The sequence below is a fragment of the Taudactylus pleione genome, unplaced genomic scaffold (assembly GCF_031769625.1).
Source record: "Taudactylus pleione unplaced genomic scaffold, aTauple2 ptg000238l, whole genome shotgun sequence".
In the NCBI taxonomy this organism is placed as follows: domain Eukaryota; kingdom Metazoa; phylum Chordata; class Amphibia; order Anura; family Myobatrachidae; genus Taudactylus; species Taudactylus pleione.
In genome coordinates, this window is record NW_028284640.1 from 2,239,648 (window position 1) to 2,383,826 (window position 144,179).

The 144,179-nt window shown below is 47.2% G+C and overlaps 1 protein-coding gene across 2 annotated transcripts; it reads right to left on the reverse strand.

The window, feature by feature from the left end:
* Nucleotides 1-6,701: 6,701 nt before the first annotated feature.
* RNF144A (ring finger protein 144A) lies at nt 6,702-105,899 on the reverse strand. 2 transcript variants are annotated; one of them, XM_088479503.1, is made up of 8 exons: nt 105,789-105,899; nt 63,901-64,046; nt 27,463-27,567; nt 25,067-25,127; nt 20,200-20,407; nt 16,842-16,989; nt 10,449-10,538; nt 6,702-7,301 (listed from the first exon to the last, which is right to left on the reverse strand). In XM_088479503.1, the coding sequence occupies exons 2-8, from the start codon at nt 64,033-64,035 to the stop codon at nt 7,170-7,172; spliced, it is 879 nt and encodes a 292-aa protein (XP_088335629.1). In that variant the 5' UTR covers nt 64,036-64,046; nt 105,789-105,899; the 3' UTR covers nt 6,702-7,169. The 2 variants fall into 2 exon arrangements, with proteins under 2 accessions (XP_088335629.1, XP_088335630.1); XM_088479504.1 differs by lacking the exon at nt 105,789-105,899 and adding an exon at nt 104,892-104,911.
* Nucleotides 105,900-144,179: the final 38,280 nt, after the last annotated feature.

Consider the following 144,179-nt stretch of genomic DNA (forward strand, 5'->3'; position numbering starts at 1 on the left):
CACGGACCTTGCAACATAGATGTGTCATGTGTCTTTTTCTTAAATTATGCACTATAATCTGCTACTTTATATCAGTAATTTTGCAACAAAAATACTAATCTAAGTACTTCGTATACTATTAGTGACTCAGTATACAGAGCAAGAAGTCCACCCACTGACATCACTTGTGATGTCAGTGGGGCTGGCCCTAGACGGTAGGGAACGCCTCCGTCTGGGCAGTCACGCCCCCGGCACGCCCACCAAAGGGGGCGTGCTGTCACTCAACATCGACAGCACGCCCCGTTTGTAGCGAGACCCGGAGCAACGGCTTGCCCATCGCTATCCGGGTCTTGCGCATGCGCACAACGGAGCCGCCTCCGTCGTGCGCATGCCCACTGGGCCAACATCGACCCGCTTGCGAGCGCTCAGCGCTCGCGAGCGGGTCTGAATCAGGCCCTTAGTCTACTATTAGTGACTTAGGGCCTGATTCAGAGCCGGTCGCTATTTGCGCTCGCTCGTCCAGAAAATAGGGGTGGCTATTCAAATGAACCGTTCGCTGTTTGCGGTCTGTTCACGCCTCTAGGTCTGAATGAGCCAACAAAACTTGCGGTCGTTTTTTGGGAAACTACACCCCCTGTCCGCTCGCATCCTACGTCATGTCCGCTATTTATTAGATTAATCGAGTACATCGAACAGGGTATGAGCTGCTCGCTATTCTTGTGGTTGGTTTTTGCTACCACAATTTTGCGAGCAGTTCTGGCTATAAAATAACCCAGTGACATGGTCAATGACGCTGCTGTTTTAAATATGCACACCCATAAAACGCCCGTTTTGACCTTTAAGCACGCCTGCGATCGGATCTCCACTCCCCGTTTTCAAGCACCTTCCCCTGTTACCACCCACATACGCCTCATCCTGTCACTCAAATTAGCAGGCATTCGCTATTTTGCGAGCACATGAATTTCGGCCACACTGACTTGTTCGCGCATGCGTATAACGATCCGTACACATGCGCAGTTGGGCAAACAGCGCTCGGAGCAAACGAGCTGCCACTTACGAGTGGCTCTGAATCAGGCCCTTAGTATACTATTAGCGATTCAGTACACTATCAGTGACTTAGTATACTATTAGCGACTCAGTACACTATCAGTGACTTAGTATACTATTAGCGACTCAGTATACTATCAGTGACTTAGAATACTATTAGCGACTCAGTACACTATTAGCGACTCAGGCCCTGATTCAGAGCCGGACGCTCTGACAGAGCGCTCGCTCTGAATCAGTGCCATCTCTCTGAATTTAAGAGCGGCCTCCTGGCCGCTCGCATAGCTGTGGGTGACAGCTATAGCGAGTGGCCAAAATGATGGTCACGATGGACAAGACCATCGCGACCATCGGGCTTGCGACGAGACCCTTGCGGTAGGGTCTCGTTGCCGCAAGCCCTGGAGTGCTTTTGGCTCTATCAGAGCCAAAAGCACTCCCACTGACATCACTACCTTTGCGGTAGGGTCTCGTTGCCACAAGCCCTGGAGTGCTTTTGGCTCTATCAGAGCCAAAAGCACTCCCACTGACATCACTAGTGATGTCAGTGGGGCCAGCCCCAGACGGTAGGCGTTCCCATGGGAACGCCTCCGCCTGGGCAGTTACGCCCCCGGCACGCCCACCAAAGGGGGTGTGCTGTCACTCAACATCGACAGCACGCCCCGTTTGTAGCGAGACCCGGAGCAACGGCTTGCCCATCGCTATCCGGGTCTTGCGCATGCGCACGACGGAGCCGCCTCCGTCATGCGCATGCCCACTGGGCCAACATCAACCCGCTTGCGAGCGCTCAGCGCTCGCGAGCGGGTCTGAATCAGGCCCTTAGTCTACTATTAGTGACTTAGCGATTCAGTATACTATCAGTGACTTAGTATACTATTAGCGACTCAGTACACTATCAGTGACTTAGTATACTATTAGCGACTCAGTACACTATCAGTGACTTAGTATACTATTAGCGACTCAGTACACTATCAGTGACTTAGTATACTATTAGCGACTCAGTACACTATCAGTGACTTAGTATACTATTAGCGACTCAGTACACTATCAGTGACTTAGTATACTATTAGCGACTCAGTACACTATCAGTGACTTAGTATACTATTAGCGACTCAGTACACTATCAGTGACTTAGTATACTATTAGCGACTCAGTACACTATCAGTGACTTAGTATACTATTAGCGACTCAGTACACTCTCAGTGACTTAGTATACTATTAGCGACTCAGTACACTATCAGTGACTTAGTATACTATTAGCGACTCAGTACACTATCAGTGACTTAGTATACTATTAGCGACTCAGTACACTATCAGTGACTTAGTATACTATTAGCGACTCAGTACACTATCAGTGACTTAGTATACTATTAGCGACTCAGTACACTCTCAGTGACTTAGTATACTATTAGCGACTCAGTACACTATCAGTGACTTAGTATACTATTAGCGACTCAGTACACTCTCAGTGACTTAGTATACTATTAGCGACTCAGTACACTATCAGTGACTTAGTATACTATTAGCGACTCAGTACACTATTAGTGACTTAGAATACTATTAGCGACTCAGTACACTATTAGCGACTCAGGCCCTGATTCAGAGCCGGACGCTCTGACAGAGCGCTCGCTCTGAATCAGTGCCGTCCCTCTAAATTTAAGAGCGGCCTCCTGGCCGCTCGCATAGCTGTGGGTGACCACCCACAGCTATAGCGAGTGGCCAAAATGATGGTCGCGATGGTCAAGACCATCGCGACCATTGGGCTTGCGACGAGACCCTTGCGGTAGGGTCTCGTTGCCGCAAGTCCTGGAGTGCTTTTGGCTCTATCAGAGCCAAAAGCACTCCCACTGACATCAGTGATGTCAGTGGGGCCAGCCCCAGACGGTAGGCGTTCCCATGGGAACGCCTCCATCTGGGCAGCCACGCCCCCAGCAGGCCCACCAAAGGGGGCGTGCTGTCAAGCACCATTGACAGCACGCCCCCTTTGGTGCGAGACCCATAACGACGGCTTGGCTGTCGTTATTCGAGTCTCGCGCATGCGCACGATGGAGCAGCCTCCGTCGTGCGCATGTGCGCTTGGCCAACATCGACCCGCTTGTGAGCGCTCACGAGCGGGTCTCAATTAGGCCCTCAGTACACTATTAGTGACTTAGTATACTATTAGCGACGCAGTACATTATTAGTGACTTAGTATACTATTAGCGACTTAGTATACTATTAGTGACTTAGGGCCTGATTCAGAGCCGGACGCAATTAGCGCTCGCTCGTCCAGAAAATAGGGGTGGCTATTCAAATGAACCGTTCGCTGTTTGCGGTCTGTTCACGCCTCTAGGTCTGAACGAGCGTACAAAACTTGCGGTCGTTTTTTGGGAAACTACGCCCCCTGGCCGCTCGCATCCTACGTCATGTCCGCTATTTATTAGATTAATCGAGTACATCGAACAGGGTATGAACTGCTCGCTATTCTTGTGGTTGGTTTTTGCTACCACAATTTTGCGAGCAGTTCTGGCTATAAAATAACCCAGTGACGTGGTCAATGACGCTGCTGTTTTAAATATGCACAACCATAAAACGCCCGTTTTGACCTTTAAGCACACCTGCGTTTGGATCTCCACTCCCCGTTTTCAAGCACCTTCCCCTGTTACCACCCACATACGCCTCTTTCTGTCACTCAAATTAGCAGGCATTCGCTATTTTGCGAGCACATGAATTTCGGCCGCGTGACTGGTTCGCGCATGCGTATTACGATCCGTACGCATGCGCAGTTGGGCAAACATCGCTCAGAGCGAACGAGCTGCCGCTTACGAGTGGCTCTGAATCAGGCCCTTAGTATACTATTAGTGACTTAGGGCCTGATTCAGAGCCGGACGCTCTGACCAGAGTGCTCGCTCTGAATCAGGGCCCTCCTCCATTAAAATGGAGCGTCCTCCTGGACGCTCGTATAGCTGTGGGTCACTGCCCACAGCATATACGAGCGTCCAAAAAGATGGTCGCGATGGTCAAGACCATCGCGACCATCGGACTTGCGACGGAGACCCTGCGGTAGGGTCTCCCTGCCACAAGCCCTGGAGTGATTTTGGCTCTATCAGAGCCAAAATCACTCCCAGTGACATCACTAGTGATGTCAGTGGGGCCGGCTTCAGACGGTAGGCGTTCCCATGGGAACGCCTCCATCTGGCAGGCACGCCCCTGGCACGCCCACCAAAGGGGGCGTGCTGTCAATCAACATCGACAGCACGCCCCCTTTGGTGCGAGACCCGGAGCGACAGCTTGGCTGTCGCAGTCCGGGTCTCGCGCATGCGCACGACGGAGGTCCCTCCGTCGTGCGCATGCGCAGTGGGGAACATCGACCCACTTGCGAGCGTACTGCCGCTTGCGAGTGGGTCTGAATGACCCCCTTAGTATACTATTAGTGACTTAGTATACTATTAGCGAATTAGGATGCAAATTTCAGGGGAAAAACACAATCTAGGAAAAAAGGCAATAGACAAATTGGGGGAATCAATTAGGCGTGGGACTTACAGAAGGCTTTTAGCTCTCGGGATAAGTGACCGGAGTTACAGTATTCAATTATATCCCGAGGTAAACCTCACGGCTAATACACGGTAAGGCATAGATTTTGGATTAAGTGCCTGGAGCTATGTAATAACCGCATGCATAAACGGTTTGCACCCTCGGGGCTTACTGCAGGCTATGAACCCAGGAGCTAAAAGCCCATGGTAACTTCCACGAATTCCCCCCTAAGGTCCTATACGAATGACTCACACCATGCATCATTATGATTAATCTGCTACTTTATACCATACTTGCCGACATTCTGGACAGAATAGCGCAGTGGGGGGTGCGGCACGGCAGAGACATTATGCAGATTAGGGACAGAGTGGGGGGGAGGCGTGACCGTGCAATTGCATCATCGTGGACCCACCCCCACAACAGAATGCTGAAATTATCAGCATAGTGAAGCAGGGGCGGGGCTACGATGACACGATTCAGCACGAATTGCATCATCTTCCCCCCCTGCGGGGTCTGTCTCCATGGGTATGCGGGCGGGTGGGAGCGCCACCAGATTTTCGGGTGCTTCCCGGCTATTTCGGGAGAGTAAGCAAGTATGCTTTATATACCAATTACTTTGAAACAAAATCCTACTCCGAAACACATAGTACAGTATTGGCGAATTAAGACCCAAAATTCAGGGAATCGCTATCTGTGGTGGAGCGTCTAAGTCACCACATGGCGCAAAAAGGATTAGTGCACTAGGACACATCTGTGCTACTTCATGCACCAAACACAGAAATAAACACTGTAATATACAAACTTGCAAGAGATAAAAAGAGCCTGGTTGTCCATGGAAAAGGAGACCAGGTGCACGTAGGATAACACATTTGCCAATGTCACTTAGAACTTAAATGCTCTTTAAAAAAAAAATTAAACAAATTCTCTGTACTTAGGGCCTGATTCAGCAAGAATCGCAATTGCAAAGCTGCACGCAGGCTATAGATATGATGCATGCATGCAGGCTATAGATATATGATGTATGCACACAGGCTATAGATATATGATGTATGCACGCAGGCTATAGATATATGATGTATGCACACTGGCTATAGATATATTATGTATGCATGCAGGCTATATATATATGATGTATGCACGCAGGATATAGATATGATGTATGCACGCAGGCTATAGATATATGATTATGCACACAGGCTATAGATATATGATGTATGCACGCAGGCTATAGATATATGATGTATGCACGCAGGCTATAGATATGATGTATGCACACAGGCTATAGATACATGATGTATGCACGCAGGCTATAGATATGATGCATGCAGGCTATAGATATATGATGTATGCACGCAGGCTATAGATATGATGTATGCATGCAGGCTATAGATATATGATGTATGCACGCAGGCAGCTTTGCAATTGCGATCCTTGCAGATATGGTAATGCAGTAGGAAGCATCACGCCTCCTGTGCATTACTTATCCGAGCTGCGTTGTCCGACACAGCATCAGATAATCTGCGTAACATCGGCTGGCTAAGGTGACCCACAGGGTCACGCAGCCTGCCGCCGCAGTTGAGAGGAAGAGGCAGAACGGGCCATGCGCCTGTGCATTGCTGAATCAGGCCCTTCATTTTCTAGACGAAACAGCAAATGATCAGATTCCCAGGGACATTCCATTGCTATCCAAGTAGCAGACAAGGTAACTACGATATACAGAGGCAGCTTCTCTGTTCAGGCTGGTTTACGAAAGTACCAAATAGCAGTCACAATGCTACTTGGACAATGCAGAATGAATTTATGGGACTGTCTCTAAATCCAAAGACATGGGGTGCGCACCTTAAAATGTGCTATGCTGACAATTAGGCAATTAGGCGCACTTGTGCAGAAAGTGGTTTCTTTAGAGGCAAAAACATATCTCAAATGCAACAGAAAATGTGTCCAGTATTTACCAATTTACACATAAATTTACACATTTACACATAAATTCATTCTGCAAGGTGAGGATGATTTAATTAAATGTTTGGCCAACAAAATATATATATATGTGCGTAAATGTACAAGTAAGCATGTTTGGAATAAAAATATACATCTAAAAAATGCAAATGAGCATTTGGTAATTGCAGACTGCGACTGTGATATACGCAACAAATAGAGGCTCAGTGCAATTTGTACCATAACATATTTTTTTCAAAAAACGTTATATCGACAGCAAAACATTCCCTTTAACTCAGCGCAATTTAAGGAATATACAGCGAATCAGATACAACCCCATGTACAGTATGTAAGAAATAAGGAATGCAGAAAGTAATAACGTGGACGAGGACAAGTTTACAAATATTTAAAAAATGGACCAATGTGCATCAATAAATGTCAGCGCGCACATCAATTACACAAGTGGGTTCTGCAGATCTTCTGTACATTGTGCAAACAAATCCTCATATCTCCTCGACAACGTAGACATGGCGGTGCCAGAGCGATTCCAGACACAGCAAGAACAGGTGACTTTAGTACAATGGCGCAGTTTGCGTCTCAGCAGGCTGCTGGAACCAGGAAAGGCTACGCTATATCCCCTGTAAGATGTAGCCATAAACCGTGTACTGGAAAGGTGTAATGATCCACCGCTCCACTTAGCGTTAAGTTGGTAGAGGGTCATCGTCCCCTTTACTACATTTACATTTACAGCACAGAACAAACGGGGTGGCCAATAACAGGAAGGGTGAAGCTACCAAGAGCAAAAGGCCAAATCCTGCAAATATCCCGACCACCTGCAGAAGAGAATACAAAGGCAGCATTAGATGTAGTATATAGAGTATGCATCATAAATCAGCAAGCAGGCTTCTAGGGACTGCATTGGCTGCTGTTATAGCAGGGGAGTGGCCTCTCATGGGAAGCACTCGCTCTGCAAATTGCAGTCTGGACTGGCAGCCCCAGGGGGAGATAACACTATCTCCTGGGACTGCCTGCCTGGCTGTGATTAGCAGGGAGCACTTCCAATGGGAAGCCACAGCCACCGCTAGACAGTCCCTGCAGGTGGCGAATTTTACTAGCCACCATACATATCTTCATCATTTGTGTGCATTAACCACCAGGGAAAAACATATTTTTTATTTGTTTCATTATTTTTACAAAATAATCCCAAGCCATGGAATATACCTTGTATTTTATTCTCTGACTAGCAACGTTTACAGTGATATCAAATATGTGTACTTAATTAATGGTTTGGGCCGTAATGAATTACAGTGTATTTTATGGGCCTGATTCAGCAAGGATCGCTATTCTGCTACTACCACACAATGCAGTTGCTAATATCAGCGGTGATATGTAAGTGTTTGCATTTGCAATGCAATCTTAGCCTGACATAAGGACACCCACTTCCCCTATACTAGGGCAACATAGTGAAACAATCAGTAACATCGAGTAACATCGGACCCATACGAACAGCTAAGGCAGGTCAGACCTCACTCAGGAACTGCTCATTTCAGTGCACGCTATGAGGCCTCAGGCTGCGTATGGTATCGCAGTGACTAATTCATACACGGCCCCGCAACGCCGTCCCAACGCACTGGCACCCCTGCGTTCACCCAACCCCCCCCTTGTCACCACCCCCAAACGGTACTTCCCGTCAATCACTCTGCAATGGGTCTGCGTACACACTGCGCTCTCATTCCCGATCGCAGTGGCTAGTTTGCGCACTGCGATGCATATGCATGCACAGATCGCGAAAATCGACCAACTGCGTGCGTCTTAGCACTTGCAATCCTTGCTGAATCAGGCCCTACGTGTGTCTGAGGTTTTCCCAATTTTTCCCCAGTAACAACTTTTTTGTTTGTTTACTTTTTATCTATGGCCAAATTTTATTTTATTGCCTTTTCAGAAGGGAACAGAAGGCTCTTGTTATTCTTCCCTTAGCTAATTTCATGAAATTTCTTAAACCAACAATATACACCTCTTATTTTATTCTGTGACTTTTTATGTTTACAGCTATACCACATGTTTCAAATATGTTTTTGTGTTCCTGTACTTTCATTTCTTACTACTGTAGCTTTTTTTTATTTGACCTTATAATAACTTTATGATTGATTTAAAAAATTAACAAAACCAAAACATTTTATTGATATAGCCGCAACCGTATGTTGTTGGGAATGTCAGATGCCGCAACCGTATGTTGTTGGGAATGTCAGATGTCGACCACTGGGGGACAGTGTGACAGATCTTACAATATTTATGCTGGAAATACAGGGAATGACATCATTACTGGGAAGCATGTGGATCGCCATCCCTAAAAGATTGTTTTCTCAATATGTCTCTTTAGCTATATATGTGTGAGCTTGTAATGATTTTTTATTTTTCACATAGCTAAAGTTGTTCTTTTCTCCTATTTCTTTACTAGACCAAAACTTTAATTATGCAACTATACATAGTCCACAATACTGGATTTGTAATAACTGCTTGGGATTAGGTGTCTATATGCTACAAATTTCTAAAACAATATGTTGATTATTATTATTATTATTTAGTAGTGGTACCAGTAAAACCTATTTAAATGACAATATAGAGTAATGATTTAAGCAATCATATTGTATTTTATTTATTATTTATTACCAGTTATTTATATAGCGCACACATATTCCGCAGCGCTTTACAGAGAATGTTTGGCCAGTCACATCAGTCCCTGTCCCAGTGGAGCTTACAATCTATATTCCCTACCACATGCACACACACACTAGGGTTAATTTTCGTTGGGGGTCAATTAACTTAACAGTATATTATGGAGTATTTTAATACTTTAGCACTGGTATATCATACAATAAAAGAATTGTGTCATGTGTGCCTACATGTATCACATTACCATTAGTAAAGCTACTGACTGATATAGTGTACAATTGTTTAACACAAGGGGGCGCTGGTCGGCAAAAAATGACAGGAGATGCAACTACAGGTTGAGTCTCCCATATCGAAAAAATGCTTGGGACCAGGGGTATTTTGTATATCGGAATATTCCGTATTTTGGAATATTTGCATACCATGATTAAATATCTTGGGAATGGGACCCAAATATAAACACAGAAAGCATTTATGTTTCACGACCACCTTATACACAGAGCCTAAAGGTAATTTTATACACTATTTGTAATAATGTTGTGCATTAAACAAAGTTTGTGTACATTGAACCATCAAAAATCAAAGTTTTCATTATATCAGTCATGTCATAAAAATTCAGTATTTCGGAATATTTGGATATGGGAGACTCAACCTGTACCTGCAAATCATAAACAAAATGTCTGGAAAATGAATTGGTATAATATGTAAAGCATCCACACTGAGGGCCTGATTCAGACCCGCTCGCGAGCGGGTTGATGTTAGCCCACTGCGCATGCCGGAGCCGGCTCCGATGTGCGCATGCGCGACACCCGGCTAGCGAAGGGCGCTCCATCGCTCCGGGTCTCGCACCAAAAGGGGGCGGCTGTCGATTTTGATCAACAGCTCGCACCGTTTTGGAGGCGTGGCGTGGGGGTGGCTTCACAAACGGAGGCGTTCCCATGCGAACGCCTGCCGTTTGTGGGCGACCCCACTATTAGAGCCAGAAGCTCTCTGGGGCTAGGGGCCACGAGACCCTACCACAAGGGTCTCGTCGCAAGCCTGATGGTCGCGATGGTCTTGACCATCGCGACCATCATCCTGGCTGCTCGCAATAGCTGTGGGTGGTCACCCTCAGCTATGCGATCGGCCTAGAGGCCGCTCCAAAAAAAAAAAAAACGCCCTGATTCAGAGCGAGCGCTCTTTCAGTACGTCCGGCTCTGAATCAGGCCCTGAGCACGCTGAATATGCACTGTATAAACAAAAATACCTTCATAATTATATTTTTCAAGTCAAAGTTAATGAATTAAAGACAATACAACATTTTCACCAACCTGTGTCCTGTGCCATATGACTGATGCCCTGGAATGACCTAATTTGTTCCGACAAGGCCCCTTATCATAATGTATGAGCAGGAAATCGTCCTGGTAAAGCAGAAATATATTCTCTTCAACAAGAATTGAAACTAAATCTGCACTTTAAAATAATATGATACTATACTTATGATAATAATCACCATCTTTGCGTAGGAATAATATTTGTAGCCCAACAAGGCCAACCATGTTTTTAAACTAGAAAGATGGGGGAGATCTGGGTTTCAGAACCCCCCACTCAATGGAAATGTAATTTTTTGTGTGTGTTTCATTTATTATCACCAGGCAACAACTACAAAGCGGGCACGATGTTTGACAAGGGAGACTCCCCTCTCTCAAAACAAGGGCGCCCCTACATGTGGCTGGGCTAGTATGGGTAAGGTAGGTGCTATGTGCCCTCACCTCGTCTATGGAAAAATGCACATTTTCCTTAGTACAGGGTCGTAATGGTTCTGATTCTAAGAGACCCTGTGCGAGAATTTGTAAAAGCAACAGAAGTCGTCTGTAGTAGAAAGACGCCCACTGAGGGCTTATGTGATCCGCCGCTGCGTGCGAGGATGCAGCATTGGATGATCTGCGTGAAAATTGGTTCATCTGGGTAACCCTTGGGATACTCAGGACAGCCACCCAGGGGAGCAGCTACTGACCTCGGCACTCCCAGGAAATGGGGCCACCACTCCTGTGTTTTCTGTAATGCTGGCCATCTCCGTCCCTTAACTGCCCCCAAAGATGTGCAGCCTGTCAATCATGCTGCAACATAGAGAGCACAGCGACCGTTGTCGTAGACACAGATCCGCACATGCGCAGAACAGATCCTGCGCCCGCACAGATTGCCAAACATCGGAGATGTGTGTAAACCGCCGGGTTATGATTTCTGTAGCACAAGGTAATATTGTCTGGTGATTACATGTGATACCCAGGCAATAGCTACTGGAGGAAAAAAAGGGATTTTCCTTCCAGCACGCTGCAGCAAAAATACTTGAATCTTACATAATAATAGAAATTCAGAGGTATTAGTTACATACATTTGCAAATATATGAACAGCGCCAGGCCAGCGTCAAGGCTCCTCTATACTGGCGTCCCTAACATGGGGTTCTCGTCCGAGGCGCAGGGAACCTGTAGTTCAGTGTAAACCCCGCCCTTTACAAGCACATGTGCAATGTCATTAAGTTGATTTTAGCGACCACCATACTTTTTGTTAATAGCTAGTAGGGGGGCTGCATCATTTGAAATAGGGGACACTCCTCTTTCAATTGTGGTGCCCCTGAATTGATGAAAGTCAAAGTGTGGGAGATCTTCCCCATCCCTTTTACGCCATGATTTATCTGTAGTGTAGGGGACACCATGCAATAACTTCTGTGGGGGCACCTCATTTCAAACAAGTGTGTGCAAATCTTTGTGCTATACTATACTCAGGGCCGTAGCTAGAGTAGTGCGGCCGGTGCCATCGCACAGGGCACCACAGGTCAGGGGGCGCTGTTTGGGCCTGTCAAATCTGTTTATTATCATTCTTGCTCTTAGCTTCCTCTTATTTCATCCCCAGCATCTCCTGGCCTCTCCTATCTCTTCCCTGGCCCTTCCCCATGAGGCCATTCTCCTTTTTTGGGTGCATTATGTCCCTTTGAAAAATGAGGGGGGCGCCAATGCTCTTTCTGGCACAGGGCACCAAAAAGTCTAGTTACGGCTCTGACTATACTATATACTATAAATACTATAGTGGGAATAATATAGGGAGTTCATTTCCCTACCCCTATGCTTATCACTCAGGACTAGTTGGGGTATGGTACTCTCTCTCTCTTTTTTTTTTTTTGTTCCCCATCACTACGCAGGTGAAGAGGGACTCGTCCTCCGCAGGCTTAAGGTATATGTGAGTGACAAGCCCCTCTCATTCTTTGCAGCAAAGGGAGTAAAAAAATATGGCTCTAAAATAGCGCAGTGTTTGGGAATATTAAAGAACTTTTAGTGAGCGCTCACACGGGTGTGCCAGGAATGTGAGTGAAATACATGAAAATGAAGTTGCACGTTTTAGATGCTTTTTAGTCATACATATTTTATGTGTTTTTCATGTGTTGTACAATATGCTGTACTGTTGATGCATAAGAAATAGATTGTGCCACATTTTAAAATTTTCATAATGTCATTAAAAATGTAGAAAGTGCTGTAATTGTAGGACCGGCACTATTGACTCTTATTTTTTCTATCTTTTAAGCAGTTTTCAAGTCTATGCCGCGATTCCCGGCAATTATCTCTCCATCCTGCTCAATTCACTAGGAAGTGGGCGGGATGTGGGAGAACCGTATACTCTTCCGGGGGTGCGGGGGGGCTCCCCAAAAATTTGGGAGCCTTCCGCAATTTCCGGGAGATTAGGTAACTATGACTTCAATCCAGTTAATTATCCCAGCCCACACAGCCCAGTGGTGCTGGGAAGAGTCCTGGTGCTTTTCAGCATTGATACTGGGAGGGAAACTATTATGCGCTCTTCATTAATTTTTTTTAATTATTATTATTACACAGTATATAGTATATATACATAGGGCCTGATTCTCAGTTGTATGCTATTACAGTCACAGCTGCGATACTGCTCACAATCAGTGCGTGACGAACTGAGCAAATGTCGCTACACCCACTTCCCCTGTCTGCGTTGTGTGCAGATCCTCCGGGGGCTGAGAACACACAGCCATAAATGCAACACAGGACACACATCGACTCCACGAATAAGTCCTCGGCTGCGCAGATTCCGGATCAGCTATTTCTCTGAAACTGGCCCCTGTGGTTCTGGGATTGGCAACGCAACCATGATCACAGACACACCGCTGTAACTCCCATAACACTCCCACAGACTGGCCTCTTTGTGCGAACACTTGCGGCCACCTACCTGACTCCACCCAGGAACGCCCATGGATCGCAGTGGTCTGCTCAGTACCTTTGCGATCACAAAGACATTGCAAATGTCATTTCAAGCATTAGCTTTGACTTTCTAGCTTTGACTAGCGTGACTTTCCGTGGCGTTTGGCGAATGTGCAGTAGCAAAAAAAATTGCTCAACAAAATTGCTCAACTGTGGGAACATTGGCATAACGTACAACTCTGAGTGTGTACAGATGAACATACAGATTAGGCATACACTATACTTTGGGCACATATGCGCATTACATCTCTACACTAGCGCCATCTGCCATTTGAACTCCAAATTACATGCCTGACAGAATACTAGCTTGCGATACCTTTAACATTAGGTTTTTTTTAAATTATTATTACATTACCACGCCACTCTATTGGAGTTATGCTCCATGAAAAGTTAATGGTCTGTACACGTCTCCATCAGTAGTTTTACTGTAGTTGCTATTTATGCATCCCTTCGCCCACAGCTTTGTTTTATGTAGTGGATAGTGGTCCTGATTCAGCACTGCTGAACGCAGATTCCCGATGTTCGGGAATACGAGCAGGCGCCTGACGCGTACTGCGCATGTGTGACAACAGACTGTCAGTTATTGACAACCTGCTGCTATTAGTGGGCGGGAGGGGGTGGTGACCGACGAAATGGAGGCGTGTCATCGCTGTTGCGGGGGTAGGGAAGAAGCCAGGATCTCTGTCGGTGATGTAGATTTCCTAGTCTTTTTCTCTCATCTGCGGCGGCCGGCTGATGTTCTTGCAGATTATCCAATACTGTGTTGTACAACACAGCTGGGAAAAATAATGCATGCAGCAGTCGTGAGGCCTCCTGCTGCATTACCATAATTGCAAGGACGGAATTGCAAAGCTGCTTGCATGCATACATCATATATCTATAGCCTGCCTGCAGCTTTGCAATTCCTTCCTAAGCTGAATCAGGCACAGTGAACTATGGGCCTGATTCAGACCCAGTCACAAGCGCTGTGTGCTCGCAACCGGGTCGATGGTGGGCCAGTGCACATGCGCACGACGGAGCCGGCTCCGTCGTGCGCATGCTCGAGACCCGGATAGCGACGGGCACTCCGTCACTCCGGGTCTCGCAACAAAGGGGGCATGCTGTCGATGTTGAGTGACAGCACGCCCCCTTTGGTGGGCGGGCCGGGGAGTGGCTGCCCAAACGGAGGCGTTCCCATGTGAACGCCTCCGTCTGGGGCCAGCCCCACTAACATCACTCGTGATGTAAGTGGGAGAGATTTCGGCTTTGTTAGAGCTGAAATCTCTGTGGGGCTTGCGGCAACGAGACCCTACCACAAGGGTCTCATCGCAAGCCCGATGGTCACCCACAGCTATGCGAGCGGCCAGGAGGCCGTTAAAAAAAAAAATAGCCCGGCCCTGATTCAGAGCGAGCGCTCTGTCAGAGTGAGCGGCTCTGAGGACCTCATTCAGAGTCGCACGGTTGTATGCCACCGATGTTCGCTATACTGCGCATGCGTAAAGTTCGCAATGCGCATGCGCAAACTAGCCGCTACGATCAGAAATTTCTCTCTCCTTGAACACAGCCAGGTTGGTAGTTTGAGTGACAGATTGAGGCGTTTGTGGGTGGTAACAGGGGAAGGTGCTTGAAAACGGGGGAGTGGAGATCCGAACGCAGGCGTGCCTCATTATGCGAACGGCGTTTTATGGGAGTGCATACGGATTATGGGAGTGCATAATTAACAAAGTAGCGTCATGGCACATGTGACATGGGAGGTTTTTACACTGACATGATCGTAGAGCTTAAGAGAGGGTATGGTCAACCTTAAGCTCTACGACCAGTTCCGATGGTTCCCGATGGTCTCGATTAATCCTTATATGCCCGGAGATGACGTGCAAAGCGTACGAGAAGGGGGCGTATTTTTTTGGCTTCCGACCGCTTCCTCCCCTTGGTCGGCCAACTACCGATCCGAACTTAGGGACGCAACTTCAGAGGGAATCATTTGAATATCCGGCCCCTTTTTCCGTACGACCGTGCGGCCGCTTCGACCGACTCTGAATGAGGTACTGAATCAGGGCCTATGTACATGGACAAACCGTGTTACAATGCAAGGGATGCAAACACATTCTAAAAAACTATTTGCATGTGGTGTAAATACAGGCTGCTGTTGCATGTAGCCCACAAATGCTGGACAGCTTTATTTTTACACTGCAATTTAGATATCAGTTTGGACACAGCCCTCCCACATTTAGGCCCTCATTCAGAGCCGTACGCTCTGAGCAGAGCGCACGCTCTGAATGAGGGCCGCCCTCCATAAAAATGGAGCGTCCTCCTGGACGCTCGTATAGCTGTGGGTCACCACCCACAGCCTATACGAGCGTGCATTTTGATGGCCGCGATGGACGTGACCATCGCGACCATCGAAACTGCGAGCCGGAGCCTGCGGTTGAGGTTTTCAACCGCAAGCTCCGGAGTGATTTTGGCTCTATCAGAGCCAAAATCACTCCCACTGACATCACTAGTGATGTCAGTGGGCCGGCTTCTGACGGGAGGCGTTCCCGTGGGAACGCCCCCGTCAGGGAGGCTCACCCCGGCACGCCCACCAAAGGGGGCGTGCTGTCAGTCAACATCGACAGCACGCCCCCTTTGAAGAGACACTACGAGCGAAGGAAAATCCTTCGCTCGTCGCGTCCGGCGCATGCGCACGACGGAGCTCCCTCCGTCGTGCGCATGCTCAGTGCAGAACATCGACCCACTTGCGAGCGGACAGCCGCTCGCGAGTGGTTCTGAATCAGGCCCTTAATTTTCTCTGCACATATTACATCTGCCCCACCTGCAGTGTAACACGGCTTTTCCAAGATGCACAGTTACTTGTTCTATCTTAAGCTCGCCATACACGATGCGATATGCACCGTGCAACAGGATGGGGGCACGTCCAACCTATCGGACGGTCCCCACACGCAGTGCGATCGGGTGGCCGATCATCCCATATGCCGGCTCCCCCACCCGAATAGCGCTGCATGGGATCGCACATCGCATCCCCAGATTGTCTGAACCTGCAGTAAGATCTGGGGGTGCAGTATACGACCCCACGGGTGTGCGCTCTGTCCGATATTATGCCCATACACGGTACGATATAGCAGCCAAATCGTACCAATCTGTTGGACCGGCTGCTTTATCGCACTGTGTATGGGAGCCTTTACTGTATTCCCAAATCTGAATCAGGGCCCTTTAAAGAAACAGCGGGGCTGCAGACACCAGTTGAAATCAGTAACAGAGAAAGAAAACATTAACTTGATTTTACAAATCACAGTAGCACCATTAGGAGTAAAGGAATGTAAATGAATATTAAGCAGGTATATAGGATGTGTCTAATGTGTGTGTTTAAACCTTGGGATCCCAGGTAGCGCTATTTGCCCAATGAGCGGTACACTGCAGGCTAAGAGCACTGAGAGAATCTGTAACAGATACAGAAACCGTATACTTACATCCAGCGACTCCAGGCAGTACCAGCAGAACGCATGCTTGCAGTTCTTACACATCATTTGCGCACAGCCCTCATCTCGTTCTATGTAGACTTTACACTTAGGACAACGTTTAATCGGGACGTCAACTTCTACCATTTTTAACGCAGAGCTGAAAGAACAGAAACTGAGACTGAAGCACAAAACCCAAAACATTATTTATACAGTAGATCAATGATGAGATGATTGTAACACGTATGTAATTGTGGTTAATGCTGTACCAGGGTGTACTGGCAAATCTCGCTTTAGTCGCGAGTTCCATTGCAGTCTTCAACTAAGTATGCTCGGAAATTATATTGCCCTAAAAATCGTCTGTTATACACCAATTGCATTGTGCAGATATCCGTGTACAAGATGTCGTGTGAAGAAGAATTCGCAATGCACATTCGTCAAGGGTCAGGAGCGTTTCTAGAGAGGAGTGGGCCCGTGTGCAGTTTCCGTCATGGGACCACTCCTCTCCGTCCAGTGCACTAAACGGCCGCACGTAGAGTGTGCCCAGAGTCTATAGCGCATGCGCAGGTTACCGGGAAAATGGCCGTGATGGTCATTTTCCCGTACAGCGGATGCGCAAATGATGGGAAAATGGCCACTGTGGCCATTTTCCAGGCGTTTTTCACAGTGCAGACACCATCGCCGACATGGGACTCCGGAGAGGTAAGTATAATATGGGTGCAGGGTGTGCGGTGCGGGCCCCCCCTGGACCCAGGGGCCCATGTGCCCCGCACACCCTGCACCCATTATAAATACGCCCCTGTCAAGGTAGCATAGTCTCACACTGCGGGTGTTTATTCTCAGTGTGATTGACAGGAAGGGATCATTTGGGGGAGTGGCGGCAAGGAACGCGCGTTGGGGCGATTTCGAGGTTGTGTCACACTCTGTGTCTGTGATTCCGTAGCCAGGAATATGGCGCCGGCCTCTCAATTCCCGTGACCATTCTGCGGGTCCATAAACTTAAGGTGCGTACACACGGGACGATTCGCTCCCCGAACGAAATCATCCTGTATGTCCCCAGCAGGGGAGTGCTCAGTCTGGTTAACATCAATTTTGTTCAGTGCCGGGCTCCCTCCCTCATCCCCGAACATGTTCAACCTGACAATAACGTCAGGTTGGATGGGAGGTTTGGGCGATGAACGGCAACTACCAACTACAAACAGGAGCGCGCATTGGTTGTTATCATTCATCGTTTTGGGGCACAAACTGGACGATTTTTTGAACAAAAACGATATCATTAATGACCAATCTTTTAAAAAAATCGACCCGTATGTACGCACCTTTACTCAAGACTGCGATAATCGAATGATCTGCGACCGATGCTGGGTCTTTGTACACAGATGCTTGGATTTGTGATGCCTTCTGCCGGCGTCTCAATACGTTCGTAGGAGGCAGCGACATTTGCACAGTGTATGGGATCGCGGCTGCGACGGCATTTGCGTGCAACTCTGAACCAGGCCCTATGTAAAGTACATATATATATATATATATATATATATATATGGCTATTTTTATGGAAAAATAGGTTCAGGAACTGTGGGCCTGATTCAGACCAGCTCGCAAGCGCTATGCGCTCGCAAGCGGGTCGATGTTTGGCCACTGCACATGTGCACGCCGGACCCTGCTCCGACATGCGCATGCGCGAGACCCACAGCTATGCGAGCGGCCAGGAGGCTGCACCAGAAAAAAAAAAAACGCCCAGATTCAGAGCAAGCGCTCTTTCAGAGCGTCCGGCTCTGAATCAGGGCTTGTGTGTGGAGCTACTGGGGACAGAGCTATAGAAAAACAATGTGATATATATATATATATATATATATATATATATATATATATATATATGGTCGCAGAACAGGCGGCACTCAAAGAGGCTTTCCATCAAAAAAAACTCAGCAATACTTTGCTTATCTGTCAACGTTTCAGTGTTTACACTTTTATCAAGACATGTCTTGATAAAAGTGGTAACACTGAAACGTTGACAGATAAGCAAAGTATTGCTGAGTTTTTTTTGATGGAAAGCCTCTTTGAGTGCCGCCTGTTCTGCGACCTATACATTACTTCTTTGGGAGGGCACCGGAGCATTTGTTCATTACCAGCTGGAGTGCCGGATCTAGAGGATATATATATATATATATATATATATATATATATATATATATATAATATAGATATTATATTTACATATATATAGTATTTAGAAAAGAAGGCACTCAAAAGGGATTTTAAAATTAAACTTATCTTATGGAAAATACATTTTGGCCCTGGACATTACGTCATAGTTAATGAGAGGTTCAGTAACTGAGTTCCTGCTTATCCCTACTGGAAAGTAGCCCTGGGTATATATCACCAGATTTATAATGGTTGTCATTATGGAATACTGCAGGGCCATAGCATTGCCATAATGCCCTATCCTTCACAAATGCCATGACGAGTTGATGGGGCCAATGGGAACCGGAGCAGCTCAAAGGTCGGCTGCAGGGTGCCAGGCACCCTGCAAACCAGATACATGGTGGTTAGCATTCTGATTCATCTATAGATTTGTCTATTTGCAATTGCAAATAATACTCTTCGTGGTGGCAGCTTAGGTGAAACCCACATCACAACCACCCAGCTACGTCAGGTTGGCGTATCTGAGCGCAAGCTGGGCACGGTGTCAATCTCCCCTTTAGATTGTAAGCTCTTATGGTTTCTTTGCATTGTTGCTTATCTGGGTGTTATGGTCACAAATGTAGCAATGTATATTATCCATGTCCTGTATTGTACTGTAAGTCACTGTAAATCAACCTATTTGTTTATGTACTTTGTAAGGCGATGCGGAACACCTGTGGCGCCATGTAAATAACTGATAATAATAATAATAATTGCACACAATTGCAAGGTGCGATGTTCCCTTGATATGCTAATAAGCTTGAATTTGCCTGGCGGACTACCAGTTTTATACACCGTTTTCAATGCATCATAATCCAGAGGCTCCCAAACGCGGTCCTCAAGGCTCCCCTAAAGTGCAGGTAATAGAGATATCCATGGATGAGCACAGGTGGTTAAATCAAATTGAATGAGGTACTAATTAAGTCACCTGTGGTCAACCATGGATATCACTAAAATCTGAACTGTTGAGGACCCTCGAGGACCGCGTTTGGGAACCTCTGGATTATGATGCATCGAAAACGGTGTATGAAACTGGTAGTCCACCAGGCAAATTCAATCTTATTAGCATATCAAGGGAACATCACACCTTGCAATTGTGTGCCACAAGGCGAGCATGAATTAGCATAGGATGATCTGAATGCCTCTTTCAGTGTGAAACAATTGTGAAAATTATTTGTCTTTATACCTTGATTCCCCGGGCAGGAAGGTGATGGGCATATTTTCTTGACAGCCTTGTCCTGGGTGCCAATTCGCCTTACAAGATGAGCAGAATTTGATGTCACAAGATGTACACTGTATCAGCTGCGGATTCTGTGGTCCTTTCTCCTGTACCTTGCACACCGCTTGGCAGGACGACGAGGGACACCAAGTCCTACATGGATCTAAAAGTACCTCTATAAAGACATTTAAGAATCACTTACTAGTATGTCACTTACTGTATTACGTAATACTTAAACTGTAGATTGTTTGTTGGACCTTTAAATGACTATCAAACAAAACTTACGATAGAGCTGACAACACAGTTGGGTCTTTACTACATATCACACCCCGCTGTTCCCTCTAATGTGACTTTATCACAGTGATGGCAACTGGCAGTGAACCAGAATGAATCAAGTTTACTCTGATTAATTTGCAGATGTCTATGACCATGATGGGCAACATAGGGCACACTGACCCGTCCCCTCAGCTCCTTCCTGCATTATCACTCATAGGTTCTGCTGTATGCCCTGTCAGTCACAGCTCTTAAATAAATGATTTATGAAGCTGAGGAGTGCTTTAGTGTAAGAGGGAGATCTGAGAGGTGATTTGCTCAAATGGGCATATGGCAGTGTTTTGGGCGAGTGGGCACGGTAAGAGGACGGATGGTTCTTTTGGGGTGAGTGGGGACTTTGAGTGAGGTCTACTCTAAGAGCAGGTTACGTTGGCTCCTGTGTCTATAAGCACTAATCCTTGCTGACCATCTGTATGTGTGAGCTCTGAATGATCACCAATTCCTGACTTCTATTTCTGATGAGTCTAATCTCCCCCCTCTGCCACCTCCACCATCCCTATAATGAAGCAGCTACCCCGTGCCTGTAATTCTTGGGAGCGGAGTGGACTGATGTGGAAGTCAGAGCATTCCGTGCTGGGCAGGTATTAGAACATTGTACATGCGGCAATATGTGTCATACAGGGAGGGCCGGAGAAAATGGTAATTATGCGTTTAATACGTTTCTAAATTGCTGCATGATTTAGGAATAAACATGATTCACAATGGTCACACACTTAAAGAAAGCTGACAGGTCCACTTTACGGATGCCATTAATAACACGTATGGGAAATGCTGGATGAGAAGAGGAATTCTCAAGTAAATTATTTTGAACCTTCTTTGATATACTGTTATTAAAACCAGCGCTGTTTGTGTTCTGGGATTAGGCTGGTACTAAATGAATGATTCAGTTTTAGCACTGAGATGAAAGGACAGGGCAGCACCAGCAAAGGACTGGCTGGTGAGTAAGCAGATACATTACTGCCTGTTCGATTTCCTAATCTTTGATCTGAACCACTCTGAAAAGATAACTATGAAAATCCAACTGCACGGAATTGGAAACGCAACCTAAAATACTGAACGTTTCATGACTGGCTCATTTTTATATCTTTATATAACGTCCCGTTTGTAGCCAAGTTACCAAGTTAGTGAATTGTCAGCTACTATGGAACTATAAGTTCCAGCATGCCAGTGACATCCTTTAGGAAAGAACAGATTTTATATTAGGACAGAAGGAAATAACTTATTTGTTAGTGTTGGTTTTAGTAAGAGGATTTAAAAACAATTTCCAAAGTGGCTTTCTATATCCAGTAATTTGCATTCAGTAGTATTAATTTGTTATTATTAGTAATATTATTATTATTATTATTATTATTATTATTATTAATGTTTTGTTTATTTTATTTTGGGGGGTGTAATTTAAGGGTTTGGAGGATTAGGATTTTATTCCCCATGATTTGGAACAGAGTGACTTCAATATATTAAAATCAGATCCAGTGCTAGGCTTCTCCGCACACAGCGCCGTCCTGTGCTGCACTGCCATGCCCCTTCCCCTCCTGTGCTTATACCCAATAACGCCAGTGGGTAGGTGGGAGGCAGGATTTTCCAGAGATGGTGATTTCAGGCAGGGTGCAGGTGCTGCTCCTTTTAGGCTGTGGCACTCCGGGCGACGGTTCTGAGCACGGCTCAAGCCCGTACCTTCAGCCGCCACTGATTAAAATACATATAAAATAATCCCTGCTCCCTCACAGTGACTGCAGTCGGTTACTTAGTGGTTATGTCTGTGTATATGACATTTTCATGGAGCAGCAGAAGATAAATGCTACTGTGTAATTATAAACAGAAAATGAAATCTAACAAAAAAATATATTAAAAGAGATCTAAAACTGTAGAAATAAAATGTACATAAAACCCCCCAAAACAACTACTCACTTCCTACCAAAGCACAACGGGACATTATGGCCATGTGCTCTTGTGGAATGACATCAGAAAAAGAACATCTAAGAAATCTAAAACCACTGGACCTTAAAACAGTGTTAGATGGGTCAAAGTAAAAATAAATGTATTTAATTATATTTATTCCACTGTGCTAGCATAAACGAAGAATGGTCAACTGAGTAACCGAGGCGCCTGAATACATTTTTATCATGCATGATCTAAAATATGCCAAAAGGCATACAAAATAAACAGGTGTAATGTATGTCTATGGGGGCTTAGGCAAATGCAGGCGGGTTTCCAGATGCCCAGAGACCCCCCTGGCCTGTGGCTTAAATCATGACCACAATAGCAGTAATATGCAATATGATTTTACTAGAACTATGGCCACAACATGCAGTATAAGGTATGGAATGGAGCTGCTGCACATGCCCAGAGACAACAGCATCTCTAACCTAGATTGCAGTATGTGTATATCAGGGCCGGCTCCTGGGGTAGCCGTGTCCTGTGCAGCCTGCGTAGCAGTCGCCCTTTAGTTGTGTGCGACCAAAAATGGTGGTGTGGCCTAATTACCATAGGCTGCGCCCCCTAAATGCAGTTATATGGGGGCGTGCCCACATGGCATGCCTCCCATGTAACGTCAGGCTGGGGGCGGGCCCAGCACTCCGTCACTAGCTGGGCTTCCCCCGGCCCTTTCCCTGCACTGAATGGATGCCACGCACATGCGTGCAGCACTCATTCAGCTACTCCGGGGTCCGGCACCGCCACACAGCTGCGACGGTGGCGGAGTCCAACCTCCCAACCAGACCACCCGCGGGACACTTCGGCCCACAGGTGGGACAGTGGGACAGTGCTGTTCCGCTGAAATCAGAATGTTGGGAGGGGTGCGCCCTCTATGGGGTGGCTCCCCTATTTGACCGCACTGGTCGAACATGCCTCGAGCCGGTTCTGATGTATATCTGAGCACTCAATCAGCACACTGGACCAGAGAACAGAGAGCAGCCACCAGCAAGAAGAGACATGGGAAGATTAATCAAATCTTTGAGAGATAATAAAGTGGAGTGAGATAAAGTACCAATCAATCAGCTCCTAACAGTCATTTATCTAGCACAGACTATTGTTGTGGCACCCTATCCCTCTTGGCTTTTTATCTCCAAGATTTGATAAATCTTCCCCAATGTCTTAACATGAGATGGAAGATTGTGTGCCTAGAAAGTTCAGTTCTGGATTTGTTATGCATATTTTTTGTATGTTTACCTATTCCTATCCACTTATGTTATTGAAATATTTTTGATACGGGAAGAGGCTTTCCCCTCTACAGCCTATAACTTATACCATCGATAGTGTTAATTATGAATACTATATTATATATACACTATCCAGTGTATAAGGAGACACATGTGTACATATATGTCTAGGGCTGGTGCTATATCTATCGCCCCCAAGACTGCTGGACTTGCTCCAATGCTCCACAGAGAGGGAACTTGCACTATGGAATTGTGCCCACATCTGAAAAACAAAAGAGAAAACCATTCATTCAGCTCATACAGGCTGGGCCTACTGCCAGAGCTAACAGATTACTGTGATGATCGCTGGTCCTGTGTACAGAGGGCCTGATTCAGTAGTGCGTGCTAGTGCACTGCTGTATGCAGATTCCCGATGGTCGGGAATCTGTGCAGGCACCGGACCCGTTCTGCACATGTGCAGTGTGGGTTCTGCGTGATCGCACGCAGACTGGCAGTGATTGACAGTCTGCTGTAGTTTGTGGGCGGGGAGGGGGTGGCAACGCCCTCAGTTTCCCAAAACGGAGGTGTGTTGCCGACATTGGGGGGGCGGGAAGAGGCCAGGATCTCCATTGGCTGATGGAGATTTCCTGGCCTCTTTCTCTCATCTGCGGCGGCTGGCTTGCGTAACCCCGTGGGTCACTTAGCCAGCCAATGCTCTCGCAGGTTATCCGATGCTCCGTTATACAACGCAGCTGGGATAAGTAATGCATGCCGGAGGCGTGTTGCATCATGCTGCATTACCATAATTGCAAGGACGGAACTCTGCTAAATCAGGCTCAGACTGTCTGAGGAATTCTATACTTTGCCCTTTGTATGAGGCAGACTACAGCTTGTTAAAATCAAGCAGTTGGAAACTGCCCTCTAGAAGTTGAGAGTTTGCCCCTGACGGGTAGATGTAATAAACCTTCGAGAGAAATAAAGTGAAGAAATTGCCTATAGCAACTTAATCAGCTTCTAACTGTCATTTTATGTTATTAAATAAATCATCCCATGTACAAATCCCTCTCACTACCAAACAAACATACTGGAGGACACCTCAGGCTGCTCACATCACCTGACTGACATGTGGCGCCTTTATTTTTCCCAAATCACAGGACTTAAATGATCCTTTCTGGATTTTTACACTAAAGGGGTCTATTTACGAAGACTTGGATGGAGATAAGATACCAGCCAATCAGCTCCTAACTGCCATGTCACAGGCTGTGTTTGAAAAATGACAGTTAGGAGCTAATGTGCTGGTACCTTATCACTGTATCTCTCACCAAGGCTTAGTAAATAGACCCCTAAGAAACAGTGCAGCTTACCTCTTTCAAACTGCAATTTCTTATATCTCTGCATTATTTCAGCTGCAACCATACATTCAATCTGTTAAAAAAGGGAAAATACATATTACACACAAAAGATCAAATATATATATATGTACACGTGTATAACACATATAATATGATCTATAAAATTACCACTATTGTATCAAGCTAATTTCATTATTAGGTCTAGAATTTATGAAACTATACAATGACAGTGACATTTATCTATTTGTAGAATGCTGTTACAGTCCATGTACAACATAGTGGTCTACGGGCCTGATTAATCATGGATCGCAACTGCGATTACACACGCAAACGGGCGATTGTTGCGTTCTGCACATGGTTATGCATCTCAGAATGACTGACAGGAAGTACCATTTCTGGGGAGGTGACGGGGATGGGGTGGTCGGGGAAATGCAGGCGTGCCAGTACTTTTGAATGCCGTTGCAGGGGCGTGCATAAATTAACCACTGTGATGCCATACGCAGCTTGGCCTTTCACTGTGTGCGATGAGGTTAACCATTCCTGAGTAAGATCAGAGCTTGTGCTAGTGTGTGTGAGGCTGTGATTGTACTTTATGTTACCGATGGTTTTGCAGTCTTGCTAAACATTACGGATGTGTGTAAGGTAAGGTGGGCATCCTTATGTAGTGCTGCAACGGCATAGCGATCGCAAAGGATTAGCATATCATCGCAGTGAGACTGTGGGCCTGATTCAGAGGCGCTCGCACAAAATGCGAGCGCTCGCTCTGAATCAGGGTGGCATTTTTTTTTTTTTACCCGGCCTCCTGACCACCCGCAGCTTTTGCGAGCGGCCAGGTGATGGTCGAGATTATCGCAACAAGACCCTTTTGGTAGGGTCTCGTCTGCCGCAAGCCCCAGTGAGCTTCCTGCTCAAATAGAGCAGGAAGCTCACTACTGACATTACGAGTGATGTCAGTAGGGCCGACCAACAAACGGCAGGCGCTCCTTCAGGAATGCCTCCGTTTGACCAGCCACCCCCCTCCCCGCCTACAAAACGGGGCGAGCTGTCGATCAACATCGACAGTCGCCCCGTTTGTAGCAAGCCCCGGAGCAAGTGAATTTCTCACTCGCTCCGTGACTCGCGCACGCCGCGCGTGCGCAGTACCCCACCATCGACCCGCTTGCAAGCGGGTCTGAATGAGGCCCTGTGTGCGTAATCGCAGTTGCAATCCTTTCTGAATCAGGCTCTATGTACTGAGTTTTCCGTGATAAAGCACGTTCTGGATGCAACATATGAAAGAGGGATACACATCATATATATAGGTCCACACAGGTAATAGTAGAAAACATTCCAATTTGGGAGGTAAATTATAGGCAAAGCACTGGAGATAACACAAATAAATGTGGGAAAGATTGAAAAAAAGCCTTTTTACCATCGGTTATTGTATTCAGAAGCCCAGGTGTAGTTGTAGTTTTTTTTTATAAAGAAATGAGAATGTTTTGCAAAAGCAACGTTACTATTTCTTAACATATGCTCACTGTAGATGGCTTTCATGTGATGCTGAAACTAAACTTTAAGACAATTAAATGTCACCATTTGACACAAAATGAATTCAGTTCAGTTGTATCTTTAACTTGAAACATGTTGTGTTTATTTTTCAATGTATTATTTTCCTGTTCTTTGGCTGTACCTTTTGTTGGCATTTACAGTATACTAGCACAGAGTGTAATGCCTGAGGTATACTCCCAGACCATGCCAGCACAACCTCTTCTCTATTCAATGTGTAATAAGGGGAATGGGGGAAAAAATATATATTTTAATTTCTTGAAATGTGTTTAAGATGCTCAAGTTTATAAACACGCCAACAATTGTAATCAACATAAACTTCACTATAGTCTCTTCTTTTATTTAAACATACATGTACTATGACATAAAAGGGATATATTTACTAAAGATCGAGTTTTACCAAGATGCTGACTCCTGGCGCTGGATTTAAATAGGGCAAAAATAAAGCTTGTCTGGTGAGTATTACTATAGTCTTTGATAATCGATGGTTCTGAAAATGAATCTTTAGTAAATATACCCCTTATGCTGGGTACACACTGGCCAATAAATCTGCCGTTCAATTGAACGGCCGATATATTGCGGGCACGTCGGCGGGTGTGTACCAGCGATATGTCTGTGAACTACGTCCTTATCAGACAGACAGTATCGCGACGGCTGTGCAGCACAGCCGATGGGCGATATAAATGCAGACATCGTGCTGTGTGTACACTACACTAGGTGCTGAGGCCACCGGTGACTGACATCACAACTGGGCGTGGCATTTACATGCTGTGACATCAGGCACGACACATTGGGCCGACGATTGGTACGTGTGTATGCCGTTGTCCTAGTGTGTGCCCAGCTTAAGTCTCAGGTCTACTTGCCTCGTTTTCTTGTAAATGACCTCTCTTAGGGCATCCGGCATCAGGACAGCTAATTGCAGTTTCTAAACCTTCCTTGATTAGAAGTTCAATATATTGTTTCAAACACTGTTGAGAAAGGAGAATGGGAACAAAGTTTATTTTTAATTTTAGTTGTTGATTCACATTTAAATATATTTTCTTGTTCAATTTTTTTTGTCCTTTAAAAGGAAATAGTCATCCAATAAGTAGAGTTTATTATTTTCTATAGATGTTTGGTAAAATATAGGGGTCTATTTACTAAGCCTCGGATAGAGGTAAAGTGAACAGAAAAGTCCCATCCAATCAGCTCCTAACTGCCATGTCACAGGTAGTGTTTGAAAAATGACATTTGCAAGGTGATTGTTGGGACTTTGGCCCTCATTCAGAGCCATACGCTCTGAGCAGAGCGCACGCTCTGAATGAGGGCCGCCCTCCATAATTATGGAGCGTCCTCCTGGACGCTCGTATAGCTGTGGGTCACCACCCACAGCCTATACGAGCGTGCAGTTTGATGGCCGCGATGGTCGTGACCATCGCGTCCATCGCCACTGCGAACCGGAGCCTGCGGTTGAGGTTTTCAACCGCAAGGCCCGGAGTGATTTTGGCTCTATCAGAGCCAAAATCACTTCCACTGACATCACTAGTGATGTCAGTGGGCCGGCTTCTGACGGTAGGCGTTCCCTTGGGAACGCCCCCGTCCGGGAGGCACGCCCCCGGCACGCCCCCGGCACGCCCACCAAAGGGGGCGTGCTGTCAATCAACATCGACAGCACGCCCCCTTTGATCAGACACAACGAGGGAAGGAAAGTCCTTCGCTCGTCGCGTCTGGCGCATGCGCACGACGGAGCTCCCTCCATCGTGCGCATGCTCAGTGCAGACCATCGGCCCACTTGCGAGCGGACAGCCGCTCGTGAGTGGGTCTGAATCAGGCCCTTTATCTCTATTCACTTTATCTCCAGCCAAGGCTTAGTAAATAGACCCCATAAGCATTAATTATTCAAATTTCTTCTTTCACATACATCTCTGTAATATGACATTGATTGTTCAACAGAGGTATAATACCAAGCAGGGATGGAGGGATGCGGTCAATATCCCGAGAGCATCCCAAGGGTAAGTAGCGGGGTTAGGGGGAGGGTCAGCGGGGGGGGGTTAGGGTTAGGCACTAGGGGGAGGGTTATGGTTAGGCTCTAAAGGGGGAGGGTTAGGTTTAGGGTGCGGGTAAGGGTAGATTAGGTTTAGGCACCAGGGAGGGAGGGTTAGAGTTAGGGGTAGGGAGAGGGTTAGGATACTGAACGACAGCTGGCGGTATCCTAACCCTACGAAACAAAATGATTGTGTCATCCAGTGGCGCTGGATAAAAATAAAATAGTACAAAACACGGGGCATTGAGATAATACTTAATCCTTATCGTTAGTTGGAAATCCTGATGGTTATCCTTTTATATCTGGAGTTCTCAAAATCTTCATACTTTATCCATATGGTACATGTAACAAACAAATAAATGATAGGAAAATGTCTTAATAGTCTGATGTAGTATTCCTAATAATTTCTATAGGCAAAATGACGTTCTTCTTGTTAAATAGTCACATATAATCAATGCGTACCCCACTCACATTAGGAAGTGTGGTTAAATTCCTAAAAAGGTTTCTTTATTCTTCCTTCCCAGTTGTTATTCCAAACAAATCCTTTATATCATAGCACATAAAAAATATGAGGGGTGAAGTGATGCGTACCCTACTCACATGATATAGATGCTGTAATCTGCATATAATGGTTTCTTTTTGGATATTTCCCCGGAATATCCTCAGGGTTAAATTCCCATATGATGTTTCCTCATAAAGAAGGAAATAGTATATGTTTGCTAAAAGCTTTTAATGAAAAAAGGTTACCTTGAAAAAGACCTGCGAGGACAGGTCGAAACGCGTTGGTTACAGGGATTTCTTGACTATTGGATAACTTTGGCTGTTTCCTCTCTGATGAGACGGAGGATTATGTTTCCATTATCAGGTCAACATATACCTTTTTTATTTTATGTTATGTATGTTTGAGTTTATCTTATATGTCATTAAAAGCTTTTAGCAAACATATACTATTTCCTTCTTTATGAGGAAACATCATATGGGAATTTAACCCTGAGGATATTCCGGGGAAAGATCCAAAAAGAAACCATTATATGCAGATTACAGCATCTATATCATGTGAGTAGGGCACGCATCACTTCACCCCTCATATTTTTTATGTGCTATGATATAAAGGATTTGTTTGGAATAACAACTGGGAAGGAAGAATAAAGAAACCTTTTTAGGAATTTAACCACACTTCCTAATGTGAGTGGGGTACGCATTGATTATATGTGACTATTCGACAAGAAGAACGTCATTTTGCCTATAGAAATTATTAGGAATACTACATCAGACTATTAAGACATTTCCTATCATTTATTTGTTTGTTACATGTACCATATGGATAAAGTATGAAGATTTTGAGAACTCCAGATATAAAAGGATAACCATCAGGATTTCCAACTGACGATAAGGATTAAGTATTATCTCAATACCCCGTGTTTTGTACTATTTTATTTTTATCCAGCGCCACTGGATGACACAATAATTTTGTTTCGTTGGATTATATGTATTGGAGTCGGGTGAGCCTCCATTTTTTGTGTTGAACCAGGGGCGGCAGGTTTTGCGCACCATACTTTTTAGTCATTTTCTAATAGACGGTATCCTAACCCTGTTGGGATGCCAGCGTCTGGATTTTGACCGTTGGGATCCCAAACGCCGGCATCCCGTACTCAGCCTGAAATGGAAATGCCCACCACTGGACACGCCTGGGTTATTGTGGTGCCTCTCGCAGCCTGATACCTGTAAAGCTAGGTAAACTCCTGACAGATTTGCCAATGACTATACAAATTTCGGACCACCAAAGTGATCCCGATAACACCAGATGAGATTCCTACATAAAAGACAATAATTGCTTAATTTCAAACGATGGACTTGAAATCATTGAGGTGACAATTTTTTATAAGCAGAATTGGGCCAATCTCTATACAAATTCCAAATTCTGAATGATGCCTGTCCGTGGAGCACACGCTATATCCGGAGCCGATCCAATGGGTTCTAGACCGACCGTCGAACCTTGGTGCTGCCTATAATGCAGATACACTACACAGTTATCATCCCTATCTGACAGGTTTAGCCATGTCGGGCCGAGAATAGCATAGTGTATACCCAGCTTAAGATGAGCCTCTGACTGGCGAAGCCTAGATGTTCTAGCATTATACAAGCTCAAAGGGGGACATTTATGAAATTAAAGCAGAGGTCACTATGCAATTATGCTGCTATATCAGATATATATCTGCATTTATTTCCTAAAACTGTACTAGAAAATGGACGTTTAGCACCTACTCAATTGCTTTTTTTATTGTTTCTCATACAGTAAGTGATTGTTATTAACCCCACATAACACTGCATCATGACTTCTTACTTGCTTTGGTTTTCTTAGTAACTAGCAACCTAAATGTTGATGTAATCGTCAGACGTAGGGTTTATGCAGTGATTTATGAATAAGCTTCATCTACTGTATAAATACTGCAGCCACTTCCTTCACTCCTGTGAGCCCTGCAAAGTGCAAACCAGCAGTAGGCAGCATGTGATGCTCCAGCTGTTGTGAATCGATTCTACAAGTCCCAGCATGCCTGGCCGGTAAGTTTTGAAACAGCTCCAACTTCCATTATATGAGCCTAACCCTCCCCCTAGTACAACACAGCTGATTAAGATGATCAAGATCTGCAACCCCACATCTCCATGGCTCACGTCATCAGCCACTCAAGTACGGTAATGTGCCAACGTGAGAGATTTGCCATTGCCAGTCAAGGGGTTAAATAGTCCCAATGAATTAAATGCCACAATAAGCATGTAATAAACTTCAAATATATTGTGTTTACTATTTCTCTCGCCCCCTCCACTGGAATTTCCAGCAAAATTAGAGAGAATCTAATATGTGAACTAGAAGGAAAAGAAAAATTTATAAAAAATAAAATATAGAATCTTTTAATAATTCCCCCAAAAAATTATTCTGTGATTGCAGCGTCATCAAGGTGAGAAATAGCCAATCTCGCTAGCAATAAGGTATTTTACCCTTGATCTCATCGGCCCATAAATCTTTAGATAATGTTGCGCTGCCTACCTTTCAACACCAACAGTAAGAAACCAGTGTTCTACTAATGTAACATATACACCAGGGAAATACATCAGATTAAGGATTCAGGGCCTCATTCAGAGGCGGTCGTAGGATGCAAGCGGTCGTTCAGAAACAGGGCGGCCACTTGCATCCTGAACAGCCGCCTCCATGTCGGTCGTTAGGCTGTGGGTTAACACCCACAGCTCTAACGACCGCTAAGGGAGATGGTCGCGATGGTCAAGACCATCGCAACCATCGGGGCTTACGACGAGACCCTAGGGTAGGGTCTCGTCAACCTTAAGCCCCAGGGAGCTTCCTGCTGTGTTTCAGCAGGAAGCTCCCCACTGACATCACTGATGATGTCAGTGGAGCCGCCCCCAAACGGCTAGCGTTCCGGCGGGAACGCCTCCGTTTGGTCAGGCACGCCCCCTGACCGCCCAGCAAACGGAGCGAGCTCTCAATCAACATCGACAGCTCGCTCCGTCTGCTTCGAGCCCACTAACGACGGATCACCTGTCGTTAGCGGGGGCTCCCGCATGCGCATGACGGTGCAAACTCCGTTGTGCGCATGCCCTGTGGACCAACATCGAGTCGGTTGCGAGCGCTCAGCGCTCGCGACCGACTCTGAATAAGGTCCACAGTCCATATAATGTACGACACTATGGAATACACTGGTAAAATGTTAGTAATATTATATTAATAACACTACACCATTTATGTCATCACACCATCCCCACCCCCAGAATTTGCATACGTTCCACAAAGACTACAAGTAGAAAACGAATTAATGAAAAAAAAAAAAAGCTCTACTGTCTCTACTCAAAAATGCTAAATTCAAGAATTCCCTGGCTCTGATGGTACAGGTAATGCTGGGAACACGCTGGCAGATATATTACCTGATCTATATCGTGTGTGCGTCGGCCAGTGTGTACCAGCGATATGTCTGTGAACGACGTCATTCCCAGACATATCGCGTCGGATGTGCAGCACAGCCAATGGCAGTGGCGTCACAAGGGGGGTGCGAGCCGCACCTGGGTGTCACCCGCCGAGGGATGATATCACAGTGCTGACTCTCCCTCAGTGAAAGGAGCTGGGTGCTGCACTGTAGCATTACATGCAGGACTCGGCTCCTGACACAGAGAGTGAGCCGGCACTGCCTGCAGAGTGGTTCCCTGGTGCAATCCCCCCTCCACCAGAGTTCCCCAATTGTTACAGGGTTCAGGCCGCTAGGCCACACCCCTTCCAGAAGACCACACCCCCTTCCACGACACGACCCACAGCTAGCGGAATCCGCGGATGACAGATGATGGTTGTTCATTGTGTATGAACAACCATCATCTGCAGCTATATCATTTAGGTGTTCCCAGCTGTAGATATACACTCATTTATTCAAACTAAATGGCAGAAAGTAAATTGTTGTGTGCTATGGCCATCTGATTACCAGGTTTTCCCGGGATCCAGTCACATTGTCGACAGTTATCATGTCGACATTCATAATGTTAACACCACACTGTTGACACTAGAATGTCGACATGGTTAGACATGCCGACAGACACCATATTAACACACTCAGAATCTCGACATGTTCACAATTTTGAAATCTGAAATGCCACGAGAATGTTGTCATTCTCAGAATGCTGACAGTTAGTTTTAGGAGCCTCTGGGAAGGTTAGGGCTAGGCACTAGTGGGAGGGTTAAGGCTAGGCACTAGTGGGAGGGTTAAGGCTATGCACTAGGGGGAGGGCTAGGCACTAGGGGGAGGGTTAAGGCTAGGCACTAGGGGGATGGTTAATCCTAGGCACTAGGGGGATGGTTAAGCCTAGGCACTAGGGGGAGGGTTAAGGCTAGGCACTAGGGGGAGGGTTAAGGCTAGGCACTAGGGGGAGGGTTAAGGCTAGGCACTAGGGGGAGAGTTAAGGCTAGGCACGAGGGAGATGGTTAAGGCTAGGCACGAGGGAGATGGTTAAGGCTAGGCACTATGGGGAGGGTTAGGGCTAGGCACTAGAGGGAGGGTTAGGGCTAGGGGGAGGGTTAGGGCTAGGGACTAGGGGGAGAGTTAGGGTTAGGCACTAGGGGGAGGGTTAGGGCTAGGAACTAGGGGGAGAGTTAGGGTTAGGCACTAGGGGGAGGGTTAGGGCTAGGCACTAGAGGGAGGGTTAGGGTACGGCACTAGGGAGGGCTAGGGTTAGGCACTAGAGGGAGGGTTAGGGCTAGGGGGAGGGTTAGGGTAAAACACTAGGGGGAGGGCTAGGGACTAGGGGGAGGGTTAGGGTTAGGCACTATGGGGAGGGTTAGGGCTAGGCACTAAGGGGCGGGTTAGGTTTAGGCATTTGGGGAGGGTTAGGGCTAGTCACTAGGGGGTTAGGCTGCGGGGCAAGGAGGGGGGGGAGTTAGGGTTAGTCATTAGAGGGAGAGTTATAATTGGGGGTAGGGAGTAGGGATAGACAGAAAATACTCACCCAAACCGCTGCGCCATGAGATGTCTACGCCAGAAGTGATGATCACATGACCTGGAAGCTGCGCTGGAGCCTCTGCAGCCATTGGGACCAGGTAAATGAACGCTGGGCTACCAGGGATGTTAGGTCGACATTCTATCATGTTGACATGTCATCCGTGTGGACATGATGAATGTTGATATGGTCACTGTCGACATTTCAACCATATTGACATTCTCATGTTGACCTGATAACTGCTGAACTAGCATACCGCACCCAGTTTGCCCGGTCTGGCTCCAGCTGCAGTTTTCTGACTTGCATTTAGACCAGTGTTTCCCAAACTTTGTATTCACAGCTCCAGGTCTTAAGAATATCCAGGCTTCAGCACATTCAGTTCTACAAAAATTACTGAGGAACTAATTAAGTCCAGCATGATTTCCTTCTATGAAACCAGGACTATTTGGGGGGCTTTGGGGGCAGAGTTTGGGAAACACTGAATTAGTTGCAGTTAGGATTTATGATGTGTTAACTGTTCTGTACACTACCAATGACACATTTATATTATTGCCAGTTATTCAAAGGGCTCTATTTACTACAATCCGCATATTGAATGCAGATTGTAGTGTGATATTATCGACTGAATTCGCATTGCGAATTCAGGCAATATCACAGGGATTTACTACAAATCCCTTGCAGGAACAGAGCTTGCGATAAAGCTCTGTCCCTGCGAATCCCCTTCAGTGCCTCATCGCGTTATTTTCGGAAAAAAGTGCCCGCGCATGCGCCGACCGGTCGCCACTGCTAACCCCCGGCGCTAAGCCCCGCCCCCCGCGATCGCGTACCCCCGCGACCCCCCCCTCCCTTAATTACACTCACCTGCATGATCCGGGCCTTTTTTTTACAGTAATCAACTTGCGGTCTGTTTAGACCACACAGCTGATTACTGGGACCGACTCCCGGCTCTGCTCTCCCCGTTAGAGCAGGGCAGGAGTCCGGTAACCGGGGGGGAGACCATGGATAACGCCACCTCCAGTTGGAGTTATTATCACAGGGCTTTCCCCGACAGTTTTTCACATTTTATTTTTAGTAACTCTGGCCCTGATTCAGGGCTGGACGCTCTGACAGAGCGCTCGCTCTGAATCAGGGCCGTCCTTCTTGATTTTTAGAGCGGCCTCCTGGCCGCTCGTATAGCTGTGGGTGACCACCCACAGCTATAGTGAGCGGCCAGGAAGATGGTCGCGATGGTCAAGACCATCGTGACCATCGGGCTTGCGACGAGACCCTTGTGGTAGGGTCTCGTTGCCTCAAGCCCTAGAGTGCTTTCGGCTCAAACAGAGCCGAAAGCACTCCCACTGACATCACTTGTGATGTCAGTGGGGCCGGCCCCAGATGGTAGGCGCCCCCCGGCACGCCCACCAAAGGGGACGTGCTGTCACTCAACATCAACAGCATGCCCCTTTTGGTACGAGACCCGGAGTGACGGTCTGCCTGTCGCTATCCGGGTCTTGCGCATGCGCACGACAGAGCCGGCTCCATCGTGCGCATTCGCACTGGGCCAACATCGACCCGCTTGCGAGCGCTCAGCGCTCGCGAGCGGGTCTGAATCAGGCCCTCTGGCCGGATCACATTTCCCATTACAGTCATGGGAAATTCGATCTGCTTTACTAAAAATAAGTGATTCTTAGGGGTTGGAGTAGAATTTTACGAATTCTACTCCAATAGCCCTGTAATAACTATGGGCCTGATTCAGAGCTGAACGCTCTGACCAGAGCGCTCGCTCTGAATCAGGGCCGTCCCAGCTAAATTTGGAGCGGCCTCCTGGCCGCTCACAGCTTATGCGAGCGGCCAAAAAGATGGTCGCGATGGTCAAGACCATCGCGACCATCGGGCTTGCGACGAGACCCTGCGGTAGGGTCTCGCTTCCGCAAGCCCAGGAGTAATTTTGGCTCTATAAGAGCCAAAATCACTCCCACTGACATCATTACTGATGTCAGTGGGGCCGGACTCAGACGGTAGACGTTCCCATGGGAACGCCTCCGTCTGGCAGTCACGCCCCCGGCACGCCCACCAAAGGGGGCGTGCTGTCAATCAACATCGACAGCACGCCCCCTTTGGTGCGAGACCCGGAGCGACGGAGAGCCCGTCGCTATCCGGGTCTCGCGCATGCGCACGACGGAGCTCCCTCCGTCGTGCGCATGCGCAGTGGGGCAACATCGACCCGTTTGCGAGCATCCTTTGCTCGCGAACGGGTCTGAATGACCCCCTATAGGCGATACTAAAATAATGTGAAAAGGGTGTGAAATCACCCTTTTTCACTTTATTTTAGTCAAAATAATGTTAATAGAGCCCACAGAAACAACGTCCATTTTTGTTTTGCAAGTACAGAAAGCGTCTGCATCAACTTGTAATGTCCCGTCTGCCAAGGAAAACTTGGTTGAGTGCTTTAAAGCTTATCTTGGCACAGAGAAGTGGCACATTCTTGAAGATTAGTACCGGAACTCATTTACATACTTACTGTAATGTAACCCACATAACTCCGTGCCCTGACTCAGGCCTCTTACTCGCTCCGTTTTTCTTAGCTACCAAAATGTTCATGTAGCTGCCACACATATGGTTTATGCAGTGGCTTCTGGAAATGAATCAGCTTAATCTATAAATACTGCAGCCACGTCTGTCCCCCGAGTGAGCCAGCAGTAGGCAGCATGTGATGCTCTGGCAGTTGCGATTCTAAAAGTCCAAGCAAGTCAAGCCAGTAAGTTTTGAAGCAACTCCAACTTCCATTAAGTGAGAGAGGATCCACACAATTTACTTTATCAAGGTCCTGATTCACTACCATTCGCAACTGCGATTACACATGCAATCGACCGATTGTTGTGTTCTGCGCACTCGCAAATCTTCCACTGCGATCAGGACTGCGATCACAATGACTATGTAGACCCATCACAGAGTGACTGACAGGAAGTGGCGTTTGTTGGTGGTGACGAGAGGGGGGGGAGGGGGATTGGGGGAGGCGAAACGCAGGCATGCCAGTGCATTTGAATACCATTGCAGGGGTGTGCATAAATTATTCACTGCGATTAAGTTAGCAATTTCTGAGTAAGGTCTGTGTGAGGCTGCGATTGTACTTGACTGTACCGATGGTTTTGCAGTCTTGCTAAACATACCAAGCCTATTATGCAGTACCAAATCTTATACCAAGCCTATTATGCAGTACCATATCTTATACCAAGGTTATTATGCAGTACCATATCTTATACCAAGCCTATTATGCAGTACCATATCTTATACCAAGCCTATTATGCAGTACCATATCTTATACCAAGCCTATTATGCAGTACCATATCTTATACCAAGGTTATTATGCAGTACCATATCTTATACCAAGCCTATTATGCAGTACCATATCTTATACCAAGGTTATTATGCAGTAACATATCTTATACCAAGCCTATTATGCAGTACCATATCTTATACCAAGGTTATTATGCAGTACCATATCTTATACCAAGGTTATTATGCAGTACCATAGCTTATACCAAGGTTATTATGCAGTAACATATCTTATACCAAGCCTATTATGCAGTACCATATCTTATACCAAGGTTATTATGCAGTAACATATCTTATACCAAGCCTATTATGCAGTACCATATCTTATACTAAGGTTATTATGCAGTAACATATCTTATACCAAACCTATTATGCAGTACCATATCTTATACCAAGGTTATTATGCAGTAACATATCTTATACCTAGCCTATAATGTAGAGCCATATCTGGTACCAAGCATATTTATGCAGAACCATATCCTATACCAAACCTATTATGCAGTACCATATCTTATACCAAACCTACTATGCAGTACCATATCTTATACCAAGGTTATTATGCAGTACCATATCTTATACCAATGTTATTATGCAGTACCATATCTTATACCAAGGTTATTATGCAGTACCTAGCCTATAATGTAGAGCCATATCTGGTACCAAGCATATTTAAGCAGAACCATATCCTACACCATGCCAAGCGAGTAATGCAGAGCCATGTCAAGTACCAAGCATATATGCAGTACCATATCCTATAATAAGTGTATAATGCAGAGCCATTGCTGGTACCAAGCATATTATGCTTAACCATAACTAGCACAAGTATACTATGCAGAGCCTTATTTGATACAAAGTATATTATGTAAGATATCTGGTACCAAGCCTATTATGTAGAGCCATATTTGGTACAAAGTCTATCTTGCAAAACCATATCTGGTACCAAGAATATTATGCAGAGCCATAACTGGTATCACGTCAATACACTATAATAATTATAGATGACTGCATTATTCAATATAAGCTACCAGTATTCTACATAAATGTGTGCAGCTGTCTTACTGTTACAGATAAAACAGAGGGCCTGATTCAGCAAGGATCGCAAGAGCTAAGATGCACGCAGTAGGCTTATTTTCGTGTCCTGCGCATGCATTGCAGAGCACGTGCGCGAAGTGGCCACTGCGATCGGGAATGAGAGCGCAGTGTCTACGCAGGCCAATGGCAGACTGATTGACAGGAAGTGCTGTTTGTGGGTGGTGATGGGGTCGGGTGAACGCAGGAGTGTCAGTGCATTGGGACGGCATTGCAGGGGCGTGCATAAATTAGTCACTGCAATACCATACGCAGCCTGAGGCCTCATAGCGTACGCTGAAGTTAGCAATTCCTGAGTGAGGTCTGACCTGCCTTATCTGTGCGCATGGGTCCGATGTTAAGGTGCCTATCCATTAACAGACATAGAAACGACAGCACAATTACGACACTGTAATCGTGCTGCGTTTCTCCATCTGTGATATCCCTACACTGAACGTTCAGTCCTTCAGTGTAGGGACATCCATCATCCCGGTACATGCTGAACCTGACATGATCGTCAGGTTGACCAGCATGTATGGGCGATGATAGATGGTAACGACCAGCGGGCGCGCACATCTCTTGTCGTTTCTGACCTAAATATGCCCAATACATGCGTGATTTGCAAGCAATTGCACGATAACTACGTCGTTATCGTGCAATCGCCTGCAAATATCGCTAAATGGATACCCCCCTTTACTCGATGTTACCATTATTTCGCTATGTTGCCCAAGTGTACGCATGTCAGTAAGGGGAAGTGGGCGTCCTTATGTCAAGCTGAGATCGCATTGTGAATGCAAACATTTACATATCACCGCTGATATTAGCAACTGCGGTGAGTGCCTATAAGCAGAATAGCGATCCGTAGTGATACAGGCCCAGAGTCAGGAATTTCAGGGCTAAAACACACAACTGACCTTTTTACAAAGAAAGATTATTCCTGGATATAATTGCTGCAATAACTGACCTGACATCTGAAGTAACTTATTAAGTAAACCTACCAGTTATTGTTTGCCTAGTAATCCTTTCATGGAATAAAAGTATTGAATACACTGGGCCTGATTCAGAGCCGCTCGTAAGCGGCCGCTCGTTAGCTCCAAGCGATGTTCGCACAACTGCGCATGCATACGGCTCGTAATGCGCATGCGCGAACCAGTCAGTGCAGTCGAAATTCATGCGCTCGCAAAATAGCGAATACCTGATAATTTGAGTGACAGAATGAGGCGTTTGTGGGTGGTAACAGGGGAAGGTGCTTGAAAACGGGGAGTGGTGATCCGAACGCAGGCGTGCCAAAAGGTAAAAACGGGCGTTTTAAGGGTGTGCATAACTAACAAAGCAGCGTCATCGACCACGTCACTTTGTTGTCTCTTAGCCTGAACTGTTCGCATGATTGCAGTAGGAAAATCCAACCACAAGCACTGCGAGCAGTTCAGACGCCTTTCGATGTACTCGATTAATCAAATAAATAACAGAGATGACGTAGGATGCGAGCGGCCAGGGGTGTTTTTATCAAATTAGCGGTCGCAGGTTTTGGTCGCTCGTTCAGACTTAGAGGCGTCAACAGACCGCAAAGAGCGAGCACTTCATTTAAATAGCCAGCCCGTTTTTCAGAACGACCGTTCGCAAATAGCGTCCGGCTCTGAATCAGGCCCTGAGGATTAGTCACACTTTTACAATTAATATTAATCTACGGATTCAAAGTTAGGAGCAATTAAAAAAAAAAGCAATTTCCATCTTTGCAAAACCATATTGCACAGCAGAGGGGCAGATGTACAATGTGCTGAGTTGGCAAAGGGCATGTCCTATCTCAATTTTAAATTTCAATGTGAGAGCAAGCTGTCCTGTATTTGTTCACTATGTTAATCATTACGGATTACAATTGCAACAGCAAGCGGAGATCAGACCGTTGGTGCCTATGCACTAGGGGTGTGCACCGGCCACTTTTCATGTTTTGTGTTTTGGTTTTGGATCTGGATCTTTCTTCGTGTTTTGGATCTGGATTGGTTTTGCAAAAACCACCCTTCCGCGTTTTGGGCTCTGGGTTTTGTGTTTTGGATCTGTATTTTTTTTTAAAAAAGCATAAAAACAGCTAAAATCACAGAATTTGTGTTTTTCTGCTCCCATGCTATTATTAACCTCAATAACCTTAATTTCCACTCATTTCCAGTCTATTCTGAATACCTCACACCTCACAATAGTGTTTTTATGTCCAAAAGGTTGCACCGAGGTAGCTGGATGACTATGATAAGCGACACGAGTGGGCGGCACAAACACGTGGCCCATCTAGGAGTGACACTGCAGTGACAGACTGGATGGCAGTTTGAAAAACTAGGCCCCAAACAGTACATAATGCAAAGAAAAAAAAGAGGGGCAAGATGGAATTGTCCTTGGGCCCTCCAGTGACAGTATCATATGCAGTGACAGTAGACATGTCAGAAATTGTTGCCAGGTCCTTCAGTCCGGACCAGATGTCCAAACTTGGTCCTGCCTGCCCTGCATCACCGCCAGCGGGTTGCTTAGGATACCTAAGTTTTTTCCTGGCAGCCCCAGTTGAGGGAGAAAATGAAGAAGGAGCTGTTGACGTGTCACATTCCGCTTCAGCTAACAGTGTTTCACCAGCAGGTCTTTGCACCTCTGCAGGCTTGTGTCGGCTGGAAAGAGAGACACCACATAGGCTTTAAACCTAGGATCAAGCACGGTGGCCAAAATGTAGTGGTCTGATTTCAACAGATTGACCACCCTCGAATCCTGGCAAAGCAAATGAAGGGCTTCATCCACAAGTCCCACATGCCGAGCAGAATCGCTCCATCTTAGCTCCTCCTTCACTTTCTCCAGCTGCTTCTGCAAAAGCCTGATGAGGGGAATGACCTGACTCAAGCTGGCAGTGTCTGAACTGACTTCACGTGTGGCATGTTCGAAGGGCTGGAGAACCTTGCACAACACAGAAATCATTCTCCACTGCGCTTGAGTCAGGTGCATACCCCCTCCTTTGCCTATGTCATAGGTGGATGTATAGGCTTGAATGGCCTTTTGCTACTCCTCCATCCTCTGGAGCATATAGAGGGTTGAGTTCCACCGCATCACAACCTCTTGCTTCAGGTGATGGCGGGGCAGGTTCAAGAGTGTTTGCTGGCGCTCCAGTCTTCGGCACGCAGTCGCTGAATGGCGAAAGTGGCCAGAAATTTTTCGGGCAACCCAAAGCGTCTCCTGCACGCCCCTGACGCTTTTCAGAAAATTCTGCACCACCAAGTTTATTGTGTGAGCAAAACATGGGATGTTCTGGAATTTGCCCAGATGTAATGCCCGCACAATATTGGTGGCGTTGTCAGATATCACAAATCCCCAGGAGAGTCTAAGTGGGGTAAGCCACTGGTCGATGATTTCCCTCAGTTTCTCTAAGAGGTTGTCGGCGGTGTGCCTCTTACTGAAACCAGTGATACACAGCGTACCTGCCTTGGAACGAGCTGGCGTTTCTGAGATGCTGCTACTGGTGATGCTGCTGTTGTTGCTGCGTAAGATGATACATCTACCCATTGGGCTGTCACAGTCATATAGTCCTTAGTCTGCCCTGTTCCACTTGTCCACATGTCCGTGGTTTAGTGGACATTTGGTACAACCGCATTTTTCAGGACACAGGACACTTTTTCTGACGTTTCTGTACAGTCTCGGTATCGCATGCCTAGTGAAGTAGAATCTAGACGGGATTTGGAACCGGGGACACACTACCTCCATCAATTGTCTAAATCCCACTGCACTAATGGCGGATACCGGACGCACGTCTAACACCAACATAGCAGTCAAGGCCTCAGTTATACGTTTTGCTTCAGGATGACTGCTGTCGTACTTCATCCTCCTCGCTAAGGACTGTTAGAGGGTCAATTGTTTAGTAAAAGTAGTGGTGTTCCTACTTCCTCTCTGGGATGATGAACGACTCCCAACAGCCACAACAGCAGCAGCGGCAGCAGGAGGCGTAGCAATGCAGGATCCTCCGGAGGAATCCCGGATAGGAGAGTCAGTCATGCCAGTGACATGGCCTGCAGGACTACTTCCGATCCTGACTAAGGAGGAAATTGACGAGGAGGGAGTTGACGGTGTGGTTTTCAGGTGATTGGATACAACAGCACAACGGGATTTAGGTGTCCCTGGACTGCTTACGGTCTTAGCCAAAGTTTCTGAACTTGACAGTAACTTTTTATGAACGCGCTGCAGGTGCCGTATAAGCGAGGGTGTTCCTAGGTGGTTAACGTCCCTACCCCTACTTATTTCACCTTTTCATATGGTACATATGGCAAGACAGTTGTTGTCTGGATTTGGATAGAAATATTTCCAGACCAAAGAAGTGGAATGTTTGGTCTTCTGCCCAGGTATGACCGTGATGGGCTTTTTCATCCCACGGACAACAACTGTCTCCACCGGAGCCTGATTTACAAACCACATCACCATCAGAATCCTCCTCGCCAACTTCCTCCTCAGCGCCAGCTACACCAGTATACTCATCCTGTTGTACTTCAACAGTGACACCTTCAATTTGCATATCAGCAAGTGGACTGTGGGTGCTCCCTCAGCACTTGCACGGGGCGTGCAAATGGTGGAAAGAGCCACCTCTTCCCGTCCAGTGCTGCGAAGGTCAGGCATCGCAACCGCCACCACACTTGGACTCTCCTTGGGGATTTGTGATATCTTCTTAGAACGCACAGTTCTTTGCTGTGCTTTTGCCAGCTTAACTCATTTGATTTTTTTAGATGGAGGAGGGCTTCCATCGTCATGTGAAGCTGAACCACTAGTCATGAACATAGGGAAAGACCTTAGCCGTTCCTTGCCACTCCGTGTCGTAAATGGCATATTGGCAAGTTTACGTTTCTCTTCAGATGATTTAAATGTTTTTTCAAGGTCATTTTCCTGAACTTTGGGCCTGATTCTGACCCACTCGCGAGCGGCTGTACGCTCGCAAGTGGGTCGATGGTCTGCACTGAGCATGCGCACGACGGAGGGAGCTCCGTCGTGCGCATGCGCCAGACACGACGAGCGAAGGACTTTCCTTCGCTCGTTGTGTCCGATCAAAGGGGGCGTGCTGTCAATGTTGATTGACAGCACGCCCCCTTTGGTGGGCGTGCCGGGGGCGTGCCTCCCTGACGGGGGCGTTCCCACGGGAACGCCTCCCGTCAGAAGCCGGCCCACTGACATCACTAGTGATGTCAGTGGGAGTGATTTTGGCTCTGATAGAGCCAAAATCACTCCGGAGCTTGCGGTTGAAAACCTCAACCGCAGGCTCCGGCTCGCAATTTCGATGGTCGCGATGGTCACGACCATCGCGGCCATCAAAATGCACGCTCGTATAGCCTGTGGGTGGTGACCCACAGCTATACGAGCGTCCAGGAGGACGCTCCATGAAAAAGGAGCCCGGCCCTCATGCAGAGCGTGCGCTCTGCTCAGAGCGTACGGCTCTGAATGAGGGCCTTTGTCATTTGGGATTGTATGTGCCCTCTACTATGACATTGGGCATCGGCCTTGGCAGACGACGTTGATGGCATGTTATCGTCTATGTCATGACTAGTGGCAGCAGCTTAAGCACTAGGAGGAAGTGGTTCTTGATCTTTCCCTATTTTATTTTTATCGGAGAAAGTTTGGTCCTCCATTTATGTTATATTGATTTATACGTGCGGCTAAGGCGCACACAAACACAGAAAATAATTTTTTATTTTTGTTGGAGACTAGTGCACTTTGTGGGTTACACCACCCTTTAAGAAATTAGCCAGCCGGCTCTTTACTTATGGGACACAGGCACACGCTTGGCGCTGCTCCTTTGTTGATGCCGGCCCTTTACTTATGACACAGGCGCACGCTTGGCACTACTTTGTTGATGCACGTGCGGCTACTGCGCACACAATTCATAAACACAAAAAAATATTTTTTTTTATTTTGTTTGGGAGTGCCCTTTGGGGGTTACAGCACCCTTTAACGGACAAGCCAGCCGGCCCTTTACTTATGACACAGGTGCACGCTTGGCACTACTTTGTTGATGCACGTGCAGCTAGTGAGCACACAATTCACAAACACAAAAAAATATTTTTTTTAATTTTGTTTGGAGTGCACTTTGGGGGTTACAGCACCTTTTAACGGTCAAGCCAGCCAGCCCTTTACTTATGACACAGGCGCACGCTTGGCACTACTTTGTTGATGCACGTGCGGCTACTGCGCACACAATTCACAAACACAAAAACATATATTTTTTTATTTTGTTTGGAGTGCCCTTTGGGGGTTACAGCACCCTTTAACGGTCAAGCCAGCCAGCCCTTTACTTATGGGACACAGGTGCACGCTTGGCGCTGCTCCTTTGTTGATGTACATGCAGCCACAGTGCACACAATTCACAAACACAGAAAATATTTTTTTATTTTGTTTGGAGTGCACTTTGGGGGTTACAGCACCATTTAACGGTCAAGCCAGCCGGCCCTTTACTTATGACACAGGCGCACGCTTGGCACTACTTTGTTGATGCACGTGCGGCTACTGCGCACACAATTCACAAACACAAAAAAAAATATTTTTTTATTTTGTTTGGAGTGCCCTTTGGGGGTTACAGCACCCTTTAACGGACAAGCCAGCCGGCCCTTTACTTATGTCACAGGCGCACGCTTGGCACTACTTTGTTGATGCACGTGCAGCTAGTGCGCACACAATTCACAAACACAAAAAAATAATTTTTATTTTGTTTGGAGTGCACTTTAGGGGTTACATCACCTTTTAACGGTCAAGCCAGCCAGCCCTTTACTTATGACACAGGCGCACGCTTGGCACTACTTTGTTGATGCACGTGCGGCTACTGCGCACACAATTCACAAACACAGAAAAAATATTATTTTTTTTGCACTTGGGGGGAGCACCCCTGATGGACAGAGCACCCCCTGGACAACACTACAGCACCCCTTTAGGACTGGGACACTGCACAGGACTTTGGAGTGGACACAGCCCCTATGGACAACTGACTGCACAACACAGTCCAGCCAGCCCCTATGGACTTTGGAGGAGTGGACACAGGGCCTGATTCAGAGCCGGATGCTCTGACCAGAGCGCTCGCTCTGAATCAGGGCCCTCCTACATGAAAATGGAGCGTCCTCCTGGACGCTCGCATAGCTGTGGGTGACCACCCACAGCTTATGCGAGCATCCATGATGATGGTCGCGATGGTCAAGACCATCGCGACCATCGGGTTGCGACGGAGACCCTGCGGTAGGGTCTCGCTGCCACAAGCCCTGGAGTGATTTTGGTTCTATCAGAGCCAAAATCACTCCCACTGACATCACTAGTGATGTCAGTGGGGCCGGCTTCAGACGGTAGGCGTTCCCATGGGAACGCCTCCGTCTGGCAGCCACGCCCCCGGCACGCCCACCAAAGGGGACGTGCTGTCAATCAACATCGACAGCATGCCCCCTTTGGTGCGAGACCCGGAGCGACGGATACCCCGTCGCTAGCCGGGTCTCGCGCATGCGCACGACGGAGCTGCCTCCGTCGTGTGCATGCGCAGTGCGGTAACATCGACCTGCTTGCAAGCGTCCTGCGCTCGCGAGCGGGTCTGAATGACCCCCACAGCCCCTATGGACAACAGCAGCACAGCACAACACAGCCAGACCCTATGGACTTTGGAGGAGTGGACACAGGGCCTGATTCAGAGCCGCTCGTAAGCGGCCGCTCGTTCGCTCCGAGCGATGTTCGCACATCTGCGCATGCGTATGGGTCGTAATGCGCATGTGCCAACCAGTCAGTTCCGTCGGAAATCGAGCGCTCGCAAAATAGCGAGTGCCTGCTAATTTGAGTGACAGGATGAGGCGTTTGTGGGTGGTAACAGGGGAAGGTGCTTGAAAACGGGGAGTGGAGATCCGAACGCAGGCGTGCCAAACGGTCAAAACGGGCGTTTTAAGGGTGTGCATAATTAACAAAGCAGCGTCATCGACCACGTCACTTGGTTGTTTCTTAGCCTGAACTGTTCGCATGATTGCGGTAGGAAAATCCTACCACAAGCACTGCGAGCAGTTCAGACGCCTTTCGATGTACTCGATTAATCAAATAAATAGCGGAGATGACGTAGGATGCGAGCGGCCAGGGGGCGTCTTTACAAAATAGCGAGCGCATGTTTCGTTCGCTCGCTCAGACATAGAGGCGTCAACAGACCGCAAAGAGCGAGCGCTCAATTTAAATAGCCAGCCCCTTTTTCTGAACGAGCGAGCGCAAATAGCGTCCGGCTCTGAATCAGGCCCACAGCCCATATGGACAACAGCAGCACAGCACAACACAGCCAGCCCCTATGGACTTTGGAAGAGTGGACACAGCCCCTATGGACAACAGCAGCACAGCATAGCACAACACTACACTACACAGCCCAGCCAGCCCTAACTCCCACCCTCCCTCTTCACTGTCCACAGCCGAGTGAGAAAATGGCGCCGACGCGGGTACGTTATATAGAATCCAAAACCCGCGATACCCGGAAGGCGGGATGATGACGTTTTGCCTCAATTTCAGATCCGAGTCAGGCGGGAAAAGTCGAGCCTGACTCGGATCGGCCTCGGATCGGGGGGGCTCGGGGGGGTTCGGATTTCAGAAATCCGAACCCGCTCACCCCTACTATGCACCGCAGTGCGCAGGTCAGGATTGAGATAGCTCTGCCATCACATAAGCAGACAGAAAGCCATCGCAGAGTGAGTGAGGGGCTGTCAGTATTGGGGGGTGGTGAAGGGGGAGTGGTTGGAGAAACACAGGCGTGTCTGTCCGTTTGAACGCCGTTTCCGGGGCGTGCATAAAATAGCCACTGCGACGGCATTTGCAGCTTGAGTACTCACTGCATGCGACAAGACTTGCAATTTCTGAGACAGGTTCAGAGACTGAGGCAGCCCGTTCCACTTGGACAGCATCAGGTGCTGCAGAGGTCTGGAGTGAAACTGGGCATATTCCACCATGTCGAACACCGACACCATGGAGCCCAGTAACCTCATCGCCGAGTGTAGAGACACCCGGCGGCTGTGCAGACAACTGCGCACCCTCGACTGTAAAGCAGAGATCTTTTCCCCCGTCATGAAGATCCTTTGCTGTTCCAAGTCCAATAAGGCTCCGAGGTGCAGAATCCGCCGAGACGGGATTAGAGTGGACTTCTGCCAGTTGATTAGCCAGCCGTGCCGTTGCAGTAGCGCAATGGTCAGGTCCAAGTGGCGTAGAAGGAGCTCTGGAGATCCTGCCACCAATAAAAGGTCGTCCAAGTACAGCAACATGCGGACTCCCTGCAGCCGCAGAGAAGCCGCCATGACCGCCATCACCTTGGTGAACACACGTGGTGCTGTTGCCAGGCCAAAAGGTAACGCCCGAAACTGGAAGTGGTCGCTGCGGATTGCAAACCTGAGGAACTGTTGATGAAAGAATAGGGACATGCAGGTAAGCGTCCTGTATGTCCAATGACACCATGTAGTTGATATAAGTTGATATAAGTGGCCGAATCACGGAGATTACCAATCAACTCCGCCTGTTCGGCCGGACAGTCGGAATCAAAAGACGCCTCTAATGAATCCGCCCAGCGCTCCATCGCTCTGGCAACCCAGCAAATGGCCATAGCCGGCCGTGCTGCCCCCCCCGCAAGGGAATAAGCGGACTTCAGGCAGATCTCCACCTTGCGGTCCGTAGCATCCTTAAGGGAGGACATGGATGGCATCGGCAATGTGGCACTACGGACAAGACGGGTCACGTGAGAATCCACCTGTGGAGGGGATTCCCACTTTGCAAAATAATTATCCGCGAACGGATAAGCCACTGCCAGGCGCCTCTGCGGCTGGTATCTTTTGCCAGGCTGTTTCCACGCCTCCTCTAAATGGTCCACTAACTGACCCGAAAGAGGAAAGACTGTGGCATCACCCTTCACATCTTTAAAAAAGGCGTACTTAGATTTAGCCGCTGGGGGAACTTCGTCCTCAATCACCAAGGCTGTGCGGACTGCCCGAATAAGTCCAGGAATATATACCTTGGACTTAGCGTCAGCATCCTTAGTATGGAGAGGTACCTGATCGTAAGGATCCAGAATCTCCCCATCATCAGACGTCCCCTCGTCATCCTCATAAGGAGCCGACAGAGACGCCATCGGCCGTTTATGTGGCCGCATCACAGACTCCCCTTGCAACACATCCGACAAGTGCTGTACAGAACTCGTCAGGGAGTTAACCCACGCCGGCTCCTGAGAAACCGGGAGCGGGGAAATAGGGAGACTGTGGGGTACCATCAATTGTCGTGGGAAACCCTGCATGAGTGATGACACCACTGACTGCTGGGACAAACCCATCGGCGGAAACGCGGGCTGCGGAGCTAACTGGCCCACTAAGGTTGTAAGCGCCTGAGCGAAACAAGCCCAGGGCGGCTCCTGTACCGGTGCTGTAACCGTAATAGGCCGCGCCATAGACAAACACTGCCGGCAGAGGCCCTCCGCGCTACCCTCCCCCTCCGCTAACGGTACTTTACACGTAGCACACTGTAGTCGGAGAGGAAAATCACTTTCAGACATGATGGCACCAAGTATGTGACCCCTCTCACCAATTATATATTAAATAGGCGAGAGACCACCCTGCAGCACCGCACCGCAAGGGCTTAGCAGAAAGGACAGGGACAGTAATAAAGCTGACAGTCAGAATAGAAGATACAGGCAGCAGCGCTAGCACAGTCACATACAATGCAAAGAAAAATCAATTCCTGCACTAACAGCGCTGATCACTCAACTACGCAGACACAGGGCCTGGTAGGACACAGCGCAGCATACACAGACCTGACCCAAATTGGAGGAGAGGTATGCGGGGGGACCCAGACCACGATGCTTCCGTCCAGCGCTTCCAGCAGCGTTCACCATGCATTGGAAAGATGGCCGCCGAGGAGCAGAGAGGAGGCTGGCCTGGGGGAGGAGCGCTGCTACAGGACCAGTCGGCAGTGTGCCGAGAGGGCTGTGTGCAGCGGGGGAGGCGCCGGCTGTGAGACAGGGAAGACGCGCTCCCCTGGCATGCATTTAACCCCCGGGACGCCGCAGCGCTACCGCTCTGCTGCGGTCCGCTGTCCCAGGGGGTAGTGGAAGCGCAGGTTCAATACCTGGCTCCACGCTGCAGCCAGTCCCCTGGGAGCCCCCTGCCTGGGGACTCTGGACCATGTGACAGCGGGGACCCACCGCGGGACCCCGCTGCTTACCTGCTGTCCCCCTTGAATCCGGCCATGGTCCAGAACATCTGGGGTCACCGCTAGCTGTGACCCCAGATGCTCACCAGCATCCCCGGATCGGTACCGGCGTTCTGGTACCGGCGGGGGTGTAGGGAAGACAGCATGGACGTCAGGACTGACTGTCCATGCTGTTCATCCAGATGTGCAGCCACAGCTGCATGAAGAAAAAGCTTCCGACTCCGGCCAGGCACCAAACTAAACTGAGGTGCCTTGGCTTGGGGGCGGGGTATAGGAGGGGAACCCTAGTGCATCCTGGGAGGCTGAAAGCTTAACTCTATGGTGCCCGATGACTGACGTCACACCTATACCCCAAGGTATCCTGTGGATACCCTATGGACCCTGAAGTAGAAATAAATAACTTTGGTACAAAAAAACAGAAACCCTAAAGCCTAAACCTTAAGATCTCATACACAAAGGGAATAAAATAGAACACTTGTTAACAGCATAGACAAAACTTAAATGGAGGTGTTTTCGAAAAGATTTTGTGCAGAACCATTTACTATGGGCCTGATTCAGCGGCAGATGTACTAAGCTCTGGAGAGCAATAAATTGGATAGTGATAAACTACCAACTAATCAGCTCCTAACTGTCATCTTTCAAACACAGCCTGTAACATGACGGTTGGGAGCTGATTGGTTGGTCATTTATCCCTCTCCAATTTATCACTCTCCAGAGCTTAGTACATCTGGCCCTCAGTGTTGTATACAAACTTGATCGATTGCATACAGTCAATTGTGAGAGACTTGCACATGCGCAGGATCTGCCTATGATGGTGTCGCAGAGGACGCAGCATCAGATCTATGCTGCGTCCTAGGGTGCAGCACTCGGATCGATGCTGCAGCACTCGGATCTGCAATGTTGTCAGGAGGTGCCTATTCACACCAGACACCTCCTGCGGAACTAGCATGGTAGCTGTACGGTATTACACAGCTGCTTCCCTGTGGCTGTGCAGTACCGTACATCTCTGAGTCAGGCCCTATGTACATAATGAGGGCTTCCACTTACCTGCATTATATTATACCAAGAATTAGCAATCCGAAAAAATAAATGTCCACAACACAACACCTCTGTGCTGACATATATTACACATATAATATGAGCTTGATTTTATCCTGTTCTGGCCGTTTTACAATTAGAGCAATAGGTCCCAAGAATGCATACTGCCTTCTCTCTTCTTGTTCTGTGATTGCCAATGATAATACATTCCATAGTATGAATTGGATTCATACCCTTAACAGTATAATTTTCCTGATTGACAGACCCAGCACTATTGGCAATAGAGCAGAAGCTATCAATCATCCATCAGAAGAGGATGAGTTAGGGGCGAATCCGATACTAACTTCTATGAACGCAGTCTTCGGTTCCCTAGCAACCAAGGAAATTTAGAATAGAGAAAGCACTGTAATGCAGTCATGTACTGATGCTGTCAGTACCAAACCGTTACAGAGTGGTAGAACATAAGTCATATTTAGCAGGCAATAATAATTTTCTGCAAAATTATAATTATCTTAGGCAATTCATTACTGATCACTTTAAATGTAGTAGACAAAAGAGAAAGGACGTTACATACAACAATGCAAACTTGGTTTATCCACTAAACTAAGAACTACGAATACGTGGGCACATAGAAAATATTCCAAATATCCCAGTCCAGAAGAGGTGATTTTGAATGTGACCCTTGCATCTTTGAATTGAATGAGTTAATGCATTCAGGAGGATTGGCACAGCATGTCAGTAGTTGCACATGGAAGGTGAGAAATACTGTATGTAGAGACAAGTAATGAGCTGTAAGAAGTTGTAGCATTGAACATAGGAGCTCATTCAGACACGCTCGCAAGATGCGTTCGCTCGCACCCAGCGTATGCAAATCCTGCGCACACCCAGCAAGGCAGGCAATCGCTCGGCAAGGCATAAGCACGCCCACTATGTCTTGGCGTGCGATCACTTTGTGTATGCAGATGCCCACCAGCCTGTTTTAAGATGCCCACTTGCACACGTCATCTCCAGGAAGTGTATGTAACCATCGGTACATCGAGGACCATTGGATGCGATCGCAGCGCTTGAGGTAGACTATACCCTGCCACAAGCACTGCGATCACTTCAGTGTGAAATACAACCAGGTGACGTGTACTATGACGCTGCCTGTTAATTATGCACGCCTCTGAAACTGCGTTATTTCGGTCAGGCACGCCTACGTTCACATCTACACTCCCCCGTTTCTAGTGGCCAGCCCATGTTACCATGTAAAAAAACAATGCCAGCGGAGTGGGAATGGCTATAGGAATACATCATGGAGAGGTCACAGCAACAATCGTCCGATTGCATGTGTAATCGCAGTTGCGATCCATTAATACAACCATAAAAGTGCATTTACCGAAGTCAAACATCTAAGGCTTCATGAAGAATGAGATATATACGTCAATTTTCTTTGCATAAAAATAAGTATTGGCATGCGTACAAAGAAAGTAGAGGTTTTGGAGAATTTTACGACTCCTTACAAGTGGAAAGCGCAAATGATATCAGCAGCATAGCGAGCTGCTTCTAAATGGCTGACTGCTGGTAGCTTATGTAGCTTAAATCGTTAGTGTGGCTGCAGTATTGCAGACGCCTGTTGGGCTGAAGGGCAGGATGTACTAAGGTTGCGGTGACCATTCCGCCAGTCATCGCAACATTTCTAATCACATTTGTACTAACATATGCGATTAGTATAGCAAAGGACAGCTCTTGCAATAAGAGCTGCTCTTTGCGAAGCAGCCGATTCCTGGTGACGGGGTCTCTGTGGGACCCCGTCCCCTCCGATCCCCGGGAACTTCCTGCTGGTCACATGTGCAGGAAGCCCCGGGCTCCTCCTCCCTGCACCCGGAAGAAGATTAGGAGGAGGAGACAGAGGACCCAGGAGGAGCGCGGGCCGGTGAATATGGACAGCAGGTGAGTGGGGGCCAGTGCTGGGCGACGGCAAGGAGGCGGCGAAGCGGCGGGTGCGGGGTCCGGTAAGAAGTCCATAGGCTTCTATAGAGTAACGCCAGGTTTTTCTGGTGTTACCCTACGCGACGAAAAAAGGGTGGGCGGGGATTAGTAAATGTGGAAATGCGGTAAAAACCCCGAAAACGGGTCTTTACCGCATTTTTCCTTTAGCAGATCCTGCCCGAAGTCTCAATGTCGACAGGCATAATGTTATGATGTTAAAATGTGGACAGCTGATACATTATCTCGACATATGTTGTCATTCTGCAGAATGCCGACGTTAGGGTTAGGCTGTAGGAGCGGAAGGTTAGGTTTAGGCTATGAGAGCGAAAGGTTAGGTATAGGCACATGGGGGGAGGATTAAGATAGCCCTGGAGACGGAAGAACCCACTGAACAAGACAAGTCACCGCCAGAGCACCGGGATTGTTTATGTATAATGGATTTTGCATTATATTTTATATTCCAAATGGTCATTTCACACTTACCTATGTTGTATATGATACTACAATCTTATACTTTGTACCGGAAAAGTAATGCAACTTTCCCACTTACTACTAAGAAAGTGATTTCCTGCGTTCGGTCTGACACGAACGCTTTCAACTCTGCATGAGCCCCCTAATGAGGATCCCTGAGAACAGACGGCAATTGTAACACCCCAGTGGTGAGCTCTTCTGCCTCTTTATAACGAGTCCTAAATATTTTCAGAATCTATTTGCATCATCTGAGACATTCTCACTGACATACAGAACTGAGGGGTCTATTTACTAAGCAGTGTTAGTAGACAGAGTGAAAAGTGATAAGGTGCCAGCCAATCAGCTCCTACCTGACATCTCACAAGCTGTGGTTGAAAAATGACAGTTGGGAGCTGATTGGCTGGTACCTCATCACTTTTCACTCTGTCTCCTAACACTGCTTAGTGAATAGACCCCTATATGTTGATTAATAAAGTGGTCATATGTTCTTTTAAACTTTAGCATTCACTATACTTATATATCTGCATTGAAGGGTAGGACATACTTGCCAACCCTCCCTCATTGTCAGGGAGACTCCCTGAAATAGTAGTAATCTCCCTGTCTCCCTGAAGAGTCTACCAATCTCCCTCATTTCACCTTACCCCCATTATGACACTTATATAAAAGAAAAACAGAGATATATACATTCAAATGGGATCATTAGTATAATTTCCCTGCATTGGTTATAAGGCACAATGATCCCTATGGTTACATGTATTTTCTGAGAAGTATCAGTGTGTTTTCATCAAAAAGTAGATCTTACTAACTGCTTTGGGGCTCATTTACATGTGGATGTAAGTCAATTTTAGGACACGCCTCTCAGATGTAGCAGGACACGCCCACTTTACCGCCCCGTTCATAGGTGCTGCTTTCACAATCTCCCTGAAATGCTTTTTCAAAAGTAGGCAAGTATGGGGTAGGATCCGTGCCACTTAATAAGAGATAAGATCTGGTTTGCTCCCGCAACACAAACTGATTTTGATGGCTGCTCCCCAACGGGAAGTAGCTATAATCCTGACAGACAGGATGCCGAAGCCGTAATCCCGACTCCTGTCAGAATCCCGGCGCTGGCAACCCCACCGCCAGCATCCCGACAGTAAGTACAGGGGTCAGGGGTTAGGCACTAGGAGAAGGGTTAGGGATAGACACTAAAGGCGGGTATCCACTTGTAGATATACAAACGAGACAAGATTACGACATTGCAATCGTGCTGTCGTTTGTATAGCTAGTGATGTGCCTAGACTGAACGGTCACTCGTTCAGTCCCGGCACATCCCTCATCCACGCACATGCTGAATCTGACGAGATCGTCAGGTTCACCAGCATGTACGGGCGATGTCGGATGTCAAAAGCTACCAGCGGGCACGCGCATCGTTGGTCGCTTCCGACCAAAACATGCCCGATGCATGTGCGATTTGCAAGCGATGTCGTTATCGTGCAATCGCTTGGCTAAATCGCTAAGTGGATACCCCCCCTTAAGGGGGGAGAGTTAGGTTTAGACAGCGGGGAGGGAGGGTTAGGGGGAGGATTAGAATACTGACCAACAGATGTCAGTATCCTAACCCTGCAGGATGCCGGCGTCGGGATTCTGGCGGCCGGGATCAATGACTGATCATCTCTGTTTTGAATTGAGATTGGATCACTGCTATACTTATAGGTCACTCCTGCGCTCCCAACTATGGGTAAATACTACACTTACAGATATGTCCTCATGCCCCTAGCCTTAATACACCATGTGGCGACAGACGCTTGCCGCATGTGATCCACGCCAAGTGGCTTAGCGTCTTTTTCGACCGAAAATGCATCTTGGTTGCAATCTGATGGAACAAGCGGCATAACGAGACGGCACTGATTCATTTGATATGTGACACTTGTAAGTCTGTGTGTGACTGAGTCGGGACCTGTATACGAAGCACAACAGAACTTGGCATCGCAGAACTTCATATACAGATTCAGACTTGCACACAGTCACACACAGCTATGCAAGTGTCGCATCTGAAATTAATCTGCGCAGTCTTGTGAAGCGGTTTTGTCGCATCCAATTGTCGATTAAGATTCATTTTCAGATGAAATATACAAATCGCATAGGCTGAGTCGCACAGAACTTAGAGTACACACCGGACCTCATTCAGAGTCGGTCGTAAGCGGCCGCTCGGTCGTACGCCTAACGACCGAGAAACTGAAAAAGGAAGCTATCGCACGGCCGATCGGTCGCAACCAAATTGACGCCCATTACGTGAACAATGCACCTCCTCTAGCTAGCGAGTGATAGCAGCTAGCGTTCGAATCAATCGTTGTCAGTCGCTGTATGTTAATTTTCTTCTGATGGTTGCGGCTGCTTGTGTTGTATTGTTCAATTGTCATTTAGTTCATGCTGATGTTTTACTGGTAGTGCGCTTGTAAACAAAAAAGATTTTAAACCCGGATTTTGGAATAATAATGTTGTGTTGTTGTTAAATTGAACAAAAAACCGCATAGAATAAGCCATCCCCATGAAATGTATTTATTCTTATTATTCGCTAATGCTAACGCAGCTGAATCAATTACAAGCCAATTAGCAGTGTTATTAGCTTCAACTAACGATTATTAGCTGCTTGCATTGTGTGGCTCAAAACAGAAACATCAATCCTAACATCAATAACATTCGATAGTATCGATTGTACTCTGAGGCTTGCGAGAGCACATACCCAACTTCAAGCTGTACGATCAGCCAGGCCACCCACAAACGCCCTTTCATGTCAATCAACTCTCGGAAGCCACTTTCTGCTTGTAAGCCGTATGATCGATAGCATTTTTTATCGCAAAGCCTCGTACGAACATGCGCACAACTAACCGTACGCATGCGTGGTTTGGAAACATCGGATGCGTACGATCGAACGGCCGCTTGCGACCGACTCTGAATGAGGTCCTCTGTACCATGTGTACAATATATTGTTCCGAGCAGCGCTGAGACGATATATCTTACGATACCTGGTGGTGTGTATCCAGCTTAACAGCCATTTATCTAGCACAGTCTAGGAAATGACAGTCTAGCTGGGTACACACTATACGACATATTGGCAAATCTCACAATACATGAGTGTGTGCCCCCAATTAATCATTTGATGAATTGTCTGGTTGCATCTTGCCATGCTGCACATCAAATGGGATGATGTGACGTATGATGGAAACTGATACAGGATTAGTTTTGGAGAGTGAAACTTAGATTGTTCATTCACTGATTGCTTCCAGTAGGTCAACAGTATCTAAGCGGCCTATTTACTAAGCCTTGGATGGACATGAAGTGAACGGAGATAAAGTACCAATCAACTAGCTCCTAACTGTCATTTTTCAAACACATCCTGTGACATGGCAGTTAGGAGCTGATTGGCTGGTACTTTATCTCAGTTCACTTTATCTCCATCCAAGGCTTAGTAAATAAGACTCCTATACCTTTTGCATACAGGGCCTTAAGCCGCGTAATCCACTTCACTATATGCTCCATGTGCCTGAGTCACTACGGATCGCAATTCTGCTTATACACACGCACCGCAGTTGCTAATATCAGCGGTGCTATTTAAATGTTTGCATTCACATTGCGATCGCATCCTGACATAAGGACGCCCACTTCCCCTTACTCACATCCGTATACTAGGGGAACATAGCAAAACCATCGGTAACATCGGACCCATATGCACACTTGCACAAGCCCTGACCATACTCAGAAATTGCTACCAGCCACACACGCTATCAGTGCTTTGGCAGCTTATGGCCTCGCAGTGGATAATTTATGCACGCCCCTACAACAACGTTACAACGCACTGGCACGCCTGCATTCCCCTGACCACCCCCGTCACCACCCACAAGCAGCACATCCTGTCAATCACTCTGTTCTGGGTCTGCGTAGCCTCTGCAATCGCAGATCCAAACGCAATTGCTAGTTCGCGCACGCGCACTGCAATGCCTACACATGTGCGCAATAATTAACCATTTGTGTGCCTATCAGCAACTGTGGGGGTCATTCAGACCCGCTCGCGAGCGCAGGACGCTCGCAAGCGGGTCGATGTTCCCCCAATGCGCATGCGCACGACGGAGGGAGCTCTGTCGTGCGCATGCGCGAGACCCGGACAACGACAGCCAAGCTGTCGCTCCGGGTCTCGCACCAAAGGGGGCGTGCTGTCGATGTTGATTGACAGCACGCCACCTTTGGTGGGCGTGCCGAGGGCCTGGCTGCCAGACGGAGGCGTTCCCATGGGAACGCCTTCTGTCTGAAGCCGGCCCCACTGACATCAGTAGTGATGTCAGTGGGAGTGATTTTGGCTCTGATAGAGCCAAAATCACTCCTGGGCTTGCGGCAGCGAGACCCTACGGCAGGGTCTCCGTCGCAAGCCCAATGGTCGCGATGATCTTGACCATCGCGACCATCTTTTTGGCCGCTCGCATATGCTGTGGGTGGTAACCCACAGCTATGCGAGCGGCCAGGAGGCCGCTCCATTTCCATATAGGAGGGCCCTGATTCAGAGCGAGCGCTCTGGTCAGAGTGAAGGGCTCTGAATCAGGCCTTGTGTTCCTTGCTGAATCAGTCCCCATGAGCAGTATCGTTAAGTGTGAATACTGCATTGCCGGGCTCAATGTCGTTAACGACATTGAGCATCCACACCGAACGATATCGTTCAGTGACGTCACCCTCCCTCATCCCCGAACTTGCAGAACCTGACAATATCGTCAGGTTGCCCTGCAAGTACGGGTGATGAAAGACATCTTCAAAGACCAGCGGGAGCACGCATCGTTGGTCGTTGACGGCATACCCACTGGACGATATTGCGGATGATGAACGATATCGTTATCGTTCAAATCCTCCATTTTATGGTGTAGTGGATACGCGACTTTAGGTTCTAAACAAGCAGCAACAGAGCATATGGCACCACCAGCAGGCGGCAGTTAGAACTGCAAATACAGCTAAGAGAAAACTACACAGTCTGCCACATGTCCAGAATCTATCTGATCAGTCCAGATTTTTAGGGAAAAACATCAAAGATTGGAGAAGCAGTCAAGAGGAGAAGTTACCCATAGTAACCAATCCGCTTCTAGCTAGCTTTTGTCAAGTACATTCTACAAAATGGTAGGTAGAAGCGAACTGGTTGCTATGGGTAACTTCTACACTTGTCCACTCTTGTGAAGATTTGATACATGTCCCCCTTTGTCACATATGCTCCCCCATCATTCTTCCCTTGTCACAAATGACCCCCACCCGCTGCATGCTGTGCATGCCCCCTCCAACGGTACTCTTTGTTACTTGGTGGGGTAACACGTGACACTACCAGTGCCCTGTCTACTTAGCAGAGAATGTATCCCTTTTAAATCACAGCAAAACTGTTGGGGACAAGGAACCAGTACAGTTATAGAAACAAATATGAATGTAAAAATCAAGAAAAGAGCCGTATAAGGCAATTATGTTTCTGCACAAATGTATTTAACGCAGACATATCTACTAAATTTTCTTCATAGAGCTGTCTGTCAAGAGAAGGAAGAGAGACAAAGAGTGATTTAGGAGGTGTCATTACATCCAGCAATTTCTGCCAACCTTATGTTATTCTGCTGTAATGATAAACAACAGGGTGTTTGTTAAGAAATAAGTCTTTGTACACTGACATATAATTGCTTAGCAACCTCGGCCATAGAAAAGTGCACTACATTGCCTCAGCAACCCAAGCACATTGCCAATTGCTGTAATGTATTGTCTGATAGGACATTGTTTGTCTTAATTATGTCTGGACTTATTACACTTGCTGTGGAGCCAGGAGCTCTAAGTGTGAGTTAGTCCATGAAAGATATTTCACAAAATGTAACATGTAAATGCAAATGTGCAATAAATGAATAAATTAAACATACAATGCTCTCACTTTCTATTCTCTGCTATCTAAATTGTAAGCCTTGGTATGGTATCAGTGTATTAAATACATATAAAAGATACAGAAAGAAAGAGCATTCTATTTAACAACACAACATTTAACTTTTCAAGCATATCCTCTAGGACAGTGGTTCTAGAGGATCCTCAGGACCCCCACACAGTTCATGTTTTCCAGGTCACCCAGCAGGTGCACAGGTGTGTTCATTACTCACTGACACATTTTAAAAGAGCCACAGGTGGAGCCAATTACTTCATTGGCGATTCTTTGAGGAGACATGGAAAACATGCACTGTTTGGGGTCCTGAGGACCGAGTCTGAGAGCTTGTGCTCTTAAGACAGAGGTTCCCAAACTCCACCAATACAGTCCATGTTTTAAGGCTGTCCATGCTTGAGCACAGGTGACATAATTAGTACTTCAGTAAATTTAAATTTTACCATCTAGACTCCACCATGGATTTCCTTAAAATCTGGATTGTAGTGGGGGAGTTTGGGAAAGTCTGCTCTAGGATTTAAAGGAACAGTTTATGTCCTGTGTGTCAGATAAAGTGGAGGGGGCCTGGTTAGTGCATCAAAATCAAGTATATGCTCCACAGTTCGGAGGATGTGGGTATTATAACATACATTGGGACTCATTCAGCGATAAATCCAGCAGCTAAAGGGTGTAAATTTGCGCCTGAACAAACAATGCTCTGATGCAAGATGGGTAAATGCAATCGACATTTTTTTATGCAGAGAAAATACTCCCTGGATAGTTTATATTGACACTCGGGTTGAGAGTTAAGCTCTGTCCGCACTTTTCACATATGCCCCAGCACTCCGCGCCTTCAGTGCCACATTGTTTTCCCAAGTGGCAAAACTGCACCTTTAAACTGGGTTTAATCTGAACTGTAAATGAGTACCCGTGTGGCTCCTGCAGAGTCTATTGCAGGCCCATTTGCCTAGCGCACTTTACATGAAACACAGGGCACGAAGCGGCAAGAATGCAGAGTACATACGCAATTTGTATTCATCAACACTTATGACCAGCGAGGCAGAATAGGAGTGTAAAATGAGGGTGTGGATTTGGGCCATGCACACAGTACGTAATCTTATTCATGCCTTTTAAGAAGCGCACCTTTTGCACCTACTATAGCAGTGGTTCGCAAAGTGGGTGCCGTGGCACCCAGGGTTGCCTAGGGGCACTTGCAGGGATCCTACGGGTTGGTGGTCCAGAACACAATCACATTATTTTTGGTCAATGTGATAGGTAAAACTAATGCTGGTGCTAAATTTGTGCAAGAGACCACTCTGTCTTGCACCACAGTATTGGATACAGAGGAGCGCCGTGTTATACTGTAGGTTGTTTGTAAGGTGTGAATTCTCTCAAAACACTCCTGTTCATCTAAATGAATATACAAGAATATAGCACTTTCAATTGTGCAAAATTTGTGCAAAAGTTGCATAATATTATCCAAAAAGTAGCATAATATTGGTGGAAAAGTAGCAAAGAGCATGAAGTCAAATCAACATTGCTGTCTATCCATAAAGCTGGCTACACATTAGACGATATTTCGCCCAATCCGATGGATCTCTATGTCGGCCGTTGCGCTCTCCCACGGGGTCTTCAGCTGCATCGTCAGGTCGGCCCTACATGCAGCAAAATCTGACATTACGACTAATGACCCCATACAGCAATATGCGGCAGGGGCCGACATATCGGGTGGGTGGGGCGCGGATCGTCTAACGTGTACCGGCTGCCCGATATGTCAGCCTGTCGGCGGGGGAGGCATCAGTCGCATCGCTTGGTACGCACATCGTTTAATGTGTACTCAGTTTAAGACTAGCAATGCAGCTGTAAAAAAAAAAAAGTCATACATGCAATCTAATACAGTGAAGTATGACATATGGTGCATACACATGTAGCGATCTGTCAACGATACGATATGCACCCTCCCTGGTATGCTGGATTATCAATATCGATCATCCAGCACATCGATTGTGGGTCTCTATAGTAACTTGCTCAAAATCGAGCAAGTTGACCGGCATACACGGCCGATGGACAATATCTCTATCGTCCATAAGTGGCCGCGCATCGCTGGTCGAAGGTAAGTTGGTAGGGTCCATTTAAAAGAACAATTTGAAAGATAACGGTAACAATAACGATATCGTTATCGTTCAAATCGTCCATTTAAATTGCTAAGTGTGTACTCACCAATACAGTACATGACAAACAGTGATCTTCCACGATTAGCTGCAGTGTCAGTCTTCTGTATAGACAGTAGTGTTAATTAGTCTGCATGCTTTTTACTAATTTTATACCCACCATACACTGCCCAGTAACCAGCATACACAGCCCAGTAACCAGTATACATAGCCCAGTACCCACCATACACAGCCCAGTACCCACCATACACAGCCCAGTAACCAACATACATAGCCCTGTAACCATCATACATAGCCCAGTAACCACCATACACAGCCCAGTAACCAGCATACACAGCCAATTAACCACCATACACAGCCCGGTACCCACCATATACTGCCCAGTACCCACCATACACTGCCCGGTACCCACCGTATACAGCCCAGTACCCACCATACATAGCCCAGTAACCAGCATACACAGCCCAGTAACCAGCATATACAGCCCAGTAACCAGCATACACAGCCCAGTACCCACATACATTGCCCAGTACCCACCATACATAGCCCAGTAACCAGCATACACAGCCCAGTAACCACCAAATGCAGCCCAGTAACCAGCATACACAGCCCAGTACCCACCATACACAGCCCAGTAACCAGCATGCACAACCCAGTAACCAGCATACACAGACCAGTAACCAGCATCAGACCAGTAACCAGCATACACAGCCCAGTAACCAGCATATAAAGGCCAGTAACCAGCATCAGCCCAGTAACCAGCATACACAGCCCAGTAGCCAGCATACACAGGCCAGTAAACAGCCCAATGCCCATCATGAGTATCCAAGAGTCCAAACAAGTTTCATGCCCACAACACACATCTTCATACACACCATAGATAGCTCTATGCCCACAATAGTCACATGGCCAACATGTATATCCATTTGTGCAAGTATAACTTTGTTCATGCCCACAAAACCCTGTGCCCAGCATGCAAAGATTTAAGCCCACCAAGGTTTAGAGCCCTCTGTATATAGTCCTATGTCAACCTTAACATACCAGCTGCAGTCCTGGGCATAATGCAAAAGAGTAACAAGGTACATAACTACCACTTCCAGCACCATAGGATTTAAGGGGGCAGATGTATGAAGCTCTGGAAAGTGATAAAGTGCAGAGTGATAAACGACCAACCAATCAGCTCACAACTGTCATGTTACAGGCTGTGTTTGAAAAATGAGAGGTGGGAATGGATTGGTTGGTCATTTATCACTCTGCACTTTATCACTTTCCACAGCTTCATACATCTGCCCCATTGTTTCTAAAGAATCCCTGGATAATGTCAACATTATCTCAGTAATATCATACATATGCATATAAAAGCACTCAGTGTAGTAGAGGGAGATGCTAATGTTAGGAAGTTTATTGTGCTGTGAGGGCATTTGGCAAAGTTAGGGAGATACAAAGATCAGCCATAACATTAAAACCACTGACAGGTGAAGGGAATAACATTGATTATTTCATTACAATGGCACCTGTCAAGGGGAGGGATATATTAGACAGCAAATAAACAGTCAGTTCTTGAAGTTGATGTGTTGGAAGTAGAAAAACATGGGCAAGCGTAAGGATCTGAGCATCTTTGACGAGGGCCAAATTGTGATGGCTAGATGACTGGGTCAGAGCATCTCCACAACAGAAGGTATTAGCGGGGTGTTCCCGGTATGCAGTGGTTAGTACCTATCAAAAGTGGTCCAAGGAAGGACAGTCTGAGAACTGGCGACAGGGTCATGGGCCAAATTGTGATGGCTAGATGACTGGTTCAGAGCAACTCCACAACAGAAGGCATTAGCGGGGTGTTCCCGGAATGCAGTGGTTAGTACCTATAAAAAGTGGTCCAAGGAAGGACAGTCTGAGAACTGGCGACAGGGTCATGGGCACCCAAGGCTCATTACGTGTGTGGATAGTGAAGGCTAGCCTGCCTGGTCCGAGCCTTAAGAACAGCTACAGTAGCACAAATTGTTGATCGAGCATCTGTGGGATGTGCTGGGAAAACAAGTTTGAGCCATGGAAGCCCCACCTCACAACTTACAGGACTTAAAGGAGCTGCTGCTAAAGTCTTGGTATGAGTTACCACAGAACCTTCAGAGGTCCTCTGGAGTCCATGGGGTATATTTACTAAAGAGCAGGTTTTTAGAATTGGAGATGTTTCTCATAGCTACCAATCAGATTGTAGCTATTATCTTATAGAAGGTGCTAGATATATATTAAGTAGAATCTGATTGGCTGCTATGAGCAACATCTCCACTTCTAAAAACCTGTAAGTAACCTGTAGTAAATATAACCCCATGTCTCGCTGAGTCAGAACTGCTTTGGTGGCACAATATTACATACTATTAGGCACAAGGTTTTAATGTTATGGCTGATCGATGTACAGTATGTCTGCCATTTCTTTGATTGACCTGTCATAGTTTGGGCATGCTATCCTTGCCATGGTCCAATTATGCCATGTCCACACCCACTATTGTGTCATTATCTTTCCAAAATACACTATCAGGATTATCACACATGAAGAAGAGACACAAACTATGGCAACAGTGGCAAGCAATGCCAACACCTATCATGGACAAATATACCAATTACCAAACATTGTTCCACTTCACGTAATGTAAGGCAATATATATATACATACCAGTGTGCAGAAAATGCATTGACATTGTGATATTGTGGTCATTTGCTCCACAGGATATTCTCCAAGGCAAAGTTTGCAGGAAACTAGTGGATCTAAAGCCAAATCCCACGTTGGCCTGTACCTTGCTGTAGTCATGGCAGATTAACCTGCAATCAAAAAAAGAATGTACAAATTTAATACAAAGCACAATAAAAATACCGAAAAACAATGTAAAACCTGAGCATGACACAGCTTCCAAAAAAAAACAACATAATGTTATACATTTTGTTATTCATTTATTTTTAGCATAGTACATTTTTATTTAGGCGCATAGAGACCCAACAAAGAGCTTTAGCATAGGGGTTCAGCAGCTGACCGGATCCATTATTGTAATACCCACAGCGATTTTGTCTAGTATTTCAGCTCTTTATACTGATTTTTGCGTCCGCAACTCAATACCCAGTACTTAATCAACATAAGGATCAGAGGCCCTCATTCAGAGCCGCACGTTAACAACAGTACGCTCGTTGCGTTCCGATGTTGACTAACCGCGCATGCGTCGGTGTTACACCGCGCATGTGCGTACGGCAGATTGCGAGCTTTTTTTCTCTCGTTCCTAAAATAGCGTACAGGAAGTGACATGTCAAATGTGATTGACAGAACAGGGCGTTTTTGGGTGTTGACGGGGGTGGAGATGACAAAACGCAGGCGTGGCGAAGCGTTTTTGGGGCGTACATACATTAGCAGATGCGAACGTCAAATGTGTTCGGACCGTCTCATACGTCACTGAAACATCCGCTTTCCCTTCAAAATGCTCGCACAGCTTAGGGTCAGGATTACTCGACCACATTGGCGATGGCCTTCTCCTCCGTCCCGGGACTCCACGATGGTGCTGCGATTAATCGTGGCTGGTCAGTAAAGTAATTAGTGTTGGATTGAAATCCGGCTTGGTATGTGTTTGGAAAGCAGTTTATTGGGATAGCACAAAAGCGTACGCAGGTGGAAATCAGAGCTGCTAATGTCATGATTACATAATCAATTAGCGTACATTTTTGGGCTTTTATTTTGGCCACAATTTGGTGGTTATGGCCTATTGTAAAAATAATGTCATCATCTTTTAATTAGCTCCCCTTTTTTTTGGTTTACTGTGGAATTTGCATCGCTATGTGTTTTTTTAAACGTTCCTTAAAGAGGCCTTTTTTTTAACAAAAGAGGGTCAGTTTTTGCGTTTAAGGCCAGGATTAAATGTAACCCATTTGTACAATAATGTCACAATACAATGTCAGTTTTTTTTTTTAAATTTATTGTTTACACACAAACAAATTGGCATAATATTGTATTGCCTTTTTTTGTGGCCAAGATATTTGATCAAAAAAAAAACAAAACATAACTACTAACATAATCGTAAATACAAAATTTAAAAACATTTCACAAGAAAGGAGAGGGAAGTTTTGACCAGAAAGGAATATGAGCCAAGCACAGAAGGAAAGTGGGAAAAGTCGCCATTGCTGTCACCGTTTTCTCGCCCGTTTGGCTGGGTGAGGGTGGGCGCCAGACCGGGTCCGGGATGCCATCGGGCTGGCCTGTCCAGAGGCAGATGTTGTGGCCTCTGGACTAGGCACAGGGCTAGGCACATTTGGAGGATTGCCTGATGTTGTGCCAGAGGTAGAGGATCTGGATGTTCCGGCAGGAAGGGAGGTCGGCTCCACCATGTGCTGGCGAACGAGCTGCTCCAGGGCATCGGCGATGCGGATGTTGGCCCTGGTATTTTCCGCCAGGGCCTGAGCAATGGTCACGTTGGCCGCAGCATTTTGCTCCAGGGCCTCAGCCACCCGTATCAGACTGGCGTCCATCCTCTGCAGAATCTCCGTATGGCAATCCGATTTAAAATTGAGTTCTGTGAGGAGGCCCACTGCCTGCGAGGGGGCACGCCCTGGACTGGCTTCTGCAGGGTCCTCAGCCGGATGTACTGGTTCCTCCCCTGCAGAGTTAGCAGAAATTCTGCGGCCAAGGCTCCCCTCTGGAGCAGACTCATCCGCCTCTGTCTCTGTTAGGAAATTGGAGAAAAGACTCACATTAGAATCTACATATTGGCACAATAGCATTTCTGAGTTGGTGACATCACAAGACTTACCTTGGCCAACATGAGGAGCCGCAAAGTCTGGCATGTCCGTATCCATGTTGGACACGCCAAACACCTCCACAGCCTGCACACACCCCTGTGCCATCTCTTCTAAGTCTGTCAACTCCAATGACACAGGGGTGGGACCCCCACCTGTCCCCCTTGCATGCCTAGCCCTGTCGGCAAGTTTTTGTTTTAGACGATATTTGAAGTCTGCCCATCTGTGGAATGAATTTGGAACCATTATCCTTTTTTTTACAATGGGGTTTGTTTATAGGATGGGAAAGTGTTTACTTACCGCCGTTTGACATCCCGGGCTAGACGGACATAATCACCCACCCTATTGACAGCAACGGCGACCTCCTCCCACATTCTCCACTTCTGGCTTTGGCTCATATTCCTGGCTGCCTGGGGCAGGATGTCAACGCACTTCTGGATCAAAACCTCCATCTCCTTGCTTGTGAAATGTGGCTGCCTTTTTTTTTTTGCAGCTTTGGCGGGTTGACTGGGGCCAGCAGTCTCTTCCATGTCATCCTCCTCACCTATTTGGGTAAATATGCAGATTTAGCCACTTCACAACTTGCACAATATTATGTTTTAAAATACTCATTGACACAAAATGCATGAAGGCCTTACCGCCGCAATTTTGACCATTGTTTCCCTGGTTTGAAGCCATGTCTCTGCTTCCAGCATGAAATCATCCAGAAATTCTATGTGATTTTGTGACGTATTTATACATGCGTCGTTAGTTTGCGGCCGCATCATTGATTGTGCGTCCCTATGATTCATCCTTAATTTGTGCGGGAAAATAAACACTATTTATGGCTTGGTGTGTGTGGATTCGAGGTGGGGTTGTTGGAGTGTTGTTGGTTAAGTGGTTTGGATTTGGTTGGTTGGTTGCGTTTGGAGGATTTTGGAGAGTTGTTTTTTTGTTTGTTTTTGCTACATTTCTTTGGTTTTTCCGTTCGCATTTTTTTCATTTTTTCAACATCCTTTCCTGATTTGGTAAGTTTTGTGCATTCAAATTTGTGGCCAATTGGTGTATTCTTCTGTTTTGTGGTTAGTTAATTTGTTTAACACTCATTTCATCTTTTTTAGTTTTTTTTTGTTTTCGGACCCAAAGAAGTTTTTTGAGGACATCTTATATATTCGAGTTGGGTAAGTCCATTTTTTGTCTTGCATTTGCGAATGAATTACGGCATTTTTGACTGTTGGTGTAGCGCCTTGCATTTGCGAATGAATTACTGCATTTTTGACTGTTGGTGTAGTGACTTGCATTTGCGAATAATTTACCGCATTTTTGACTGTTGGTGTAGTGACTTGCATTTGCGAATAATTTACCGCATTTTTGACTGTTGGTGTAGTGACTTGCATTTGCGAATAATTTACCGCATTTTTGACTGTTGGTGTAGTGACTTGCATTTGCGAATAATTTACCGCATTTTTGACTGTTGGTGTAGTGACTTGCATTTGCGAATAATTTACCGCATTTTGGACGGCTTATTCATCATATAATCCAGTTTTGCTTTTCCCTTTTCCATTTTTTGGGTCCATTTGAACCCTATTTGACGTACGGTGTGCAATGTAGTTTTCATCGATGGCCAAATGTTTTTTTCCGTTATTTTCTGTGTTGGCTTGCAACAATTTTTAACCAAAAAAAAAACCCTTTAAATTTTTGACGTCTCATTGTTGCCTTTTTTACAGTTTATACGTATCATGACAATACCCCGGCATGTAAGCAGCTATGGATGGTATCAGAAAGCTAAGTTGTTTTTTCTTACTTTTGGGGTGGGTCAAAAGCCTTACATTGTAAACTTTGAATTTCAGGTAGATCTGGGGCGAATTGTTCTGGCCCTGCTCCCGGAAGACGACCAACCTCAAACTCGTCCCAGGCGTAGGCATCGTAGGCATGCAAGGCCCCAGATATTTCGAACACGTGTCACCCTTTTTGGAATGCCCGATGATGAGGTTTTAAGACGCTACCGTCTACCTCCCAAAATCATCATAGACACTCTCTCATTAATAGAAAGTGATCTTGAGCGGCAAATTGACAGTCCAACAGCAATACCACCACTGACGCAATTTATGGCGGTGTTACATTTCTGTGCCTCAGGATCGTTTCAAACAACGGTCGGAATAGTGGCGGGCATCTCCCAATCCTCCTTTTCCCGGATCCTGAGGGCAGTGATGGAGGCACTTTTCAAGCACCTCCATCATTTTATTAAAATGCCTTTGGATATGGGTGCCCTTAGTGTGGCCAAGGCCAATTTTTACCAAATAGCTGGCTTCCCACACATCATAGGGGTTGTGGATGGTACTCACATACCACTTCAGCCTCCAGCACGGCTGGAGGCCATATTTAGAAACAGGAAACACTATCACTCCCTGAATGTAATGGTGGTATGTGATGCCTCCCTCCAGATCCTGTCCCTGAATGCTAAATTACCCGGAAGTGCTCATGACTCCTTCGTCATCCGGCAATCAGGGATATGGCAGAAATTAACCAACCTACAAGCTGGTGATGCGTGGCTTCTGGGTAAGTGGAGACCTTTAGTACATAACAATGTTAAGCTTGATACACAGTGTTCCTGATGTGGTCTATTTTTGTTCACAGGAGACAGTGGATACCCTTGCATGTCCTGGCTGCTCACTCCTTATTTGGCTCCCACACCAGGGCCACAAAGTGCATATAATTCCGCACTTACAGCCACCAGGCAAGTGGTGGAGCGCTGTATCGGCCTTTTAAAAGGCCGATTCAGATGCCTCCACCGCTCTGGTGGCGAGCTCATGTATGTGCCGGATATGGTGTCTAAAATTGTGGTCCTGTGTGGGATATTTCACAACATTGCCATAAGGAGTGGTGTCCCAATGCAGCCAGAGGATGCCTTACCTGAGGATGGCCCCCCCGAGGTTGGTCGAAGGTCAGTATGTGGGGGGGCCATACGCGATGATGTGGTGGCCAGATTTTTTAGGTAAGTTTGTTCAAAACTCCAGTGTTTATACCTAATGTGTTTGTTTTTTTTGGCAAACATCTAATTTATTTTTAATTTTCTCACCATCTTCTGTTTGTTCACATAATCTTTGGCACTCCAACGCTCACTACTTCCTGCTACCCTTACCAAACCTGGATCTGGTCCTTTTGGGCATATATTCTGGAACCCATATCGCAACGCCATGTTTGTGGAATCATGTTGGCATGGTCCTTCGTCAACCAGTTCTTGATTTTGTGTTTTTATTTTTTTTTTTCTTGGTATGTGTTGTATTTGAATTTATCACTGTGTATTTTTTTTGGGAGTGACCACTTTGTTTTCTCTGTTATGTGGTGAATAAATGTTTGAAGAGTGAAATGGTCTTCCTTTTTTGGGACGTTAACAGCAAGTGTAACCAGGTTAACACAAGTTACATTTGACTAAGGGGTAAACCAGTACTGACGCCAGATGAGCAAAACTGAAATATGTTTTCAGCTTTCCAATCCACACCAAAAGGAAGCCTGGCCCAACCTTGGGATTTGTAAGATTGGCCTAAGCAGCTTGCGCACCAAGTAGGAACCTGGAAAATGTAGAAATCTGAAATTGACACTACACCCAAAAAGGGAAATTACATTGTTACTGTTATGTGTTTCTGGTGTCTGTTTGACATACAAAGACAAAACACAATCTAACTTTTAAAAAAGGGAAATCCTTGCAGGAACTTATGTCAGGCTAAACTATCTTGGTTTTGGTTTTTAAAAATGAGCCACAACGTATATTTGTCTTTAAAATTTTATTGGGAAAATACAACAAAAAAAAAAAAACTAATGCCGAAGGAGGCCAGACAGCCGGTCGAGGGCCACCAGAAGGCCGATTACATGGTGGCGCATCTGCCCCACAACATCCGCCACCTCTTGCCGACGCCTCTGTTCCTCTGTGGGTGAGAAAAGTGTGTGGGTTAATACAACAATAGGGACTCCACAGAAAAACATTAATTAAAAAACTAATCACTCCTAAACCCAAAAACATAAATAAAAAGGGTGGGCTGGCAAAAATACAAGGCCTAGGTACAAATTCCCACAGGTATGATATGTGTATGCTTAAATCACCAGGAAGAGGTAAAGGCAAACCTTCACAATCAACAAAAGTCAAGCCACAAAAACACGAAGAAAGGCACGACACATGATTACATACAAACAGTTTGTGCTTTAAAAAAAAATAATAAAAAACATACCGGGAAACAAATCGGGAGCTCCGGCAAAACCTCCATGATCCTCCTCGGAGGATCCGTCATTCCCCAAAGAATGGGGCGGAGTTATGCAGGACTCCGGGGAGGGGGTAATTGGAAGAGGGGTGGGTGGAGGAGAGGGGGAAGTGGGACGGAGGGGAAGGAGTCCCGACATTTCCGGGAGAGGGTCTGGGAAGGATGGGGAGGAGTGGGGAATAGGCGAAAGATTTGGGGTGGAGTGTTGGCTGGGGGTTGGGGAGAGTGGGCGGGAACGCCGACGTTGACGGCGGAGTCTTGGCTGTCCCCCTAAAATATGTCAAATAAATTGCGTTTAGTTTATGGACAAATCCGGCCAAACAAACGAAAAAAAAACAAAAAACAAACAAACAAAAAAAAATAGCAGTAGAATTAAAAATTCATAAAAAGAGGGAAAACATGCAGACGCAGATGAGTACAAATAATAAATAGAACAGACAGGAAAACATGCAGACGCAGATATGAGTACAAATAATAAATAGAACAGACATGAAAACATGCAGACGCAGATATGAGTACAAATAATAAATAGAACAGACAGGAAAACATGCACACGCAGATATGAGTACAAATAATAAATAGAACAGACATGAAAACATGCACACGCAGATATGAGTACAAATAATAAATAGAACAGACAGGAAAACATGCAGACGCAGATATGAGTACAAATAATAAATAGAACAGACAGGAAAACATGCAGACGCAGATATGAGTACAAATAATAAATAGAACAGACAGGAAAACATGCAGACGCAGATATGAGTACAAATAATAAATAGAACAGACAGGAAAACATGCACACGCAGATATGAGTACAAATAATAAATAGAACAGACAGGAAAACATGCACACGCAGATATGAGTACAAATAATAAATAGAACAGACAGGAAAACATGCACACGCAGTTTGCCCCACAAACACAAACATTAAAACCACAATACATAACACTTACTTGCCAGGATCTGCATGCGAAAGCATGCCAGCAAGCGGGGCGTTCGCCGTTGCAGGTCGGACCACCTGCGCTCCAGCTGCCCGATGTTGCGGCGTGATCCAAAGGACCGCAGGCGGGACCGTACCTCCGCATACGCGGAGCGCTTCTGCCGGTTGGTCATGGGTTCTGGCTGGCTGGTGATCCGGCGATCCATGACCTCCGTAAGCACCAGCAGCTCACGCCTGGTGAATGCGGAGGCTCTCATGATGGCAATGGTGTTTTTCTTAAAAATCATTTTTGATAAAGTGTGTAAAAATTTTCTGATTGGCTAATGTATTTTGGAAATTAACAGGAGCAATTTTATTGGTTAGTGTATGAGTCATGTGTTCGACAGGGCCAGAAATCTATGGAGAGTTAGGATAGGCTTGATGCAGTGACATGCGTAAGCAAATTTAAATAAAGAAATGAACCCAGGGAAATATGCGGGGATACACAGCAATAGTACAATTGTTTAATTGTGGTTCACATGTTTTTTAAACAATACAAGCGAATGTTTCATCCGTACGTATTCTGCGGGTAAACACAAACACAGACAAGAGTAAAGTTTCTTGCATTGTGTTGAAAAAAAACAAACAATTAAGCTAATTGATACATTGATTGGCATGATACGATTGATGGAGGTAGGCAGAATAAAGGAGCAGGTAATCGACATCTGACAAGGCCACTTCCTGTTTATACTTGTGCGTGCGTTCCTTTCAAGCCATTTCGGGGATGTACGCTCGCTATTTCGTACGCTCGTTAGTTAGAGGAGGGGTCGTCAGAGTTTAGGGAGGAATTTTAGATGCGAACGAAAATACGAGCGAGCCATTGAATTTAAATATTTTTGTACGTACGCCTAACGTACGTGCGCCCGCTTGCGTGCGGCTCTGAATGAGGGCCAGAGCACAGTATTCATTTTGGGATACATACAATCTCCCGACAGCGGGGATTCTGGCGGTCAGCAGGGCCGGATTAAGGTCTGTGGGGGCCCCTGGGCGACAAACTTGTGGGGGCCTCTATGTAACATATATATATATATATATATATATATATATATATATATATATATATATATATAAAGACCTCAATATTCCAGTAACTTTAAATTGTAAAGCAAATGTAATATATATATATATATATAATATATACATACACATACAGTATATATGGCTATATATACATTATATAAGTACACACACACATGTTTATATATATATATATATATATACACACACACACACATTATGTGTGTGTGTATATACACACTGTATATATAGCTATATATAATGTATATATAGCCATATATACTGTATGTGTGTATATATATATATATATATATATATATATATATATACACACACATATACATACACACACACACTAAGGGCTACAGTACTTGCCCGCCAGCGCTCTGCACCGCTGAGGTGCACAGGTGCACCAAGAGGGAACCATGAGGACCTGAGTCAAGTCGACTCAACTCTTCTTTATGTTGGAGCCACGGCTCCCTCTGTCTGTCACTGACTGCGGCCACCGAGGAGCTTCCTACAGTTAGAGTCTCGCGAGATGATGACGTCAAATCTCGCAAGACTTTGACTGTAGGAAGCTCCTCGGCGGCTGCTGTTAGGGATTGGGAACAGCTGAGCCGCCGACGGACAATAGCTGCGCCGGCGCCGGAGACAGTGCCGGCGCCAGTGTTAGTAGCAGCGGTGACTGGGCAGTGTGTGGGGGCCCCTTATGTGTGGGGGCCCCTGGACGACCGCCCCCTTCGCCCTCCCTATAATCCGGCCCTGGAGGTCAGAATACCAACGCTGGAATCCCGACACTTATCAGAATAACAGCACCGGCATCCCGTCTGCCGGAATCCCGAAGGTAAGCAGCGAGGTGGGGGGAAGGCTAGGCACTAAGGGGGGAGGGTTAGGCTTAGGCACCGGGGAGGGAGGGCTAGATTTAGACACTAAGGGGGGAGGTTAAGTTTAGGCACTGGGGCAGGGTTGGACTGGCCCACAGGGGTACAGGGGAAATCCCCAGGGAGCCCCACTGCCTACGGGCCTACCCCGTCTTCAAGGTGTTAGGATCCAGCCCTCAAATTATACATTGTTACTCTATTAGATGGTCAGTTACCTGGTGGAGCAGTACCAATGATCAATATGGGTGCTTGGTACTCTTCTATAGAATCTACACCTATTGGTTAGCCAAGCATCTCAGTTGACTGGCCACACCCCCTCTTGTGGATAACCACACCCCTTAAGCATGGGCCCCTACCACTGCATTCCCCGGTGGGCCCCTCATGCCCCATTCCGACACTGCACTGGGGAGGGAGAGTTAGGGGTTAGAGGTTAGGTATACTTACCTCTAGCCATCGGGATGTCAGTGTCAGGATTCTGACTGCCAGCATCCCGTACCCAACCCTTCATTTCTTATGATATAGTAAGGAATAGGGGAGGGAGAAAAAGAAAGAGGAAGGGGGGGGAGGGATGAGGGGATTCTCGCACATAAACTGTAGGGTACTCTATAAAGTGTGTAGATACAATATACAATAGTTTATATAATAATGCAAAAGGCAGTCCACTACATAAATCAAAATTAGAGGTGCACATAGAGTAATATATTGATATAACACAAAGCAGCAAAAGAAAAAAACTCTTGGAGGAGGGGCACACTTCAAACAGTATATTATCGATTACATAAAATATACCTTTTATTAAAGACTAGCGACCCACACCGGCTTCGCACGGGTGCAATTTGGAATATACGGTGATTTTCTTGTATAACCGAGGTATTGTAAGACGAAAAATATTTTAGTTTTGACGTGACATGCAAAAGAGCCATGTAAAGTTGTCCAGTAGGTCAACTCCAGCCACATTAAGGGGCATATGTATCAAAGCTTGATGTAAGATAAAATTGTGAAATATATATCACCAACCAAGCAGCTCCAAACTATCATTTCTTAAACACAGCCTGCAAAATGTAAGTTAGAAGCCGATTGGTTGGTGATATGTGTCTCACAATTTTATCTCACATCAAGCTTTGATACATATGTCCCTGTTCTTTATTTATTGTCATGCCAAAGCCGACTTTTACAGGGAATTGGACTCGATTGAAATCAAAGAAATAGGAACAGTAAAAAAAAAGCGAAAAAATTACATGTTGTAACAGTAAATAGAGGCTTACATCAATTTTTTCTGGAGAAACTGCATAATACATATCAATCTCTACATGGTATAAAATAAAGTTTATCGTTGTGATATGTATTTGACGGTTTAGGCAGCGTAAGCCAAGAAAGAGCTCTGACGTCCGTTTTCTCATTGACTTGCTTCACTAAAATCGTCACTGCTCGGCTCCCTTTTGTCATACAGTAATGTGTCATACACCTAACCCTTCCTCCACACATGCTCTATAGAATAGTGACAACTGCATCAAAATCATAGTAGCTGACATTCTGTCTGCCCCCTCCGGGATGGGGCAGCAAGGCGGCGGAGTGGGGGGGCGCAGCATAAGGGGGCATTGCTGGGACTACTCTGCATTGGAAACGGGCCGTACTACATACCGCATGTGTGGAGAGTGCAGGGGGGGGCGAATCCTACATATCCCTCCCCCGCTATCTTTGCTGAGTGTAGCCTATAGGCGTTTCTAGAGAGGAGGGGGCCAGGTGTAGTCTCCGTCATGGGGCCCCCTCCTCTCTGTCCGGCGGCTGGCTGCACTGAGTGGTGTGCAGCCGGCGCCGCACTAATAGATTATGGGCACTAGAGTGTGCCCAGAGCCTATAGCGCATGCGCAGGTCACCGGGAAAATGGCCGCGGCGACCATTTTCCCTGTACCCAGCACACCATGCACCATTATAAATACGCCCATGCTGTATAGGCTTCAGTGGCTAAAGCAGGACTCTGATGATGCGATTTGCGTCATCGCACCTCCGTACCGACCACATTCGCGGAGGAGGGTATGGAGTGGGGTTGCGGCACCAGCTTTTCAGGAGGCTCTCCCGGCAGTCCCAGGAGAGTAGACAAGTATGAGTAAAAGCAAGAGTACACTAAAAAATAAAGTAAAATATGTTATAAAAAAATTGTTCTTAGCAAAAGAGTTCCTTAAAATGCATTTATATCCCAATTCTCATTTGTGCTAAGTGCATTGTATGTCCTACTTATGAAACAGAAGATCTATAAAAAAAATAATGCTAACAAAGTGATTGTAAAGCGTAAATTAAATATAGTATATGAGAAAACAAGAGCTTTACCAACAAGCATAACTATATAAAAAAGTAAAAAGTCTTTGTAATTTACTATCGCTAGGCAGGGAAGCTCTACAGCTCCTAATGCCAGCGTCAAAGGAAGATTATCAGAAAAATCTATAGAAGACAGGAATAGAATGAATGGGGTTACTGTCATAAATGACAGAAGTTGATGACGTGGTAGAGTCTGTCATGGGTTAGGTTCCTTTGTCCAGCGAGCACACAACAGCAATATTCTTCAACAAATAAGAACATGCAGCTAGTTCAGAATATCTATATACATTTCTATATAAAGGAATGGGATTTATTGTCCGGAATGTTTGGGATGTAGGGTTTTCTGGATAAGGGATTTTTATTTTGGTAGTTAGAAGCACAATACCTAAAATGTAACGGAACGCTGAAATAAGCATGACGTACTATAAACCCGCCAAGGATGGGACAGGTTGTGTTCAAAATTATATTTTCATTGTTGTCTCCATTTTGTAGTTTTTATGGATGACAGAATTATCAGTCTATGGGGCCTATTCATCATACCTAAACTTTCTCTGGAGGCAATTAGGTTTAGAACTGGCATGGAGTTCTACCTAATTACCGGAGGAATTCATCATTCCTCCTCCCCATAACTGTCTATTTCGAAAAGCTGTCATTTTTGCGATGACAGCTTTTCATGAAATAGATAATTAACTCTCTCTACTCTAACTTACCGCAGCTGGAATCCGTGCTGCGCATGCGGTTTTACATTCATAAAACCAGCGCATGTGCAGCACTGCCTACAGCGGCAGTAATTTTGTGTGCCCCCCCTGCCCCCTCCGTTCACCTCCGTTCACCTCCCCCCCGTCCCCGACTTACCTGCTCGCGCAGCAGCCTCTGGCTCCGTCTGCTATGCTGTCATGTGTTCTCCTCAGCAGAACACAGTACTATTTTTTTCTAAACTTTATTGTGCTCTGCTTGGGAGAACACATGACAGCATAGCAGACGGAACCAGAGGAGAGTCCAGAGCAATGGAGGAAAACGCCGAGGGACCTGCCCATCTGAAAGCAGGTGTTACCTACTATACGCCACCTCACAGTGGTGTATGGTAACACCATCAAATTCCGAAAATACATAATTTTCGGAATTTGATGAATACCATAATTTCCATATGTGGAAATTAACGCAGGGGGACTTAGCAAGTAGATATCAGTGATATCTCCTGTGCTAAGTGTGTTCATGAATACTAAAATAACGTTAATTAAGGAAAATGTCCTTAAAAACGTTATTTTAGTGTTGATGAATAGGCCCCTATAGCTGTGTGGAGCCAGAGCTTAGGGTGTGTCTTATGGTCATACTTGTCATGGCTTTCTGGCTGTTCCCTCCGGGAGGGGGAGGGGACGTGATGACAGGTGGCAGGCGCTCCGGGAGACTTGTCCTCTCTTGTGGGTTGCCGGTAGTGCCACCCAATTTTTGGGAGGCTCACAGCCGTTCAGGGAGAGTAGGTAAGTATGCTTTGTATGTGTTATAGGTATTGGAGCTGGAGACCTCCCACTTCTCTGCCATTGTTGTTAGGGCAAGTGGCCCATGCAGATATTGTTTCAAAGTGAATTTGCATTAAGTCACCTGATTAGCAGGCCTTTCTTTCTTCTGCCACTATACTATTTTATTTAAATAATTGAGCTAACTAATTTCATGCCACTTATATCTCGTGTTATTTATATGCTTATATAGAAAAGGCATTGATCCACTGCACTGTGATAGAGTAGGACTTGCCGAGAACTGGGGTCCCCTGAAGACGGGCTGCCAGCTTAAATGTTTTGATCAAAATATGCACTAAACCCCCCATGCTTTATTATGGGGAGTCTGATTTTTATGCCTTATGGGGCGCTCACCTGACCACTCATAAGGCATCTTCCAGCCAGGCTGAACAGTTGGCAAGTGTGTACAGTCTGCAAGCTTATACAACAGATAGGCACAGCTTTGTCACTTTATAGTCAGGATCAATATTCACAAGTACGTACAGTCTGCAAGCTTATACAACAGGTAGGCACAGCTTGTCACTTTATAGTCAGGATCAATATTCACAAGTACGTACAGTCTGCAAGCTTATACAACAGATAGGCACAGCTTGTCACTTTATAGTCAGGATCAATATTCACAAGTACGTACAGTCTGCAAGCTTATACAACAGATAGGCACAGCTTGTCACTTTATAGTCAGGATCAATATTCACAAGTATGCAAACAACCACTTTGCCAGAGACCAGTGACATCACCGAGGCGGTGGCTCTTAATACTGACGTCAGAATCCTGACAAGGTACTTTAGGTACCTTGTCAGGATACTAAGGTACTAAGAGAGAGTTTAGGTACTAAGGGAGAGTTAGGTTTAGTGGGGGGAGAGGGGCAGGGATAGGCTACTTACCTGCCCTGCCATGATCTTCTCCCTTCAGGCTGCAGCTGCCGGGTCTCTATGAATTGTATCACTGCAGTCAAAGTAAATTAACCAAATAATTGTTTATGTTAACTGTGGGGTTTCTGTTAACGAAAAACTGTACATTGAATACCTGCTCATCTGCAAAGATATAGATAATGTACACTATACTGGAATGACTGCATGCACTCCTAGTAACTGATTTACTCAATGACCAGATTATGCCCTAAGGACTTAATTGGATTGGTCAAGTTTTTGGCAGCAGTTGCCAAATGTAGCTGAGGAGAGTCTGTGGTCAATTTTAAATGCCACCACGCTACATTACATAGGGAACAGCGAACTCTGAATCAGACATATACATATATATATAACATAGAACAAACGGACGGCACTCCATAGACTGGTGTAGATGAGTAAAAAGGTCCTTTAATAAGCCAATATATATATTTTATTATTGTGACTTCCATTGTTTACAGATTAACTATATATGTTGCTTTAATCATAATAAAATATATATGTATAAAGAGCTTCTGTCTGTTCTGTCCCCACTTTCTAAAGCTTATGTTTCTACATTATTCATTTACTTAAAAAAAAACATTGCCATAGCAGGTTGAGACATCTAAGCCTATGTTAGAGCAGGTAAACATATTCTTTAATACATTAACACAGTGGTTCCCAAACAGGGCACTTGCAGGGGTGCCACGGGTTGGAAGTCCAGGACCAAATTATATTATCTATGGTCAATATGAACGTCAAAGCAGTGCTGGTGTATGCCAATCATAACTGGATGTAGTTATTGCGGCCGCCGATCTCAACACCGATATCCGAATCCCGACAAGGGACTTAAGATAGGCGTCAAAATACAGACACCTATCTTAATCCCGACACCGTAACGCCGAAGGGGAGGGTTAGGTTTAGGGAGCATAGTGGGGTTAGGGTTAGGTTTTGTGGGGGGGGGGGGCGGAGGTGAGGGTTAGGCACCCCTAGGGGAAAAGGTTAGGCTCACCCCTGGAGGGAGGTTAGGGTTAGGCACCATGAAGGTGAGGGTTAGGGTTGGGGGGAGAGGTGTAGGGATAGGGTACTTACCTGCCCTGTCGGGATGTTCTTCCTTCAGGCTGCCGGTGTCAGGGTATGACTTCATACCCATTCCATCGTAACATATGTGGACAAACAGTGGTGCAGCCCTAGAAACAGACAAATCTCAGATGCACAACTCCAAATTATTGATAATTTATAAATGCAATAACATTTTGCAATCAATAGAGGTTTTTAGCATAATCATGGCCAAGGTTATGGGCCTACCCACCATATCCAGGTAACCTCTTTAGGATAGCTCCCTAATATACTAGGGTTTAAATCCAGAGCGCAGGACCCCCCCCAAACTGGCCCAGCTAAGTTTCCCCAGGGCACCGCCATAGTAAGAAAAGTGCAGTGTAAAAGAGATAGTTAAGAGCAACCACAACTGAATATAAAGAATGAAAATAAAAAAGTGAAATACATGTATAATAAACAAACAGTGAAGGGTTAAAATGTGTTATAAAATAATAATGTGTTATAATGCGGTGCCCTGAAACAGATCAACCAAGGCAATCCAGGGGGACCCACGCCCCAAAAATGAACCAAAGTTGCACTACAGTATATAACTTGTAGGATTTACCTAAAATTGTGCCTAATACCAGTGTGCATATACTATACCAGACTCCATGCTTTTAAACCAATAAGGAAGGGTGCTAATCCAGACTGAGGGTGTCTCCTTTCCCTCAAGTGTGCAATAAAGCACATTAAATGGTAGTATATGGAAAAGATTCCTGGACTGCACAACCTGAATATATATAATATGAGGTGCAGCCCTGTCCACCACTAAATAACTGAACCAAGGGATGACAGGTAAGCACAATTTACTTAAAGAAATCATGTGCTAAATTTCTTAAATTGTAGCCTAGGGGTTGCTATGGAAAAAACACTAATACTGTACTCTAGGGCGTCGTGTTTCATGAAAGTTTGGGAACTTCTACTGTAACAGTAAAGATCCTGTGGGAGAGTCCCTGACTACCTCTCTCATATAGGAAACCTGTGATCACATTATTGAAGATACTTGCTATTAGCAGGAGCATTGAGATATATGGGAATAGTGCTATGAAGCGATCAAGCATCCTTGTGGATACAACAGCATTCTACATGTAAGTGTGTGCTAGCTGAAACAGAGTTTACTTCCTAAATGTTGGACGGCCATTGCCATAAATCCTATAGTGGTAGTTCTGAACAGGTTACAGTGTATCTGCCACCTACACACACTGATGAATAGCAGCTTTGAATCTTCTGCTCTGTCCAGTGCTTAATTTGAAACCTGAATGAACTATGCAACCTCTTTAAATAATAAAATCCACCAGATTCCCACCTATGCCCCCTGTAGCACCAAATTCTCACCTATCTTCTCCTCAGCAGTACATACTCCTGTATCCACGCTGTAGCACCACATTTTCCCTTATGCCCCCTGTAGCACCATATTCTCACCTATCTTCTCTGTAGCAAGACATTCTCCCCTATCCCCCTGTAGCTGCACATTCTCCCCACTCCCCCCTGTAGCACCACATTGTCGAAGCTGGATAATTGGCAGACAGAATCTGTTAAATTAAAATCTGGATGACGCCATTTTGCGAATGGCAACGCCATTTTGAGAATGGCCGCCCAGCGCCATTTTAGCGAGTCTCACACATAAGAACATACGGCGATGCTATTCCCACGCAATAGAACTATGTTAAAAGTCCCCATTATATAAATGCATACATTGATATAAACATATAATATGATCACCCCTGCAAAACACGTACCATGGTGTACTTCACAAACACGTAGACGCATAACACTAACTAGAGTCTTTTCTTAATATCCCAATACTCACACACTACACAATTACATAAAAAGGTTCCATAGCATTAAGGTTAATATTTAAGGTTTTATCTATTATCAGTAATGTTGTGAAATACATGTTATTTGATATCTAAGGTTTATTACATGGTAAGCAGACCGTGTTTGGTGTCATTCTAAACCACTGTGTCTTTGGAGATTTACGGTTTCATCGGTGAGATCGCAACATGTTCTGCAAATTATGGATCATAGAGAGTTAGGCATTAAAATGTACTCTGTAATGCAGCCAGTTTAGATTTGTTATACAGTGGGAAAATGGAGAAAAAGAGCTGTGGACTGTGATCATACGAACTGACCTATGAACTGTACTGTAACAGAAGAACCAGGAAGAAGAACCAATGGAATCATGCAAACTTGTCCTATTGTATTGCCTATCTCTGTAAGGGTATATATGCAGGCTCTCTGAAACTAGATGCCAGTCATCCTTTCTTTGCTGTTGACGGAGGTTTCATCTTTGATGCCGGGATCTGGATACAGAGCGCATGCATATGTAACGACTGTACCTTGTGACTGTATAATTTGTTTGCGCTAATTGTATTTAGATCACAGCGTGTAACCATCTGCTTTTATGGTGAATAATATCTTTTTGTGCTTTGGAACCACAAACAAAGTCTGAAAGCAATTATTTCTTGTGCGACTCATAACGCTAAATAGCGACAATTTTAGAGTGTATAGAAAGGTAGGAAACGATAACATTCTCACCTATCTTCCTAGTAGCATCACATTCTCCCTTTATCCACAGTAGCACCACATTCTCATGTATTTTCCCTGTAGCAGCACATTCTCCCTTATCCATCATGTAACACCACATTCTCACCTCTCTTCCCTGTACCAATACATTCTCCCTTATCCCCCAATGTAGCAGCACATTCTCCCTTATCCCCCTTGTAGCAGCACATTCTCCCCATCCTCCCTGTGTTACCACATTCTCACCTGTCTTCACTGTAGCAACACATTCTCCCTTATCCCCCCTGGAGCAGAACATTGTCCCTTATCCCTTATCCCCCTCTAGCAGCACCTTATCCCGCCTGTAGCAGCACACTCTCCCCTATCTTCCCTGTAACACCACATTCTCACCTCTCTTCCCCGTAGCAGCACATTCTCCCCTAACCTCCCTGTAACACCACATTCTCACCTCTCTTCCCCGTAGCAGCACATTCTCCACTGCCCCCTGTAACACCACATTCTCACCTCTATTTCCTGTAGCAGCACATTCTCCTCTACCCCCCTGTAACACCACATTCTCACCTCTCTTCCCCATAGCAGCACATTCTCCCCTAACCTCCCTGTAACACCACATTCTCACCTCTCTTCCCCGTAGCAGCACATTCTCCCCTACCCCCCTGTAACACCACATTCTCACCTCTATTTCCTGTAGCAGCACATTCTCCTCTACCCCCCTGTAACACCACATTCTCACCTCTCTTCCCCTGTAGAAGCACATTCTCCCGTGCCCCCCTTGTAACACCACATTCTCACCTCTATTTCCTGTAGAAGCACATTCTCCCCTAACCTCCCTGTAACACCACATTCTCACCTCTATTTCCTGTAGCAGCACATTCTCCCCTACCCCACTGTAACACCACATTCTCACCTCTCTTCCCCATAGCAGCACACTCTCCCCTAACCTCCCTGTAACACCACATTCTCACCTCTCTTCCCCATAGCAGCACATTCTCCCCTACCCCCCCTGTAACACCACATTCTCACCTCTATTTCCTGTAGGAGCACATTCTCCTCTACCCCCCTGTAAAACCACATTCTCACCTCTATTTCCTGTAGCAGCACATTCTCCTCTACCCCCCTGTAACACCACATTCTCACCTCTATTTCCAGTAGCAGCACATTCTCCTCTACCCCCCTGTAACACCACATTCTCACCTCTCTTCCCCTGTAGCAGTACATTCTCCCCTGCCCCCCATGTAACACCACATTCTCACCTCTATTTCCTGTAGGAGCACATTCTCCCCTAACCTCCCTGTAACACCACATTCTCACCTCTATTTCCTGTAGCAGCACATTCTCCCCTGCCCCCCCTGTAACACCACATTCTCACCTCTCTTCCCCATAGCAGCACATTCTCCCCTACCCCCCTGTAACACCACATTCTCACCTCTCTTCCCCATAGCAGCACATTCTCCCCTAACCTCCCTGTAACACCACATTCTCACCTCTCTTCCCCGTAGCAGCACATTCTCCCCTAACCTCCCTGTAACACCACATTCTCACCTCTCTTCCCCATAGCAGCACATTCTACCCTGCCCCCCTGTAACACCACATTCTCACCTCTATTTCCTGTAGCAGCACATTCTCCTCTACCCCCCTGTAACACCACATTCTCACCTCTATTTCCTATAGCAGCACATTCTCTATTTCCTGTAGCAGCACATTCTCCCACGCCCCCCTTGTAACACCACATTCTCACCTCTCTTCCCCATAGCAGCACATTCTCCCCTACCCCCCTGTAACACCACATTCTCACCTCTCTTCCCCATAGCAGCACATTCTCTCCTAACCTCCGTGTAACACCACATTCTCACCTCTCTTCCCCATAGCAGCACATTCTCCCCTAACCTCCCTGTAACACCACATTCTCACCTCTCTTCCCCATAGCAGCACATTCTCCCCTACCCCTCTGTAACACCACATTCTCACCTCTCTTCCCCATAGCAGCACATTCTCCCCAAACCTACCTGTAACACCACATTCTCACCTCTCTTCCCCATAGCAGCACATTCTCCCCTAACCTCCCTGTCACACCACATTCTCACCTCTTTTCCCCATAGCAGCACATTCTCCCCTAACCTCCCTGTAACACCACATTCTCACCTCACTTCCCCTGTAGCAGCACATTCTCCCCTACCCGCCTGTAACACCACATTCTCACCTTTATTTCTTGTAGCAGCACATTCTCCCCTGCCCCTCCTGTAACACCACATTCTCACCTCTTTCCCATAGCAGCACATTCTCCCCTAACCTCTCTGTAACACCACATTCTCACCTCTCTTCCCTGTAGCAGCACATTCTCCCCTAACCTCCCTGTAACACCACATTCTCACCTATCTTCCCTGTAGCAGCACATTCTCCCCTGCACCTCCTGTAACACCACATTCTCACCTCTTTCCCATAGCAGCACATTCTCCCCTAACCTCTCTGTAACACCACATTCTCACCTCTCTTCCCCTGTAGCAGCACATTCTCCCCTACCCCCCTGTAACACCACATTCTCACCTATCTTCCCCATAGCAGCACATTCTCCCCTACTCCCCTGTAACACCACATTCTCACCTCTCTTCCCCATAGCAGCACATTCTCCCCTAACCTCCCTGTAACACCACATTCTCACCTCTTTTCCCCATAGCAGCACATTCTCCCCTAACCTCCCTGTAACACCACATTCTCACCTCTATTTCCTGTAGCAGCACATTCTCCCCTACCCCCCTGTAACACCACATTCTCACCTCTCTTCCCCATAGCAGCACACTCTCCCCTAACCTCCCTGTAACACCACATTCTCACCTCTCTTCCCCATAGCAGCACATTCTCCCCTACCCCCCCTGTAACACCACATTCTCACCTCTATTTCCTGTAGGAGCACATTCTCCTCTACCCCTGTAAAACCACATTCTCACCTCTATTTCCTGTAGCAGCGCATTCTCCTCTACCCCCCTGTAACACCACATTCTCACCTCTATTTCCTGTAGCAGCATATTCTCCTCTACCCCCCTGTAACACCACATTCTCACCTCTCTTCCCCTGTAGCAGTACATTCTCCCCTGCCCCCCATGTAACACCACATTCTCACCTCTATTTCCTGTAGGAGCACATTCTCCCCTAACCTCCCTGTAACACCACATTCTCACCTCTATTTCCTGTAGCAGCACATTCTCCCCTGCCCCCCCTGTAACACCACATTCTCACCTCTCTTCCCCATAGCAGCACATTCTCCCCTACCCCCCTGTAACACCACATTCTCACCTCTCTTACCCATAGCAGCACATTCTCCCCTAACCTCCCTGTAACACCACATTCTCACCTCTCTTCCCCGTAGCAGCACATTCTCCCCTAACCTCCCTGTAACACCACATTCTCACCTCTCTTCCCCATAGCAGCACATTCTCCCCTGCCCCCCTGTAACACCACATTCTCACCTCTATTTCCTGTAGCAGCACATTCTCCTCTACCCCCCTGTAACACCACATTCACACCTCTATTTCCTATAGCAGCACATTCTCTATTTCCTGTAGCAGCACATTCTCCCCCGCCCCCCCTGTAACACCACATTCTCACCTCTCTTCCCCATAGCAGCACATTCTCCCCTACCCCCCTGTAACACCACATTCTCACCTCTCTTCCCCATAGCAGCACATTCTCTCCTAACCTCCGTGTAACAACACATTCTCACCTCTCTTCCCCATAGCAGCACATTCTCCCCTAACCTCCCTGTAACACCACATTCTCACCTCTCTTCCCCATAGCAGCACATTCTCCCCTACCCCTCTGTAACACCACATTCTCACCTCTCTTCCCCATAGCAGCACATTCTCCCCAAACCTACCTGTAACACCACATTCTCACCTCTCTTCCCCATAGCAGCACATTCTCCCCCAACCTCCCTGTCACACCACATTCTCACCTCTTTTCCCCATAGCAGCACATTCTCCCCTAACCTCCCTGTAACACCACATTCTCACCTCTCTTCACCTGTAGCAGCACATTCTCCCCTACCTGCCTGTAACACCACATTCTCACCTCTCTTCCCCATAGCAGCACATTCTCCCCTAACCTCCCTGTAACACCACATTCTCACCTCTCTTCCCCGTAGCAGCACATTCTCCCCTACCCCCCTGTAACACCACATTCTCACCTCTATTTCCTGTAGCAGCACATTCTCCTCTACCCCCCTGTAACACCACATTCTCACCTCTCTTCCCCTGTAGAAGCACATTCTCCCGTGCCCCCCTTGTAACACCACATTCTCACCTCTATTTCCTGTAGAAGCACATTCTCCCCTAACCTCCCTGTAACACCACATTCTCACCTCTATTTCCTGTAGCAGCACATTCTCCCCTACCCCACTGTAACACCACATTCTCACCTCTCTTCCCCATAGCAGCACACTCTCCCCTAACCTCCCTGTAACACCACATTCTCACCTCTCTTCCCCATAGCAGCACATTCTCCCCTACCCCCCCTGTAACACCACATTCTCACCTCTATTTCCTGTAGGAGCACATTCTCCTCTACCCCCCTGTAAAACCACATTCTCACCTCTATTTCCTGTAGCAGCACATTCTCCTCTACCCCCCTGTAACACCACATTCTCACCTCTATTTCCAGTAGCAGCACATTCTCCTCTACCCCCCTGTAACACCACATTCTCACCTCTCTTCCCCTGTAGCAGTACATTCTCCCCTGCCCCCCATGTAACACCACATTCTCACCTCTATTTCCTGTAGGAGCACATTCTCCCCTAACCTCCCTGTAACACCACATTCTCACCTCTATTTCCTGTAGCAGCACATTCTCCCCTGCCCCCCCTGTAACACCACATTCTCACCTCTCTTCCCCATAGCAGCACATTCTCCCCTACCCCCCTGTAACACCACATTCTCACCTCTCTTCCCCATAGCAGCACATTCTCCCCTAACCTCCCTGTAACACCACATTCTCACCTCTCTTCCCCGTAGCAGCACATTCTCCCCTAACCTCCCTGTAACACCACATTCTCACCTCTCTTCCCCATAGCAGCACATTCTACCCTGCCCCCCTGTAACACCACATTCTCACCTCTATTTCCTGTAGCAGCACATTCTCCTCTACCCCCCTGTAACACCACATTCTCACCTCTATTTCCTATAGCAGCACATTCTCTATTTCCTGTAGCAGCACATTCTCCCACGCCCCCCTTGTAACACCACATTCTCACCTCTCTTCCCCATAGCAGCACATTCTCCCCTACCCCCCTGTAACACCACATTCTCACCTCTCTTCCCCATAGCAGCACATTCTCTCCTAACCTCCGTGTAACACCACATTCTCACCTCTCTTCCCCATAGCAGCACATTCTCCCCTAACCTCCCTGTAACACCACATTCTCACCTCTCTTCCCCATAGCAGCACATTCTCCCCTACCCCTCTGTAACACCACATTCTCACCTCTCTTCCCCATAGCAGCACATTCTCCCCAAACCTACCTGTAACACCACATTCTCACCTCTCTTCCCCATAGCAGCACATTCTCCCCTAACCTCCCTGTCACACCACATTCTCACCTCTTTTCCCCATAGCAGCACATTCTCCCCTAACCTCCCTGTAACACCACATTCTCACCTCACTTCCACTGTAGCAGCACATTCTCCCCTACCCGCCTGTAACACCACATTCTCACCTTTATTTCTTGTAGCAGCACATTCTCCCCTGCCCCTCCTGTAACACCACATTCTCACCTCTTTCCCATAGCAGCACATTCTCCCCTAACCTCTCTGTAACACCACATTCTCACCTCTCTTCCCTGTAGCAGCACATTCTCCCCTAACCTCCCTGTAACACCACATTCTCACCTATCTTCCCTGTAGCAGCACATTCTCCCCTGCACCTCCTGTAACACCACATTCTCACCTCTTTCCCATAGCAGCACATTCTCCCCTAACCTCTCTGTAACACCACATTCTCACCTCTCTTCCCCTGTAGCAGCACATTCTCCCCTACCCCCCTGTAACACCACATTCTCACCTATCTTCCCCATAGCAGCACATTCTCCCCTACTCCCCTGTAACACCACATTCTCACCTCTCTTCCCCATAGCAGCACATTCTCCCCTAACCTCCCTGTAACACCACATTCTCACCTCTTTTCCCCATAGCAGCACATTCTCCCCTAACCTCCCTGTAACACCACATTCTCACCTCTATTTCCTGTAGCAGCACATTCTCCCCTACCCCCCTGTAACACCACATTCTCACCTCTCTTCCCCATAGCAGCACACTCTCCCCTAACCTCCCTGTAACACCACATTCTCACCTCTCTTCCCCATAGCAGCACATTCTCCCCTACCCCCCCTGTAACACCACATTCTCACCTCTATTTCCTATAGGAGCACATTCTCCTCTACCCCTGTAAAACCACATTCTCACCTCTATTTCCTGTAGCAGCACATTCTCCTCTACCCCCCTGTAACACCACATTCTCACCTCTATTTCCTGTAGCAGCATATTCTCCTCTACCCCCCTGTAACACCACATTCTCACCTCTCTTCCCCTGTAGCAGTACATTCTCCCCTGCCCCCCATGTAACACCACATTCTCACCTCTATTTCCTGTAGGAGCACATTCTCCCCTAACCTCCCTGTAACACCACATTCTCACCTCTATTTCCTGTAGCAGCACATTCTCCCCTGCCCCCCCTGTAACACCACATTCTCACCTCTCTTCCCCATAGCAGCACATTCTCCCCTACCCCCCTGTAACACCACATTCTCACCTCTCTTACCCATAGCAGCACATTCTCCCCTAACCTCCCTGTAACACCACATTCTCACCTCTCTTCCCCGTAGCAGCACATTCTCCCCTAACCTCCCTGTAACACCACATTCTCACCTCTCTTCCCCATAGCAGCACATTCTCCCCTGCCCCCCTGTAACACCACATTCTCACCTCTATTTCCTGTAGCAGCACATTCTCCTCTACCCCCCTGTAACACCACATTCACACCTCTATTTCCTACAGCAGCACATTCTCTATTTCCTGTAGCAGCACATTCTGCCCCGCCCCCCCTGTAACACCACATTCTCACCTCTCTTCCCCATAGCAGCACATTCTCCCCTACCCCCCTGTAACACCACATTCTCACCTCTCTTCCCCATAGCAGCACATTCTCTCCTAACCTCCGTGTAACAACACATTCTCACCTCTCTTCCCCATAGCAGCACATTCTCCCCTAACCTCCCTGTAACACCACATTCTCACCTCTCTTCCCCATAGCAGCACATTCTCCCCTACCCCTCTGTAACACCACATTCTCACCTCTCTTCCCCATAGCAGCACATTCTCCCCAAACCTACCTGTAACACCACATTCTCACCTCTCTTCCCCATAGCAGCACATTCTCCCCTAACCTCCCTGTCACACCACATTCTCACCTCTTTTCTCCATAGCAGCACATTCTCCCCTAACCTCCCTGTAACACCACATTCTCACCTCTCTTCACCTGTAGCAGCACATTCTCCCCTACCCGCCTGTAACACCACATTCTCACCTTTATTTCTTGTAGCAGCACATTCTCCCCTGCCCCTCCTGTAACACCACATTCTCACCTCTTTCCCATAGCAGCACATTCTCCCCTAACCTCTCTGTAACACCACATTCTCACCTCTCTTCCCTGTAGCAGCACATTCTCCCCTAACCTCCCTGTAACACCACATTCTCACCTATCTTCCCTGTAGTAGCACATTCTCCCCTGCACCTCCTGTAACACCACATTCTCACCTCTTTCCCATAGCAGCACATTCTCCCCTAACCTCTCTGTAACACCACATTCTCACCTCTCTTCCCCTGTAGCAGCACATTCTCCCCTACGCCCCTGTAACACCACATTCTCACCTATCTTCCCCATAGCAGCACATTCTCCCCTACTCCCCTGTAACACCACATTCTCACCTCTCTTCCCCATAGCAGCACATTCTCCCCTAACCTCCCTGTAACACCACATTCTCACCTCTTTTCCCCATAGCAGCACATTCTCCCCTAACCTCCCTGTAACACCACATTCTCACCTCTCTTCCCCATAGCAGCACATTCTCCCCTAACCTCCCTGTAACACCACATTCTCACCTGTCTTCCCCGTAGCAGCACATTCTCCCCTACCCCCCTGTAACACCACATTCTCACCTATCTTCCCCATAGCAGCACATTCTCCCCTACCCCCCTGTAACACCACATTCTCAACTCTCTTCCCCATAGCAGCACATTCTCCCCTAACCTCCCTGTCACACCACATTCTCACCTCTTTTCCCCATAGCAGCACATTCTCCCCTAACCTCCCTGTAACACCACATTCTCACCTCTCTTCCCCTGTAGCAACACATTCTCCCCTACCCGCCTGTAACACCACATTCTCACCTTTATTTCTTGTAGCAGCACATTCTCCCCTGCCCCTCCTGTAACACCACATTCTCACCTCTTTCCCATAGCAGCACATTCTCCCCTAACCTCTCTGTAACACCACATTCTCACCTCTCTTCCCTGTAGCAGCACATTCTCCCCTAACCTCCCTGTAACACCACATTCTCACCTATCTTCCCTGTAGCAGCACATTCTCCCCTGCACCTCCTGTAACACCACATTCTCACCTCTTTCCCATAGCAGCACATTCTCCCCTAACCTCTCTGTAACACCACATTCTCACCTCTCTTCCCCTGTAGCAGCACATTCTCCCCTACCCCCCTGTAACACCACATTCTCACCTATCTTCCCCATAGCAGCACATTCTCCCCTACTCCCCTGTAACACCACATTCTCACCTCTCTTCCCCATAGCAGCACATTCTCCCCTAACCTCCCTGTAACACCACATTCTCACCTCTTTTCCCCATAGCAGCACATTCTCCCCTAACCTCCCTGTAACACCACATTCTCACCTCTATTTCCTGTAGCAGCACATTCTCCCCTACCCCCCTGTAACACCACATTCTCACCTCTCTTCCCCATAGCAGCACACTCTCCCCTAACCTCCCTGTAACACCACATTCTCACCTCTCTTCCCCATAGCAGCACATTCTCCCCTACCCCCCCTGTAACACCACATTCTCACCTCTATTTCCTGTAGGAGCACATTCTCCTCTACCCCTGTAAAACCACATTCTCACCTCTATTTCCTGTAGCAGCACATTCTCCTCTACCCCCCTGTAACACCACATTCTCACCTCTATTTCCTGTAGCAGCATATTCTCCTCTACCCCCCTGTAACACCACATTCTCACCTCTCTTCCCCTGTAGCAGTACATTCTCCCCTGCCCCCCATGTAACACCACATTCTCACCTCTATTTCCTGTAGGAGCACATTCTCACCTAACCTCCCTGTAACACCACATTCTCACCTCTATTTCCTGTAGCAGCACATTCTCCCCTGCCCCCCCTGTAACACCACATTCTCACCTCTCTTCCCCATAGCAGCACATTCTCCCCTACCCCCCTGTAACACCACATTCTCACCTCTCTTACCCATAGCAGCACATTCTCCCCTAACCTCCCTGTAACACCACATTCTCACCTCTCTTCCCCGTAGCAGCACATTCTCCCCTAACCTCCCTGTAACACCACATTCTCACCTCTCTTCCCCATAGCAGCACATTCTCCCCTGCCCCCCTGTAACACCACATTCTCACCTCTATTTCCTGTAGCAGCACATTCTCCTCTACCCCCCTGTAACACCACATTCTCACCTCTATTTCCTATAGCAGCACATTCTCTATTTCCTGTAGCAGCACATTCTCCCCCGCCCCCCCTGTAACACCACATTCTCACCTCTCTTCCCCATAGCAGCACATTCTCTCCTAACCTCCGTGTAACAACACATTCTCACCTCTCTTCCCCATAGCAGCACATTCTCCCCTAACCTCCCTGTAACACCACATTCTCACCTCTCTTCCCCATAGCAGCACATTCTCCCCTACCCCTCTGTAACACCACATTCTCACCTCTCTTCCCCATAGCAGCACATTCTCCCCAAACCTACCTGTAACACCACATTCTCACCTCTCTTCCCCATAGCAGCACATTCTCCCCTAACCTCCCTGTCACACCACATTCTCACCTCTTTTCCCCATAGCAGCACATTCTCCCCTAACCTCCGTGTAACACCACATTCTCACCTCTCTTCACCTGTAGCAGCACATTCTCCCCTACCCGCCTGTAACACCACATTCTCACCTTTATTTCTTGTAGCAGCACATTCTCCCCTGCCCCTCCTGTAACACCATTCTCACCTCTTTCCCATAGCAGCACATTCTCCCCTAACCTCTCTGTAACACCACATTCTCACCTCTCTTCCCTGTAGCAGCACATTCTCCCCTAACCTCCCTGTAACACCACATTCTCACCTATCTTCCCTGTAGTAGCACATTCTCCCCTGCACCTCCTGTAACACCACATTCTCACCTCTTTCCCATAGCAGCACATTCTCCCCTAACCTCTCTGTAACACCACATTCTCACCTCTCTTCCCCTGTAGCAGCACATTCTCCCCTACCCCCCTGTAACACCACATTCTCACCTATCTTCCCCATAGCAGCACATTCTCCCCTACTCCCCTGTAACACCACATTCTCACCTCTCTTCCCCATAGCAGCACATTCTCCCCTAACCTCCCTGTAACACCACATTCTCACCTCTTTTCCCCATAGCAGCACATTCTCCCCTAACCTCCCTGTAACACCACATTCTCACCTCTCTTCCCCATAGCAGCACATTCTCCCCTAACCTCCCTGTAACACCACATTCTCACCTGTCTTCCCCGTAGCAGCACATTCTCCCCTACCCCCCTGTAACACCACATTCTCACCTATCTTCCCCATAGCAGCACATTCTCCCCTACCCCCCTGTAACACCACATTCTCACCTCTTTCCCATAGCAGCACATTCTCCCCTAACCTCTCTGTAACACCACATTCTCACCTCTCTTCCCTGTAGCAGCACATTCTCCCCTAACCTCCCTGTAACACCACATTCTCACCTCTCTTCCCTGTAGCAGCACATTCTCCCCTGCACCTCCTGTAACACCACATTCTCACCTCTTTCCCATAGCAGCACATTCTCCCCTAACCTCTCTGTAACACCACATTCTCACCTCTCTTCCCCTGTAGCAGCACATTCTCCCCTACCCCCCTGTAACACCACATTCTCACCTATCTTCCCCATAGCAGCACATTCTCCCCTACCCCCCTGTAACACCACATTCTCACCTCTCTTCCCCATAGCAGCACATTCTCCCCTAACCTCCCTGTAACACCACATTCTCACCTCTTTTCCCCATAGCAGCACATTCTCCCCTAACCTCCCTGTAACACCACATTCTCACCTCTCTTCCCCATAGCAGCACATTCTCCCCTAACCTCCCTGTAACACCACATTCTCACCTCTCTTCCCCTGTAGCAGCACATTCTCCCCTACCCCCCTGTAACACCACATTCTCACCTATCTTCCCCATAGCAGCACATTCTCCCCTACCCCCCTGTAACACCACATTCTCACCTCTCTTCCACATAGTGGCACATTCTCCCCTAACCTCCCTGTAACACCACATTCTCACCTCTCTTCCCCTGTAGCAGCACATTCTCCCCTACCCGCCTGTAACACCACATTCTCACCTTTATTTCTTGTAGCAGCACATTCTCCCCTGCCCCTCCTGTAACACCACATTCTCACCTCTTTCCCATAGCAGCACATTCTGCCCTACCCCCCTGTAACACCACATTCTCACCTCTTTCCCATAGCAGCACATTCTGCCCTAACCTCTCTGTAACACCACATTCTCACCTCTCTTCCCCTGTAGCGGCACATTCTCCCCTAACCTCCCTGTAACACCACATTCTCACCTCTCTTCCCCGTAGCAGCACATTCTCCCCTGCCCCCCTGTAACACCACATTCTCACCTCTATTTCCTGTAGCAGCACATTCTCCTCTACCCCCCTGTAACACCACATTCTCACCTCTCTTCCCTTGTAGCAGCACATTCTCCCCTAACCTCTCTGTAACACCACATTCTCACCTCTCTTCCCCGTAGCAGCACATTCTCCCCTGCCCCCCTGTAACACCACATTCTCACCTCTATTTCCTGTAGCAGCACATTCTCCTCTACCCCCCTGTAACACCACATTCTCACCTCTCTTCCCGTGTAGCAGCACATTCTCCCCTACCCCCCTGTAACACCACATTCTCACCTCTCTTCCCGTGTAGCAGCACATTCTCCCCTGCCCCCCCTGTAACACCACATTCTCACCTCTATTTCCTGTAGCAGCACATTCTCCTCTACCCCCCTGTAACACCACATTCTCACCTCTCTTCCCCATAGCAGCACATTCTCCCCTAACCTCCCTGTAACACCACATTCTCACCTCTCTTCCCCTGTAGCAGCACATTCTCCCCTACCCCCCTGTAACACCACATTCTCACCTATCTTCCCCATAGCAGCACATTCTCCCCTACCCCCCTGTAACACCACATTCTCACCTCTCTTCCACATAGTGGCACATTCTCCCCTAACCTCCCTGTAACACCACATTCTCACCTCTCTTCCCCTGTAGCAGCACATTCTCCCCTACCCGCCTGTAACACCACATTCTCACCTTTATTTCTTGTAGCAGCACATTCTCCCCTGCCCCTCCTGTAACACCACATTCTCACCTCTTTCCCATAGCAGCACATTCTGCCCTACCCCCCTGTAACACCACATTCTCACCTCTTTCCCATAGCAGCACATTCTGCCCTAACCTCTCTGTAACACCACATTCTCACCTCTCTTCCCCTGTAGCAGCACATTCTCCCCTAACCTCCCTGTAACACCACATTCTCACCTCTCTTCCCCTGTAGCAGCACATTCTCCCCTAACCTCTCTGTAACACCACATTCTCACCTCTCTTCCCCGTAGCAGCACATTCTCCCCTGCCCCCCTGTAACACCACATTCTCACCTCTATTTCCTGTAGCAGCACATTCTCCTCTACCCCCCTGTAACACCACATTCTCACCTCTCTTCCCCTGTAGCAGCACATTCTCCCCTAACCTCTCTGTAACACCACATTCTCACCTCTCTTCCCCGTAGCAGCACATTCTCCCCTGCCCCCCTGTAACACCACATTCTCACCTCTATTTCCTGTAGCAGCACATTCTCCTCTACCCCCCTGTAACACCACATTCTCACCTCTCTTCCCGTGTAGCAGCACATTCTCCCCTACCCCCCTGTAACACCACATTCTCACCTCTCTTCCCGTGTAGCAGCACATTCTCCCCTGCCCCCCCTGTAACACCACATTCTCACCTCTATTTCCTGTAGCAGCACATTCTCCTCTACCCCCCTGTAACACCACATTCTCACCTCTCTTCCCCATAGCAGCACATTCTCCCCTAACCTCCCTGTAACACCACATTCTCACCTCTCTTCCCCGTAGCAGCACATTCTCCCCTACCCCCCTGTAACACCACATTCTCACCTCTCTTCCCCATAGCAGCACATTCTCCCCTAACCTCCCTGTAACACCACATTCTCACCTCTATTTCCTGTAACACCACATTCTCACCTATCTTCCCTGTAGCAGCACATTCTCCCCTACCCCCCTGTAACACCACATTCTCACCTATCTTCCCCATAGCAGCACATTATCCCCTAATGTCCCAGTAACACCACATTCTCACCTCTCTTCCCTTGTAGCAGCACATTCTCCCCTACCCCCCTGTAACACCACATTCTCACCTCTCTTCCCTTGTAGCAGCACATTCTACCCTACCTCCCTGTAACACCACATTCTCACCTCTATTTCCTGTAACACCACATTCTCACCTATCTTCCCTGTAGCAGCACATTATCCCCTAACCTCCCTGTAACACCACATTCTCACCTCTATTTCCTGTAACACCACATTCTCACCTATCTTCCCTGTAGCAGCACATTCTCCCCTACCCCCCTGTAACACCACATTCTCACCTATCTTCCCTGTAGCAGCACATTATCCCCTAACGTCCCTGTAACACCACATTCTCACCTCTCTTCCTGTGTAGCAGCACATTCTCCCCTACCCCCCTGTAACACCACATTCTCACCTATCTTCCCTGTAGCAGCACATTCTCACCTCTCTTCCCCATAGCAGCACATTCTCCCTTACCCCCCTGTAACACCACATTCTCACCTCTCTTCCCTGTAGCAGCACATTCTCACCTCTATTTCCTGTTGGAGCACATTCTCCTCTACCCCCCTGTAACACCATTCTCACCTCTCTTCCCCATAGCAGCACATTCTCCCCAACCCCCCTGTAACACCACATTCTCACCTATCTTCCCTGTAGCAGCACATTCTCCCTTATCCCCCCTGCAGCAGCACATTCTCCCTTATCCCCCCTGTAGCAGCACATTCTCCCTTATCCCCCCTGTAGCAGCACATTCTCCCTTATCTCCCCTGCAGCAGCACATTCTCCCTTATCCCCCCTGTAGCAGCACATTCTCCCTTATCTCCCCTGCAGCAGCACATTCTCCCTTATCCCCCATGTAGCAGCACATTCTCACCTATCCCCCCTATAGCAGCACATTCTCCTCTCTTCCTGTAGCAACACATTCTCCTTTGGTATTTAATCAGAGTAGATTTGATTCGCTGCCAGACTGACCTTACTGAAAAATGAATGACAAGTGACACTGCTACCTTTGGAAATACTTACCTACTTTTGAAAAAGCATTTCAGGGAGATTGTAAAAGCAGCACCTATGAGCGCGGCGGTAAAGTGGGCGTGTACTGCTACATCTGAGAGGCGTGTCATAAAATGTACTTACATTCTGTAAATGAGCCCCAAAGCAGTTAGTAAGATCTACTTGTTGATGAAAACACACTGATACTTTTCAGAAACTGCATGTAACCATAGGGATCATTGTGCCATATATCCAATGCAGGGAAATTATACTAATGATTCTATTTGAATGTATACATCTCTGATTTTTTTCTTTATATAAAAGCTATATAATGGGGGTAAGGTGCAGACAGGGAGACTCTTCATGGAGACATGGAGATTGCTGCTATGTCAGGGAGTCTCCCTGACAATGAGGGGGAGTTGGTAAGTATGCCTTTGGGATAGCCCATAGTATGCGTGTGAGACCTGTACAACGTGACAACTACAGGGGGACTTAAGAAACCACAACGAAAATACTGCAGTACTGCTTTCACTGGTCACAAAAATGTCCGTGTTTGAGGACCACGTGCTGTGCACCACTGCTGTAGAGGGGCTAGTCAGGAACTTATTAATGAAAGATCAGGATATGTATGTATTGTAACCCAAATACTGTTCACAAAATCCACCCATGCTTCCTTTTTAAAACAATCATTGAAAGTTAAAGATACAGTGGCTGATGCTGATATATGGCGAGCGCATTGGCCGGTGTGTACCCACGATTCGTTTGTCAACGACATTGTTCACAGACATATTGCATCTGCTCTACAGCACATCAGATATATCTGCAGATATATTGGCACATCTGGCTGTGTACGGGTGGTCAGCCGGCCGCCCGTACACTTTCTGCAGGAACCACCAGTGACTGACAGCTCAACTGGGCGAGCATTTGCCTACCCAGTTGTGATGTCAGGGAACCCACATCGAGCTGCCAATCTGTAAAGCTGGCCACACACTAGACCAACAAACATCCAACCAGCCAACCAGTTGATTAGTTGGAATGAAAATCTGGTAAGGTAAGCATTTTGGTGTATACAGTATGAGCATGTGTGTGCGTGTGTGACTGTGTACACAGGTTTGTATGTATATGTATAGCTGACGATTTTTGGATTCTGGATTCAGAGCTGGATTGACAACAAGGCATGCGAGGCAGCCATCCAGGTGTCCCCACACACTGGGAGCCTCCACATAAATAGCTACATCACCATTGTGGGCAGGGCCTGGCCCAAGCCTAATTTTTTGGGTAAGCGAACATAGATCTGGTGACATTAAAACAACTGCTTGTTATGGTGAAACCTGGTAAATAGTCGGTGTGACGCTCATCCTGAGACACCTGAACAGGAAGGAAGAAGACCAATGGGGGTCGCAATGTAGTAAGATGGGCCGTATGTGACATCTGCGAGGGCTCTCTGTTGCCCACCATTATATTAATCATATAAAACTTAACCAAGAACTCACAGTTACAGTAAATTTCTGCTGTACCCACAGGAAAAAAAACACATATAGGCACCCACATGAAATATTACTCAGCAGTTGCGGAATCTTATCCACATTACACTGCACATACTGCCCCTGATTCATATTACACCACATAGTAGTGTCCCTTATTCATGTTATGACACACAGCAGTGCCCCTTTTACACAATGCCCACAGTAGTGACCCATACACACAAGACCCACAGTAGTAGTGCCCCTATTATACATAATGCCCACAGTAGTAGTGCCTCTTATACAATGCTCACAGTAGTAGTGTTCCTTATGCAATTCCCCCAGTAGTAGTGCCCCCAGTAGTGGTGCCCCTTATGCAGAGCCCACAGTAGTAGTACCCTTTATGCAGTGCCCCCATTAGTAGTGTCCCCAGTAGTCATGCCCCATGTAGTAGTGCCCCCAATAGTAATGCTCTTTGTAGTAGTGCCCCAGTAGTAATGCCCTCTGTAGTAGTGACCCAGCAGTAATTCCCCAAGTAGTAATGCCCGCTGTAGTAGTGCCCCCAGAAGTTGTGCCTCCTGTAGTAGTGCCCCAGTAGTAGTGCCCCCTGCTGTGGTGCTTCCAGTAGTAATGCCCCCTGTAGCAGTGCACCCTGCAGTAGTGCCACCAGTAGTAGTGCCTCCTGAAGCCACTTACACTAAAAAAAAGAAAATCAATACTTACCTTAAGCCGCACTCCCGCGTCTGTCCGGCAGGCCGCTCCTCGGAACTGTGGGAGAGACATCATGATGTCTCTCCCATAGTGCACTGCACACAGCGGGAGTCGGAAGCCGGCTGCCGCTGCAGGGAGGGAGTCGGGTGCCCAGCAAATGGAGCCTCCCTGCTGCGCCGGGGTTAGGTGGGCCAGAGGAGGCAGAACTGGTCCCGTCTCCCATTCCGGGCCATTTTACCCCCTAGTGGGTGTGGGGGCCCCGGGACAACCGCCCGTCACCCCCCCCCCCCGTTAATCCGGCCCTGGGTAAGTCCGTCTCTGGCCCCATAGAGCTGCTACACTAAGAGCCCATCCGGGATATAGCAGGTGCACCATCTGATCGGGTCACAAGTATTCTGCCATTGTGCACTGGAAGCCGGGTAGAGCTGCAGCACCACAAGGCACCTGTGTACTACAGTATATATGTCTGGGACTTTTCTGCACCTACGGTCACTGTATTTTTTAATTTGTATGTTCCGGGCGGCACGGATGAGTCAGGGCACCTTCCTCTATGTGGCGCCCTACTCGGCTGTGTAACCTGCGTATATGTAAAACCGGCCCTGATTGTGGGGGGAACTTAGGCATATATGTGGCATAATGTGAACTGTGGGCTCTACAGTGTGTTAAATACATTTGTGGTGCTGGGAGTGTTAACATTATACTTTTTATTACCATCGCTAACATATCTTGTTGACAGTTCTATTGCAATAGAATTTTGGCATAATCATGGCCATGGTTATGGGCCTACCCACCGCGCCCAGGTAACCTCTGAGGGTAGGTCCCTAACATACTGGGGTTGAAATCCAGAGCACAGGACACCCCCAAACCAGCCCAGCTGAGCCACCCCAGGGCATCACTCCAATAAGGAAAGGTGAAGTGTAGAAAGGTGTAGGATAGATAAGAGCAGCTGCTGCTGCATGTAGGGAGGTGAAAAATAAAGATGTGAAAATAATACATATATATTAAACAAACAATGGAAGTGCAAGAAAGGAAAAATGTGTATATAATGTGATGCCCTGAAGCAGCCCAACCAAAGCAATCCAGGGGACCCACGCCCCAAAAATGAACCCTAAGCTGCACTACAGTATAAACATTTTTAGGACTTACCTAGATTGTGCCTCTTGTTAAAGTGCAGTCAAAATGGCAGATCCCTTCTTAAAACCAATAAGGGACAGGTGGGAAGGGGTGTTAGCCTAGATTGAAGGCATCTCATACCTTCAAGTGTGCATAAGAGCACACTAAATAGAATATGTGGAAAGGGGGCCCTAGACTGCACACCCTGAAAATATATATAATGGGATGTGCTACCTGTGGAGACTATTGTTGCAAACATACAAAAAAGAATTACAGATGCACAACTCCAACATTACTTATTATATATAATAATACATTTTAACAAGAGGCACAATCTAGGTAAGTCCTAAAAATGTTTATACTGTAGTGCAGATAAGGGTTAGGGACCTACCCTCAGGGGTTACCTGGGCGCGGTGGGTAGGCCCATAACCGTGGCCATGATTATGCCAAAACCTCTTTTATTATTTGCAAAATTCTATTGGAAAATGTATTATTATATAGAATGAGTAATGTTGGAGTTGTGCATCTGTAATTCTTTTTTGTATGTTTGCAACAATACTCTCCACAGGTAGCACCTCCCATTATAGATATTTTCAGGGTGTGCAGTCTAGGGCTCCCTTTTGACAGTTCTATTGGTAAGGGCCCCCACACATTAGTTACAAACCTGGAGGTCCTAGTGACAAGTGCAGTGGCTATGACAACATAATTTTTGCTATCATGTCAACTCCCCCACAAAGTTATGCCACATATCATGGCATAATGCCACAGGGGGGGAGGTAAGTATGGCATGATTGGCAGTGAGTCACGTTATCAAGCCCCTGTCCCCAACCCTTTCACTAGGAATGTGGGCAGGGTCAGGGTGAGTACCAGGAGTCAGAAAGATCTCCCTGAAATTCAGGAGTCTCCTGGACATTCTGGCAGAGTAGACATGTTATTAGTAGCTCTTTTATATAAATCAACTTGTATTTAGGTTTAAGTGGCCCATTAAGGGTGGAGAAACGTCAGGAATGTGTCTGCAGTGAGCAGCCAGAGTTATAGAGTAGAGGGATAAATTGGACTTTTCAGCTAAACTTGAGGGATTTGAACTTCTCCGATTAAAGCCGAAATACACATTAGAAGGACGGCCGATCATGTAGATGGTCTTGACGATTGGCCACCGCTCCGGAGCATCATAGATTGGCCGTACACACTACATGACTTAATCCTTCATTAAAATACACACACAATTTGTTTGATTGACAGTGCAGAACGACCAATTAAATGGTCTCGTAGGTCGTCCGCGCCAGCGCAAAATTTTTGCATACACATTAGACGATAAGCACGATTTGTCATTTTGATACTGTAAATCGTGCCAATATCGTTCAAATATGTACCCGGCCTAAGCGTGCAAACATGAGAGCTTCATATGACTTAATAGCTCGTGTTTCTATGGCTACAATGTATTTTTTATTAATGTGACAAGTGAATAACAGAATTTTGCTTTTACAGATGCAGGAAGAGAACTGAGGGGGCGATTCAGACCCGGACGCAAAGCAGCGCACTTTCGCTGCCATCAGGGGCAGGGTATGCAAATTCTGCGATCGCACGGCAAGGCTTAAGGACGCCCTCTATGTTTTAGAGAGCGACGGCAGAACGAACGCATGCCGGTATAAAGACGCCCACTTTTCTTTCTTAGCACACGTCATCTCCAAGAAGTGCATGATTAATCAGTAACATCGAGAGCCATCAAAGCTGTTCGCAGCCCTTGAGGTAGACCCTACCCCACCGCAAGCACTACGATCACTGCCAGGCTGAAATACAACCAAGTGACGTGTACAATGACGCTTCCATGAAAATTATGCACACCCATAAAACGCTGTTTATACGCCCAGACACACCTGCGTTCACAGCACCACTCCCCCGTTCACAAGCACCTTCCCGTTACCACCCACAAACGGCACTCATCTGTCACTCAAAGTAGCGTCCAGTCTGTGTACTACGAGCGCACAATTCCCGAGCGCAGTGAGTGTCTCACACATGCGCATATTGATGCACGCGCAGACGGCGACTATAGGCCATAGCGTGCATTCGCGGCTTAGTGTCCGGGTCTGAATCAGGCCCTGACTTCCTTACAGCAGTGTCTTTAGAACAGGATGTGGGGTTCCATGCAAATTACACACATTTAAAATAACACCTGTAACTTCATTGACCTGGTACTGCATCAGTCATTAACCTCACACGTATTACAAGATGCATTGCCACGGATCTAACTTTTGCGAGTGAATGAAAGGGAACAAATTAGTCCAATTGGCGCTTTTCAGCATACTGCCATCTGCATAAACTACAGAAATGAATTAAATATACAACTGTACTTCAATAAATACACTGGTGAATTATTCACAAATGTGTAGCAACTGCGCAAAATTAGTAATATTATCATTAGGCAATTACTGCATCTATCCTAAAATATTTATTATCTATAAAAGGTGCTGCTGGAAATAATGTTGTTGGACGAGAGAAAGGAGAAACGAATCATTGGTTTTCCTTTGCCTTCCTGAATACAAGCTTGAGGCCTACAACCTGTTACCCTAGTAACCTGAAAATCCAGGACAGGCTTGGTCAACCAACTCGTCTGGACATTGCAGTTTTTCCCATAATCAGATCAACCAAAGTAAATCAACATAATAAAGATGTTTAAGTCTGATGTTATATTACTGTACATATGTAGAATAGTCAGAATGTCCTTGAAATCTGAATTTTGGTATATGTAATGACAAAAAGGGGAAATGATTTATCATACTGTAATATTAAGTGTGAGCAGCATTTGATATTAACTCATTCACTGTGAATGCTGCGTGTGGAGGCTCATCCTCTGTATACCTGTTACAACTGTGGAGAACAAGTCCCATTTAAAAAAAAAAATTACTTCGTCCTCACCCTTCTCAATGACGTAATAGTGCCACATCAGTGTAAAAAAACAAAAATGCTTTAGAAAGGGGTAGGTATTTTAAGTCCCTGTGGGGGAAATGTATCAAACCATGGAGAGAGATAAAGTACCAACCAATCAGCTTCTAGTCATTTTTCAAACACAGCCTGTAAAACAACAGTTAGAAGCGGATTGGTTGGTACTTTATCTCTATCCACTTTCTCTCTCTCCAAGGTTTGATACATCTCCCCCACATAATGGATGCCTCCACTCTGTGTAGGTAGAGTACATACTATTGCACAGTGATATCACATTTGATTTCTCTCTAGAGATGTGCACTCTTTCCACTGAGCTGCATTTGATAAAATATGGAATTAAATTAAGTAACAGTTGTTTGACATTCCCCGTCCCATATCACCTGTCTTCTCAGCATTCTGCTTATTCTAGATTGTAGATTGTGCTCAAGGCTATTTTCTCCTTGTCACACATACCTCTACTGTTCTATTGTTCTGTGCTGTCCTAAGTGCTAATTATCTCTATCTCCAGGGACATTTGCCCCCTCAGGCCACCATGCATTCCTCCACAATCCACATCCAGATTATACACAATGATGTCTCACTTAGAATAGAGAATATGCATTTCTATAATGGTTTTCTTGCATATAACGGTTCCCAAACTTTTTTTGAATAAGGGCGCCCTACAGTATCAGCATTGTTTTCACGGCACCCCTAAGGCAAAAGTTTGTTATTGAGAAATTCACACAAAATATAGTAAAGTGAAGTAAATTGTGCTGACCTGTCATCCTTAGGCTCAGTTATGTGGTGGTGGGCAGGTTTGTGCTTCTGTTTGTCCACATATTTACATTACATTGACCATAAATAATTAGATTTGGTGCTGGACCACCAACCTGAGGCACCCCTGCAAGTGTCCCGAGGCACCTCAGGGTGCCAGGGCGCACAGTTTAGGAACCACTGGCATATAATCTGATCACCAAACCTATATGTGACACAGTAGTAGTTAAATGACATGGTTTTAGGAACTCTCCTATATCAGCAACAACTATATTATAGGGGGTGGTCATTCCATGACAAGTGGACCAATTTTGAAGATGGCCACCACCTGACCATCTCCAATTTTGCTAACGTTTTGCATGAAGGTTGGTGAATATGTCAGACTCATTTTGGGACACAGTTCACAATATGCAATAGTGGCAAACTATGCCCTCAAAGTGGGGATGGGTTTCAAAATTGGAGATGATCAGGTTTGGACCCCTGCAATGACCCAAGCATGAGCTCTGGTAGGGTGATGATGATGATTACTATTATTATAAAACTTTTATTTATAAGGCACTACAAAGTCTCTGCAGTAGAGAAAACATAGAAACATTTCATTATAGCAGTGTATGGGCTATTTCACACACAACGGTTTTGTCCGCTCGGCAAGAAAAACACATGGATTTTTACCGTTGTTTAACTTCAGTGGAAGTCACAAATACATTAGGGCTTCCACACTGCACGAACATGGTACGATTGCCGTGTTACAGCCGTGATAACCACTGACTGGGATGGCTGCCGTCCATGGATTCCGTTTTAAAGATTGAAAAGAGATCCAAACACACGGCAATAACATTACACACGGCACAAAACCATTGTGTGTGAAAGGGACTGATCCACAGGAAAAGAAAATTACTTTTTTTTTCTGTCTGGACAAAACCGTTGCGGGTGAAAATACACTGTGACAGCGTAACTACAGGCTGGGTAGGACAGAGAACAGGGGCAATGGTAGGACACAGGTGGGAATCATTTCAGTACTCAGTGATCCTGTACCCAACGTGTATATATATAACTAATGCAACTGTTCTTCCACAGGTGCGCCTGTAACTTTTTATAATGGCTGGCTGCACATAGATCTGATCTTACAGTTGTCCATCGAAAAGGCTCATTTAAAAAAAAAATTGGGGTGCTCACTTTCCCCTTTCCCCCCATGTGATTGAAATGCCATGCATGCCAAGACATGGGTAGGTGGCAGCAGTAGCACGTTAGGGGAGTGCCCAACACAACACCCACAGAGCTGGGGGTAACACGGATCTGTATCACTCTAGAGCCCCAAACATCTGCAGTTTGGACCTTTCCTGCCAAGACCTAGCAGGGGGTCTAACAGCAAAAAATAACGTCACACAGAACAGACACTATAAAAACCAGTGCAAAGGATTACTACACCAACAGGAAGACTCTGCAAAATGATTTGGTATTGCACAAATGTTTACGTTATTGCATTTAGATCAAAAACAAAACTACTTGCAAACCTGATTTTTGGTTGATGTTATATAGAGGAATCATTTGACAATAGGTAACAGTGTTAACATACATATGCATGGGTATAACTTCTGAGACTCTGGCCATGCTGTATTGCTCAGTTGGCCTAAATAGACACTCAATGGACTATTTCAATGTCTCTGCCCACTGTTGATTTAAATAAGGGTTATATATCCCTTTTGTTTTGGCTTTGTGATACAATGCTATTTTATAGGAGACATAAGTAAATACCTTGTGTTGACAGAAGGCTATCCCTGGAAATGCCAGCCACACTAAGCTCTTGTCTTACAGTAAACCAATGTAAACACTAGAGATCTGACACCTCTCTAAAAAACAATCAAGTGGTCAAGTCTTTGTCAGATGATCGGTGGGAGGGCTGCCTTGGTGTCAGCATCTATGTGTTATAGGCACACATCATAACTACCCAGCCCCTGGAACAATGTACTGTATGTACACTGTGCAGCCCTGTGCTAGGGAAGGGACCCGACTCCCCCTTCATGTAACACAAAACCTCTAATTGTGTGTAGACAATCTCCTGCAGTAACCCTGTGTGCCTGCTACCCACATAGGGAGATACTACTGCAGCTCTCATGTGTAACATAGTGATACACCGTATACAGTAGAATACATAGCAACATGTACAAGTAAATGTATCAAACCTGTTATTAAATAAACACATAAGTGCAGTAACCATTGGCGCAAATAATAGAGCAAAGCCTTGTAGGCTTGCACAGTGCCACGGAATATGCAGGAGCTTTATAAGTCAATGTTAACAAATAATGCCACCCTCTTTTTGGGGTCTGCTTACTAAGCACTGGATGGAGATAAAGTGAACGGAGATAAAGTACCAGCCAATCAGCTCCTGTCATTTTTCAAACACAGCTTGTGACATGGCAGTTAGGAGCTGACTAGCTGGTACTTTATCTCCGTTAACTTTATCTCCATCCAAGGCTTAGTAAATAGACCTCTTTGTTTCATCTGGCTGTTTGCGAACGTTAACCCACCACTGTGCCCCCTACCATCACCTAATGGCTGTGCCCCCTTTCCCTCTGATCCCCCCCCCACACACACACACCCCTTCTCCCCATGCACCCCTCTGAATTCTGCAAGCACACACTCTCCGCTTACCCAGCCTGTCTCCTCTGTCTGTGGATAGCAGCACACTGGTCAGGGTGCCCTGTTTAGTTCCAGGAGCTGGTACAACTACAGGCTGCAGACTGAGATCTCTCCTCCTCCCTCCTCTTCCTCCTTATCTGGTGACCTCACCAGCGCCGCCTGCAGCTTGAGGAGGAGGGGAGAGAGAGAGCTCAGTGCCTGCTGTCAGCCTCCTAACCAGGGTTCCCAGGGACGAGGCAGGAGGCAGGAGGAGGGAGGGGGTGCCTGTATTATCTGCTTGATAATCATACCAGCTCTGAATTCAGCTCAGGCAGTAGGAAGAGTTATAGGGAATGTCTTTCACTTTCACTCATTGCATGCTGCATGCCAGGAATACGTGACAGGTAAGATCTATCAGAACACGGTGCCAAAGTAAATAGTAATGAACTATACAGGTTGATGACTAGCCTTGGCTTTGTATCTGTGTTTGGACTACAGCCCCCACAATATATGCACAATAGTAAAAAGCAACAAGCAAAAGGCCATGGTATCCTTACAATACAAGGTGCTTCAATTGTCTAAGGAGGGATCATGGAAAGAAATTAGGCAGACTGGCAAAAGGTAGAGGACAGAGGGATATCAGGAAAAGAGAGATGATTAGTAACCATAAAGCTGTGTTTACCAGCAGGCATTGGGATACAGCCCGGGTAGCTGCAGCTTGATGGAGGCTTCCAGCTGCTCATGCGTAGTAGTAGAAGATGCTGCTATAGAGTACTGGCAGCAATTGATGCCACCTATTGCTGGTCATACATTATACAATTATCTGTCCAATCTGCCAGATACCTGCGGATTGGCCAGATAAATGTACAGTCAGTGTATATATGCGACCGGCCACAAATGATCAGTCTGTCATTAGAACATGCCGATTTGTCCGGGCTGTCCGACAATTCTGATAAGTGAGCTGCAAATCGGCAACATCAGGCAGTGTATGCTGCCCTGGGCTGACTGACCAATACTTTCCCGGGTTGGGTATGATCCAAATGCCGCCTCCGGAAGCCCGACTATTGAAAATCCCGATGCCGGCTGGTAAGTACCCTATCCCTCCCCTAACCCTCCCCAAACCCTAACCCTCCCTTGATGGTGCCTAACCCTAACTTCCCAGGGGGGGTGCCTAACCCTAACCTACCCCCAGTGGTCCCTAACCCAACCTTCAAACACCCTGAACCTCACCCTCCCGGGGGGCGGGGCTAACCCTAACCTCCCCCTGGTGGTGCCTAACCCCCCTCCTCGCAGCCTAATCCTAACCCTCCCCAAGGGGTGCCTAACCCTAATTTCCCCACGGGGGTCCCTATAGCTAAGCCCCCCAGGATCCTTCATTTGGGATTCCAGCGGCCAGGATGCAGATGCCAGTATTCTGATCCCATTCGGGATATCGGTGTCGGCATTTTGACGTGCAGGTAGGATTCTGGCATCGGTATTTCGACGCCCAGCATCCCATCCGCCAGCATATGCCCTATATCCACATTTTCACAGGGGGGTAAATGTGTCCTCCCCAGAGGAGGAAACCTCATACAGTGGGCACTGTGACATTTTTCTCGGTGCATGGCACAACTGTTGCTGGGTGTCAGACTGTCAGGTAAAATGGCTGTTGGTCTGTCCTTTTAAACCTTTTCCTTGAGTAAAAGTGAATTGTAATTGTTTATTTGCAGGCTGACATTTTGTAGCCACTAATGAGCCCATTAGCTCACCTACTCTAATTGTTTTTATCCGTTAGTGTTTTCATAAATTGAAATGTACGCCACACTGATCGATCATAGTTATTTTGTGTAAGCAAATTTGCTTTGAAACTGATACAATTACAGGCAAGGCAAATGATTTCTCTGTAGCTAAAATGAAAACAAACATATTATGAAGAAGTCCAAGGGATAAGTAACAGCTTGCCGTCTATCAGATCAAGAAAAAAACATTTGGGGGTATATTTACTAAATGTCGAATTTAAATCGATCAACATCACACATTTGTACTCCTTTTACACCGACTAAAAAATCCAGGGTTGATGCATGTGAACGCGCGTCAACCAGGGAATTTTGTCGGTGTAAACGGATCAACCCGGGTCCAGTGAGTCGGGCATCCGACCTGGCTGGATTGCAGGCTTGAGCACGGGTCATTCCCGTGTCACCCTGCAGTGTAAACGGCGTGACCCAAGTCACGATGACCCGGGTCATGCCGCATGCCGCCCGAATGGCCGGCTTCAGTGGCGCCTGGAGATGACATAATCTCCAAGCATCCACTGCCGGGCCGACCAGAATGGAGCAGTGCACCCCACCCGCCCTCCGTACCACTTCGGAATAAGGTAAGGGGGTCGCGGAGGGTGAGGGAGGGTAAGAAGCACTGCTGACCTGCGCTGGAGAGCCGGGTCAGTGCTGACCCATCTCCGGTGTGAACGGTGCCGACCCGGGCATAGACCAGGTAGGCGCCGCAGTGTAAAAGGGGTCTATCCCGGGTCTGATCCGGGTTGGGAACGTGTTCCAAATCCCAGGTCAGACCCGGGAGTTTAGTGTAAAAGGGGTATTATTAACAGATCATTTTTTATTTGATTTTATTAAGTGCTATTAAATGTGTGATTTAGGCCCAGAAACACAACATCGATGTTGAATAATTTAGATCGATTCGAAATCAATTAAAATTGACCTTTAGTTCCACTCCCCCCCCTTACCAAATTCTGTCTAGTCTCTCCACCCCATCCTTGCGTGGGGCTATATCCTTCTGATACGCTTGTTTATCCCCCAAAGGATAAATTCTAAGTCATTTGAAGTGGGAAAGGGATCTTCAGCGTAAATTTACTCTTAAGCAATGGGAAACAATTCACCTTTCCTCCTTCTCTATGTCACCATGTACTAACCATACAGAAATGTACATAAAACTTTTACATAGACTTTATTTGACTCCGACCAAACTTCTTAGATTTTGGCCCTCCTGCTCTAAATTCTGCTGGGTTTTATATCAACTGGAAGGCACATTTCTACATATTTTCGGGGATTGCCCAATCGTACAACCTTTTTGTATAGAGGTGTTTAATCTTATTAATGATGTGCTGAATATGGCCCTCATTCAGACCCACTCGCGAGCGGCTGTCCGCTCGCAAGTGGGTCGATGGTCCCCACTGCGCATGCGCACGACGGAGGGAGTTCCGTCGTGCGCATGCGCGAGACCCGACGAGCGAAGGACTTTCCTTCGCTCGGAGTGTCTCATCAAAGGGGGCGTGCTGTCGATGGTGACTGACAGCACGCCCCCTTTGGTGGGCGTGCCTGCCAGACGGAGGCGTTCCCAAGGGAACGCCTACCGTCTGAAGCCGGCCCCACTGACATCACTAGTGATGTCAGTGGGAGTGATTTTGGCTCTGATAGAGCCAAAATCACTCCTGGCCTTGCGGTTGAAAAACCCAACTGCAGGCTTTTGCTCGCAGTTTCGATGGTCGCGATGGTCAAGACCATCGCGACCATCATCCTGCATGCTCGTATATGCTGTGGGTGGTGACCCACAGCTATACGAGCGTCCAGGAAGACGCTCCATATTAATGGAGGTGGGCCCTGATTCAGAGCGAGCACTCTGGTCAGAGCGTCCAGCTCTGAATCTGGGCCTATATCCCTTCTTCCTGACCCTGCTTTAGCCCTGCTTCACGGGGACCCCCTCGCAGTGCCTATGTCCAACCGTTATGTGCTAGGGCACGTTCTAATTTCAGCTAGAGCCACCATCGCCCAACACTGGAAATCCTCCGCTCCCCCTCCCCCCATTTGCTAAAGTCATCTCTAAAACAATTTTAATTTTGAAATGGAAACCAGAGATATTCCATACTCAATGACCCCCTCCTCCCCTCTCTTTAAGTGGCTCTCTTGGCATACCTATGTCACAGAGGGTAAGGGTGCCCCATACAAAACTTTAATTCCCTTATCCTCTCCGCCTTTTAACTTAAATGAGTCTCCTGAGTTTAACTCTTTTGGGGCATACATACGGTCAGATTTCTTGGTTGATTTAAACAATAATGATATTGTTTGATCGTTTAAATCAACCTTTTTTTGGCCCCTCAAACGTCCAAACGGCACAGATGGCCAATATCGACCATCGCCACTGCATGCAGGCTAACCTGGTCGATATCGACCAGGTTAGCCTGGTTACATTAGGGACCCTCGATCGTTGATCGAGGGTCGTTATAGTAGTTGGGGGAATGGAGCATGTGCTGGTCAATCAGACAATAATATCTGATCGTTGCCTGATCCAAACGTGTGTACGGTCCATTTGACTGACTAAAGTATTGCTGATGTCTGCTCTTCCTTCTGTTATCTGTCTGGTGTATTTGTTTTAATTTAGTTGTGTTGTATGTATATTGTACACAGGGCCTGATTCAGACCCGCTCGCAAGTGCTTATGCGCTCGCATTCGGGTCGATGTTGGGGCATTGTGCACGCGCGGTGTGCGCAATGCATGTGCGCAAGCCCCGGAGCAAGTGAGAAATTCACTCGCTCCGGTGCTCGCTACAAACGTGGCGGCTGTCGATGTTGATCGACAGCTCGCTCCATTTTGTAGGCGGGGAGGGGGGCGGTGGCTGGTCAAACGGAGGTATTCCTGAAGGAACGCCTACCATCTGAGGGCGGCCCTACTGACATCACAGGTATTAGACCCGGAAGCTCACTGGGGCTTGCGGCAGACGAGACCATACCACAAGGGTCTCGTCGCAAGCCCGATGGTCGCGACCATCGCGATCATCACCTGGCTGCTAGAAAAAGTCGTGGGTGGTCACCCACAGCTTAGTGAGCGGCCAGGAGGCCGGTTTAAAAAAAAAAAAGCGGCCGTCCTGATTCACAGCGAGCGTTCGCTTTTTGCGAGCGGCTCTGAATCAGGTCCACAGTGTACTGCATATTTTTCTGTACTGGTGAGTACTGCCTCATATTTCCCACCTTTTGTTGTGCCTATTCCCCCCCGCCTTTTTTTTCTGTACCCCTATACTGTTTTATATAATTGCTCATTAAAAATGTATTGTTGCAAAAAAAATTGACCTTTAGTAAATATACCACTAGATATTAATTTGCTTGTTTTTTTCCTCTGCTCCAAGGAAGGGAGCAGAGAAGTAACTCACATGGGTCTGGCTCATTGGGTCTATAATAAAAAGGTAGACAATGTTTAGGTAGACAATACAAGTTAAGCTGGGTACACACTGGCCAATATATTGGCCGATTAATTGACTGGCCAATATATCGTGCCCTCATCGGCCAGTGTGTACAGATGATATGTCTGTGAACAACGTCGTGCAGCAGGGAAGAGTCGTGCAGTAGGGAAGAGTCATGCAGCAGGGAATAGTTCCCCCCTGACACCTTTCTTGTGTGAGGTGTGAGGGCCAGAGACAAGAAACACGCTACTGACCACTTAGGATGAACAACCAGTGAGATACTCACCGTACAAATACCTGGTGTCCTTGATTAGAGTTCCCCGCACTACTATCACCTATAAAGATATGTAGTCCTCCCACCCACACTAGGAAACTGGTGCAATGACCCAACAAACAAATAAATGGTCATGTACTGCAGCACAACTACACAAATTATAGCCAGATGTGGTGCATTATTCCTTCTACTTATTAATGCTTCAGGTACAGGTAAAAAAATTACAGCACAGGGCAAAACACTACGCAGTCATAAAGCTTACAGGGCCTCATTCAGAGATGGTTTTGCGTACATCTCCGATCGCATGCGTCCAAAAAGGCAGCAGCAATGCTAACTGCATCCATCTCTGAATTAGCCTCATAGTACATTGCAGTGAGACAAAATAAAAACAGTTGATACAAGGAATACATCTGTAATGGTTACCTGACCCAGTTATAGGATGAATTGCAGTAGTTAATATAAGTGGCACCACAATTCATAGGACCGGTGGTGAGCTCCGATTGGCTCAACGATGTGGTGTCTGATTGGTCTGATTTAAATCTTGACAGATTATAGTTCCCCAATGCTGGAAGCTGTTGTGAACTTACCGGACAGGACATTTCCAACAACAGTGTGGACATTATCAACAACATCTTCAGTGATGGCTCCTACTTAGTGCCATCTTAGCATATGAGCACAATGGGCAGTTGCCCAGGGCCCCACGATTCTAGGATCCTTCAAAAAGGGACCGGCTGGGCAGCGGTGTATCTACATGGAGTCAGAGCCGGCCCTAGGCATAGACAAATTAAGCAAATGCCTAGGGGCACCCAAGCCCGCCTAGGGCTGGCAGAGGTTTGGGGCAGGCACAGCCGGGGCATCTGCTGCTGGCTGGGCAGAGACTATGGTAGCTGCTACTGTCACTGTGCAGCGTTCATGATTGGAGCTCAGCTGACACAGGTGAAATCAGGCCTGGCACAGCAAACAGTGCCTAGTGGTTAGCGTGAGTGCTGTGCTGGGAGAGGGGTGATGGGTGCTGTACTGGGACAGGGGTGCTGAGTGAGGGGTACTGGGAGCGCAGCACAATGGGGAAGGGGCCACAGTACAGTGAAACCACGGCCCTTCTGTGAGGCCACACGTTTTTTTCAGGATCCTATGGTGGGGGGGCACCACCCAAAATCTTGCCTAGGGCACTAATTTGGCTAGAGCCGGCTCTGCATGGAGTGTGTGACCGCTCACCGTGCATAAGGCACCCGGCAAAAGGCAGGCAAAGAGAGATGCTCCCCAGCTGCCATGAGTTTGAATTCATTTTTTTGGTTAGAGGTGAGGGTTAGGCATCAGGGGGGGAGGGTTAGGTTTAGGCACTAGGGGATGGGAGGTTAGGTTTAGAGTGTGGAAAGGGAAGGTTAGGTTTAAGGGTAGGGTTAGGAAAAGAGTTAAGATACTTACCAACAGCAGTCAGTATCTTAACCCTGTCGATTCTGACCACCGGCATCCTGTACCCAACCGTGACTAAACCTAACCTACCTCCACCACAGCCTAAACCTAGCCCTCCCATCTTAGTGCCTAAGCCTAACCCTCCCCCTAGTGTCTAACTGTAATCCCAACCCTCCCCTTAACCCCAATACTTACTGTCATGATATCCAGCGCTGGGATTCTGGGGTCTATTTACTAAGCCTTGGATAGAGATAAAGTCAAGGGAGATAAGGCACCAGCCAATCAGCTCCTAACTGCCATGTCACAGGCTGTGTTTGAAAAATGACAGGAGCTAGTTGGCTGGCACCTTGGACCTTATTCAGAGTCGGTCGCAACTGACTCGATGTCGGTCCACAGGGCATGTGCACGACGGAGACGGCTCCATCGTGCGCATGCACGAGCCCCCGCTAACAACGGGTGATCCGTCGTTAGCGGGCTCGGAGCGAGCTGTCGATGTTGATTGACAGCTCGCTCCGTTTGCTGGGCGGGCAGGGGGCGTGTCTGCCCAAACGGAGGCGTTCCCTCCGGAACGCTAGCCGTTTGAGGGCGGCCCCACTGACATCACCAGTGATGTCAGTGGGGAGCTTCCTGCAGAAACACAGCAGGAAGCTCCCTGGGGCTTAAGGTTGACGAGACCTTACCCTAGGGTCTCGGCGTAAGCCCCGATGGTCGCGATGGTCTTGACCATCGCGGCCATCTCCCTTAGTGGTCGTTAGAGCTGTGGGTGTTAACCCACAGCCTAACAACCGACATGGAGGTGGCCGTTCAGGATGCAAAGGTATGTGAAGTGCTCACCAATCCAGATGTTATGACCTGATGGGAGCAGGGTTCTGAGCTGGTTGCTGGGGGAATTGCTTCTCCTCTGATAGAAGGGGTATGTCTTCAGACTTCAGGAGATTTATTAAACCTTGGAGAGAGATAAAGAGAAGTTGCCCATAGCAACCAATCAGCGTCTGTCTTTTTATAGACTGTGCTAGATACATGATAGCCAGAAGCTTATTGGTTGCTATGGGAACTTCTCCACTTCATCTTCTCCCCTCTTGTCAATGAGAGACTACCAGCACCCGCTAGGGATGGACATCGGAAACCACTGAATACCGGGAATTTGATGGCTGCTAGCCATCGGATGCAGCATTCTGATGCCCATCCAATGGCTGGCTGGAGGGGGAGCACACTCTGCATAGCAAAGCAGCAGGAGAATAGAAGCTGTGCGCATGCGCACAGTATCTATTCTCAGTGTAGATGGGAGCCCGGGGGCAGCCCAGCATCTCGGAGATTGCTGGGCACGCCCCCACAATGATGTGGATGGGGAGAGCCACGAGGCTCCACCCCAACAAAATAGGCCCTGCCCCCTTTTCTCCCCGCAAGTATAACCATTGCCATGGTTGTACTATTTAATGGTTGCGATGTGATGGCTAATTGCCATCGCATCACTGGATTTGATGTCGGAAGCCCGACAACCATTCGATGCCGGACTTCCGATGTCCATCCCTACTCAGTGACCCCTGCAGCTGCTTTTTCCTATGTGTGACTGGCAGTTCCAGGGAGATGTTAAAGCTAGTGTCCAGTGCACATGTGCATCATACACCATTTTATATATATATATATATGTTTAATGAAAGCCTAACCTTTGCCAATTCACAATACCTTTATTTAATCACACCACCAGTATTGTAGTTGGAAACAGGGGCGCAGAGAGGGGAGGGGTACTAATTACCCGGGCCCGGGCTTGCTGGAGAGCCTGGCACTGTCCCCTCTCCCTCTTACTTCACAGCAGCACAGCACACCCAGCAGTCTCCTATGTCTGTGGAGGGGAGTAACCACACTGATTCCACCCCCCCCGGGCTGAGGGGCACACACCTCCACTCCTCACCAGCGTGCAGAGTGGCCATGCCACCCGCAATTAGGCCACGCACCTTCCTCTGGGCCAGGCAAGGCTCTCTACGCCCCTAGTTGGAAAAATAGAAACAGTTAACACACCTGATTAAGAAACTGGATTAATAGTTTTTGTTTCAATGCTCCATAGTTGTTGCAACAATTCATGGAATTTATTCCTATGCTTAATAGACACTACTATACTTTCATTGTATGAGCTAAAGGAACTGTAACCTCAAACATTGTTTTAATTGTGACTTACGGCGTAATGGAATGTATACACTAGGGAGCATATCGCATTAGCCGCGGGGTTAACACCACGGCTTATTGACAGCCCGGATGTATTCATTTAGGTCCTGCATCCCCGTGTACTGCATTAAATGCAGCCTCTGGAGTATTTTACACAGAATCTGGGGTTTACCACATGGGAAAAATGATGAATAATGGAATAGTTCCAGCCATGAAGCCCAAAGCTTTACCGCACGATGTAAACCCTTTGCCTAATTGAATATACCCTTATAGATCTGATGTGAATGACTGAAATATTCTCTGTAAAGTGCTAAGTAATATGTATGTGCTATATACAGTAAATGACGGAATGGGAACGGGATCCCAGCGGTCAGAATAGCGACAGCAGCATCCGACAGTCAGAATCCAGATGCCCAAAGGTAAGTACTCTAACCCCTAACCCTCCCCATAACCCTAACCAACCTTTCCCACAGCCTATCCCTCCCCTCCTGCAGCCTCCCTCTAGTGCCCAGGGGCGCTGAGAGGAAGGGGGAGCGGGAACAGATTACCTGCCGGGCCTGGGCTTCCTGAGGGGCCCAGCAGGGGCCCAGGTCCGGCGCCGCCCCCCCCCCCCTCACAGCAGCCCAGCACACAGTGTGTGCTGAGCTGCAGTGGGAGATTGCTCGTGGAAGTCTCCTATGCCTGTGGGGGGAGCGAATACACTGATCGTGCCCCCCTGGCATGGCCACACCTCCCACAATTAGGCCATGCCCCCTGTTACCAGGGCCCGCCGCTGCTCTTGGCAGGTCTGCTATTGCCCAACCCTAACCCTCCCCCTAGTCCATAATCCTAACCTTCCCTCTAGTGCCTAACCCTCCCCCTAGTGCCTAACCCTAACCCTCCCCCTAGTGCCTAACCCTCCCCCTAGTGCCTAACCCTAGCCCCTACCCTAACCCCAAACCTAGTACTTACCGTTGGGATGTCAGCGGTTGGGATTCTGGAGCCAACTGCTGTGGGGATTCTGACCGCTGGCAACCTGACCGGGGATATATGCAGCTGGAGATAGGAGACAGTAGACAGGGTTACAGGAGGATTAGCATAGACTGGAACAGACAGCAGGGATCAGAGCAGGCCAGGCTGGAGAGGAGTCGTCAGTGCAGGCCGGGACGGACACAGGCACAGCAGTCACCGCAGGCGACACTCAGCACATGCACTCCTATGCATGATATGAACACCACAATACTTTAGGCACGAATCTCCGCCGGAGATGATGAGGATCTGCTTCCTCCCTCTCTGCAAAATCCGGTAGCCAGGCAGCAAAATCTGGTAGCCATGGTGACCTGGCCCGCCCCGGGATTTGTCGAGTCCTGCTGTACATCATACACTGCCCTCTATGATGTCACACCTATCTTTTACCACCTATTGTACTCTGAGTGCATTATCACATAAGAATACTGACAGCAGAGCTCTGGTAAAAGATAAGGGAATTACTGGCATTAGATAGTACACAGCACCTATTCTGAAGCTCTGCCAGCAGTCTCATCATAGAAGTAAGATAAAGAAGATTAAATACTGTGACAAGAATATTTTTATACATTTGGTGCAATGTTTACAACTACAAAAGGAAATATGGAATTAGGGCCCTCATTCAGAGCCGTACGCTAACAGCAGTACGCTCGTTGCGTTCCGATGTTGACTAACCGCGCCTGCGTCGGTGTAACACTGCGCATGTGCGTACGGCAGATTGCGAGCTTATTTTGCCTCGTTCGTAAAAAAGCGTACAGGAAGTGACATGTCCAATGTGATTAACAGAACAGGGCGTTTTTGGGTGTTGACGGGGGTGGAGATGGAAAAACGCAGGCGTGTCGAGGCGTTTTTGGGGCGTACATACATTAGCAGATGCGAGCGTAAAATGTGTTCGGATCGACTCATACGTCACTGGATGATCCTCTTTCCCTTCAAAATGCTCGCACAGCTTAGGGTCTGGATTACTCGACCACATTGGCGATGGCCTTCTCCTCCATCCCTGCACTCCACGATGTTGCAGCGATTAATCGCGGGTGGTCAGAACAGCAATTAGTGTTGGATTGAAAACCGGCTTGGTATGTGTTTTGAAAGCAGTTTTTTGGGTTAGCACAAAAGCGTACGCAGGTGGAAATCATAGCTGCTAATGTCAGGATTACACAATTTGCGTACATTTGTGGGGGTTTCTTTTGGGCTCAATTTGTTGGTTAGGGCCTATTGTAACAATAATGTCATCATGTTTTTTTTGTTTTTACCTTTGTCTTTTGGCCTGTTGAATTTGCATCGTTATGTTAAAGTTTAAACGTTCCTTAAAGAGCCCTTTTTTTTTTCATGTAAAATGTGGTTTTTGCCTTTTGGCCCAGGACTAAATGTAACCCATTTTGACAATAATGTGAGAATACAATGTCAGACTTTTTTAAAATTTTTATTGCTCAAACAAAAACTAAAATAAATAACCGATTTTTGAAAAAGTTTTTTTGCAGGGTTCATTCCCAAAGTTACAATAATTGGGCCAACATAAAAGATTTATGAAATGTAGAACACAAAATTAAAAACAATTCACAAGAAAGGAGAGGGAAGTTTTGACCAGAAAGGAATATGAGCCAAGCACAGAAGGAGTGTGGGAAAAGTCGCCATTGCTGTCACCGTTTTTTCACCCGTTTGGCTGGGGGAGGGAGGGCGCCAGACCGGGTCCGGGATGTCATCGGGCTGGCCTGTCCAGAGGCAGATGTTGTGGCCTCTGGACTAGGCACAGGGCTAGGCACATTTGGAGGATTGGCTGATGTTGTGCCAGAGGTGGAGGATCCTGATGTTCCGGCAGGAAGGGAGGTCGGCTCCACCATGTGCTGGCGAACGAGCTGCTCCAGGGCATTGGCGATGCGGATGTTGGCCCTGGTATTTTCCGCCAGGGCCTGACCAATGGTCACGTTGGCCGCAGCATTTTGCTCCAGGGCCTCAGCCACCCGTATCAGACTGGCGTCCATCCTCTGCAGAATCTCCGTATGGAAATCCGATTTGAAATTGAGTTCTGTGAGGAGGGCCACTGCCTGCGAGGGGGATTGCCCTGGACTGGCTTCTGCAGGGTCCTCAGCCAGATGTACTGGTTCCTCCCCTGCAGAGCCAGCAGAAATTCTGCGGCCAAGGCTCCCCTCTGGAGCAGACTCATCCGCCTGTGTCTCTGTTTGGAAAAATGAGAAAAGACTCACATTAGAATCTACATATTGGCACAATAACATTTCAGAGTTGGTGACATCACAAGATTTACCTGGGACAACATGAGGAGCCGCAAAGTCTGGCATGTCCGTATCCATGTTGGACACGCCAAACACCTCCACAGGCTGCACACACCCCTGTGCCAGCTCTTCTAAATCCGTCAACTCCAATGACACAGGGGTGGGACCCCCACCTGTCCCCCTTGCATGCCTAACCCTGTCCGCCAGTTTTTGCTTTAGGCGATATTTGAAGTCGCCCCATCTGTGGGATAAAATTGGAACCATTATCCTTTTGTTTAAAATGGGGTTTGTTTATAGGGGGGGCAAGTGTTTACTTACCGCCGTTTGACATCCCGGGCTAGACGGACATAATCACCCACCCTATTGACAGCAACGGCTACCTCTTCCCACATTCTCCACTTCTGGCTTGTACTCATATTCCTGTCTGCCTGTGGCAGGATGTCCACACACTTCTGAATCAAAACCTCCATCTTCTTTCTTGTGAAATGTGGCTGCCTTTTCTTTTTGGCAGCTTTGCCCGGAATACTGGGCCCAGCAGCCTCTTCCATGTCATCCTCCTCACCTATTTGTGTAAATATGCAGATTTCTCAACTTCACAACTTGCCCAATATTATGTTTCAAATTAATCATTGAGACAAAATGCATGAAAGACTTACCGCCTGACTGTTGTCCATTGTTTCCCTGGTCTGTAGCCATGTCTGAGCTCCAAACAAGAAATACACCAGAATTTAAATGTTGTTTCGTGACGTATTTATTAGAGATGAGCACAGAATCCGAACCGCTCCGAACATTGGGGATCCGAGTCCACCCGAACCCTGTTCGGGGTGTTCACCGCCTGACTCGGATCCCCGTTCGGGGCCGAACGGCGGCCGCCTGATGTCGGATTCTCACTAGAGAATCCGACATCAGGGCTCCTATTGTGTAGGGCAGTGCACTGTGATAGCGCTCTGTCCTACACAGACACAAACACACAGCCGCCAGCGGCAGCTGTGTGTTTGTCACAGCAGCCAATGAGAGTCACACAGACTCTCATTGGCTGCTGTACGGAGGGAGCCGGCTGGAGCTCACACATGAGCTCCGTCTTCCGGCTCCCTCCGCAGCGTGTGACAGCAGAGCGGACGGCGCAGGAGCGGGGAATCAGGTAAGTTTTTTTTTTTTTTTTTTTTATACTTGTCAAAGGTCCGGGGGCGCTACTGGGGGGGTCTGCTACTGGGGGGGCCTGCTACTGGGGGGGGCTTTACTACTGGGGGGGTCTGCTACTGGGGGGTCTATACTACTGGGGGGGTCTGCTACTGGGGGTCCATACTATTGAGGGGCCTGCTACTGGGGGGGGGCTATACTACTGGGGGGGGGTCTGCTACTGGGGGGGGTCTGCTACTGGGCGTCCATACTACTGAGGAGCCTGCTACTGGGGGGCTATACTACTGGGGGGGTTTGCTACTGGGGGGGTTTGCTACTGGGGGGGCCATACTACTGAGGGGCCTGCTACTGGGGGGGCCATACTACTGGGGGGGGCTTACTACTACTGGGGGGGGCATACTACTGGGGGGGCTTACTACTACTGGGGGGCCATACTACAGGGGGGGCCATACTACAGGGGGGCTACTACTGGGGCAGCCTACTACTGAGGGGGGCCTGCTACTGGGGGCAGCCTACTACTGGGGGGGCATACTACTGGGGGGCCATACTACTGGGGGGCCATACTACTGGGGGGCCATACTACTGGGGGGGCTGCTAATGGGGGGCATACTACTGGGGGGGCCTGCTAAAGGGGGGCATACTACTGGGTGGCATGCTAATGGGGGGCATACTACTGGGGGGGCCTGCTAATGGGGGGCATACTACTGGGGGGCATTCTACTGGGGGCACTGCATAGGGGACCCTACTACTAAGGGGACTGCATAGGGGGCACCACTGCTGGGGGCATTGTGTAAAGAACACCGCTACTGTGGGCATTGTATAAAAGGGTCACTACTGTGGGCATTGTGTAAAAGGGGCACTACTGTGTGTCGTAACATAAATAAGAGACACTACTTTATGGTGTAATGTGAATCAGGCCCTACGTGCGGTGTAATGTGAATAAGATTGTGCACTGTGACTCCTTGGGCCGTAGCCCACTATGTAAACAAGTACTGTGACTCTGCTGGCCGTACCCCACTGGGTGGGTGCACTACTTTTCATTTCTGCCACTGCTGTGTGGCAATGTGTCATAGATGTACTTTATACTGTGGTGTCTGTGTCGTTGTGCCGCTGCTCTGTCGCTTAGGAACCAGTCAGCTTACTGCAACCTTTGGCCAATAATGTTGAAAACAATATTATGAGCTGTGATATGGTCTAAATTGACTGGAATTTAATGTTATTGAGGTTAATAATACTCTACGAAGAAAAAAAATACCAATTTATGTGATTTTAGCTTTTTTTGTCAATTTTTGTAAAAAAATCCAAATCCAAATCCAAAGCCAGTCACCGCAGTTTGGCAAATCCAAATCCAAAGCCGGACGACGAATTAGAACCAAATCCAAATCCGGCAAAAATGGTCCGGCGCACATCCCTAGTATTTATACATGCGTCCTTATTTTGCGGCCGCATCATTGATTGTGCGTTCCTATGATCCCTCCTTCATTTTTGCGGGAAACTAAACACTATTTATGGCTTGGTGTGTCTCGAGTCGAGGTGGCGTTTTTGGACTGTTGGAGGTTACCTTGGTTGGAGTTTCTTGTTTGCGGATTTAGGAGTTGGCGTTGTTTGGAGTTTATTTTGTTTGCTAGAGTTGCGTTTTTATTTTCCGGTCGCTTTTTTTTGGGATATTTTTTTGGACTCGTTTCTTAATTTGGTAAGTTTTGTGAAGTCTAACTTTGGTTCAATTGGTGTCTCCTTCTGTTTGTTATTTTTCTAAATTTTTTTTCCCCTAATTTCATCTCTTTTAGGTTTGTTTTTCTTTCGGCCCCAAAGACTTTTTGATTGGGAATCTTATATATTAGCTCTTGGTAAGTCCATTTTTGTACTTGTATTTGCGAACTAATTTGCGCATTTTTCTCTGTTTGTATAGTGACTTGTATTTGCGAACTAATTAGCGCATTTTTCTCTGTTTGTATAGTGACTTGTTTTGGCGAACTAATTAGCGCATTTTTAAATGCTTATTCATCCTGTAAAATTGTTTGTGTTTTCCCTTTAGCATTTTTGGCTTACATTTGACCCCAATTTGACGTACTGTGTGCAATGTCGTTTTGCTCGTTGTCCAAATGTGTGTTTCGCCTATTTTATGTTTTGTCTTGCACCAAATTTAGAAACATAAATGCACAGACTAAACATAATTATTTTAATATTGGGAATATTTTCAGTTTGGACGTATCATGACAATACCCCGGCATGTAAGCAGCAATGGATGGTATCATCAAGCTAAGTTGTTTTAATTTTCTTTTGGGGTGGGTAAAAAGCCTTACATTCAAATCTTGCCATTTCAGGTTGATCTGGGGCGGATTGTTCTGGCCATGCTCCCGGAAGCCGACCAACCTCAATCTCGTCCCAGGCATAGGCATCGTAGGCGTGCAAGGCCCCAGATATTTCGAACACGTGTCACCCTTTTTGGAATGCCCGATGATGAGGTTTTAAGACGCTACCGTCTTCCTCCCAAAATCATCATAGACACTCTCTCATTAATAGAGAGTGATCTTGAGTGACAAATTGACAGTCCAACAGCAATACCACCACTTACGCAATTTATGGCGGTGTTACATTTCTGTGCCTCAGGATCGTTTCAAACAACGGTGAGAATAGTGGCGGGCATCTCACAATCCTCCTTTTCCAGGATCCTGACGGCAGTGATGGAGGCACTTTTCAAGCACCTCCATCATTTTATTAAAATGCCTTTGGATATGGGTGCCCTTAGTGTGGCCAAGGCCAATTTTTACCAAATAGCTGGCTTCCCACACATCATAGGGGTTGTGGATGGTACTCACATACCACTTCAGCCTCCAGCTCGGCTGGAGGCCATATTTCGCAACCGTAAACACTATCACTCCCTGAATGTAATGGTGGTATGTGATGCCTCCCTCCAGATCCTGTCCCTGAATGCTAAATTACCAGGAAGTGCACATGACTCCTTGGTCATCCGGCAATCAGGGATATGGCACAAATTAACCAACCTACAAGCTGGTGATGCGTGGCTTCTGGGTAAGTGGAGACCTTTAGTACATAACAATGTTAAGCTTGATACACAGTGATCCTGATGTTGTCTATTCTTTTTCACAGGAGACAGTGGCTACCCTTGCATGCCCTGGCTGCTCACTCCTTATTTGGCTCCCACACCAGGCCCACAAAGTGAGTTTAATACCGCACTTACAGCCACCAGGCAAGTGGTGGAGCGCTGTATCGGCCTTTTAAAAGGCCAATTCAGATGCCTCCACCGCTCTGGTGGCGAGCTCATGTATTTGCCGGATATGGTTTTGAAAATTGTGGTCCTGTGTGGGATATTTCACAACATCGCCATAAGGAGTGGTGTGCCTGTTTGCCTTCAAAATACAACACACAATCTGTAGTGAGATTAATTGGCAATACTTGCTTGAAGAGTCTACTTATGTCAGTGTAAAGAATCTTAGATTTACAAAAAACGCATGAGACAGAGCGTTAATTAAAACTGATTTATTTTTAAACAATTTGTAAAAAAAAAAAACTAATTCCTAAGGAGGACTGCCAGATGGTCAAGGCCCTGCAGCAGCCCGGTGACTTGCTCCCGCATACGGGCCACACACTGACAGATTTCTGCCCGACGCCTCTGTTCCTCTGTGGGTGACAAAAGTTTGGGGATTAATACATCAATAATGAAGCAACATTCAAAAACAACACAAAACAAGCAAACCAAAACTTAAAAGCTTGTGCAAAAAACCAACATTACATGGATAAAACCCAGCACCCCAAAATGTGGTAGGCCAAAAATACAAGGGCCCAAAAAAAATGCACACAGGTGTGATATGTGTATGGTGAAATCAGCAGGAACAGGTAAAGACAACCCCCAAAAATTCCAAAAGGCGACAGAAAGCCCACAAAAATGGGGACGACACATGATTACATACAAACAGTTTGTGGTGCCCAAAGAAAAAAAACATACCGTTCTGCAAAACGCCAGAGCGAGAAGCCACTCCCTCGACCTCCTCGGAGGTGGCTACATTCCCCAAACTTAGGGGCAGGGTGTTGGCAGAATCCTGGGAGGGGGTATTTGGAGGAGGGGCGATTGGAGGAGAGGAGGAATTGGGCTGGAGGGGAAGTAGCCCCGAAATCTCGGCCACAGGGTCTGGGGAGGAGGGGGTAATTGAGGAATTGGGGGTTGGCGAGAGGGGCCGTGACCGGCGTCTTGTCTGTCGATGACGCCGTAGTCTTTGCTGTGCCCCTAAAAGATGTAAAAAATATTGTGGTTAGTTTCAACATGAATCCAAAAAAAAAAAATAGGAAAACATGCACAAGCAGATATGAGTACAATGAATAAATAGGACAGACATGAAAACATGCACATGCTGATATGAGTACAAGGAATAAATAGGACAGACATGAAAACATGCACATGCAGATATGAGTACAATGAATAAATAGGACAGACATGAAAACATGCACATGCAGATATGACTACAATGAATAAATAGGACAGACATGAAAACATGCACATGCAGATATGAGTACAATGAATAAATAGGACAGACATGAAAACATGCACATGCAGATATGACTACAATGAATAAATAGGACAGACATGAAAACATGCACACGCAGTTAGGGCCTACAAGATAAACATGAAAACCACAGTCCATAAAACTTACTTTCCGCGATCTGCATGCGAAAGCATGCCAGCAAGCGGGGCGTCCGCCGGTGCAGGTCCGACCACCTGCGCTCCAGCTGGCCGATATGTCGGCGTGAGCCGAAGGAGCGCAGGCGGCTACGTACCTCCGCATATGCGGAACGCTTTCTGCGATTTGTGATGGGTGGAGGCTGCCTGGTGATCCGCCTGTCCATCACCTCCGTGAGCACCAGCAGCTCGCGCCTGGTGAATGCGGCGGCTCTCATGATGGCAATGGTGTATTTAAAAAAAATTAATTTTAATAAAGCACCCAAAAAAAATTTGATTGGCTATTGTATTTGGAAATTAACAGGAGCCATTCTATTGGTTAGTGTATGAGTCATGTGTTCGACAGGGCCAGAAATCTCTTGAGAGTTATGATAGGCTTGATGCAGTGACATGCGTAAGCAAATTTAAATAAAGAAATGAACCACAGAAAATTTGCGGGGATCCAAACAAATAGAACAATTGTTTAATTGGGGCTAACATGTCTTTTGAACAATAAAAGCGAATGTTTAAGCCGTACGTATTCTGCGGGTAAACACAAACACGGACAAGTTTAAAGTTTATTGCATTGTGTTGAAAAAAAAAAAACAATTAAGCTAATTGATACATTGATTGCCATGATACGATTGAGGGAGGTAGGCAGAATAAACGAGCAGGTAATCGGAATCTGACAGGCCCACTTCCAGTTTGTACTTGTGCGTGCGTTCCCTTCAAGCCATTTCGGGGATGTACGCTCGCTATTTGGCACGCTCGTTAGAGGAGGGGTCGCCTGAGTTTGGGGCGGATTTTTAGCTGCGTGCGAAAATACGAGCGAGTGCTTGAGTTTAAATATTTTTTTACGTACGCCGAACGTACGTATGCCCACTTGCGAGTGGGTCTGAATCAGGGCCTAGGTTCTTTGTAACATACACATCACTGAGACTGTAAATTGTAACAGGCATACTTAGGTCCGTAGAGCCTTCACCTGTGGCTCTCAGTTGCTGCCAGCTTTCTGAGCCCTTGGCTCCATCTTTTTCTGTCTTCTTCATGCCTGACTGAGCTTGTCCTGAAGCTCAAGCTCTTATTAGATGAAGAGTGGGGGGATTGGGTGGTGGTTTAAGGGAAGTGGGAGGCCAGAGAGAAGTTATGTGGAAAATTAGATGACAAAGGATATATGGTGGTGTTATGGGTGGGTGGGAATTGTGACGGGCCTGAAGGGTGAGTGCGGGGTATGAGTGGCATATGGTGTCCCTTGTTTAGATTAATTGCATTGTTTTAACTCGTTACTGAGATTAAGCGAATGTAATGTACGGGCCATTTGATGTTTACAAATCAGGATAGAGTGTAGCAAGTTGCCCATTACTGGTTACTAATTAATGTTAGTGAAACAAAACTTAGCATGTGTGGAACAACCAACTTGGTCATCAAAGTATAATTCAGTAAAAAGAGTCACTTAGGGCTAACTAATGCACCACCTTTACATATCTAAGAGCTGAGGTCACAGCCTGCAACATCTGCAACAGCAGCAGCTTCTGGAAGAAACTGTTTTGTCATTTGTCCTTTAGTGAATTAAGCCTCTACGGATCTACATGGTAAACACACATTACAGTGAGAAATGTCACAGACACAGCCTGTGTCTCTCAGCAACCGAGTTAGTGATCATTAGGAGAGATAAAAATATTCTATGCATGGGTTCATTTTTTACTAAGGCACTCATGTAAGCATCACAGGTGTAATGCAACTTAAGGTGCGTACACACTGGGCGATAAAGTGGACTACTGAACGATAATGATATCGTTATCGTTCAGTCGTCCACTTTATCGTCCATTTTTAAGCCCAAAAAGATGAACGATAACGACGACGCGCATTCCCGCGGGTCGTTCGTCATCATCGTTCATCGGGCTGACATGCAGGCCAACCTGACGAGGTCGTCAGGTTGCTGCATGTCAGGGAATGGGGGAGAGAGCCCGGCGCTGAACGATATCGTTAATGATATCGTTCAGCAGCTGTGCTCAATGTCATGAACGACATTGAGCACACCCTGCCGGGGACACACTAGACGATATCGCTCAGAGAGCATATCGTCTAGTGTGTATGCAACTTTATAGTTTCCATCAACTGAATCTTGAGGGCTCATTTACTGACTTTACATTTTGGGATAAAATTTGAATTGGATTATAGCAAACAATCAGCAATTCACTTTTATCTATGTAGTGCAATTTAGACAATCTCATTCCTCCCAACCATCCTGATTCCATACCTTCCAACAGTCCCGATTCCATACCTCACAACCATCCCTATTCCATACCTCCAAACCATCCTGATTCCATACCTCCCAACTGTCCCGATTCCATACATCCCAACAGTCTTGATTCCATACCTCCCAACCATCCTGATTCCATACCTCCCAACAGTCCTGATTCCATACATCTCCAACTGTCCCGATTCCATAGCTCCAAACCATCCTGATTCCATACCTCCCAACTGTCCCAATTCCATACATCCCAACAATCCCGATTCCATACCTCCCAACCATCCCGATTCCATACATCCCAACCATCCTGATTCCATACCTTCCAGCAATCCTGATTCCAAACCTCCCAAGCATCCCAATTTCATACCTCCCAACTGTCCCAATTCCATACCTCCCAACCATCCCAATTCCATACCTCCCAACCATCCAGATTCCATACCTCCCAAAAGTCCTTATTCCATACCTCCCAAAAATCCCAATTCCAAACCTTCCAACCATTCTGATTCCATACCTCCCAACCGTCCCGATTCCATACTTCCAAACCGTCCTGATTCTATACCTCCCAAGTGTCCAAATTCCATACATCCCAACCATCCCGATTCTATACCTCCCAACTGTCTCAATTCCATACCTTCCAAATGTCCCAATTCCATAGCTCCCAAACGTCCCAATTCCATACCTCCCAAACATCCTGATTCCATACTTCCCAAACATCAAGATTCCATACGATTCCATACCTCTCAGCAATCCTGATTTTGGCAGGACAGTCCCATTTTTCAAACACTGTGCTGCTGTCCCACAGTGGGAGGGAGGTTGTGAGCCCCCCTCTCACCCACTCAGAGCAAGTGCTGAATAGATGCTGTGCACATGCGTGAAGCATCTATTCATTTTAGAGAGGGACTGGGTGCAACCCAGCAGTTCCCGAGGTGCTGGGCATGCCCCCAGTATGCCTAAAATGAGAGGCGTGGCTTACAGGTTTGGCATTATCTTCGGCAAGCATCCATCATCAAGAATGTTGGGAGGTATGGTTATTAGGCACTGTCCCACTTGCAGGCCGCAGTGTCCCATGGGTGGGGAGGGAGGTAGGGGAGGCACTATGTAACATTGCACACAACATAGCATATATATATATACTGTGAAGAGATTCTGGGGGCAGTCCAGCAGCTTGGCAAGTGCTAGGCATACCTCTAGCATGACCAAAATGGGGGCATGCCAGACAAGCCCCAGGGTTACCAGACCACACCCCTAGTACACAAGGTCATGCCCCTTTTTAATTACACGTCTTTGGCGTGCACACAGCATCTATATCCCAATATCCCCAATGTTGGGAGGTATGCTATCTATACAAATCTGCCTAACCATCCATCTATGTGTATGTATATGAGTATTATATATATATATATATATATATACTGTATATATATATATATATATATATATATATTGTAATAGAAGCACTGGAGAAGTGTGAAATGGCTTCTATGTATGTCCTAGGTTCCTGTCATATGTGTTCTGAAACCCCCAGGAGAAGTGTGTTTGGAAAAACAGACTAGAAATGTTGGCTTTTGAGAAAAAACAGTTTGGGTCCTGGGGGTGTGGATGTGAGGAGAGGAAGGGCTCTATCCACAGGCCACTCCAGGTTTTGGGCCTTTCAGCCTGGTAACAGGCTCATTAGGGCTTGCAGCTGGAAATGGCTAATATAAGCTGGGTTTGTTTGTGGCTGGGTGTCTCACACCTGGGAGAGCAGGCAGACTAACCTGTTCAGAGACACTTGGTGATAATCCTTGTAAGTACTGTGCACGTGTTTTGTTGATGGTGAGGGCAATAGGCCCTACCATTATTACAGAGAGGGAATCTGCTGTGTAGCTAGTGCCCAGCCGGGCTAGGACTTATGTTTATGTTTTGTTTATGTTTATATTCATTTGGCACAATAAAGACTGGCACCAACCTGTTTTGTACGAGAACTTCAAACTTGTATCCTGTTTCTACGGCTGCTGTGTGCTTAAAGAGGAAGTCCATCTACCCAAGGAGAGGGACCCCTATCCCAAATGTGTCACATTTGGTGGAGAATGCGGGCAATCACACACTGAAATTGCAGCAAGGTAAAATTTTTGTTTAAAATTTAAAGGGACAGACACCAATTCGTCAGTGTTGATATAAAGTTGTGTCCTTTGAAGTCCATAGAGGTGGCATCCGCAGATGCTTAGGGAAGCAAGATTCTGCTTCCAACCTACACCCCAGGATAAAATGGAGGACATTGTTAAAGCCTTGCTACAAGCTACGGCAGCTCAGCAGGAAACAAACAAACTGCAGCAAGAAGCTACCAGGGCTCAGCAGGAAATGAACAAAATTCAGCAAGAAGCTGCCAGGGCTCAGCAGGAAGCTACCAGGGCTCAGCAGGAATCCACTCAATTGCAACTATTGGCCTTGGAGGCAGCCCAGAGGCAACAACAAGTCACTATTGAGGAAACCCGCCAGGCCATAGCGGAAAAAAGCCAGGCCATAAAAAGGGTGGTACAACAGCTTGTAGTCCAGTCTGGAGATGCTTCCCCTGCTCTTCTAACTAACACTCACACCATACGGGCCAGTCACTTTCTGCAAAAGATGACCCAGAGTGGTGATGTGGAGGCATACCTTATGGCCTTTGAAAGAACCGCCGAAAGAGAGAAGTGGCCTAAAGAGTAGTGGGCAAGTCTTGTGGCACCCTTCCTCTCTGGAGAACAAAAGGCCTACTATGATTTATGCCTGGATGATGCCAAGGACTATGCAAAGTTAAAACGGGAGATCCTAACCCACTTGGGAGTCACCTCATTTGTTTGGGCCCAACGAGTCCACCGCTGGGAGTTCCAAATGGAAAAACCTCAGCGCTCACAGATGTATGACCTCGTCCATCTAACCACAAAATGGCTGCAGCCTGAGATGCTGACCGGACCACAGATTGTGGAAAGAGTCATGTTGGACTGGTATCTGCGATTGCTACCTGCGTCTCTGTGCAAGTGGGTGAGCCATGCAGACCTTAAGTCCGCAGACCAGCTAGTCGAACTGGTGGAGATGTACGTGGTGGCTGAGGAGCTGATGAGTGTGCCCCACTGCCCCGATGGCTCATCAGTGAACTCCCATTGACACTGGTAAGACTGTTCCAGGGGAGAAGGGTGCTGGGTGGTGGAATGTACTCAAGACTGGGGGTGTGGAACCTGGAGATGGGCCAGCCAGGCCAGGAAGGTTCCTACCAAGTAAAAGACTAAATATTAATGTAATTCAATGTTTCCGATGTGGTGGTTTCGGCCATATTGCAGCTAATTATTCGCTTACCTCTGAATCTATGCAATGTGATACTGCTCATGTCAACTGCAGGATGTCTTTCTTTGCACAACCAGCCTGTACTGCTGACCGGTAGGTTGAGACAGATAAGCACATGTGTATACTCACTGTAGAAAGCAACCGAGTAGAGGCTATGTTAGATTCTGGTAGCCTGGATTCACTTCTAAAAGCTGAACTGGTGAACCCCTTGAAGCATAAGAGGAAAACTGTTGGTGTGACCTGCATACGTGGGGATACCAGGTATTATGTTACTACAGAAGTGAACATAGAAACACCATGTGGTTCCGCGATAGTCTCTGTGGGTTTGGTACAGGGCTTAATGTATGATGCAATATTGGGGAGAGACTTTGCTCATTTCTGGAAGTTGTGGGAAAGCCAATTTTGCACAGAGGTAAATCACCCTGACTCATTTGAGAGGGTTACTAACATAGTAGCAGAGTCAGAGATGTTCCCTTTTTCTAGTATGACTGGCGAACTAGAGAATGCGGAGCGTGGTGGTGGCTCACCAAGTGGTGTGCCTCCCACTGAGGTGGGTAGGGTTATTGAGCCCGTGGCCCACCTGCCTGATCTTGAGGTCAGGAGAGAGGTCTTTGCCGTGGAGCAGTTGAATGACCCTACTCTGGTAAAAGCCAGGGAGAATGTCAAGGTGATTAATGGTAAACCCATAGACCCCGATAGTCCTTTGTCATATCCTCGCATGGCAGTATGTCAGGATTTGTTGTACCAGGTGACTAAGAAGGGGAAGATATTGTGAAACAATTAATAGTTGCCAAGCATACAGAAGAACAGTGTTAGATCTGGCCCATGGTCATGTAACGGCAGGCCACCTAGGGGTAGAGAAAACTACTGAGTGAACTGTGCAGAGGTTTTTTTGGCCCAGGATCCATAAAGAGGTATCTTACTATTGTGCATCCTGCCCTGAATGTCAGTATCATGCTCCAAGGCCACATTCCAAAAGTCCCCTGGTACCGTTACCCATTATTGAGGTTCCGTTTGAAAGAATAGCTATGGATTTGGTTGGGCCATTAATGAAATCTGCCAAGGGCCATCAATATATTCTGGTGATAATGGATTACGCTACCAGGTACCCGGAAGCGATACCATTACGCAATACATCAACCAAGACCATTGCTAGAGAATTAGTCCATGTCTTTAGCAGGTTGGGAATACCTTAAGGAGATCCTGACTGACCAAGGTACCCCATTTATGTAAAAAATCATGAAGGAGTTATGCCGCCTGTTTACAATTGACCAATTAAGAACCTCTGTGTACCATCCCTAGACCGATGGGTTAGTGGAGAGGTTTAATAAATCTTTAAAACACATGCTAAGGAAAGTAGTGGATAAAGATGGTAGAGACTGGGATTACTTGTTACCTTATTTGCTGTTGGCCATAAGAGAGGTTCCGCCATCCTCCACAGGGTTTTTCCCTTCTGATTTATTGTACGGGAGACATTCAAGGGGGTTACTTGACATTATGAAAGTGACATGGGAGGGGCAGTCCAGTCCGTATTAAACAGTTATTGAGCATGTTTCTCAAATGCAAGAAAGAATTGCTGCTGTGGTACCGATAGTAAGAGAGCACTTGGAACAGTCCCAGCAGGCACAGCAGAGGGTATACAACCGCAAGCATTGCGAGGAAATGAGTGTAAAAAAAACGCAAGTGACGTGTACTATGACACTGCCTGATAATTATGCACGCCTCTTAAACGGCGTTGAAACGCTCAGGCACGCCTGCATTCGCATCTCGAACCCCCCGTTATTAGTGTCCTGCCCCTGTTACCAGCCACAAACGGCCTCTCCTGTCACTCATTACCCTGGGCTGCCTTTGCTGGGCGAGCGAGTGGGTTGTGATCGCAGTGTGTATTTCGTGCACGCGCAGAACAAAGTGTGCATGCGCGTACACAGAACATCGGCCCACTTGCGAACGCACAGTACGAGTGAGCGGCTCTGAATCAGGCCCATAGTCTGGTCAGATGAGACCAAAATTGAACTCTTTGGATGCCATAATACACACCATGTTTGGAAGAGAAATGGCACTGCATATCATTAATATACTATTAATATAAAAACATAAAAAAGTAAAAAAACTGTTTTATCAGTAAGGCCACCATTACTCATACATGCTGACTATCTGGCTGCCCCTTCCGGGAGGGAGCAGCCAGATCGGCATTACTGGGGGGGCGTGGGCAGAAAACGGGGGCGGGGCCGGCCAGGTGATAAGTTTTTGCGCGTCATTTTGGCCCCGCCCCCGCTACACACTGCCGATATTACAGGCAGTGTGAAGCAGGGGGCGGTGCCAAAATGACGCGAATCGCGTCACCACCCCCCTTCGCTGCCGGGGTTATAGAAGTTATTGCAGTGGGACAGGAGGGATCCACGGCACCCGGGAGACTTGCCTGCCATCCCGGGAGGTCGGGAGCGGCACCCGATTTTCGGGAGGCTCCCGACCAAATCGGGAGGGTAGGCAAGTATGCCATTACTGCTATCATCAGCCACCACTGCAGCTATGATCAGTCACCACTGCTACTACGATTAGCCACCACAGCTGCTATCATCAACCACCATTGCCGTCATTAGCCACCAGTGCCATCAACAGCCACCATTGCTGCTATCAGCAGCCACCACTGCCGTTATCAGCCACCACTGCCGTTATCAGCCACCACTGCTCCTATCATCAGCCATCACTGCCTTCACTAGACACCACTGCCATCATCAGCCACCACTTCAGCAATGATAAGCCACAACTGCAGCTATGATCAGCCACCACTGCAGCTATGATCAGCCACCACTGCTGCTCACATTACAGGTATTTCAGTTATGGCATCACTGATAAATATCTGTTTTTTTTAACCCTTTTTCATGTTTTTGCAGTAATAAGTTTTGTGATGCTCATAATTACAATGTAACTGAGACCCCCATTTAACAACGAAGCCTAACCCCTTTAGCGCTTGCTATTGGAGTTATGCCACTCTTTCTGGATTTAACAAATAGCTGTAATCTAAGATTACCACTGTTTGTCAAGCATCGCTCTCACCATTTTTTAGATGGCGAGAACAATGCACTCCCCATTGCTGGCAATGGAGGCCCGGCTGTGCCTTTCCGGCTTCAGCGAAGCCTTCCAGGCACTGCCGGGTCCCCCTGTCATGCACATGCGCAGAAGGACCATCATGCATGCACATTACACCGGCGCCCAGCGCTTACAGCGTTAGGCTGCCAGCAGGTGAGCGGAGGACCTCGCCGACGAGGAGGACTTCGCGAGACCTCGCCGGAGGGGTAAGTATTGATAAATACTACTGGAATTTTTGTTTTGTGATGGATCTCTTGCACCAGGTATGGAGCTTGTGTGTGCTGACAGTGATGCTGGCTACTTCTACAAACGGATGGGTGGTGATGGTGTAACTGCATTGATGTGCGCAACAGTCGAATAGCTGCAATTATATCGGTGTACGTAGTGTGAGTATAATTGTGGTCAACTTGCCTGCAGCTATGAATCAGCCCCCAAGTCTCAATTACTAAGAGCACTCGATCTGTACCATAAGATGGACCCTTTGAATCATATCAAGGTGCATGCCTGCTCTCCACTCGCAGGAGATAAAATCGCACACTGGAAGCACTGTGAGATCTGCTGGCAGTCTGTGTGCACCAAAACAAGGTTATAGACGCCCGCACATACAGGGCATGGTTCAGAGGTGGCCACGGTGTCAATCTTTTTACGGAAAGCTGAGGATTAGCGTCACAGCCGGTGGAGATCTCTGGACAAAACAGCGCTTTTTGTTGTGGTGGCATTAGCACCCGCCTCTGAATCACGTCCACAATCAGCACTGCTGACATCACGATCAGTGAGTGAGGCTGGTGTTAGCTGTGAGTGCAGTCAGTAAGGTTCCTCTAAACCAGGGGTGGCCAGACTTTTGTGACCTGGGATCTACTTTTTGTTCACTTAGCAGTGATCTACCAGCGTCAATGAGCCCTATTCAGAGGTAAAAGGCAAACTTACATGCACAAAAACAACCGAAAACCTTAATGCGCGCACCTAACTGTATGATGTGGGTCGCAGTTGCGTACGGGTTCACTGGCATTAGTTGCGTACTATAGGGATCAGAAGGGTGAAGAACACTCATTTGTTTTATAAAGAATGCTGCTGCACAGATCAGAGGGATCCGTGCAGCTGTGAATATTGGGCCTGATTCACTACCGTACGCAACTGCGATTACGCAAGCAATCAGCGATTGTTGCGTTCTGCGCATGCATATGCACCGCAGTGCGCGAACTAGCTATTGCGATCGGGACTGCGATCACAGTGACTACGCAGAGTGATTGACAGGAAGTGCTGTTTGTGGGTGGTGACGGAGGGGTGGCAGGTGTTTTTCATTGCCGTTGCAGGGGCGTGCATAAATTATCCACTGCGATGTCATACGCAGCCTGAGACCTTATAGCGTGCGTGGAAGTTCGCAATTTCTGAGTAAGGTCAGGGCTTGTGCAAGTGTGCATGAGGCTGCGATGGTACTCAAATGTACCGATGGCTTCACAGTCTTGCTAAACATTACGGATGTGTGGTAAGTAAAGTGGGCGGCGTTGTGTTGTGCTGTGATGGCATAGCGATCGCAATAAATTAGCATACTATCACAGTTGAACTGAGGCTCTGATTCAGAGCCGGACGCTCTGACAGAGCGCTCGCTCTGAATCAGGGCCGGTCTTTTTTTTTTTTAGAGCGGCCTCCTGGCCGCTCGCATAGCTGTGGGTGACCACCCACAGCTATAGCGAGCGGCCATGATGATGGTCGCGATGGTCAAGACCATCGCGACCATCGGGCTTGCGACAAGACCCTTGTGGTAGGGTCTCGTGGCCGCAAGCCTCAGAGAGCTTTCGGCTCAAACAGAGCCGAAAGCTCTCCCACTGACATCTTGTGATGTCAGTGGGGCCACCCCCAGACGGTAGGCGTTCTCATTGGAACGCCTCCATCTGGGCAGCTACCCCCCTGGCCCGCCCACCAAAGGGGGCATGCTGTCACTCAACATCGACAGCACGCCCCCTTTGGTACGAGACCCGGAGCAACGGATTGCCCGTCGCTATCCGGGTCTCGCGCATGCGCATGAAGGAGCCGGCTCCGTCGTGCGCATGCGCTCTGGGCCACCGTCGACCCGACTGCGAGCACTCAGCGCTTGCGACCGGGTCTGAATCAGGCCCAAAGTGCATAATCGCTATTGCATACGCAGTTACGTACGGTAGTGAATCAGGCCCATTGACACAAGTTGCTACTAATTGCAAACACAAAATGCATCCTGGAAAAAACCATCTTGCTACCTGTATAGACCTGGTCACATCTGAAGTTTACGGCTAGATCTGTACAATGCTTATAGCTCCTTTTATGAATATGTATGATGAGTTCCCACCTGTAAAAAGACGTTTCTATGAATACTGGGCCTGATTCAGACCTGCTCGCAAGCGCTATGCACTCGCAAGCGGGTCGATGGCCAGGCAGTGCGCACACGCGGCGTGCGCAAGCCACGGAGCGAGCGAGAAATCACTCGCTTCGGCGCTCGCATCCAAAAGGGACGAGTGATGTCAGTGGTGAGCTTCCGGCTCTATTAGAGATCACTGGGGCTTGCAACGGACGAGACCCTACCACAAGGGTCTCGTCGCAAGCCCGATGGTCACGACCATCGCGACCCCCTCCTGGCCGCTCGCAAAAGCTGTGGGTGGTCACCTACAGCTATGTGAGCGGCCAGGTGGCCGGTCAAAAAACAAAAGCGGCCGCCCTGATTCAGAGCTTTTTGTGAGCTGCTCTGAATCAGGCCCTCTGTCCCTACCTTGAGCTACCAGTTTGTATACTGAGCTATTGATCCTCCACTTGTATCTGGAAGTATTCTAACAGCGCTAATATCTTATTGATGGGTGAGCTGGACCACTCAGTGATCCTCCGCCCTCTGATGTTTCACAAACAGTGTGACTGTCCTGGATGGTTTTCTTCATGATGCCACTAGATTCCAACACCAGTCAGAGCGCTCTTCAGTAGCAGTAGAGAAGCAGGGAGCTGGCAGAGTGATTGCCCTCAGGATATAGCCGTGTGTCTCAGAGACAGTGGTAGAGAGGTCATGACCTGCTCCCTGCTTCTCCGCTGCTACTGGATGTGCAGCGCAATCTCTTGGCTCCCCACAGCGCGTGGGTGACGTCATGATGTCACCTGCACACTGCAATACTGGGAGCTGGGCTTCTGAGCCTACAGGAGCCATCACAGGTTTATTTTTGATAAGTTGGTCGCAAGCTACCTGTGATGTCCCTGTGAGCTACCGGTAGATCGTGATCAACGTTTTGGCCAGGTCTGTCAGCGAATATCACAAATACCTCTATGAGCCTGTCCGTTTATAGTGAAACTGACTATAAATCTGGGTCTGAGAAGCATAGATCAATGAATTATAACCTCTTGTACATGTATATAGACTCTACATAGTGCACTAATGTTAAGCCCTCTGGTACATAGCTGATTTGGTCATTTGCTTTTTCTGTATCAAAGCTTGGGGAGAGATAAAGTGGAAAAAAAAAACCATCAGCTTCTGTAATCTTACAGACTGTGATTCATTACAGATCACAACTGTGAATGCAATAGCTATTATGCACACTGGGCCTGATTCAGAGCTGCTCGCTAGATGCGAGCGCTCACACGATGTGTATGCATATTGCATAGGCAGTGCTAGTACATAGCAATGCATTAGCACGCCCAGTATTTCTTAGACAGCAATCACATAGTGTATGCAGACACCCACCAGTCTGTTTAAGAAGCCCACTTGTGCACGTCATGCCCAGGAAGTGTATGAATCCATCGGTACATCGGGTAACATCGGATGCTATCGCAGCGCTTGAGGTTGACCATACCCTTCCGCAAGCACTGCGAGCACTTCAGTGTAAAAACAAGCCAGGTGATGTGTACTATGATGCTATCTTATAATTATGCACACCTCTAAAGTGCAGTTGAGATGCTCAGACACGCCTGCGTTTGCATCTCCACTCCCCCGTTTTTAATGGCCAGCCCCTGTTACCACCTACAAACGGCTTCTCCTGTCACTCACTCTGCTGGGCTGTCTATGCGCAGCGAGCGAATGCATTGTTAACTTTCGCTAAGGTATGCGCACGCGCACAATGCATACACACTGCTTACCATCGGCAGCAGCAAGAGTATGCATCCTAGCGAGCAGGTCTGAATCAAATCCACAGTTCAACTGCGAACAGTGGCGGTTCTAGGGGCGGGCTAAGAGGTCCATCGCCCAGGGCGCCAGCCCCTAGAGGGCACCACTGAGTCCCCAGGAGGAAGATAAACCCCCCCCAAAAAAAAAACGCGCCGGTCCTCCCCCGCTAGCCGCCGCAAGGAGGCTTCATTTGCCGGGCGCCCTCCCTGCAGCGGCAGCCGAAAGACGGAGCTCACTCTTGAGCTCCGGCTTCCGGCAGAGAGCACTATGGGGGGACATCGTGACGTCATGACGTCCCTCCCACAGATCCGTAGTGGAGCCACAGTCAGACCGGACGGCATCGGACGGAGGAGCGGGGCTTAAGGTAAGTATTGTGGTTTTTTTGGTTTTTTTCAGAAGCACCAGCACTGGGGGCATGGCTATAGGGGGGATTTCTATAGGGGGCATTACTACTGGGGGCATGGCTATAGGGGGGCATTACTACTAGGGGCACTACTATAGGGGGGCATTACTAGTGGGGGCATTACAACAGTGGCCACTGTAAATGGGGGCATTAATATAGGGGGCATTACTACTGGAGGCACTACAATAGGGGGCATTACTACAGTGGACACTACAAATGGGGGCATTCATATAGGGGGCATTACTATTGGAGGCACTACAATAGGGGACATTACTACAGTGGACACTACTAATGGGGGCACTACTACTTTGGGCACTACTATAGGGGGCATTCTTACTGTGGGCACTACTATAGGGGGTATCACTGGGGGCACTACTAATGTGGGCATTACAACTGTGGGCACTATTATAGAGGCATTACTACTGTGGGCACTATTTTAGGGGGCATTACTACTGGGGGAACTACTAATGGGGGCATTACTACTTTGGGCACTACTATAGGGGGCATTCTTACTGTGGGCACTACTATAGGGGGCATTACTGGGGGCACTACTAATGTGGGCATTACAACTGTGGGCACTATTATAGAGGCATTACTACTGTGGGCACTATTTTAGGGGGCATTACTACTGGGGGCACTACTAATGTGGGTATTACAACTGTGGGCACTATTATAGAGGCATTACTACGGTGGGCACTACTATTGGGGGCATTACCAATGGGGGCACTACTATAGGGGACATTACCAATGGGGGCACTACTACTGGGGGCCTTAACACTGGGGGCATTACCACTGTAGGCACTGCTAATGAGAGCACTGTATGGGGGGCACCACTTGTTGGGCCATTGTGTAAGGGGCACCACTGCTGTGGGCATTGTATAAGGGGCACTACTACCGTGGGCATTGTATTAGGGGCACTACTACTGTGGGCCTTGTGTATAAGGGGCACTAATTTGGGCATTGTGTAAAAGGGGCACCACTGTATGTCATAACATGAATAAGAGACTACTGTGTGGTGTAACTTGAATTGAAGATAATGTATTTATAAAGGGAATTACTGTGTGTGGCACAATGTATTATACAGGGCATTACTGTGTGTGGCATAATGTATTATAAAGGGCATTACTGCGTGTGGCATAATGTTTTATACACGGTATTACTGCGTGTGGCATAATGTGTTATACAGGGCATTACTGCGTGTGGCATAATGTGTTATAAAGGGCATTACTGTGTAAGGAGCATTACTGCACATGGCAATTATTCACCATGAGGGGAGAGCTTGGGGGAAGCCCAGCACCTTCGTAAGTGCTGGGCATGCCCACAGTGTGATGAATTGGGGGTGTTCAGCAAGGACACGCCCCCTTTCCGGAAGCGCGCGCGCACAGAGGATCGCCATCTAAATTTATTTTATTTTTTTTGGGGGGGGCGCCACTGGGAACTTTTGCCCTGAGCTCTGCAATGTCTAGAACCGGCCCTGAAGTCTGCGATAGTATGCTAATCCATTGCGATCGCTATGCCGTCGCAGGACTACAAAGGGACGCCCACCTTAGCTTACACACATCCTTAATGTTTAGAAAATCTGTGAAACTATCGGTACAATCGAGTACCATCGCAGCCTCACACACATTTGCACAAGGTCTGACCTTACTCAGAAATTGCTAACTTCCTCTAGCTGCATATGGGATCGCAGTGGATAATTTCTGTACGCCCATGCAACAGCTTTCAAATGCACTGACACATCTGCGTTTCCCCGACCACCCCCCTGTTACCACCCACAAATGGAACTTCCTGACAATCACTGCGATGGGTCTGCGTACTCACTCCAATCGCAGTGGCTGGTTCGCGAATGCGCACTGCGATGCAGTGACGTGCGTTGTGGTAAATGGCTGGGCAGGCACTGACTGGTATCAGAGCCAGATTTACACATACATATATGAACCCAAGGGTACATGTGGGCATTATACAAAGGTACAGCAGTATATAGTGCTGGAAATTTGGTGTGTTTTGATCAGGGTTGTGTGGAAAAGGTAGACAGGGGAGGCAGTGCCTCACCTCCCATGCACTTTTTACTCCAGAGTTTTTATAATATTTTCTATAAATTTTTCTTATAATTTTTATAGTCAAAACTCTGGAGTATACCTAAGTATGACAGGAGAGGCTCTGCCTCACCTGCCTCACCTCACAGCACATTACTGCTGTGATGCATACGCTTGCGCAGAATGCAACAATCGGCCGTTCCTAGCAGAATCAGGCCCTGTGTTTGAAAAATTACATATAGGAGCTGATGGGTTGGTACTTATCTCTCTCCACTTTATCTCTCACCAAGGTTTGATACATCTCTCCCTCTGTGTTTTTAGAATAAAAATGCCTCCATAGAATCGCTCAATAAAATGCAATGGTGCAGGGCACACACATTTCTTTTTATATTGTGATTTGCAGTGCTTTTTGTGGTGGTGCTCAGTGGTAACGATACCTTTTTTGTATATTTGTTTTAGAGATGTGCGGGTTCGGATTTACTCGGTTCTTATCGCCATTTTACCGCAAGTTCGGATTTATTTTATTGGCTATCCAAAACACGTGATAGCCGATAGCCAGTAAAATGCCGTTTTGAGATCCGAGTAAAACCGAGTAAATCCGAACCCGCTCATCCCTAATTTGTTTAATTTTTAACTCTTATAACTAGTTCCAGAAACAGGAACAAATCAGTGAAATACTTCAGAAATTAATATTAGTATCTGAACACTTATCTAGAGCATACTTGCCAACTCTCCCTCATTGTCAGGGAGACTCCCTGAAATAGTAGCAATCTCCCTGTCTCCCTGAAGAGTCTAGCAATCTCCCTCATTTCATCCTTACCCCCATTATGAAGCTGTTATATTAACAAATAGAGATATATACATTCAAATGGGATCATTAGTGTCATTTCCTTGCATTGGTTATTATAAGGCACAATGATCCCTATGAATTTCTGAAAAGTATTAGTGTGTTTTCAGCAACAAACAGATCTTACTAACTGCTTTTGGGCTGGTTTACATTTGGATGTAAGTCAGGTTTAGGACACGCCTCTCAGATTTATCAGTACACGCCCACTGTAACACGCGCTCATAGGTGCTGCTTTCACAATCTCCCTGAAATGCTTTTTCAAAAGTAGGCAGGTATGATCTAGAGCATGCAATATACTATGGATTTTGTATCTACCTGTAACTTTAGGTGAGTACAAAAACAAAACAAAAAAAAATCCTGCAGAAGAGGGACAAAAAGAACATAGAAAAAAAAATGACACAATTAAAAAAAATCTGGAAAGGCACCTTGCAGTCTAGAGAGCTGTCACAGAGGTGCTCAGCTTCTTCCTGGTCCTGATGACTGCCCCGACCTGGCTTTGCCTTGTAAATGACTATCAACTTTAAAAAAACGATTGAGATCAGTCTGCATCCCGCACCTCCGGCAGACTCGATCTCTATTACATCCCGCCCCAAGTTAGCAAGAGTCGGACAATTCAGGGTTTATTTAGTTTACTTTCTTATCTAATAATACTAGCTGCCACCTAGTCACTCCAGACTGATGGACATCGGGTCTCTGCCAGTCTGGCCATCAGTCTGCAGTAACGCTTCCTGCTTTGCCTCATTACCGAGGCGAAGCAGGAAGCACTACCGATGAGATGTAAGAACATCTCATCGGCCGGAAAGGGGGAGCGTTAACTCCCCCCTCCGGCTCTACCCGCTAGAGACCACAGCGCATCAGCCTAGTGCTGATTTCCTGTGTCTCTGTCCCGACTGGCTCCACTGAGCATGCGCGGGATCTCACAAGTATCGCGAGATCCCCGCATGCAGCCTGGAACCGGTAGCATGGACAGCGCTGTCCCTGCTGTGGAAATAGGGCAGCGCCAGGCTGTAGCTGTCGATAACGACAGCTACAGCGGGCCGAACGGTCAGGCGATCTGACCGTTCGTACATGGCCCAGGCTATCGGTGCTGCTATCTTGTAGATAGCAGCGCCGATAATGACAGGGGCGCATAGCGCCTCTGTCATTTACCGCCCAGAGCCCTGATCATACATCGGGGAGAAGCGGTACCAGCGCACATAACGTGCGCTTATACCGCTTCTGGGCTTCTTACATCTCCCCCCTTATACCACACATGCACTCAAATTGACAAGAAGCTCAGGCTTCTAGGTTCTGCATCGGCTGCAGCCCCTAGAAGCCAGATAGGGCTGTCATTATAGCAGGGCCAGGTGTGACTTCCTATTGGAAGCTCTCCCTGCTAATTACAATCCAGACTGGTGGCCCCAGGGGGAGAAAATACCTCCCCCTGGGGCTGCCTGTTCGACTGCAAGTGGTAGATTTCACTGAGGGGGGGGGGGGCAGCCTTAGATTACATCGACTTACATGTCACCCAGGAGACGCCACCTGCTACTTGTGTTGGGGACAATATCCTGGTTATAGTTTACAGCTGTCTGTCTATCTATCTATCTATCTATCTATCTATCTATCTATCTATCTATCTATCTATCTATCTATCTATCTGTCTGTCTATCTATCTATCGCCACTGAGACCTGTGGTAGGATTGGGTGCTAGAGCAGGGCATATAGTCTAACCCGTTACAACCTGGACTAAAGAATACTATGCTATGGAGTGCGTTGAATAGGTGCGCATTTCTCCTCCTCCATGGCAGGCCTGTACCCACTGCGGACCCTTAAATAAGCCCAGGTCCTGGAAATTGGTACCCATCCCATCACCCTAGACGCCATGTACTGTATCTATTTGTCTATCACTGTATCTGGCTGTCTGGCTCTCTATCTATTACCAAAATACTTTCACTACTTTCTAACAGTTTAATGAGTGCAAACAGATTAGTCATAAAGATTTGCATATTTCTTTGTGCAATTAAGCTATAAGTACTTGAACTTTAGGTGACCGAAAGATTTTCTTGGACCTGGCACAATTAGCTGAGCACAGCTGGCAGATATAAATACATGTTTATCACTTAAAATGACTCAGGCAAGCGCATCTCCTGAATATTACCTTAGAAACAGGACTCTTCCTATTGACGTCAATGGTCTCTATAGAACAAGTACATTTGTTAATATTCTGATTATTATTTTGTTTCTATGTGAAATACTGTACAGATTTTTATCTAACAAATATTATTTCAAGGATTTATTATATTAATAAGCAGTGATGAGCATATTCGTCATGTTTTAAATTGCAAACTGTTTTGTTTCCCATTTACTTACTGATTTATCTCATAGAAGTGTCAGTTTGGATTAATATGTAATGTGGACATGGCATAAATAATACAAAAAAAACAATTATACTGATTACATTGATTGGGACATAGATGATCATAGATGAATTGGTAGACGGCATTACTGGCTTGTTTTCCTATATAATTTATGTAGCACAGTAAATCTAATTCTGAGTCGCACGCAGCCGATTTCTTCAAAACTGAGATGACCACTTGCAGCATCTTACACCTGTGGAAATCTGTCTCTTGTAGAAGCTTTAGATGCATCATCGGCAGGGGGGGTCGAGAGGAGGTGGGGGCGAGTACTAAGTGCCCATGCCCGGGTTTGCTGGAGGCAGGGGCGCCGAGAGGGGGGGGAGTGGGCTTGTTGGAGGGGCCCGAGTCAGGTGCTGTCCCCCTACCCCTTCTTACGTCAAAGCAGCCCAGCACACGCTGCTGTGTGCTGGGCTGCACTGGGAGCCCGCTCGCCATAGCAGTCTACTATGCCTGTGGGGAGAACGATCACACTGATCGCGCCTCCCACCACTGCCTATGTGCCGGGCTGAGGGGCTCTCTGCAGTGGTGCAAAAAATGTGTTTTTTTTCCCACCGAAGGGGGCGCGACTACGCCTCCCGCGATTAGGTCATGCCCCCTTCTCCCCCGTGACTCGGCTGGAGTGGCCAGGCGGGGGCTCGGGTCCGGCGCTGGCCACCCCTCCATCTTATCTGTCAGCAGCCCAGCACACAGTGCTCAGCAGCAGTCTCCTCTGCATGTGGGGCAGTACCGCTTCGCGGCGCTGTGAAAAGGTCTTTCTTTTATTAAGGGGCGTGGCCTTGCCCCCTTTCCCCAGGACGGCGCTCTACGCCCCTGATCATCGGTGCACGATTGAAACGTGCATCATCCTATGGCTCCGTCTGAGCTTGAGTATGGCGTCCTGTGCGAGTGATTGCGGCTCTGCAGGCGCAGCGGCTGTCAGCGACATGTCTGCATCTGCCTGGCCACCCCCTGTCACCTTCCAGGAACGCCCACTAAAAACCACACTCCCTGCGTGCAAATGTGTTCTGCTTCTCAGTGCGGTAATAATCAGGATGCAAACGCAGTGCGACTACAATGCATCCACAGCACATATGGGCATAGCCTGCCGCTCTGAATCAGGCCCTTTGTCATAGGTGTATACATAGGTGTATATAAAATGGGCGCAGTGTGGAGCACACGGGACCCTGGGCCAAGGGAGGGCCTGCCCCGCACACCTAGCATCCACAGTATTTTTACCTTGTTCCAGCATACGGGATCTTCCTCCTTTGCGGCGCCATCTTCCCAGTGACATCTTTGAGAAGATGAAGTGAAAGTGAAAGCAAAGACTCTGTTTCTGTGCCGGGGCCTTTGCTGTCTTGTGCGCATGCGCCATCTTCCTGAATATCACTGGGAAGATGGCGCCGTGGAGGAGGAGGGACCTCCTTCACTTGCCGGAGCAAGGTAAGAGCGGGGCTGGGAGGCCTGCTGCTCAGCGGAGGGGGCCTGCTGCACACGGGCCCCCTCGGGTGTGAATACGCCTCTGCCCTATGCAGGGCCAGTGCTACCACTAGGCAAACTTAGGCAGCTGCCTAAGAGTGCCGGCCCTGCAGGGCAGTAGTGTGCAACGTACATAGGTGCAGTCCGCACTACACTACAGACAGACTCTCATTGGCTGCTGCGCCCACTGCCGGAGCCGGGCTGGAGCTCACTCATGAGCTCCATCTTCCGGCTCCCGCAGTGGGTGATGGGAGAGACGTCATGACGTCTCTCCCTTCATGCAGAGCGGGCTGGCCCGGGAGGACGCCGGACGGAGGAGCAGATGCCGGAGCGTGAATTAAGATAAGTGGAGCTTTTTTTTCTTTGTGTGTGTGTGTGTGTGTCTGGCAGGAGGGGGGGGCTACTACTACTAAGGGCACTGCTGGGGTGGACGGACTACTACTAAGGGTACTGCTGGGGGGGACTACT

Bases quoted from the DNA above. Each gene is read 5' to 3' on its own strand.
- RNF144A (XM_088479503.1), bottom strand. From the start codon at position 64,035: ATGACTACAGCAAGGTACAGGCCAACGTGGGATTTGGCTTTAGATCCA. The intron at 20,408-25,066 runs GTAAGCTGCACT...ATGTCTTTATAG, and splicing joins GAAATTGCAGTTTGAAAGAG to AGGTACTTTTAGATCCATGT. The intron at 16,990-20,199 runs GTATAAAGACAA...CTGTTCTTTCAG, and splicing joins TTCCTGCCCGGGGAATCAAG to CTCTGCGTTAAAAATGGTAG.